The 131,775-nt window shown below is 46.5% G+C and overlaps 1 protein-coding gene across 1 annotated transcript; it reads right to left on the reverse strand.

The window, feature by feature from the left end:
* Nucleotides 1-29,130: 29,130 nt before the first annotated feature.
* sgcd (sarcoglycan, delta (dystrophin-associated glycoprotein)) lies at nucleotides 29,131-119,419 on the reverse strand. The gene is made up of 8 exons (XM_028420993.1): nucleotides 119,043-119,419; nucleotides 100,581-100,766; nucleotides 72,110-72,211; nucleotides 68,355-68,442; nucleotides 66,122-66,241; nucleotides 41,721-41,793; nucleotides 36,360-36,483; nucleotides 29,131-33,192 (listed from the first exon to the last, which is right to left on the reverse strand). Exons 1-8 carry the CDS (start codon nucleotides 119,043-119,045, stop codon nucleotides 33,007-33,009), a joined length of 882 nt encoding a protein of 293 aa, XP_028276794.1. The 5' UTR covers nucleotides 119,046-119,419; the 3' UTR covers nucleotides 29,131-33,006.
* Between the last annotated feature and the right edge of the window lie 12,356 nt (nucleotides 119,420-131,775).

Raw genomic sequence — 131,775 nt, forward strand, 5'->3', positions numbered from 1 at the left:
TGAAGAAGTATTCCAGAGCAGGAGAAGGTCTACACTCTCCTTGTAGTCCCGTCTGTCTTTTTACTGGACGGTCTCGTTGGCCTTCTGTAGTCTCTCTTTGAGTCAGACACTGGTCATCTCTGATAGTACGATATAAATCTTTTTCTTTTTCTCACGTTTCAGCTGATCTTCTAAGGAGGACCTTTCCTCTGACAGTTGGTTTATCATACTGTCTTTTTCCTGGAGGGTCTCGTTGGCCTTCTGTAGGTCACTCCTCAGAGTGCAGACCTCATTGGCCAGCTCCTCACACTTGGAAGAACACTGGGTATGTTCTTCGGCAGCCTTTCTGAGGTTTTCGTTTTCTTTTGTGAGCTGAGTCAGAGACTGGTGTAAACTTCTCAGTGTTTGCTCAAATTCCAGCTGTCCCTCCTCCACCTGTTCGACCTTGGCCTTGCTCTTGGCCAGTTGGTCGCAGACATAATCTTTTTCATCAAACAGGTCAGCAATGACCTTCTCCTTACAAACCAGCTCTGATTGAATTTCGCTGTTACGTTTCTTGAGCTCATCAAGGTGTTTCTCAACGCTTTCTCTTGATTCCTGCTCACGTTTCAGCTGACCTTCTAAGGAGGACCTGTCCTCCGACAGTTGGTTTATCATACTGTCTTTTTCCTGGAGGGTCTCGTTGGCCTTCTGTAGGTCACTCCTCAGAGTGCAGACCTCATTGGCCAGCTCCTCACACTTGGAAGAACACTGGGTATGTTCTTCGGCAGCCTTTCTGAGGTTTTCGTTTTCTTTTGTGAGCTGAGTCAGAGACTGGTGTAAACTTCTCAGTGTTTGCTCAAATTCCAGCTGTCCCTCCTCCACCTGTTCGACCTTGGCCTTGCTCTTGGCCAGTTGGTCGCAGACATAATCTTTTTCATCAAACAGGTCAGCAATGACCTTCTCCTTACAAACCAGCTCTGATTGAATTTCGCTGTTACGTTTCTTGAGCTCATCAAGGTGTTTCTCAACGCTTTCTCTTGATTCCTGCTCACGTTTCAGCTGACCTTCTAAGGAGGACCTGTCCTCCGACAGTTGGTTTATCATACTGTCTTTTTCCTGGAGGGTCCCGTTGGTCTTCTGTATGTCACTTCTCAGAGTGCAGACCTCGTTGGCCAGCTCCTCACACCTGGAAGAACACTGGGTAAGTTCTTCGGCAGCCTTTCTGAGATTTTCATTTTCTTTTGTGAGGACGGTCCGGTTGGCCTTTTCCACTCCAGTGATCAAGCCAACTGATTCCTGAAACTGCTTCACTGTTTGTCCTTTCTTCTCTCTTTCTTTGCGCTCTTCCTTCTCTTTCTTCTCTCTTTCTTTGCGCTCTTCCTTCTCTTTCTTCTCTTGTTCTTTGCGCTCTTCCTTCTCTTTCTTCTCTTGTTCTTTGCGCTCTTCCTTCTCTTTCTTCTCTTGTTCTTTGCGCTCTTTCTTCTCTTTCTTCTCTTGTTCTTTGCGCTCTTCCTTCTCTTTCTTCTCTTGTTCTTTGCGCTCTTCCTTCTCTTTCTTCTCTTGTTCTTTGCGCTCTTTCTTCTCTTTCTTCTCTTGTTCTTTGCGCTCTTTCTTCTCTTTCTTCTCTCGTTCTTTGCACTCTTTCATCTCGCGCTTCTCTTCTTGTTTTCTGTCTGAAGGCTTCAGTTTGGACAAAAACAGCAGTTGTTTAGGGGGTGTTTTCATCCATCCAGCCATCTTCTGTTAACCGGCTTGTCCTGCAGTGGAGGGTCACGGGGGCCTGGAGCCTTCGAGTTTGCTTTGGGTGAGAGGCGGGGTATACCCTGTGAAAACACGACACACCCTGGATGGGAAACATTGGAAATGCATTAGGAGGGGGACATGTTGATGAAGATTCTCAGTCATCCAGGTCATCATACGTAGAGAGGATTGCTTCAATCCTCTCTACATTAGGAGGGGGACAGAGAGAGCTGCAGTTAGCAGCTGAAGCATTGCTTCAGGAATCAACTTTGCATTTTCTTCAGGAAATGCCCTTTTCTAGTTCCAGCCTGTAACCCTTCCCCTTATGTCCATCGCAGATATGGCAAACAACAGATGGCCAGCCAAATAAAACCATCTACTGTAACTTTAAGTAGACAACAGCTTCCTCCCAGCGTTTTCTTTAAATTGAGTCTAACATCAATGTAACGTCACAGAGAGCTCCACCGTCTCTACAGTCCCTGGGTTTACACTTCTCTGGTCTCTCTATCACACAGAATGGAGTTCGCCCAAATATGCACAGACACAGACACACTTACACAACCACGGCATGTGCGTAAATGCACACGACTCTCTCTTTGAATAAACGTGATGAAGTTGCACTTATCACTCACTACTGTTGGTACGAATCTGACTGTATGAAGAAATCTGTTGCTGAGATGTTAGCCCCTTCTGCAGCTGTGTGTCTCCTTCTTCCTCTCTGATCCTTCTGTTCTCCACGTTTAGTCCAGTAATCACGCTTGAGATTATTTTCCTTTAGGACGCCTATTGCTTTGTACGTTAGGCAGGTTCGTTTCCACGGAACTCGCCAAAATATCCTGCTGTGTCTAACTTTGAAACTGTCCACCAAACCTTTACCTATATACCTTTGGTATACCTTTGATCCTGTGTTAACCTGTCACCGTGGTAACAGCCCTGCCTGCCCGCCTGCCTGTATCCATGGCAACCTGAATGTTTATCAACGGCCCCTAACTGCAGGTCTCTCTGTCCCCCTCCTAATGAGTTTACAATGTAAAAACACCCTCTAAACAACTTCTGTTTTTGTCCAAACCGAAGCCTTCAGAATCACAAGATGTTGCTCTACACACAGTATAATTTTTATGTCTATGATGTCAAACATACAGAAGTAAATGCTTATTTTGTGATTCTGGAATCAGATCTACTAATTCCAGCCTGTAACCCTTCCCCTTATGTCCATCGCAAATATGACAAACAACAGATCATCAGCCAAATAAAACCATCTACTGGAACTTTAAGTAGACAACAGCTTCCTCCCAGCGTTTTCTTTAAGTTGAGTCTAACATCAATGTAACGTCACAGAGAGCTCCACCGTCTCTACAGTCCCTGGGTTTACACTTCTCTGGTCTCTCTATCACACAGAATGGAGTTCGCCCAAATATGCACAGACACAGACACACTTACACAACCACGGCATGTGCGTAAATGCACACGACTCTCTCTTTGAATAAACGTGATGAAGTTGCACTTATCACTCACTACTGTTTGTACGAATCTGACTGTATGAGGAAATCTGTTGCTGAGATGTTAGCCCCTTCTGCAGCTGTGTGTCTCCTTCTTCCTCTCTGATCCTTCTGTTCTCCACGTTTAGTCCAGTAATCACGCTTGAGATTATTTTCCTTTAGGACGCCTATTGCTTTGTACGTTAGGCAGGTTCGTTTCCACGGAACTCGCCAAAATATCCTGCTGTGTCTAACTTTGAAACTGTCCACCAAACCTTTACCTATATACCTTTGGTATGCCTTTGATCCTGTGTTAACCTGTCACCGTGGTAACAGCCCTGCCTGCCCGCCTGCCTGTATCCATGGCAACCTGAATGTTTATCAACGGCCCCTAACTGCAGGTCTCTCTGTCCCCCTCCTAATGAGTTTACAATGTAAAAACACCCTCTAAACAACTTCTGTTTTTGTCCAAACCGAAGCCTTCAGAATCACAAGATGTTGCTCTACACACAGTATAATTTTTATGTCTATGATGTCAAACATACAGAAGTAAATGCTTATTTTGTGATTCTGGAATCAGATCTACTAATTCCAGCCTGTAACCCTTCCCCTTATGTCCATCACAAATATGACAAACAACAGATCATCAGCCAAATAAAACCATCTACTGGAACTTTAAGTAGACAACAGCTTCCTCCCAACGTTTTCTTTAAGTTGAGTCTAACATCAATGTAACGTCACAGAGAGCTCCACCGTCTCTACAGTCCCTGGGTTTACACTTCTCTGGTCTCTCTATCACACAGAATGGAGTTCGCCCAAATATGCACAGACACAGACACACTTACACAACCACGGCATGTGCGTAAATGCACACGACTCTCTCTTTGAATAAACGTGATGAAGTTGCACTTATCACTCACTACTGTTGGTACGAATCTGACTGTATGAGGAAATCTGTTGCTGAGATGTTAGCCCCTTCTGCAGCTGTGTGTCTCCTTCTTCCTCTCTGATCCTTCTGTTCTCCACGTTTAGTCCAGTAATCACGCTTGAGATTATTTTCCTTTAGGACGCCTATTGCTTTGTACGTTAGGCAGGTTCGTTTCCACGGAACTCGCCAAAATATCCTGCTGTGTCTAACTTTGAAACTGTCCACCAAACCTTTACCTATATACCTTTGGTATGCCTTTGATCCTGTGTTAACCTGTCACCGTGGTAACAGCCCTGCCTGCCCGCCTGCCTGTATCCATGGCAACCTGAATGTTTATCAACGGCCCCTAACTGCAGGTCTCTCTGTCCCCCTCCTAATGAGTTTACAATGTAAAAACACCCTCTAAACAACTTCTGTTTTTGTCCAAACCGAAGCCTTCAGAATCACAAGATGTTGCTCTACAGTATAATATTTATGTCTATGATGTCAAACATACAGAAGTAAATGCTTATTTTGTGATTCTGGAATCAGATCTACTAATTCCAGCCTGTAACCCTTCCCCTTATGTCCATCGCAAATATGACAAACAACAGATCATCAGCCAAATAAAACCATCTACTGGAACTTTAAGTAGAAAACAGCTTCCTCCCAGCGTTTTCTTTAAGTTGAGTCTAACATCAATGTAACGTCACAGAGAGCTCCACCGTCTCTACAGTCCCTGGGTTTACACTCTGGTGTCGCTATCACACAGAATAGAGTTCGCCCCAACACACGCAGACACAGACACACACGGCATGTGCGTAAATGCGCACAACTCTCTCTCCCTCTCTCTCTTTGAATAAACGCGATGAAGTTGCACTTATCACTCACTACTGTTGGTACTCACCACAACTCTGTATGAAGAAATCTGTTGCTGAGATGTTAGCCTCTTCTGCAGCTGTGTGTCTCCTTCTTCCTCTCTGATCCTTCTCTTCTCCACGTTTAGTCCAGTAATCACGCTTGAGCTATTGCTTTGTACGTTAGGCAGGTTCGTTTCCACGGAACTCGCCAAAATATCCTGCTATGTCTAACTTTGAAACTGTCCACCAAACCTTTACCTATATATACCTTTGGTATGCCTTTGATCCTGTGTTAACCTGTCACCGTGGTAACAGCCCTGCCCGCCTGCCTGTATCCATGGCAACCTGAATGTTTATCAACGGCCTCTAACTGCAGGTCTCTCTGTCCCCCTCCTAATGAGTTTCCAATGTAAAAACACCCTCTAAACAACTTCTGTTTTTGTCCAAACCGAAGCCTTCAGACAAAAAGTATGGACACAGTCAGAATCACAAGATGCTGCTCAACAACACAGTATGCGAAGTGGACATGTAGCAAACAGCTCCAAAGCGATGAATATGGCAGATATAATGCTTAAAGTCTGATAAAGAAGTAGCCGAATACTATACAGCTGAAGGATGATCAATATGACAGATATAATGCTTAAAGTCTGATAAAGACTACAAATATGGCTGTTTTGTATGCTTCTTGTGTGACAGCCTGTCACCATGGTAACAGCTCTGCCTGCCTAATAGGCTGAATTAATGTTGGAGAGAGAGGTGTGTCAGCCTTCCTTTACTCCTCTCAGGGCAGATCCCATGTATTTTAATGGGGGTTGCACCCTCTGAACAACTGCTTGGTGTGTCCAAACCGAAGCACTCAGACAAAAAATGTGAAAACCGTGAGCATCACAAGTGCTCTATAAATGTCTGCAATTTCATGTTGATCCTGTAAAAGATGTGGAAATGGCAGCGAGTTAGAAAATAGGTTTGCTCTGGTCCAGTCACTTCACCGTTTATATGGGTTGTGAATGAGAAAAAGACCGACACTCTCCCCGAACAGCTGGCTCTACAGGCAAAACGGTTTGGGTCTCAGTTTTAAGAGTGACACCGTCAGAAAGCTAAGAAGTTTTCCTTCGAACTGCTGTTCCCTGTTATCCCTGTTAGATAAAAGGTGCAGACGTGACCTCCCACTCTGCCTTTGAAGATTCCGCACAATACACACTAATGTTAAACTCAGAGGAGACCCTTAAAAACCACTTGGTATAAAACTGTCAACTATTTGAAATATTTGAACTATAAACAGCAGAACTCTGAAAAGTAAGAGCTGAAAAGACCAGAAGCTGAACATTTTGATATATGAACGGTTTCTGTAGCTGAAAGTATTCAAAAGTTGAAGACTCTGAGGGGCTCTCTCATAGACTTTAATGTTAAATTTAGATTTAAAAACGCTTAATATTTTAAAAAACTAAAAGTTGCCCCATCATGTCCTCAATAAGCTGAACATTTTTGACAAAGGTTTCAATAGCACAAAGTATGCCCAAGATAGGCTGAGCCAAAAAGTGTACGGAAGAAAAAATTATACAAAAATAAACAACAATAATTAAGAGCTCAAAGAACTAAACTTGCTCTGCAATCAAACTAATAACAGACGGTTTGTCGAAGTCAAGACAGTCAGCTTTTAGTGCACGTAGCTGCAGCTCTAAGCAAGACTTGACTGTTTTAATCCTTTTTTCCTTGTTCTGGAATCTAAACTGAAATGTGTCGAGGTCACAGCCATGTTGCTGACATGCATTGTGTAAGAATCTTCATGCCATTGCATCTAAACTGGCTGCAGTCCACCATGAGGACACTCTGGGATAGATTTTCTATAAATAGGAGTCAATAGAGCTCAAATATCTACACCTGCTTCAACAAAAATAAAGACAGACTATAGATTGTGTCATCAAAGAGAGGAATGCTCTGATCTCTATGTTGGTGAAACCAAACAACCACGACACAGAAACACACAGCACAGGAGAGCCACCTCCTCAGGACAAGACTCAGCTGTCCACCTCCACCTCAAAGAGAGTGGTCATTCCTGTGAGGATAATAATGTCCAAATCCTAGACAGGGAGGACAGATGGTATGACAGAGGAGTCAAAGAAGCATCTATGTGAAATTAAAAAAACCCTCTCTAAACAGAGGGGGAGGGCTGAGGCATCAGCTCTCACCTGTTCACAGCTCTGTCCTTTCATCCTAGCAGACTTCACTCCCATTCAAACTCTAACGATGGCCCAGACACAGTTTCTGGTCGTTAACTGACCATGATGAGTGGTCAGTTAACGACCAGAAACAGAACAGTAGCAGAACTGAAGAAGCCACGTCTTCCAAAAACAATCCTTGAGTCCAGTTGCCTCGGTTTAAACTCTTGGAAATGTCATTAAAGACTAGCAGCCCTAAATACTATGGGAGCTATATGATGCAATGTACTCTAAATGAGTAAACACAGCAGCATTCCAGGTAATGAGACAATGCTGATCTATAAGACACATGCAGGATCAAGCTGCAGGTGAAACAGACAAACAGCAAAGCGTCTAAAGCACCATGAACCCCCTGCTGTTGTTGAGCTGCTCTCCGCTGCTCAGCCCACAAACCCTTTGTCAGGAGGACTAAAGGCGTTCTTTAACCCGTCTGCTCACCTCTCCTCTGGTTTTCCGCCTGCAGGCACAGACTGTATTGTAGTTTCTGGCCTTCTTTTTCTGCTGTTGTTCCTGAGCAGGAGCTTGCCACTCATCTTGATGAGCTGTCTGGCCTCGGAGCAGCATCAGTAGACTCTATGCAGGAGCTGCAGAGGCCAGTGGAACTCTTCAGCACACGTCTTTTCAACTTTTCCTGTCAGTTACATGCTTAGTCTGGCTGAATTTCCACTTCCACTCCATTGCTGCTGCCCTGTGACCTCATCTACATGAGTACAAGCTGGCACAGTGCTGCCCCCTGCTGGCTGGAGGGTCACATGAAGGTCTGACAAACAGCTGCTTTGTTCTGTCAAGCATAAGTTTTTCTGTTTCTTCCTAAAAGGTGGAGCAACAAAGAGCATTCACAATGTAGTGTAGTAAGTGTTGACTTGAGGGGGAAACAGAGCAGGAAGGAGAATAATGATGACCTTAGACTCCTAAAGTGGTGAGACCGAGGCGCTCCCTCTGATGAGCCGGCATAATGCAAAACACCTTCAGCAATGCTTTTTTGTTTTTTTCGTTTTAAACCCAGCAGAGATCTGCGGCCATGATGTTTATGCAGCTCCAGCTGTGCAGGACCTCCAGCTGTTGGAGGTCTGATTGCTCCAGCTGGGGAAAGATTTGAGTCCAGGTGTGATTCAAAGCCTTTGCTTCAATCAGAAAGTCTCCTCAATCTCCCTCCTCACACCTCATTCCTCTCCCATAATTCATCAGGAGGTCCTCGCTTCCTGGATAGGTTAAAGTAGCAGTTCCTCTGAAACGTCATGACTTCTTCTACACAAGCAGTTGTGATGCTACATCTATTTTCTATGAGAAGCATCATAATTCTATATTAATGTGTGAGCAGCTCACAGCATTAGCCAAGACAGAAGCTGAAAGATTCATTCAAAGCAAGATAAGCTCTGCTTGTAACCCAAATTTAGTACACAACCACTAGGGCTGCAACTAATGACTAACAGTCGACTAGTCATCGACTACCTCAACGACTAATCGACTAACAGTCCACTACTTTGGACCGCTAATTTGTCGTTGATCCATCCGCCTCTGTGCTGCTGCTTCGATGTATAAAGCTGAAGATCTTGGGTGAAGCCCTCGGTTCATGTTTTTTTTTTTTTTAAACAAAAAAGTGTGTGTGTGCGTGTCTGTGCGTGTCTGTCTATGGAGTCTGGAACAACTTTCCTTCCACACCGACCGAACAGACGGCTCATCCTGGTTTCAAACCCAGGACCTCTTTCATCCAAAGCGCTGAGCATCCCGCTACACCCAGAGCCAGAGAGCCATTCCTCCCTGCAACTGCGTTACACCATGCGATGACGTCACTAACCTGTCGACTACTACGTTAGTTATTGATGAATCTTACTGTCGACTATTAGTCGACTAGTCGTTGCAGCCCTAGTCAAAACACCACAAACATAAGAAAACAAACAACGAAGAACTATGAAATAAACTGCTTATAGCTGCACCGATAAATAGATCAGGAATGGGATCACACAGCATCCTGCGAGGCTCGTCATGACATTTGTGAATGTATCACAGGATCCTTAACATGAAGGATGCAGCTGACATCACTCACATTCATGGAAGGTGATAGCTGTAAGACACATCTAAGACTGTGTGAAAACATGATGACCATTCCGTTTGTTAAACTACATTTTTCTGGCTCTATATAGTTTATAGTAGAACTTCTCTGATCCTCAGCTGCTCATGTTGATCAGTGCTTGTTTAATAAAACCCTTAATGAGAGCTAATAACGGCTCAAATGCTCCACAGAACTGATGAGAAGTCTCAGCGGGAAGTTTGGCTGTTTGTGATCCCTTGCACGCGACGTTATATCAGCTGTGATAGTCTGTACTGTGGTAGCCTCTCTATCCCTGTTTCCACTTTAATCAACGTGCTCGTCGAGTATAATGACTCTCTTTGGTGAATTAAATAGTTTTTTCTCCTGATAGTACATCAAAAGTCTCTTCTAGTGATATTATTATGATTAAAATGTCTGATTGTCGGTTACAGTTAGCAGAATGAGGAAGGAGTCCTGCCGTCGCTGAGACATAGCGCTGGCTGGGGGTCGATTATTCATTTCCCTCCCTGGAGATGATCTTTCACGTTCGCCTCAGCTCCAGCTGGGACTCCTCTGAATCTCAATGAAGGACACTTTGTGATTTTGTGAAAAATTTCAAAAAAGATATTCGCACACAAGAACTGGATGCACTCTGACACCATTAAACGTCGTAATCCTGCAGAAGCAAAGGAGCTGCTCAGTCAAATGGGTTTACATTAACAGATGGTAGCATTAAGTCCATTACGGTCAAACATCTGTCCTCGGGGGATGAATGCTAGCCCTCACATACACTCAGGGCACACATCTTCCTCTTTTCTACAAAATTCTCTTGTTCCACTCGTACACTTGTGACAGCTGCCAACACATATTAGTCACACAACAGTTGCCATATTGACCCCATTCCTCCCGTGGTCCCCATAACTGAGGCAAAATATCTGAAAGACTGACAGCCAAAATTAATGTTTCTCCAAAACCAAAACAAAAAACTCTGTCGAGGCAGCACAGCAGTGAGGTGAAGTGGATTTCAGAGCAAAGGGAAACCGTCAAACAAAACTCACCTCATGCCTCCTCAGTCCTGATGGACGGAGGGGACAAACAGGACGGGCTTTCAGGATCTGAACACGACCTCTCATCACACCCCAGATCAGGATCTAAGGACAGAGCACAGAGTGTTATTAGTCTGTACAATAAAACATTGATCATAAAATCACGAGTTAAACCCCCCAGAAGTCCATAATTCATGCTCAGGAGCAGCATGAAGGAGGTCGCAGGACCGGGCTCACTCTCTTGGCTGCTTGCTTTTGGCAGTTCTGTGCTGGGTACTGATGTGGACGAGGCTTGTATTTATATTTTTTAGATAAGACATCTAGGTCTGATCCTGGAGACACGTCTGAGTTGTCTCTGCCTGTAGCCAGACTGTGTTGTTTTCATAGAGGATCAGGACTTCATACTGCACTGAGCATGTGAGAGGAGGAGGAAACACACAGGAGCTGCTTGGGTTCCAGAGGGTTAAAATACAAACCCTCAAAATAAAATTTGTGTTCTGCGTTGTAAATAAAGCCCTTTTTGTTCCATTGTATGCAGAGTAAACACGCACAGCTCCTCCTTTGTTAATACTATGACTATTAAATATTTCAGAACAAAGCGACAGTTTGTCTGAATGACAGCAGCCTTTGTGTTTGCGCCTGTAAATACAGAAAATCAATTATTCAGTCAGGGTCTTCTGCCACTTCTGAAGCAAACAGAAGCAGCAGAATTTGTAGTTCTGATTGGAAAAAGGAGCCGCAAACAAACCAAATCCCTCCCTCAACCAAGAAAACCATCACAGGAGAGATTTAGATCTGATCCACCGCAGATGTTCCCTCAGACGACAGTTTAGTTCCATTTTTACTTCGCACCTCAATAAATTAAAGTTGTAACATTCGTGAAAATAAACCACATCGAGAGGAGTCAGCTGAGGTGGCTCGGGCATTTGTTTCAGATGCCTCCTGGACGCCTCCCTGGTGAGGTTTACCACAGACCCCTGGGAAGACCCAGGATGCAATGGAGAGACTCTGCCTCTCGGCTGGCCTGGGAACGCCTCGGGATTCCACCCATTTCCAAGAGTTTAAATCAAGGCAACTGGCCTGGAGTAATTTAAATAACTGACATTTAGTCACTACATGAACTCCTCACTGGGTGTCTGTCTATTTGTTAGGCAGTAGCCAATCAATGGACCAAATCAGCCTGGAGAGCGTTAAACTGAGTCATCACATGACATCAGAGAAGTTTGAATCGTATGTACGGTATGCTCATTGTGACGTGGCATGAAGGCAGCAGAGTTAAATGACCATCACTGACTGAGTGACTTCAGTCTGGCTGGGTAAGTGACTGCTGACAGTGTTCCACCTCCGGCTAAGTGGAGGTACTAATACTGTGAGGATCAATACTAAACACATCCTGCTCCCTGGAATCACATCAGGAAGACAAAAGGTGATGAAGAGGAAGGACACAGCTTTCTTTAGACTCACAAGCTGCTTATCAGAGGCGACACAAGTCTGATCAAAACAGACGTAAGACTTTATCCTTCAGCGCTATGGAAACGTGGAAGAACCAAACACGCCATTAAAGCTTAAACCATAGAATGTACAGAAAGTCTGACGTTAACAGCTGTAACATCATGTAAAGAAAACCACAGAGGGACAGAGAAGAAAGCGTCTGCTGTACAGTCAAGGCCCCCCATCAAAGCAGCGGTCCTGTGAGGGCAGTGTGTGGATTGTGTTAATCCCTCTTTAAATTACAGTAAAAATGGGACGGCGCCGAGGCATTGCTGAGGATGAGCTGTCGAGCAGGAGTTTCACTTCCTGTTTAAATGGTTGGATGAACACTGTCGATCTGTGTATCACAAGCTGACCTCAGCCAGTTAGTCTTTATCAAAACCAACAAATCTAAGCCTTGCTGTGGTCACACCTACGACATGCCCATGAACCCCAGTTCTTCCTCACAGGATGCTCGGCCTGACTTTTCTTCAGCAGCTCTCTTTTCTCTTCCACCATGTTGAGTTTTTCATTTTCTCGCTGTCTCTTTGATTTTCTCTCATTATCCTGTTTGACCCCTGCTTCTCCTTTCAGCTGTGGCGTTTATAGTCACACACACACACACACACACACACCTTTCAAGGACGATCTACAGGTAAAGACATGTTTGCTGCAGTAGTGATCCTGACAGCGCCGGGGTTTTATCTGGAGACTCAACTCAACTTTACTCTGAAATCCATCATGTCTCTTCCTGTGGGCTCAGCACAGGAACACGGGTTTTGGGGGGGGGGGGGGGGGGGGGGGGTATTGAAGGCTGTGTGGCGAGCACTGCTGGTGCATCGGTCCAGGGATGATGTCATCATGTCTACCTTAATACCTGCAGAAAGTGGGATCTGCATCGGACAGACTTCAACACAAATAAGCCCTCCAGCTCATCCCTCTAACTGCTGAGATTATGTCTGACAATGGAGAGGAGGGCGAGGAGGGCAGCAGGGCGTGTTTCCGTTTCAACACAACACACACACACACGTTCACTTTCACCACCATCACTTCGTCTTTAGCCCAGAAAAAGCTGAGCCGAGCAGCTCTGGGATCTGGGATCAGGACGGATGGATCACAGCCTGCAGACGTCTGATCAAAAACACTCATGGACAAAATCTTTTAGGAGCCACATGTCCAAACTTCTTCTTCTCCTTAGAGAATGAATGGTGCCATCAAAAAAAGAGTCATTTGTCCAGACACCATCACACTGCTCCCAGGACACTAACTCAGACTGATGTACGTACATAAATAAGAAATCACGTTTCTTACCTTATTTATGCTTGTTTGTGTAAAACGGTCTCTCTCTGCTGCCCCTGTGGGTGTGTGTGTGTGTTACAGGTGTGTCCATCCTACAACACAGCCCACAAATGTTCTGCAAAGAGGACAAACATGCAGAGGGCAGTCAGACCAACCCAGGCAAAAACAATTACATCTACAATAAACCAAACGAGCATGTAACCACTGTGAAGCCCCACCTTCAAAATATATGTGACAAAACTCATAACTGGCTGGACTTCAGGTGACAAACAAGTTACAAACGCAAACTGCTGAGCCCACGTCTGCTTGAATCTGCAGGTGTTTCCAGTTAATATCTGTGTCTGTGTCTTAAAGGCTGTTTTCATTGTTTGATTTTAATTCAATCAACAGGCGAATTAAAATGACCTATTCAGGTAAAACTGCAGGGTAGCAGCTATTAAAAAGCTAATACTTAAAAAGACTAAACTATGACAGCATTATTATGATAATACAGTATTTTAAACCTTATACTGCTAATAAAAGGGTCCACCTGTCCCCCCACCACAGCGCCCCTGTAGGCTCATAGTGAGAACTGATGGAGCTGATGGAGGAGCTTAGAAACGTCTTCAAGAGGACTCTACAAGTCCACACGCTCCAACCTTCTGAATAAAAATTAGCTGGATGACCGAGAACCCCTATTAACACATTACACTAGCTTCTAACATATAACTAAAGCTAACTTTACGTACAGTAAACGTTAGCTTTAGCTAGCTACAGTTAGCTTGCCGAACCGTAGCTTACGTTAGCTTTAAGCTAATATATATCAACAGATTAGCTAAGGTTACATACAGCAAACATTAGCTTTAGCCTTTCATTTAAACTGTAACTAACTGGCGTTTGCGTTCACCTGAAAACACTTGTGACAATCAAATTCAGAACACACTATATGAAAGTGTAGAAAACGTGCTAAATAGCGTATAGCCGCTGCTGTGTCAAGGTTAGAAGGAAATGGTACGGTCCACTTTAGGGGTGTCTGTATTCATAACAACGTTTTTCCCACACATAAAAATTAGAAGTGTTGAGTAATGTTTAACACGTTTAAATAACAGAGATATTCTAATATTTAGCTTAATACTACTAGTTGATTTTTTTAGTCTTTTGGGGGAACAGTGTCTGAATTTAGGACTTTTATCCCTCCATAATGCTGAATGAAGTCGCCCGCTGTTCACTGTATGAGCCTGGTTTTTACCCCTGGTTATTATCTGTCAGTTCAAATAATTGATGCTTCCTCCATTTAATATTTATATCTGACCTTTCCACGAGTGAAATAAAGCTGGACCACAACTGGAACATGTTGCATATCTGAATGTAGCTCATTCAAACACTCGTAGGACTTTTAAATATATTCTCATATATATTATATGTAAGTGTTTGCACAAAGTCTTTTTAAGTCTTTGAGAGAGAGGCTCCTTCAAGCGTGAGGATTAACAGAACACCCACTTGCTGGCTGGAAGCCTCCTGTGTGTCCCCCATGCAGTGAATGGGAGAGGTCCAGACCGTCTCTGATGTCTGAAACATCTTCGCTGTGCTCGTACGATCTGTTCAGCGTGTGTCGATCAAAGGCTTTAAACCGCAGGACTTCACAGAGAGAGAGAGAAAAGGCTTAAACACAACGGCTGGATCTGGAAGAAGGACACCGACCGGAGGCCCCGTCGCCTCTGGCTACACGGGATGGAGACGAGACAAGTCTGATCCTGGTGACTCCAGGTGATGGTGTGACCGAGGCCGTGTGAAGGGTGGATCCTTTGGAGACATGATAAAAGCTGGGAGAGTGAGGTGTAACTACATCTACAGCAGGTTACTGTGCAGCAGGGCTTGTTGTGATGTGAAGCCCAGCTGGGTGTTTTTTAACCCCTCACTGTGTGCAGCTTTCATGTGATGATGTTTTGGTGAAGGAGCTCGCCGCCAGCCATGATGGAGCTCCGCACAATGCTAATCAGAAATGGAAACTGTTGACAAATGTTGTACTAATAAGGGAGCTGCTGCTTTTATTAGTGTGTGTGTGTGTGTCATCAGACCTACCCCTCATTAGAACACGCCACTGATCCATTCCAGGGTCTTAAACTTCCTTGGCGTTGCCTCGCTCACTCTTTCGGACTCGCCTCCCTCCGCCAGCTGACGGAGAGGTTTCATTAAATCAAGGACATAAAGAGGCTTTCATTAAAGTACACCAGCAGCAGCTGCAGCTGCCAGTCAGCCATTAACTTACATCCATCAACATTTTTATTCCTCACCTAATGGGAATGTTCACATTTCACTCGACTGTCAATGGACTTCTGGAGGGTGGAGGAGGGTGGAGGAGGCCAAACCAGCGCTTCAGGGAGAGTTGTGAAGGCCTTAGGTGGAGCTGAGGTGGAGCTGAGGTGGGCGGACCTCTGTGGGGACTCATTTGTTTGTGACACAAGTTGCCACAAGAGGAACTGCAGGTTTTGTCACTCACTGGTCTCAGAGATCAGGACAGTTCTGAGCCCCTTCTAGTTGATCAGGGGACCATTTACACAGCAATCACTGAGGTGACCTCTGACCCTCTGGACCGTCACACACAGCCAGGCCAGCAGAGGCTGGAACACTACAGAGGGCAGGTCCTTATTGACTGAGGCCCACAGCATCACTGCAGTGTTTCCAGCCTGATCTCAGACAGGAGACAGAGACCGGCTCACAGTCTGCTGCAGCTGAGGGTCAGGACCCAGAGAGGCTCTCAGGACAGACACTGATGGCTCTTAGCATAACAAAAGTGGAGTTTCTGTAATGAGCTCTGATCCCAGGCACCCTGGCAGCCCGGCTGCCCTCTGAGGCTGGATTCAAATCTGAAAGTTTCAGGACCTAATTACCAGCTCCCAAACCGGGACTTAGAGGTGTCCAGAAGTCTGTAAGGGCTTTCCTCTGGTGCTTAGCTAAAGGAGGAGCAGCTTCAACTGTGAAGACACCGGAGAGTGGAAGGAGGAGTCATTGTTCTGAGTACAGAGGTCTACATCAGAGACATCAGACGATGGTAAATGTGCAACCAACACATCACATCAATGCACCACCACAGAGGCTGCCAATCACCATAGCAACCAAGAAAATGAAGGAGAAGCTCAGTGCAGATGCTGAATGTTCAAGCCTCTAGTGGTGAATTGTGGAAGTGCACTTTCCCGATTAAAAAGTTAATTCTCAGATTCCGTACTGAAAGTTAGTAATGACCTCCTTCTCCATTTTCTTGGTTGCCATGGTGATGAGTCACAGCTCAACAAGTAGATCTGTGGTGGTGCATTGATAGGTAAACACCGGCCATTTGAACCCCCTCAGCCCCTGCTGTCTGGCTGGTTCTTGTCACACACTTATCAATAACGTCTCAGAGCCTGCACACTACAGCACATTGTATAACTGGATCATCTCCTCTCCACACTGACCCATTTTATCTGCCTGTGACTCATGTCTGGGTACAGCATTCACCCCCCCCCCTGCTGTTGTGTAACATCCATCGCCCCGTGGAGAGGCCGACACACTGCAGGGTCCTGACAGGTAACTCCCTGGATGGCCATTTGCCTCCTCTGGCAAACATTAATCCCACGCTCTGCTCGCTTTAAAAAAAAAAATAAAGCTCTCTATGGAAGCCATTACACATAGATGGGTCTGGAAGAGAGAGGAGGAGGAGAGAACGGGAAAGAAGAGAGTAATAGGGACACTTCAGCTTCTGAAAGTCATCCTGTGCAGAAGTCCATGTTTGTCAGGTGTCAAAGTGCAAACTCAGCTCTGACCACAAGGTGGCAGAGCATCCAGAGAAGCACTTAGACATGCTACCTTGCTATGTTAGCGCTTAATTTCATTCATTTTGACCACTAGAAGCACCATGGAGTCATGGTTTCATGTATCAAGCATCAAACTGCAGTTCCTCCTCTGTCCACTGGAGGCTGGCCTCAGACGTGAGTCAATCTCCTTTAACTGTAAAATCAAAACCTCGGTGACATCACAGAAGGTTTGTCCATCTTTACTTACAGTCACGTTTTAGGCTTTGGAGCTAGCCTCTAGTGACCACTGGAGGAACTGCAGTTTCTGACACTTCCGTGTTCTTCACATACAAAGATCTGTCCACACACTTTTACTATTTAGTAAATAATTCAAATATCTGAGTGTTAATCTGCTACTCGTGCTAAAGTACCAGTTGGTGGCAGTATTGATCCAATCAAAAGAACCAATCACACATTATAAACAGCAAAAGTCGCAACATTTAAAGACAACTTCACCATGAAATGGACGAGTAACTTTTATGATGCTGTCTTCTGAATAGTGACACATTTAAACCATTATCTGCCAGCTTCTCTGCTGTTTTCTTAGAGCTCGTCGTTACGTGCACCTGTGCTCCTGTTGCCTCGAGGCATGCTGAGCATCTGAGCCACAAGGTCAGACAGACAGCGGCAGCGCTAAGACAGCTCACACTCACACACACACACACACAATGGGATGAGAGAGAGTGTCTTAAATTATTCAAGAGCAGACAAAACTCAGACCTGGGAACTTTTCAAAGTGTGAAAGTGGAGGCCTCTGTCAGCGAACCCCCTGAGGCCTGCTGACTGCAGCCTCTTCACAGCAGGACCATTCAGGCAGAGTTTCCTGTGGTCCACTGTGAGAAGACACACAGCAGGAAGGACGGACACACTGCACAGGCTGTTACTACAGTGTCAGGTGTTTCATGGAAGTCCGCCTGCAGAGTTCAACGGCTGTAGTGTCAGTCAGTCCATCAGAGAGGTAGACTCAGAGGTGTTGGTGTCTCCAGAAGCCTCCAGCAGCAGCCTGTATGAGGGTCTGCTGGATCAGCTCCGTGCTCTCTGTGGCTGCAGGGACCAGGCTTCTGGTCCTCCACGCTGCCTGATGTCTCTGTGTGAGGAAGAGGAGGCTCCGTGCTCGGTCGGCTGCTCCGTCCTGCACTCTGATGTCTCCTCCCAGAATAAATGTCTTCTATCCAGACTCGGCGGTGGGAGTTCAGAGACCGCTGCATCTTTGTCCTCACAGAGACGTGGCTCAGAGACAGAGTTCTGGACGCCTCCGTCCAGCTGGACCGGCTGCTTTGGTGCTGACAGACGTGCAGCTCTGTGCGGTGAGGCTCGCCGTGGCGGCTGCTGTGTTTACATCAGCTCAGCTTCTACTTCCTGCTGCTCCCTGGTGGAGCAGACTCATATGGAGGCTGAGTGTCCACATACCTTTGGCCATATAGTGTAGATAAAGAGATGAAAACTTCAGACTCCTTTAAATGTTCCACATTTGAAGCTCTGAGGAAGACTGAACGCCTTTCATTCTTTTGATCGTGCTCGTCTCGCTGTAGAAGGTCAAATATAGACCGCGTGTCCCTCGATGCTATAAATGCTGCTTCAGAGGTTTTTCCAGAGTTCTGGGTCAGTTGCTGAATTATGAAGCAGTCCTAGCAGGACGCTCTGCTGCATCTACAAACATGCATCATTATGAGCGGTTCACTGAGCCTCAGGTTGAGTCCAGACATCCAGTGTACTGGGATGATCAGTACAATGCTGATGCAGGTTGTCTCCTTAGACCGAAGCTACAAAAAAATCTGATTTCACCAAAAAAATCCGAATTGGGCATTAAGACCCAGTCTGCAGTCTGAATGGAGTGCAGCAGCTGTCAGCTCGTTGAGTTCTCAGACTCCTTGGCCCTGATAAGAAGCAGATTCCCTAGTGTCCCTAGTAGGACAGGTCCTTCCCAGTTGGACTTGGACCTACAGAAGCTGGGAAAAACCCCCACAACTTGTCCTCGTGGAACACAAAAGAATCTTGGACAGGTCCTGTCTTCACTGGTTTTCAGCATCTTTGGCTTAGTGAGGATGAAACACACCTGCTGTTTCTAAGGTGGATCCTGAAATCTCTCTGCAGCAGTGTGTAACCATGGGTGAGACCAAAGGTGTAACACTGTCCGGCCTGATGAGCAGGAACAGCTGTTTGTACGAGGTCCTCAGAAATGTCCTCTGATTATGTCATGATACACAAACACATGCAGTGAAGACCAGACTTTGACTGATCAGTCTTCTTCCAGGTCTTGGTCGAGGTTTTGGGTCATAGTTTAGCAGAAATATCGAACCTTTTAAAGACAAACTTTTAAGCAGCCCTCTGTGAGAAAATCCTTTTATTCTAATGAAGTCTCATTTATGTTGATGTGAAACACTTCTGACTGTGGCGCTGGAGCAGAACCAGAGGTTTTTACCTTAACATATTCTTCATTATATGGGAGCTGGGCTGAACGGCACAGAGGTGTAATTGTTGCCGTTCACGCCATGCGCAGCTTTCACCGGGACTTTTGATGCAGACAGATTGATGCCAGAGGTTGAGGTGAGCACCTGCAGCGCCGCGGGAACACTGCAGCTAATAAACATCACTCCGCCACTGTCTGCTTCCCCAGACCTGCAGCTTCTTCATTAGCTCCTGGCACCTCCGTGGCGGTCGGCGCCTCACATGCACCACCTCTTTTTCCCCCTATTTACATGCCAGTTCCAATGAATAGTAATGAGCATTGTTGTTGTTGCTGTTTGCTGATGACCTTCTCGCCGTCTCCTGGCTCAGATATTATTCTATCCGGCTGAAATGAATTGTAACACGTGAGCCATCAGCAGTTTTACTGCATGCTTAATTGGCTTCTCCTGCATCTGACATCCACCGCTGCTCTTCTGTCATCCCAGTTACAACATGGCTGTGATGGCTGTGTGTACATTCTACATATATAAGTAGATAAGTGTTGTTTGCTGAGCGCACACAGCGAACAAACGCTCAATGTGACCCTGTTCTTCTGCTCGTCAGCAGCATATGGCCCATATATACAGAGAGAGAGCACTTTAAAACAACCTTCAATCCAGCTGGGAGAAGTTTGTGGAGACAATTTAAAGTCCTGTCGACCAACCAGCACCAGGACCTATAGAACAAGCAGGGGAAAGCATCACTTTTACTAAAAAGCTACCAACCATCTGTCAGTCACTACCACAGGCTAACACGCTAACGAACTGCTGGGGTTTGAAAGCTAACGTAGCAGTTAACAGTATAAATGTTAGCAAACTGTTAGCAAAGTCTTCACAGTTGCTTCTTCAGTTGGATCTTTAAAGGGCGGTGATTGGTCTGAAGCACCTGGTTCAACTTGAGCTGACAGCTTGAAGCCTGGAAGAGGGAATTGTGGGAGTTTGTGAACTTACAAGAATCCAGCAGCCGCTCAAAGGGAACGTGGAGAACCACAGAGCAGGGTGAAGGTCTGGAAGCTGCGTCGTGTTGCATCAGGTGCAGATTTCAATTGGTTGTTCATGGTGCTGAAGATTCATTATCTACGGTGGCCCTGAAGGTCAAAACACAACGACATGTCAGATCATGGAAAAGGGTAGGGACAAGGCTTCTTGTTTCTGGTTGGACAGAATCCGATGGTGTAACATCATTTCCTGTTTGTACTCAGCTGTGTCGGTTCTGACCTTCTATGACTCTGTGGTGGCATCAGTCATCCTGCACGGTGTGGTCTGCTGGAACACTGAGAGGGACTGAGAGGGAGAGGAAGCAGCTGGACAGAGTCATCAGGAGGTCCAGCTCTGTCCTGGGCTGTTCTCTGGACTCAGTGCAGGAGGTGGGGGACAGGAGGGTCCTGACAAAACTGACTTCCATGCTGGACAATGAGGACCCCCTGTCAGCTCTGCAGAGCAGCTCCAGTGGGAGACTGCTCCACCCTCGGTGTGTGGAGGAGAGATTAAGAAGGTCTTTCCTTCCTGCTGCTGTCAGACTGTACGATGAACATAGAGGACGTACATGTGATGTCATTCTTGATACGCTTTGAGCCCACAAAGCATCATTTCTTGACAGCCAAACAACCAATCAGCTGATATTTTAGCACAAATTCTGTCCAATCAGAAACAAGCTGTGGTGTCCCTGCCCTTTCTGGAATCTTGTGTTTGACCTTCAGGGCCACCGTAGATATCAGAGATTCAACAGCTGAGCACTTACAGTCTTCATATATGAACCAAACAGCCAATTACCTCAAACCTGAAACACCTGAACATATTTTTAGCAACAAAGCTGAATCACATGAACACCTCTGTGGGCTGCGCGCTGATTACCGTCAGCCCGGGCAGCAGCGGCGTAACGAGCAGCAGAGGAAGTGTTGCTGGTTTTATTTCATTACTCCTCACAGTCAGCGATCACTTAATGTCATTACGGCTTTGTTAGAAACGTCACTCTGAACAAACAGCAGCTTTCGCCGGTTTGCTGCTGAAAAATGCCTGCACCCCACGATGCTGCGCTCAGCCGACGCTCGCTGCTGCTGCATGAACCACTTAACGAAATCACGCCTGTAATCACTCAGTACTCATCTCAGTGAGAGAGAGAGCCGCCCAGCATTATGAAGGCTGCAGATTAAAGTCAGTGAATTCAGGCATAAACAGAGTTTTAGGCATCGACTAGTTCTGGAAATGTTTGTGCAGGATAAACAAGAAAGAGAGTTAAACCCTGTTCACACTGCACGCAAAGACCCACTAAATTCAGGCTTCAATGTGAAAGGCGACTCTGCAGGGCTGCAGGGCAGAGTAATGAAGCTAACACTGGAGTGTCAGAAACAAGCTGCAGTTCCTCAAACGGCCTCTAGATGTTAATGAAGCTCCACAGATGTAAATCCACACAGCTGTGGCTGCAGACTGTAAATAAAGATGCACCTATAGTGGTCACTGTGTCATCCAGCCTCCAGGCCTGAGAGGAAGCTGACGCTGAAAAAAACAAATGCAGTTCCACAAGAGGCCACTTGAGGGTGGGTGGCTCCACAGACCTACAGTGAGGAAGAAGTACCTACAGAGTGTACACACATCATCATCTTCGGGTTTCCTGGAGAGCTCCAGCTGTCTCCATCTTGGTCCGAGTCCACCGAACTCCAAATATGGGCAAAGAGTGCAGCAGGATGCACTGTGAGACAGTTTCACATGAAGATCTGTAGACATCATTTCGCCCTCAAGTGGTGACCTGAGGAACTGCAGTTGTATTGACTATTGATAAACTTGTGGCAATGTGCTAACTGGAATTTGCACGGCGTCTTCACAGCCTTTATGTATTGAAGCACAGATGGCGCCCGCTCGCTCCTAGGAATAATGCAGAATAAAACTTGTGTGGCATTAGTGTGTCTGTGTGCAGAGTGTGTGAAGTGTGAGCTGTTCATGCAGACTGATGAACACAGGGACGCTTCGTGTGTGTCAGTGGTCTGATGGATCAGGTCTGACCGAACGGTTCAGAAGTGGAATAATGTGCTGATCTCCTGTGTTCTGGGTGCAGTCATTAGTGACAGGGTTGGTTTGTAACTTTTTCCACCTGTGGATTCTATCTGAACCGAGTCGGACGCCCGAGCACTGATTACAACCTGACAAAGGCCAGAACAAACAGCCAGAATTCAGCACGTGTCATCAGCGGCTCGTCACAGCTGCTGGGCGGCGCCCCCAGTTTAACCTCTAACTTGGAGGCTGTGGTCCCATGCCGGTGAAGAGCCCCTGTCAGGACCGGAGATGAGTTCCTGCCTCGAGTAGAGGAGTGCAGCTATCTCAGGGTCCACAAGGGAGGGTAAACATGGAGCAGGAGATGGCCAGGCGGATCAGGGCAGCGTCTGCAGTAATGTGGGCTCTGCTCAGGTCTGTTCTCAGGAGGGAGGCTGACCCACAATCCTCTGCAGCTCACTTCACCGTCACCTGTGAGCTCCATCAGGTCTGAGCTCCATCAGGTCTGAGCTCCATCAGGACCTGTGAGCTCCATCAGGTCTGAGCTCCATCAGGTCTTCACCTGTGAGCTCCATCAGGACCTGTGAGCTCCATCAGGTCTGAGCTCCATCAGGACCTGTGAGCTCCATCAGGTCTGAGCTCCATCAGGTCTTCACCTGTGAGCTCCATCAGGATATTAAATCTGAACAACAGAAAAAAGTGCGCTTATTATTTTAAAATGTTGTTATTGCTCCCAGCATCCGAGAGGCAGGACAAATAGTGTGTGTGTGTGTGCGCAGTGTGTGTGTGCGCAGTGTGTGTGTGTGACAGACATCTCTGCTATCTGAGTTTTAATTACAGCTGCTAATTGAGCTCTTAAGTCCACCTCTGTCCCTTTTATGCATCCTCTAACAGCTCTCTGGACAGCTGTGTGTGTGTGTGTGTTGTACAAGAGCAGACTAAAATAAAGAAATGGTTAAAATGATCTGGACAGATCCCTCCCGGCCTGCGGTCACGCCTCTTCTGTCTTCATATATTCTTTATAATCCTCCAGCAGCAGCAGTCGTCTTTGTCTTCGTCCTCCCTCCGACACAAACATGGCCGCCCTGATAAACACTCCAGCAGCTCGTCTCCCTTCGTCTGTCAGTCCGAGCGATCGACGTGGGCGAAAACAACTTCTCTGAATTCAGCATAATCTCTCTCACTAATATTCCGCCTCAATCTCGCAGGTGTCAGGAGGCGACGCGGGGAAACAAATTACGGCGTGACGGCTGTTTTTCTTTCTCTTGTTCTTCCCCAGAGCGACCGGCCGTGTGCCTGAACTCAATTAATGCCGGGTGGATAGTTCAGTTTGAGGCGGTGCTGACAACACACACACACACACAGGGATCAGGCAGCTCCAGGTGTGAAAGGCAATAAGAGACATTATATTAATAACAGAAAAGACTGCACGCTCACACTCACATGAATCCATGTACTTATTAACCTTCTTTCAGTCTGAGTGGAAGAGAACACGACAGCTCGCTGTCCGATCCGTCACACCTGCTGTGATGAGACAAAATGTCCGCCGCGTCTTCAGAGCGCCATGTGGAAGGACTCAACAGGGAGAATGGAGAATAAAGAGGCGCTGCTCCTCCAACCAGAGACCCTCTGCATGTTTGTCATGTGTCTGCTGCTCACATGTGACATGTGTCACGTGACATGTGTCATGTGACATGTGACATGTGTCAGGTGACATGTGTCATGTGACTCCTGGCTTCCTGGCGTTTGCAGCTGAGTGGCAGATGTTTTCTTCTGTGGCGTCATCAGCAACAACCTCATCATGATCTGCCCAGCATCATTTAAAAGTTAACAATAGTGAAGAAGCGGGCACCCCCTAGTGTTCTGGAGGTGTAATGACAATACGAAGGAAGCTACACACGTCACCTTCAGTCTGTTCTGATGAAATGAACAGAGGGAGACTCTGAAGTGAAGTTGTGACGTGTGTGACGGGAACTTTTCTGAGCTGTAAACACACTCTTTCCTCCAATGAGACGCAGACATGCTGCTAACAGCTGTGTCAGGGAGGAGCTGCCGCTCACAGCAGCTTCTTCAGGAGGAGGACGAAGACGATCTCCTCTTTTCAGACTAAACTGATTCATTAAAGTGACTTGATGTGTGCGGCTGGCTCGACTCATAAGAATCAGCTCAAAACATCAATGTCTGATCTCGATCAAAGTGTCTCTGAGGTGGATCTGACACAAACGCTCCATTAGAGTGGTTTTCTGAATAAAAGCAGGTGGTGGTGTGATGAAGTCTGCACCACGTTGCTGTGAAGGTTTGACCTTGTTTGCTGATGCTTCAGTGGCTGACGGGCTAATAGCCGAGTGAATGGCTGCTTTAAAAGCACATTAAATGACAGCCAGCGTCTCTCCTCAGCTAATGTGCCAACATCACGCTCCAGTTTTAACTTTTAAAGCTCCTCCAGCTGGTCGAAGAGGAGTCAGACACAAGTTTGGAGGACACGGAGGCGGACGGACCGACTCCTCATCCTCCGCTCAGATTAACAAGGATGAACCGTTAATCTACATGTTTAGTTCACTTTAAAACAGGCCACCTGAAACACACAGGCATCAGTCTCTGAGCTCTTATTGTGAAAATCCCTCACTTCTTCTCTTGACTAAAAATCGCATTAGCTGGTTAGCCTAGCTTAGCATAAAAATTGGAAACAGCTAGCTTGATGATAAAAGTATCAACAGATCTTAGCACGCTTTTTTAAAAGTTGTAAACCCGTCCCGTCAGAAACACAGAATATTGACAGATTATTGTAGTTTTGGAAACAAAACCGTCACAGGGCTAACAGCAGCTGCTAAGCTAGCTCAGGAAAATGTGAAATTTTAAGAAATTATCTGCAGACATTTTAAAAAAAAATACAATATCTGTTTCTGGCATAAAACTCAAACTCAGGACGTGATTACAACTTGCTGAGAAGATTCGGTCGCCTTTAGAATTAAGCTAGCTGCTTACCATGTTTGTGCTAAGCTAATAGCGGCTAATTACAGTGCTATCTGAAACCTGTTTCAATCTGTTAACGAGTCTGTCTGAGCGATGGCTTTTAATTCTCCTCTAATTAGTCCTCATTTAATTACCCATAATGCTACGAGCAGCTCTGATTCATCTCTCTCTCACACACACACACACACACACACACACAGTTTGCTTGTGTCAGGGCGGTTTGTTTGGAGGCCAGCGGGTGTGTCTTTATGAGGAATCTGATTCTGTTGACTGGAGACAGTTTTCCAGTGTGAATCCTATCGGAGCTGATCGCAGACATGTCAGTGTCTGATGTTATTAACGGGCTCTTTTGTCTCCCTGTTTACATCCCAACAAAGCAGGAAGCTTCACTGGATTCCATCGGGGTCCCGGCGGCCTCACATGCCCCCCCCCGTCCTTCTTCTTCTGGTCTTTTCTAAGCCAGCAGAGCTCTCTGAACATCAGCAATTAAAAAGTTTACAGTACGAACTTCTGAAGAGGAAGCATGGTCACGCTTCAATTCACAAGGATAATAAAATATTGATAATTTCTGCAGCATTTGATTCACGCTTGTCTTCATATGTCTCACTTTTTTATATGTTGGAGCTAAAAATTCTCCAAAATAATGAAGCTTCAGCACCAAGAAGATTCTGTAAAAAACTACAAATTCTGCAGTCCTCGACAACCAGGAAGCCATGGCTGCTCACATGTGACCCGCAGTCACATGACAGCAAACCAGGGACTCTGCAGGACCTGTTGAACTGAATCTGTTCTAACGAGCTGCATTGACCAATGAGAACACACCTAGTGATCATGTGACAGGAAGTGAATAACCAGGCTTACCGTGGCTTCAGGCCTGATCAGCTGAGCCGGCCGTCACTGTACAGACTCCAACCTTCAGTCACTGAACGCCTGCAGCTCATTAACCACACACACTTCCTGCTGCTCCATTAAAACACTTCATGGTGTCAGCAAACACTTCAGAGACGACCGATCAACCAAAACAAGGAGCTAAGAGAGGCTGAAAGGCGGCGACACTGAGCGGTCTGCCTGAGAGGCGGCTCATTAATGGATCAAACATCAGCTGAGCGCTCTTTACCTGGCGCCCGCCCTCTGTGTGACTGCCGCAGGATGTAGCATGTTAGCATGTCCTGGAGGATCCAAGGAGCAGGAAGTCACACTCATCAAGTCAGCATCCTTTTAAAATAGGTTTATTGATACAGTCCAGATTCATAAATACAAACTGTACAGAAAGGTTCAGAGCTCGCTGACAGGATTCACTGCCACTTCCATTTGTTTGCATAGAGTGTGAGAGGATCTGTTGTCATGATGTAAACAACATAAAACGGATCTGCAGAGTCTGACGGAGTCTGACGGAGATCCACGGTCCGTTCCTGCCAAACCGAACAGCCGGCTGCATTTACAGGAACCGTCAGATCCACTTTGTGACAGAAGGACGATCAGCAGAAGAGCTCGTCTGGGTGTTAGGGTTTCTGTGGCAGGTTGTGTGTGTGTAGATACAAACATCAACATAAAAACTACACAGATAAAGAAGAAAAGAAAGCATTTAAAGGCTCCACACAGTTAAAACCAAGCAGCAACATCTGGGCTGAGAGGTGAAGCTGCAGTTCCTCCAGTTGCCACTTGATGGCAGGCACCAGCATGAGTCAACCCCCACAGACCTTCATGTTACAAATGCCCTGCTCTAATGGCCGCTCTACACTGTGATTTTTTTGACCATTGCATGACACACTATGCGATGTGAATGTAATAAACTTTGGTACGACGTCAGGTTTGATGCGTGCAGATTGTACGATGACCATTCACTGAATCGCAGGCGATCGCAGGTTACGACGTACGTCAACATGCGAGGAGGAGGAGGAGTGACAGGTCGTAGCAGCTGTCACACTGTGAGACATCCTAAATTTCTGACATTTTATCTCAGCTTATCTTTGGTCGCAAGACGCCGACAACGGCCGTCGTGGAACCTGCCTCACAGTGCGACGTAAGACCACCGGTTTAGAGCCACGATTCTCCTACGATGGTTGTCTTTTGTCTGTGCCAGCCCAAAATCGCACAGTGTAAACCGGCCATTAGATGTTTCCACTTTGAGTGACAGATGGGTCATGACTCAGATCACGCCCACCTCAGCTCTTTGCCTGTATTTGGATTAACCAGGAGCCATTCAGGTGGACTCAGAGATGCTGCCAACACGGCGTCAGTCCACCAATGATCAGAGAACATGTTTACTTCAGTCTGTGGTTGTTTTTGCTGTTTTCCGTTTCAAACAAACAAACAAACAAACAAACACCACCTTAACAATGGCTTTTTACTGAGGCTAGCGTGTGGCTAAATGAGAACACAAGGGGGCGGCAGTGCTGCAAACAGTTCCTGTGCATCGTGCTCCGTGGAGCTGGCGACGTGGCCACTTCTCCATCCAGATTACACACAGAACTCATGCATTTGTGTTCTTTTCTGAAATCAGCCTGTACGAGCAGCCATTTCCCGCCAAAAATCAAGTTTCCTCCACATGAAAACCAGAATCCGAGCTGATTAACAGCGCTGTCAGAGATGGATCACGATCGTTGCGACTCTGAGATGAGCTGCGACAGAGAGGAGTCCATAACTCACTCACAGCTTTATGGGCTCCTTATTCCAATAATAATCTGAGAGAAAGACCTGTTGCCAAGAGACACGGCAGGAAACACGTCCGTCCCTGAAACGCCCTCAGCCTGAGCCGCCTGACCAGGAAACAGCCGGCGTGTCTAATGCGTGACGGATGGGAGAAGCTGCTAACTGCTAAGCTCCAGAGATGTTAGAGAGCGTTAGCACTCCCACTCCTAATCTGATGCAGATAATATCACATCTGCAGATCAGGCGCAGGGCAGAAGCGTCAATGACACGCTGCAGGTCCAGGTTAGCACAGATTGGCTAAGAAGCCGCAGTTTCCAGGCTTCCAGGCGCTCACACACACATCAGACGCTCTGCGGCCCGGCCTCGCCATCACAGCAGGAGGGCCGGGGCTCGATCTGGGTTGGCTCCGGTTTGGCTCCGGTTCACTCAGCTCAGAACAAGAGAGGAGCGACGACCCGAGCCGAATGCCGTCAGATTAAGACACGGCAGAGGAAATGTATGCAGAACGGCCAGTCTTTTATTTACAGGATCAAATGTTTGACTTCAGGCGACAGGAAGCTTTCAGGAGCAGCGGACGACAAAAACAAGAGTCACACTTCATGTCAGAAGGCCCCACAGACGACCTGAGCGCCTAAAAACACAGACAGCTGGATCAAAAAGCCTGGTTAACGCCGAGCAAAGAGCTGCAGGGGTTATTTTGTTTGCCGACAAAACTTTGGAAACTCGCACGTGTGATTGGTCAGAACCAAAACAGCACGAAGCATGAGATAAAACACAGAGGACGGCTGCAGCCTGGGGGGATCCCTGCACCGCGGGGCCTCGGTGTTTCAGTGAGCGTCATGTGATTATACATAAAATTAAAAATCACCACCAAATGGTGCTTTTAGTAAATGATACAGATACAGATATACAGATATAGAGAAACATGTCATGTCACGGTTCCTCTGAGGATGAAATAATTATAAACATGTCTGAATAATTCAAACCAGAATAAACGTGTTTTTATACAGAGCGATGCTAGCTAGCTTCTAGCCGTTAGCTTCTGTTGCGCAGCACATTATCTCATTGTGTGATAGTGTTTATTAATCTGATGTCACATGAGCACACAGGAGCACAGAGCCTTTAGGGAAATGTAGTTCATTATAAACCACAGATTATCTCTTGGCTAGCTGAGAAAGTGGGCGGGACTTCATGTCAGCTGGAGAATGCAAAGACTTCCTGTTGAGGGAGGCTCCAATGACGACTGCAGTGGATTTGAACAACGCCTTTTTATTTTGGCATCTTTGAAAACTACTCCATGAGCGGCAGTTTCAGACTGAAAGGTGGAGAAAAATGGAAATACCAAAGATGGACGCCAACCGCAGCAACGAGCCAGAAAAGGATGCAGAGCGGGGACAGCAGGGGGCGGGGGGAGCTGTGACCGGGCCGGTCGGCGGGTCAGGTTAAACCTACGCCAAACACGTCAGTGGAGTTTGCTTGTTGTGTGTTTAGTTTGTGTTAAGTCTAAGGTTCGCCTCCTCCGCCCTGGGCCTCGCCTCCTCCTCCCTGGGCCTCGCCTCCTCCGCCCTGGGCCTCGCCTCCTCCGCCCTGGGCCTCGCCTCCTCCGCCCTGGGCCTCGCCTCTGGGCCTCGCCTCTGGGCCTCGCCTCTGGGCCTTGCCTCCTCCGCCCTGGGCTTCGCCTCCTTTCCTGGCTTTTTGCTTTCGGTTTCTGTGTCTGAAAATCATTCAACACGTTCTGTGGAGCAGAACAAACGAAACAAACGCTCACAGATTTACACACAGCACACTTGGAGAGAATGCAAAGACCTCGGCCCGACGGAGCGACACAGCGAGCGAACAGAAGGGAGAGACGAGGCGTGAAAACAAAGCCGGCGTGTTCTCCACAGGCCGACGCCGTATACATCGCTGAACATGCTACCTCATGAACATCCTCTGTTTTTTTGCCCTTTTTGTATAAAAACACACACTGATGTACATCATATCAAAAGATTCTCCTCTTTGCAAAACAGCAGTCCCTCTTTTGTCGGCGTGTCGCCTCAGTGCCGACACCGGCGTGTTGACGTGTACATTATTTACATAAACAACCGTATAAAAGACGTCGCTCTCCTGTGTACATGTGTTCAAAAACAAATACATCAGATAGGTTCAGATCTGTGGTGGAATATCTGTGAAGAGTCCTTTAATATACAGAGACAGAGACAGCAGGAGGGTGTGTGACCTGACTCTGGAAAAACACACACACACAATAGAAGCAGTAAATGTCAGCCGTCTCTCTCAGGTGCAGGATCTTCATGTCTTTACATTCATCATTTAAGTTGTAGTACTGGTCTCTGGACTAGAGGGCGCTGTGTAGAACAGGGCCTCTGCTCCACCAGGGAGCAGCAGGAAGTAGAAGCTGAGCTGATGTAAACACAGCAGCCACCACGGCGAGCCTCACCGCACAGAGCTGCACGTCTGTCAGCACCAAACCAGCCGGCCCAGCTGGACGGAGGCGTCCAGACCTCTGTCTCTGAGCCACGTCTCTGTGAGGACAAAGACGCGGCGGTCTCTGAACTCCCACCGCCACATCAGAGCGCAGGACGGAGCTCTAAATGCTAGCTCTGATTCTTCTTCTTCTCTGGTTCTCGGGCAGACTGGATGCTACACTGACTCACTACACCCTCTAGTGGCTCAACAGGGTAGTGTTCAGCGGAATGGTCCACAGTTAGCTGGTTAGCATTCACTCACGCCTGTTGTTATTGGACGGTTTCTATAACTGATTTGAACTCTTCTTCTCTGCTTGGACTGAAGTCAGACCAGACACTAGCTCACCGCTGATCCATGCAGCAGGTCACCTTGAGCTAGTCTCAGCTAGCATCTGAAGTTGTAATGATGCGTGGATTATTTTGGAGATTTTGTCCATGATGTTTTGCTTTTTTATGCTTTTATATTTGCATTTTTATTGGACATCAACATAGATGTGGTTGTGAATTCTGCCCTATAATAATAACTAATATTTGAACCGGTTAACTCATCATGTAAAGACACAAAGACCTGCAGAGAGACTCTGGACACTTTTGGCCGAGTGGTTTGAGAAAAGCAGTGAAATCAGTGCCACCATCTGTCATTCAAACTCCACAGGGTCACATGTCGACCAGAACTACACGTTTACACAAAGAGTATCTGATCATATAAATAGAAAAATAACAAACATTTTTTGCAGAGTCAGGTGTCGACAGCAGGGGGCGCTACAGTCAGATGTGGCTGAAGGTCTTTGCATTCGCACAGAAGGAGAGAGCGGAGGGTCGGGATGGAACTGAACTGAAACCAGAGAGCATGTGACTCGCAGACGCCAAACAAAGTCTGTGTGATGTGCTTCTTCTTGCCACGAGTGCATCGACGTAAGGCACAGGCACAGTTCCCCTCTTTCAACAGAGCGGCTCGCAATAGTTAGTTTTCCATTTGTCCTTTAAAAAAAACAAAGTCCCAGTGCAAGAAACCAGTAGGGTGACCACGGCTGAGGTCTGAGGGACACTCGTGATGTTTCTGTGTTTAAAGGATGGTTCCAGGACGGTGATGCTGATTGGTCAGCTCATTATGCAGCAACAACAACAGAACACAACAATCAATACATTCATTAACTCAAAAATCAAACATCCACTAAATTTAAAAAGAGGCAGTGGTTGAGACTTTGGTGCCGCGTTCATGTCACATCACTTTCACTAAAGAGGAACAAAGCTTCAGCATGGCTGCCGCCATCTTGGCAGCACGAGACTCCAGCTAACCCGGTCAGAGAGCCCAATCAGCAGTAAGGTCGTCATGGATGCAGAAATTATGTAAAGAAACGAAAAGATTAATTCATTTTGGAGCCACCCTCGTGTGGCCACGTGAGGAACTGCAGTTTTTGGTACTTCTGCATTGGCTTCATTTTTCAGCACCAGAGGATTTACCTCACAAAGGCAGCGGTCGCATCAGCTACAGTGACGGAGAGACAACAGCTTCTGTGGTTTCACTAATAAGAGTGCCACATAAATGAGGGCTAAAGCCCACAAATGTGTTCTGACTGTTAGCATGTTAGCATGTTAGCACTTCCTGTCCCACACAGTAAATCCCACTGATGACTGTTTACTGTCTGAACAAAGGCTACATGCTAACAAGTGGCTAAATGGGACTACAAATGATGTCATTAAAGGTCATCCAGGTGTTTGTACTGTAGAAGAGGCCAGAGCATGAACCTGGTGGTGCTGATGGTGTAGTCATGTGACCGCCGAGAGCTGCACTAAGAAACTAAAGTGGAAAATGTGACATGACGTGAAGGTGACATCAAAGTCTGACACTTTTTTACTGCCTCATTTAAAAACACCACAGTTGTCACAAAACCAGGATGCAGTCACGGCACTGAAGCATCTGTAGGATCTGCTGTTCGCGATGTGCTGCCTGTAGTGAGCCTGCTCGGCTCTGCAGCGGTTAAATATCTGAGCTGTGGCAGGAAGGGAAAGAAAAGACGAGTGAGACAGAAGCAGAGGAGGGCCGGTTGCCATGGGTGATCACCCTAGTGATTCTGGTACTGAGATGCATCAGTGTCTCTGGAGATCGTTCTCTCTTCCAGGAGGCTTCTACGAGCAGATACTGTGTGTGAGTGTAAGCCTGTGTGTATGTGCGCTATAATAAATAGCAGTAGTGTCATGTATGACTGTTCGGGTCACACCGGTATATATTACAAATAACTGGCTCTGTGGCGTCCTCCCAGCGCGGTGGGGGTGGAGGTCCCTCTCTGACCTCAGCTGTGTTAAAAACCTGTTAAAACCTGCCGTGCAGCACTGTTTCATTCAGGTGGTTCCATCTGAAAGCCCAACATCCTGCATGTATAAAGACTTTAAGGACTTCCAGAGCCTCTAAAGGTTTTCCCACTCATAGAAAATGAAGGGAACATGAATTAGTGGCACCAGCTCCTGTTTTGGCCTAAATATCAGTCTGAGTGTCGGTGTGTCTGTCAGCTCTGGCAGTCTGTCTGTCTGTATGCTGTGAGTCAGTCCTAGAGGCAGGCGATGTGTGTGTGTGTGTGTGTGTGTGTGTGTGTGTGTGTGTGCGCGCATCGGTCTGTTTCGCCCGTCTTTCTTTCAGCTTATCTGTGTGTGTGTGCGTCCTAGAGGCAGACGTTGTTGCTGATCTGGCAGGTGGATCCGATGCCGGCCTGGGACAGGTAAAGCCTCCCGTTGGGGCAAACGCAGACCTCATAGACAGTCTGCCTGGTCCCAGAGGACGAGGAGCTGATGGAGGCCTTCCCCTCGGGCAGCCGCATCAGGCGGATCCTCTGAGCGTCCAGAGAGATCTGAGGTGAAGGCGGAGAACAGTGGTGAGAGGGGGGAGGGGTAACATGTGCAGAGCTTTCTGAGGACAGACACAGAAACAAAGGTGGTGCAAAGACCCAGACACTGTGTGAAGACAGAAACCTGAGGTAGGAGGCCCTGAACCACCCTGAAACCAAGAACGTCTACTGAAGCTAAACCAGCTCAGATCAAAAGTTCCATGATTCTTCCATCCATCTAATTTCTCCCCCTCATCCCGGGTGAGGTTATGGGGGCAGCAGCCTTAACAGGGAAGCCCAGCCCTCCCTCTCTGGCCCCCTCCTCCAGTTCATCTGGGAGGATCCTGAGGCCTTTCCAGGCCAGCTGAGTCCTGGGTCTGCCCCTAGGGCCGGCTCCTGGTTGGACATGCTTGGAACACTCAGACGGCATCCTGTCCAGATGCCCAGACCACCACGACTGGCTCCTCGAAGAAGACCAGCTACCTAAAGCACCTCCTGCATGACCGAGCTCCTCAACCTGCCTTTTAAGGGAGAATCTAGCCTCCATCTTATTTCACCAGCACTGGTCCAGATACTCTCAGTGTCAGAACACTGAGGCCAAAGAGTTCACCAGCTTCCACAGCTTCTCCTGGATGTTATCATCCACCATGTTGACATTGTGGAAACGACTGGTTTAACAGTGTCTGAAAGACATGTAGGACCAGCAGTACCAGACCTGCAGTCTCTTTCTGAAGTATCTGCCTGCAGAGACAGAGCAGTGTGAATCAGAAGCCCTGCATGAGTTTACTGTCTGCTGAGTCCCAGCCCCCCGGCCTCCCGGGGCTCGTACCCGCCTGCTGTTTCACTGGCCTGAGCAGACGAGCAGCTCTCCAGCCATAAAAAGGTAAAGGAGCCATTACAGGGCGCCTCTGGGAGGCATCGCCACCAAATGACCTGGAACACTTTTAAAGCAGAGTCTCAGCTGACTTCCCCAGACAGCTGCTGCTGAACAAATCTTCCACCACGAGGGGCAGGCGGCGTGAGACACACCGACTGAAGCTCAGGGATGCTGAGGGACGAGAGAGTGTGGAGAGTCAGCGGGTAGAGGGTCTACTTCAGACTTCTTGTGACTCTTTGTGGACATATTGTTCAACTACTTTGGACCAAGGACGTGTCCAAGGACCCAGATTCATTTTGGGACCAATTTGTAAAACCAGGAAGTCCAACGAGCGGTCACTTCCTATGTCTCTGTCACATGGTCTCCTCCTCTTAGCAGCCTAGCGGTGCGGAGAAAAGAACCATGCTTGGTTCGGACCAATCAGAGCCCTGTGAGGAAGAGCTGTCAGCTGTTTGTGTTTCAGCACAATTATTAGATACTTTAATAATCCCAGAGGGAAAATGTTTAAGGCTTGGTTCATTTCTGCTCCTATATTTCTCACAAAGACACAACAATCCTCTGCACTCATGCTAAGTGCTACACGCTAGCGTATCAAAGATTTAAGTTGGCTATTAGTTTATATTATTTTAAGAGAGCCTGTGCTGTATAAACCTCTTCCTTGGATGGCCTCCATGCTGGCACTGGGTCTAAGAGTGAAACTCTTCCAAGCTTTGAGTCATTTTCAATAAAAAGGGAAGAAAAGTTTTTTGTTCATCTTCACGATCAAAAGCTTTTATGCACCCAAACAGGTTTCTGCTCTATTTCTGTGTGAGTTGTGAGTTTCTGTCAGTTTTGGACAGATCTAATGTGTAAAGTTTCCTAAAACATGTAAAAGTTGTGGTGTAGTTGTCGTTGAGAGCACTGATAGTGTTGCTGAGCACAGACCTGTGGGCCTGTGAGCTCTGACTTCCCTTCCTTCCTTCTCTGCAGCGATGGTGAGTCAGAGGTTCGACAAATGGACATTTGCAGCACTAATGGAGTGTGAGAACGTGACTGTAATTCTACGCGCTGCCCACCAGCGGCCTCGTTTCTGACCACGTATCCATGAAAACGGCGAGCGGGGGGTGGTGGGGGCGCTGCACGGGCCTCACGCCGCCCCTCTGCTTATTTTTAATTGGACTGAACTGGATCCAAGGTCACCTTCCTCTCCGCCTGCGTCCGTCTCCTATCAGCAGCCCGTCTTAATGCATCAAACTGTTTTTGTGGGAAAACTTTTAAGCACTTTCTTCTTCCTAATCCTCCGCCGCTGATTTTAACAGATCTGACATGACGCGACTGCTGCAACCTAAGGAGGGAAATCCTTTTATCAGCGCAGCCGACCGTGATGAACGACGTGTGTAACGAATCAGGGAATGGTTGGAGGAATTTAGGAGCAGAGAGAAGGAGGGAGGGAGCGGGAGAGGATGGTAAACAAGCAAAGTTAAAGACAGAAGGAGGACAGGAGGAGGACAGGAGGAGGACAGGAGGAGGAGGGACGGCTCATGAAAGAAGAGAGAGAACTCCCCGTCTTCCTCACAGTGTCTGGTGGACAGCCAGTCTGTGGGAAACTGCCACCAGCCGTTATGGAGAAGCTGAGGGAGCTGACTGTTGTTTGGAAGGCTGTTTGCTAAAAACACTTCTGGACAGTTGGAGACGTGCTGAATGCTGAAGCGGAGCCCCGTCAGCCGGGATGGCTGCAGGACAGGAGGAGGTAACTTTTCAACACAAAGAGAGAAAAAAAAAAGAAACAGGTTTGAAGGACAGGATGAGGGAAATGTGTTATTCTTCACTCCGTCTTCAGTTACACAACTTAATGAAGAGTTTGATTGAAACACGCCGCCGGCTGGCTTCATGTTCCAGACTCAAACAGCTCATCCACAGACAAACAGCATTTCAGGCCATTCTGATCCGTACATGTAGCGTGACGTCTCTACCACCTCAGACCGTTTTCACACAAATAAAAGTCAACGCTAGCAACCAGAAACTACATTAGCATGTAGCATGCTAATAGTGTGCGAAAGGTGGGACCGCAGAGAAGAAAACCTTCCTGTAAAACCACCTCAGATAGCCTGGACGCTGCAGGCAGCGGCTCCAGCAGCGGCTCCGGCAGCCGTCCCTGCCTGGTACCTGGCAGCCCTGCACTCTCCTCCTCACTGGCTGGCAGTGCACAGTGCCTCCTCTTCCTCCTACTGACTCCTCTGTGCTCCACAGCCCTTTGTCATTGCACCAACAATGAAAACATTAAAATCACTTCTGTTATTAACACACTTAGCAGGACGTTATTATAAAATCGCACCTCGCCGTCTTTGGACTCCAGCCGCAGCTCGTTCCTGCAGATGGCCTGGATGTCTCCGGCCTCGGCCAGGATCTGGATGCCTTTGGGCGCCTCCATCAGGAGAGAGCGGGTGGGAGACTCCAGCCTGAGAACACACAGAGGCAGAGCTGCCATTATACAGTTTGATTCTGATAGACAACATGTTCTGAGCTGAAATGTGGTGGAAAGATGGCTCCAGACCTCTGAGGACGTTCACAGAGGACGTGGAATTTGAGTTTGGGTTGGACTGACTCAGTCAGAGGTTGGGTAGAGTAAACCCCCCCCCCCCCCCCCCCCCACTGCTTACACATACAGCCTCATGTTTCCAGCTGTTCACTGTGTGACTGTGGAAAACATGGCGGCAAACACACATGCACCCACAGCCAGTCGAAGCCTGCAAACCGTCCGTGCTCTGAGCACTCTGAGAATGACTGGAGTGAAAGGATCAGGCTGCAGCCCACCTCAGTGTGGAGGCTGCTCACACATTTCTGTAGATGAGGATTAAAATAAAATCCGTCAGCCCACTGCTCCTCACATTCTGAGGAAGAAAATCCACGAGCGGATCTTCACAGGAAGCAGCACACACGTCAGAGCGGGCTGTTCGTTGATATCAAACACACTGCGTTCAACAGGAGCACTGTGGGTACAGTGAAGGCGAAGCTGTCTCTCCTCTCACATGTGCTGATCACTCCAAATTCATGTTTTCATTTCCTTATTCTGCACCAGCAGCTTCAATAAACAGGACAAAACTAAGGAAGTGGAGTGACAGGTTCCATCAGTGGAAATATAACAGTAAGTAAGTCTGGTTACCCACGAGGCAAAAAAAAAAAGGACACTGAACAAACTGTGATCCATCATGGATCACCCCGACCACCCTCTCCTCCCTGTACTGGACAGACAGCGGAGCGCCTTTTCCAAAAGGCTCAGACAGCTTCACTGTCACACAGAATGCTACAGGAAGTCTGTCCTGCCTCATGCTGTGAGCCTGTACAACACCTCCTCTCTGTGCCAGAGACAACACAGACTCACTGCGGTAAGGGACACGTTCTGCACAAGGTTCTGCACAAGGTTCAGGTTTTTCTTACTGTCAAACTGCACACTGTTGTCCTTGTATATCATATCATTTCATATCTTCATACCAAATGGCACAATCCGTTTCAGATTACATTCATACCTTCATTACAAACTGCACATTTTTGCTTCTGCACCTGTGTTTATATTTATCTTGCTGTAAATAATGTTTGTACTGTTTAATTTTTACCGTCAGAGGTATATTTGTTATTTTTGTTATGCTTGAGTGACTGTATTTGGCTGCTGCAACAGTGAAACTTCCCAGCTTGGGATGAATAAAGTATTTTCTATTCTATTCTATATTCTATTAAGACTAATGATTAAATTAAATGAAAACTTGAATGGTCTTTGCTTTGCTCCTCTCTGCCCACAGAGGGTTAAGCCTGCGCACATACTAATTACAGGCTGTGAAATATGATGATTAATTAAATACACATGCTGTAATGGCTCATCACGGAGGCTGTGTGATGACAACATCCGAACATCAGAATCAGAGCTGACACCATCAGCTGTTGCTGAGTCCACATCATTTCAAAGTGTTGTATCTGGACATTCAGGGACTTTAATCTCACACTTTGTAAAACAAGAGAGTAAAGATTAACCAGGCGGAGGCTGCAGTGGGAAGACTGAACAGGTTCAGACGGAGACCTGGACCACGTGACGTCCAGGAGCAGGGCTAGGGTGTGACTCCTCATCTGTCCGTCCTAGTAACACAAACATCCAGCACAAAAACTGCAGTTCCTCTAAAGGCCACATGAGGGTTAACCAATGGCCTGACTTTACAACAACCTAGTTGGGTTAGTTGTGGTAAAAACCAAGTGGAAATCTGAAGCCAGAAACAGTGAGTGAATCCCAGGAGACCTCCAAGATGTTTACAGCCTGAGAGATGATGCTCGGTGTGACATTATAACAGGACAGGCTCCGCCCCCTGCTGCTTATGAATACCCCCCCCCATCTTGTATTAGCCGGGCTGTCTGTGGTGTCTAAAGACAGGTCTGGAAGAGGCCAAGCTTTGTGTAGCTGGAGTCCAAAGGGGCAGAAGAGAGTCAGAGTCCCACCTCCTCCACCATGAAGGAATCCTGCAGGTGAGAACAAACACAAAGACGTTTCTGCACATCCAAAGAATGCTCAGAGGTATTCTGGAGTAAGAACCTCAGTCTCTCCCTCACCCCTCTCCTCCCCCTTCAGGGAGCCAGTCGATGAAATATTCCTCTCAGGCTTGTATTCTTCGTCTCTGCCTCACATTTAAAACTAAAAGAATGAACTGTATTCACTATTATTATAATGGTTGCCCTGGAGACAGATCTACTGACCTCTATAAGCAATAATCATTATTATTGATACGAGGGACGTCCTGCTCCTGCTATTGGAAGGAGATCAGAAGAGCTGGTGTTTGCTGTGATGACATGTGCCTCAGCTCCGTTTCCATGTAGAGAGAGGATTACAACAGGAAAACGTCCGTACAGGAAGAGACGAGGGACAAACCCGAGCAGAGGGAGTCTCTGTGAGTCCATCAAAGTTCCCCTCAGTCGCTCCACATCTCATTTCACCTTCAGGAACTCTCGCAGCTCCGCTGGTTTCCGTCCTTTCTCGTCGCTGCAGATCCCTTTTATCTGCGCTCTGAAATGGTCTGGATAGAAATTAAGCTGCGCTATCAAACGCGCCCGCTTGACGCTCACAAAGGCGCTCGTCTGATGCAAGGACACACCCTGTTGACAAGGCATTACGGCGCAGATGGAAGTGATAAAGGAGTGTCAGCTCTGTGTGTGTGTCGCCCTGAAGTCGGATCTGAATCCTGGATCGTTTCCTGTCAAAGAAATCAGAGCGAGCTTGGATTGGAGCCACGCTCCCCGTCCTGACATGATTGGATAGTCCGGGTTGTGTTTCATCCTGGATGGGCCGGTTGTCACCACAGATGCATAAACAGGGAAAAACAAACCTGTCAGATTATATGTGCACGATGAGGCGCTCGGAAACAATCTTTTTGTATTTGAAACGATGCTTTTGAAAGGAAAGCAGCCATGATTGATGACTCATCGCCACGGAAACGCTGTTATTAGATATTTGTCATCAAAGTCCTCCTCTGCTCGACCTCTAATTCCTGACGCCGCCGCATCTTCTCCATCACATAAAGCTTTTTATTTCCTTATCTCTCGATCCCTGGCCTCATTTTTCTCCCTCTCTCTGATAAAAATGAGCCTTTTTGCTCATTTTTTTTGTTCTATTTTCTTTTATTTTGTGTCCTTTTCGTCCTCACTCCCTCTTGTTCTTTAATCTTCACGCTCTGTACTGTTGTCGTCTCATTTCTCCTCTCCTTTTTCTGGATTTTCTCATTTTCACTTCACAGTCTTGCCTTCTCTTTCAGCTCAGATCAAAGCACGTCTGTGTGCGGTTGGAGGAAGAGTTCTGCTTTCTGATTGGGAGCCTGCTGGGTGGAGCTGCAGTTGGGCGTTTTAAGGACAAAGTTTTGTTTCTGGTGTTTAATGCTGACACATCCTCACACACAGGCCCATGTTTTACCTCCGCCAGGTTTCCCAGATGGCAACACATGTAGACTGGAACTAAGGCCTCCCACAGAATCCTGAAGGACAGATCAGGCCCACAGACGCCAAATATCCGGGCCACATATTAACTCCTGAATTAGTTTGTTTTATTAATTCTATCCTTGTTTGACCCTCAAAAGAGGCTCCTCGCCTCCTGCAAACAACAACAGAACCCTGGATGTTTCGGCCCTTGGCTCGGGATGCTTGAGATCATTCGGCCCTTAGGTAAAATGAAACGGGAAGCCCTGGAGAATGGGTCAAAAGGCGGAGGTTTGTGCTCCTTGTGGGACTCGTGCTTGATTTATTTAAGTGCTTCAAGGCCCGCCTGGTACACCTTCCTTCTGTTTTCACTTGAGGCCATTGTAACTGTTTGGTTAGCTTGTGTCCAGCGTCCACTAGAGGCAGACTTCAAACGTGAGCCAATCCCCAAAGCTATAATGAGCTGCTGTTGACCACAGTGCAGCCTGTGCTGCTTCACATTTGAACATTTGAACCAGCTTATCCTGAAGCTACATTTATGAACAGAGACTAAAACAGCTTTTGACATTTTAACTGATGAAGATTGACTCACTTTTGCAGCCAGCCCTCAAGTGGAGACTGGAGGAACTACAGCCTCAGCCCCAGTAAGTGTTTAAACCGTGTTTATCTGGTCTCGTCTCCAGAAAATAAGACGAGAGGGAAGAAACCAGAAATAACTGCACAAGAAATTAGTTCAGAACGCACACACACAGACACACACTATGACAATGGTGATTCTGGCTGATTAGACCTCTGCTGCTGTGGGTGGGAGGAACAGAATCAGTGCAGCGAGCTGAAGAGGTGCAGAGCTGTCAATCAGTCTGCTGTCAGGCCGTCCGGAGACGAGGTCTGATCAGGCCAAACACCTCAACATTTAAATCTCTGCTCACAAACCCACTCTCTCAGGTCGGCCTCGCTCGCCCGCTCCTCTGTCACATTAGGTCTCTGTCTCTCCCACTTCTCCCTGCTTTGATTGACTGTCATCACATCTGACAGCAGAGGCGGGAGGAGGATGATAAACAACATGTTTACACTACGGACACACACACACACACAGACACACACACGCACACACAGAGACACACACACACACGCACACACAGCTGATTCTGACTGATGTCTGTAAAGGAACCTCTGACATCTGTCCGCCTTAAAGGGATATTCTGCCAAAAACCTCATCATCACTGAAAAGTTAAGATATTAAAAAACTTTAAGGAAACTTTCTGATTATTGGACATAAATATTACACAAGACCTTTAAAACCTTTCCTGTATTTACAGAGAAAATCAAGGCTGATGGAGAACTGAAAGCATTCAAATGAATCCACTGCTGTGGTCGTAGAGGCGACCGCCTCAAAGGACCTGACAGGAAAGAGTGTGGAGAAAAGGGCTGAGGGCTGACTTCACTTTTACTCTAAATAACATTAATGTGATTGTCAAATGTGACATTTGGAATGTAATGAACCTGCAGCTCAGCTCAGAGAAGTTTTGAACAGACATTCAGCTCATTCACACAACGGACTCACACTACGATTCCTTGCAGTGAACTGCTGACAGTGATGTTCTATTGATTAAGCACTTAGCTCAACACTGATCACATCAGACAGATTTGCATGTGTGTGTCTCTGTGGAGGCTCCACATTAATGCACTGCAGGAGCAGCATCACAGGAAACAGATGTTCATACACAGTGAAAAAGAAACACAGACTCACCGCAGCTCTTTGAACGGCTCGGCCCTGACGTGCGGCGTCTCCACCGATTTGCTGAACACGGCTCCTTCGGCCCCTGAAATCACAGAACACAGAATCAGACAGGAGACAAACTCCTGTACGATCGATGGACATAATCTCTGAGACTGGGCCGATCTATACGGCCTCAGCCGGCACGCACGGCGGCCCTCGCTGATAACGTGGAGATGGAAGAGCGCTCCTCCTCTAGATTATTACTGAGGTCTTTTACAACAACGTGCAGGGCAGTGGGACTGACACACTGTACAGTATGTGGTGTTTACAGTGTCTGCTGAAGTGGACCCAGTGTTTGAAGTGTTGTTTGTGCAGGTCAGACTCTGACAGCTGCGCCAGGAGCCAAACACTGTGCAAACAGGGAAAAGAGATTTTCTACTCCACAACTTTAATTGCTGAGATACAGAGAGAATGAAAGTCCTTTAATGCTCACACTTTCTGCCAAAACTCGGACAGACATGCTAACTGCTACAACAAAGACTCTTGTTGTCAGCTGCCAGGTATCAAAGTACCTCTTCACAAACAGATGCTGTGATCCAAAGAATGAGACCAAGCAACAAACAAACTCTGAGGCTGACAAACAAGTTCAAAGTACAAAAAACTGTAGTTCCTCCAGCAGCCTCTGGGGGCTGGCTCCAAAAGTGAGACAATGCCATAGACCGCCATGTTAGAAATGTCCCACTTAGAAGCAGAAAGGTGTTTTAGTCTCTGAGAGGAGATCTGTTACATATCACTCACACGTTTCCAGCTCCCACTTCATTGCCTGTATCTGGATTAACCAGGACTTAAGTGGACCCTGAAATCATAGTGATGAGCTTCCCACAGGGACTCAAAGCAGCTATTCAGGACCCTGTTAGATTTCATTCTGATGCACTTTTTGTTAAATTAGTGTAACTTCTCTTTACAATCCAATAGCAGTTCGGCAGTTTCTCATTAAAAGGAAGAATATGAATCATCTGTGGAAGCTATAAAACATAAAAACATCAGCCAATCCTCCGGGTGGACCCTGCAGGTAGCATTGGCTGGTTGTCACAGACCGCAGCTCGTCTTCAGGTAATGCGCGTCCATGTGATTGGGAGGCGTGGCTTCAGGGTGAGCTCCAAGAGAAAGGGGCATGTGTTTACTTTGAAATCTGGCTGACTCTCACTGAGTTTTCAAAATCTCCTCCCCTACCTTTAACAAAGTCCAATTCTGATTCTGAAAAATCACATCTACATGATGACATGTGAGGTTTTTCCCTCACTTAAACTTTCGTTTAATGGCCAACCTCTCACATCATCCAAAGGGAGAGAGAGAGTGAGAGCGAGCGAGCGCACTGTGGTGTTCATAATGTAACACAATCATTTGTCTGGTTTCTACAGTGAAAGAACAAAAAAAACTTTATTTGCAGTAACTCATGGTGACATTTAAACGCTGCAGGATGTAAAATGAAAATGAAACGTTCAAATCTCAGCTCTCATTTGGACTAAAAAGAACAAAAAGCTCTTTGCTGTCACTCGGCTTTAAATCACTACTTTAAAGGAAAAACTTCAGTTCATTTTATTCCCATTTTTGTGAGTGTGGAATTGTCTAATTTTTCTAATATTTGAAACATTTCTTTGTGAAGGTAAGTTCATCGCTGTCTCCTGTGGTGCCACAGTTTCATACAGAGCATGATGTGAGATGTGAGAGCATGATGCCTCTGTGAGTGAAAGTAGATTTATCTGATTTTGTGATCACAGGCTGGACGAGCAGACAGCGGCTGTACGTCTCACACTGGCAGCTTCATGAAGCGGCGGCGGCGGAGGGGGAGGGGGCGGGGTCGGTTTGGAAAATAGATGATGCCATTAAAGATGAATGTGTCTGTGAGTGAGTGCAGGTGTTTATGATGTGGTAGTCAGACCAGAGGCAGATATCATCCCGCCGTGGGCTGAAGTGTCTCACAAGTGATGAAATACAGACAAACGCAGGAGAATCTCCCTGCAGGAGTGATCTCCGTGATCGGCGGTGGTTCAGACGAAACAACTTTACAATAACTGAAACCGCTGCATTGTCTTTGAGCATTTATTCATTCAGCTAAAAAAACTTAAAACAGTATTTGTTTTCAAACACGCAATTTTCTTATTTTATTTTATTTTTTTGTACGTTTTTCAAATCCATAAAAATCTTGTTCTATAACTATCAGTGATGTCACGCATCACAAGCCACTTCCCAGCATCCTCCGCTCTGATTGGACACATCAGCCAGCAGCAGCAGAGCCCCTATAGAGACATATGTATGTGAGGACCCAGGCTGCCATGGAGGGAGGACCTCCTGTCCCCATGAGTCCTAATCTGAACTGACCAATCAGCAGCCGTTAGCAGGATGCTAGCCTGATATGGACTAAATCTCTCCTGTAAATAAGCTGAAAGGACACCAGTGTGTTGTTATTGCATTTCTAGAACATATGATCAATCCTGTATGAGCCAAACATGAAATGAACTGTGAGCAGAGGCAGGTGTAAATAACTCTTTCAGCTTCCTTTCATTCTGTAGCCAGTTTTGTTTCAGTGGCACAAACAGGAAGTGGAGGAACATTAGTGAGGAAACAGTGTCTAAACTTCCACCATCCATCCTCCTCTGTCCTGGAAGCAGACCGGAGAGCTCCTGGACGGGAAAACCAGGTAGCTGAGTTTTTTGTCCCTCACAGGACCCAGGACGGAGGATGAAGCAGACAGCTCCCCCTTCTTCCATCTCAGTACAGGCTGTAGTGGGTTAATGCTTCTAGAAAATTCCTTGTGTTTGTAGTTAGGCCAGATCTTCAACATAAATATATTAAAGGTAGGGTGGGAGAGAAACTCAGTGAGAGTCAGCCAGATTTCAAAGTAAACACACGCCCCTTTCTCTCGGAGCATCACCTGAAGACGAGCTGCGGTCTGTGACTTCGGCCATCATGCACGTACCTCTCTGGTGCACAGAGCAGGAAGAGAGTGACAACCAGCCAATACTCCTACAGGGTCCACCCGGAGGATTGATGATGTTTTTATGTTTTATAGCTTCAGATGATTCATATTCTTCGTTTTAATGGGAAACTCCCGAACTAATCGGTTGCTGTCGGATTGTAAAGAGAAGTTACACTGATTTAACAAAACGTGCATCAGAGTGAAATCTCATACCCGACCTTTAACAACTGTTCAGAGCGTTATAATAATCACATCTATGATGCATCGCCGTACAGTCGAGGCTGCTTTGACTTCCTGTTGACGCAGACACAGTGCCTCGAGCTCTGCCATGTCCTGACACATGTACGCACTCGGTTTGATCTACCATGAATGCTGATGTCGCTCTGTCCTTGCACACATGCCGGCTGGGTTATCACTCGCACACCTCACTGTAACCCACTAACTAATTTACTGTATGTACACTGTGGGAATGCACAGACATCATAATTACAGCACCCACAAACAGACAGAAGCCCTGCTGGATGTAATTAAGCACCAGCTACACAGGCGTTCCTGGACTCAATCCCACATAATCCACAGATGTAAATGATAGCTGATTAGCATGATCCCCGTCACACGGGAGCTGCAACCTTTGAAAGAGGGTCGAGCGTAGCTCCAAACACAGCCGGTGGAAGCTCTGCTCAGCATGATCAGGTTTCTAACTGTGAAATTAAAGAGAGGACATCCAAGCGCATGAAAGTCTGTCAGAGCAGGACGATTTGTGATGTTCAGGGTGTTCAGAAGGCGTTCCCACATCCCCTCAGTCTGCCAACACCGATTCTACATTAACTGACAGTTTCTAGAAGAGCTTTGCAGACACAGGCACAGAGAAGTCAAAGTTGTGGATGAACTTCTTAAAACTAGTATGGAGTTGATGTGATCACAGCAGCCACTGCACTGATACCAACACTCAGTGAGGGGAGCTGGGTTAGCTGAATGGATGCTTCCAGAACTCTGAGCCACATGGGAAATCACTGGGGAAATCAATCCGGCTAGAGCAGGACTCGGGCTGTATCTGGATATACATCTGGCTCAGGTCTGAATGCAAATGCGACTAGTGAATCCCGCTAGTGCAAAAAAATAATTGCCCACCCTGCTGTAAACAGACACTCATCAATAAGGACTTTCTGTGGATCACACTGTTTCTGTATCTGTGACTGGGAAAGTTTGCAGCCCTGATCCTGGTGACGATGGTTAAATATTAACTATGCACAGACTGCACATACTTTCCCCTGATCGTTAGGGCCCAGCAGACAGCACTGCTTCAACAGACACTGATTGGTCCAAAACAAACATGGTTCAACGCGAGCTCATAGCCTGAGGCCCAGAGCATAGATCTGTGGGAGGCGGAGTTCTCACCAGAATGCGGTCGCTTCACAGGGCGAGCCACACAATCAGCGTTAAACTGGATTTATCAACAGTGCAGGAACAAAGCTGTTCTTCAGAACAGAAGTGAAGACTCCTGGAGGCGAGTATTTAACTTCCTGTAGACAGAGAGACCTGCAGGACAGACAGGTTTAACATGCACTCATTTCATATGAGTCTGTCTGCCTCCTATTATCCCTCCCTCTCTCTCTCCCTCCATCATGTGAGGGCTTTCATTTTATATATCATATTCCCTCCTTTCAGTCAGCGTGCAGGAGCAGCCAGCAGCAGCTTCTAATAAACAGCCAGCACTCCCTGCAGAGACACTTTGCCCTGTCTCCTCTGAAAGATATAAGGAAATCAGCAGCTTCTGGGGGTGGGGGGGCACTTCTCTGCCTCAACAGTAAGTTTAGGCTGTCAAATAGTGTATGCAGCCGGCGGATTACAGGAAGTAGAGAGATCAAAGTAAGAGCTGGATGTGGAAGAAAGAGGAGGAATGTGGGAGAAAGGCAGAAAAACAGAGAGAGAAGCTAACCATGGCAGCCGAGTGACAGACGGATCGCTCTCGCTCAGGTTCAGCTCGTCACATACAGTATGCAGCCAGCGGATTACAGGCGGCAAGGAAAGACAAGCCGCCGACAATCTCCACCACACTGCAGGTGAATATAAATCATTTAGCCTGGGTCGTATCACTGCACAACTTCTGCTCCTCCTTTCTGCCTAAACATGCTGACAGAGCGCCGAGACGCCGGAGTGACAGCCCGGCTCCACAGTCACAACTCAAAAAGAAAAAGCGACACACACTGTAACAATGCCGGCGTGGCAGCGACGCCGTCATCCACGGTGTGAGCGGCGACGAGTGACGGGCTGTCACCCTGACACGGTGTTTGTACAGTCTGTGGAGGCGCTGCTGCAGATTACAGAGCAGGAGTTACGTTCTGAAGAAGTGAGCGTGCAGATGAAAGAGATTACAGACGGCTCACTGTGGGACACAGCCGGGTCCGGTCATCATTAGCCACAAACTAACAGCACGCTGCACTGAGCAGTGTCTGACTCACATCAGCCCACACAGTTCAGTTATGTCAGAGATGTCAACTCAGCACCCATCTCTAATGCTAACAGGCTGCAATTCTAGCACTGACACACACTAGAGTCCCAAAACTGTACATTTGTTTGTATTGTAACTCATGTTTTTACACAGACACACATGATAACATCATTTTAATCGTGTTCTTTTTAGCAAATTTAAAAAAAAAACTGAAACCAAAACAGAGCTCTCTCTGCTAATTGTTATTCGAGGTAGTGTTTTAAAGGACCCACATGCAGGCAGAGGCCAACAAAGGGAGAGCTTTATTCAAAACTCAAAGGGGCCTACAAGTATAGCTTAAGGAAAAAGGGAAAAAGAAATGAAAACCAACCAACCAAAGAGAGGAAATCCAGGGGAGGTCAGAAGGACGGGAGGACAGAGGAGGACAGAGGAGGACAGGGGAGTATGGAGGAACAACACGGTGGAAACAACAGGTAAGACAACCGACGAACCAACAAGAACAAAGGGGAGAACAAGCTTAAATAGACAAGGGTGACGAGACACAATCAGGGCGGAGCAGGTTCTCATGGAGGATGGAAGTACAAGGATGTAAAACACAAGGGAGCACACAGGCAGGACAGGACTTCAAAATAAAACAGGAAGCACAAGACAACACTACGAACACATGAGGGAGGGCAGGAGACAGCAACACAACACAGAACTCACACCGGAGGACCCAGGGCGAGGAGGAAATCTAACAAAGAAGAACCACAACGCCACAATAACAGAGAACCGAACCATGACACTAACAACGGTCAGGACAAGGACAGAACTCAAGGTGAAAACGTTCTGACCACGAAAGGAATGACACATAATCCACAGGTGTGCTAATCACATTCCAAAAGAGTGCCTCAGCTAACTAATGCTAACTGGAGAGGAACCTGCCACCAACATAACACAGCAGATGAGTCACTGAAGGCTCCAGGAGGAGATCACCTGATCACCCTTTGACCAGTCCAACGCTCAGAGAGAAGAGAGACACGTCAAACACTTCACGTGTTTTCAGATAATGTATTTTAAGGCTGCCGGTGCAGCACAGTGGAGGAAGTATTAAAGAACATGTTTCTGGGGCAGACAGAACTCTCAGATTTTAGCGCCGGCGATGAAAGTGATAACAAACAAACAGTCAGCTGGCTGCGGGACAGACGGACGCGGCTGATGGCTCAGTGGGGAGACGTCATTCGATCATGGCCTGAGATTGTACGGAGATAGTTAAGAGCCTGAGCCTGGCTGTCTGTGTGTCTGTAAGTGTTTGAAGGCTGCAGCCTGCGGGGCGGCAGTAATGAAGTCCTGAGCCTCTAATTGGAAAGAATGATAGTGTGCAGGACGTTTGATATTCCTCTGCAAATAGGCCTGCTGGGGACGCCGGCCGGAGGAGTGCTGGGCCGGGCTGATTAACAGGACAGTGTGTGTGTGTGTGTGTGTGTGTGTGTGTTTTTAACTCAAATATTCGCCCTCTATTCGCCTTAAAAATACCACATCCATAAAAATAGCTTCTAATCTGTCCTGGTTCTGTGCAGCAGAGTGATGTAGTAGCATACGTTTCACATCACAACATTTCTTAGAAAAACCATGTGGTCAAAAAAAACTGGAAGAAGAAGAAAAGTCAGCACGAGAGGACGGAAAAAAAAAACCAGTCTCACTGAGGCCACATGTTAGAAACCCACTGATGAAATCATTTCCAAGGAGGAGGCGTTATATTTTGGCTGAAGGAAGTGGAAATAAAACCCCGGGATGGGTTTTATCGATCCTGCGTGCGGTCTGTTTGTACATGTTTACGAGGCAAATAGAGAGAGAGAGGGGGAGGAGGAGGAGGAGGATGAGAGGAAGGCTGGAGAACACAACCAGCGTGGAGGTGGCGGCTGGTGTGTAAATGCAGGAGGGTCGTATTGATCGGAGTCTGCAGCATCGACCGGGCCACAGATGAGGACTGATTACAGCGCAGTTAAAGAAGCACATAAAAGGAGAGGCAGACCCCCCCCCCCTCCCCGACCATTAAAATAACTTCATCAATACGCTCGCCTGTGACCTACGAGACCAGTGCCCAATCAAAGGGAGGAGCAGGATCTTGGTGATGTAGTAACATTTTCAAGTTCAGTGTGACTAGGAGACAACAGCAGCCAAACCGAGGTGACCGAGATCTGAGCTTCTGCTTCTGACAACACACAACAGAAGCTCTCCTTCAGAAACATGGCGTGTTGGACTCGTCCGTCAGCGCCGTAGGCTCCGCCCCCCCCCTCTCGTTAAATGTGTCCACTCCACCCAGACTCTCCTCCAGCTCTCTCTGACCTGCTGTAATGAGATGGAGGACAGCTAAATATATTTCACCGTAATGCACTGTCCTGTTGTGAGACCGGAGCCCCCCCCCCCCGGCCCTCAGGCCCGGTCCAGACCCTCATCAGCTCCACATTAAACCCAACATTCACCTTCATCCTCCCTGTGTCTCTCTGCCTCCTCTTCGGGTTTAACCACCAGAGTCATTAAGAACAAATTAAAAAGAAAGAACTGAGGAGGAGGCCGAGAGAGAGACAACCAGATGGACGGATGATAATAACCAGAGCACACGTTCACCCACATGTCATTTGGCCGGAGAAGGGAAGGAGACGAGCTGCGGGCAGACGAATGGCACCAATTTCCCTGCACTGGACCACGGTGAGCGATTGGGAAGCAGCTTGCGGCAGGGTTCCTTTATTTCAGAGGACGAGGTGACTTTCAGCTCTTAAATCTGGCCCGTGGCTAACAGCAGGCGCAGCCTTTAGGCCAGAGCTTCAAGCAGGCCGGATGAAACACGTTCACACGCAGATGAAGGAAAACACACCATCAATTACAAGAACTCTGCTGAGTCACCTCTTTGACTTCTTGCATACATATATATATAATATATATGCATAATGTGCGAGCTCTTCAATGTTGCCATGGAAACATAGTATTTACACCCCCCTCTTTAAGCTATGATGGGACCAGCGGCAGCTTTGCGCCTGATACGACGTGGTGTGGGTCTCCTCTCTGCTCTGAGGGCCTTGGGCGGGGACAGTAACAGTAACAGCAGAACGATCCTTGCTTCCACATCAGCCTCCAAAAGTCACCACAGAAAGTGGCTAGATGTGTCGCTAGTCACTTTTTACAAAAAAAGATTTGGAACGTCACTAAATGTAGCGAGACAGTCGCCAAGTTGGAAACACTGGTCTCTGTGCCGCCCTGCATTACTTGATGCACGTGATGCACACAAATGCTCATCTGTGCAGCATGTAGCTGCTTTACATGTGTTGTAATGCAGAGCAGTCGGTAGATAAAGGAGCGTGCTGTGCTGGGATGGTCTGTGGGCAGATATCAGTGTGTGTGTGTGTGTGTGTGTGTGTGTCAGCTCTGGTAAAGAGGCTGTTAAGGTGCTGGGTAGTCGTGGTCTTAATGCTGCGCTCTCCCAGAGGACAGCTTTGGGAACAGATGCTCGCTTGGCTCATAGAGCTGATGGCGGCGGTTTAAAGAGCTAACGTCTCCTCTTCCAGCAGCTCGGCTGCCCCCTGACTGACAGACAGGCTCTACATGAAGCAGTCTGTGGAGCCCTGCAGGAGGTCAGAGGTACTGCACGGTCTGATGTTCCATGAGCAGTGTGTTTACATCATGTCAGGCCTGAGCTGCTCTGTTTGCAGAACTCTGCTGGATCTGCAGCTGATGATGTTTGCAGTCAGAACTGATCGTCCTGGTTCCAGGCTGACAGTTCAAACCTCCATCCATTGATCATTGTTGCAGCTTTGGAGCAGATCATGAGGATTTAGATGATAACTGTGTTTGTCTGCATAAAAAGAAATGATTCACGATGTCCACCAGGACTGCAGCTGGACTGCAGCTGGACTCCTTGTTGTATATTTAAATAGTGTTGTTTTCTACCTACTCAAAGGCACTCAAGCAACTTAAGGTTAAGTGTTGAGCCCAGGAACACATCGACATCAGCAGCCAGGGTGGGATCAACCCCACTGGTGTCTCAGTGCTGCTCTCCATCGCTGTACGTCATAAAGAGATTAAAACCTGTGCTGTGACAGATCGACAGATACAACACATCCCCTCTTGTGTTGGGGTCAATTAGGAAAAGAGTAAGAGTATCTGAGGCCCTGCAGTGGTGGATCTTTATCCAGCTACACCCACACCAACAACAGCAGTGGAAGCACCCAGTGGAGCTGCGTCCTCCACCCACCACAGCCCTTGAATTCCTATCAGACCAGCAGCAGCAGCAGGACCACAGGCAGCAGGAAATCATGTGTTGGCTCTCAGACACTCTGTGGTTTGTATTTTTCACATTTTTCAAAAGTTTTGTGTCGCTGTGATTTGATTTTGGCAGCAAAAACAGTTCAAACTGAGGTGACGCATTTTGGAACATGACATGTTTTCTTTCTGCTCTAATGAAACACGTTTGTTAAAACTCAATCATTTTCAGTGTGTAAAATATGTACTGACAGAACTGGTTAAACCTGTCCTCGGAAAAACTGTACGAACTGTTATTTCGGGCACTCAGAGTCATTTCTTCCATTTACTGAATGAATAAAGATGCATGAACCTGAAACGAGGCGTTTTCTTCCTGTGGAAGGAGACAACCAGCAGGACGTCCTCCATCATTAAAGTCCAGTGTCCAGTGTCCTTCAGGGACGGTTTCAGTGACACTAATGTCGTCAGAAGGTGAATATAAACAGTTATATAACTGTGTGTCGACACCATCTTCACTGTGGAACCTGCCTGTCCTGACCTGCTCACCCTCACATCGTCACTCAACAAACGCTTCATGGGTTGAACCAGAAACATGGAGGTCATGGCGGCCTTGATAATCCTGCCTCCATATTTTATGTGGAGACCACCCTGTGCTGCAGGCTGCACAGTCTTCACTCAGGTTTGTCAGGGACAAAACTTTCCGTCGGCCTGTCGGGGTCATCAGTCCCATCAGTCAGTGTAAAATAAACCGGTGATATGCAAACGTTATCTTCCCTCACTTTTAATTTTACAGGCATTTTATGAACTTCCACAGTGATTCCTGCTCCGAGACCTTGCAGGTAATAAATTACTCCACCAGTGGAGCAGCAGCAGCAGCAGCAGCAGCAGCCCCGCCTCTGTAATATCTCAGCAAGTCTTCACAATACTTTATTTTACCCATAACTCCCTGCCACCGATGGTTTTGGTGTGGATAAACAAAATAAGTTTTCCATGGCAGATGGCCTGAAATTCTGCTCTTTAAATAAAGACGGTTCATCTTCTCCTATTTTCCTTTGTTTTATTTACTCTCCTCACTCGCGGCGTTTTTCTTGCTCCTCCTCCTCTTCCTCCTTCCAGTTATCGCTCTGTCACTCGCCGATGCTGCTCCTCCTTATCAGTAACACTCACCCGCTGACATGAAATACCATTAAGTGAATCTTCACAAGGCCTCCAAACGCAGCTGATTTATCTCGCTGCATGCTTCATGAGTCCATGATTGATTCAATCCACGGACGAGGAAGACCGAGAGGGGAAAGGAAGAAGGAGAAGATGAGGAGGAAAAATGAGGAGAGAGAAGGGAGGAAAGAAAAAAGAAAGATGCAGGCAGGTGGAGAGGAAAGCATGAGGGAGGCGGAGAGCGTGGAGGAGGTGATGAGGAGGGAAATGAGAGATGAAAATGTGGGAGGTAAAAAGAGTGGAGTGATGAGCAGGAAATGAAGGGAGGAGGAATAAATGAGGGTCGTAAAGAGAGAAAACACAGGAGTGTCTGACTCGGGACAAATCAGCACCACGTCATCTGCAATCCTGGTTTTCCTGATCCTGAACCTAAGCTTCAAATCTTCACCGAAAAAAGGAACCAAAAATCTGCACTCAGCACAACTAGGACGCCATGATCGAGCCACATGTGACCAGCAGTCACTAAAACCGAGAGACTGAATCATTGGTTTGCAGAGGCTGTAAAAAGCGAACAGGCAAACATCTGTCTTGGGTTTAGAGCTGCAGGACTTTACGTCGCAGTGAACAATGAACCCACACTGACTGAAAATGTAACAACATCCCAAAAACGTCTGGGGATCTCGAGGGTTAAACACAATCATCAGAACCCTGGCCTGTATCCAGTCTGTATGTTCCCTGGCTCCCTGATACTGGAGCCTCCCTGTGAATCTCCTCCATTCAATCAGAGCCTGTTAGAATGGTAATGAGAGAGCCATATGGCAGACACAGACACAAACGAGGGCAAATGACAAGGAGCAGAATATTTACACAACAGCAACAACAAAAAGATCCATCCTGACAATTAGAACATGATGTGTAGGTGGGACACACACACACACACACACACACACACACCACTCTGTGTGTGTGTGTGTGTGTGAGGTGTTTGCTTTCCTGTCTGTGCATTAATCAGCATCTGCAGCTGTTCAAGTCAAACCCGTGAGACGAGAGGGAAGGTGAGCAGTCCTCAATTAGAGTTTTTCAACCTCAGGGTCGTGGCCGGATCTGTAGTCACTTCATCTTAAAGACACAAACGTGACGAGCATCTAATCAAATCATGAGACGCTGTTAGAAATGTGCGAACACAGCCGGATCGACAAAAAGATACATTTAGAGTAGAATATACTTTATGAATCCCTGTGGGAAGGTCAGCAATACAACACCGAGAGTCAGAGCGAGACTGGCACCAAGAGATGCTAGTATGAAATAGAATATAAGATAATAAAAGATAAGAGGGATTATGTACAAGCATTGCACACCAGCATAGATGGTGCAGATGAATTATTGCACATATAAATTATAAATTATAAATTACTAAAGTGGTAAAATGGGAGAAACATTTTCTGACATTAAGTTTTTGTCATTTTTCAAATCTGTTTTGTCTCTGGCGACAGAAATGGACATGCGCTGTTCAAACTACCGTAGCTCTGGTTGTGTTCGCACTATTGAAAAAATCTCAACGGATTCTGAAAGCTGAGAAACTCTTTCATTACGGTAATGACCACATTGCGTGTGTGCCAGGGGCGGAGCTTTAGTGGAGCGTAGGAGAGTTGATGTGAAATAGTTTGAGTTTAATGTTTGTGATCTCTTGTTGTCTTGTTGCTGCACATTTATAGATGTTTATAAAGAGAAATTTGATGAAAATTCAAATCAGTTTTTTTACTTTTCTTGTTATTACACACTGTTCTGAGCATTTATAACATAATAACAAATATGTGCCAGCTTTTGAAAGTTATATTTCATCTGTCAAGAAAAACAGGAAAAATAATTAATACAAAGAACATTTTCTGACAGAATCATTAAAAAATGAAGGTGAACTGTTAAGATTGTTGTAGTGAAAGGGTTAAAAGGGACAAAACACAAATGTAAAACTAACTTATTATTATTTACAGTTTATTATTAGATTATTTATTTATTTACATTTAAAATGGGAAAAAATATGTTTATACAAAAAAAGTGAAAATGTGAAGTGAAAGGAAAGAACTGGCATCATTTGACATAAATATGACAAATGACAAATTCATGATAAAATGGATGGATGGATGGATAGATGATGGATGGAGGAGACACATAGTTCTAGTCCAACTTTTAAACAAACCGTCCCACACACTTTAAAAACTTGTAAAAGAGGATCAGGCCTCAGCGTCTCTTTCCTCTTCAACACTTGACAGCTGAGTGTGAAAGTCACCTCAGAGCAGATTCAGCCATCAGTGGTAGAAGAACGGCATCATGGCTGCCGGTTATGCTTCCATGCTAGATGTTATGAGTACATTAGCACTAACTGCTCTCGCCTCTCCTCTCACACAGATGGCCCATTACGTGTTGGAGGATAAAGACGAAGAGCACATTACGTTCTTCTGCTGCCTATAGGACGCACTCTGCCTGTCACCGACATATAACTGCCTTTGGAAAACAAACAAAGCCGACCGCCGAGGCTGCGAACGTGGCGAGTGTGTCGGGGTTCGGTGCCAGCTGCCGACCCCGCAGGAGAGAGAGCGGCGTCCCTCCGCCACGCTCACACACACACTTTAATCTGGCTTTGTGACCGCTGGCGCTCAGATTTATGTCAGCCATGAAACAAGGCTGTGGGAGATGTCCTCGAACCCTGCAGCCAGCCAGGTGTGAGGAGCACAAACATCTTTCACTCAGGTGCCTCCCCAGCAGTGAACTCAGTGAAGCGAGACGCCTCGCCGGACTGGGACCACATCATACCAACCTCCTGAACCACAGTGAGTTTCTGCGTTTCATTTGAATTACTCCGACATCATCTGCAGTCCCATTAACATTTACTCATTTAGCACACACTATTGTCTAAAGCGATAGATAGAGAGCTTCATATTAAAGCTTCATTTCAGGCCTGAGGTGACAGGAAACAGTTACCACTTTACAAATCACAGGACTGCAGGTGGAGGAGAATGCAGATGTTTAAGCAGAAGAAGAACCGGTGTGTACGGTTCCTGGAGAAACTGCAGGGTGACCGCTGCTCTGTGTGTCTGAATGCCTGCAGCCGCAAGAACGCGGATTAAACCACTGACCGCACATATTTGAACTGTGTTTGCTCCACTAAGCCTGAGCCCTAATTTAGCCACGTGTTAGCAACCACTTAAAGACATGTAGAAGGTCGCCAGTGCTGTATTTACCAGGGTTGTAGAATAAAACTCTGGTGTGCTTGTGAGACCAAAACACATTAAAAAAACAAATGGAGGCAACAGGCAGTGCTAACATGCTAGCATGCTAACACAGTCCTAAGGTTTAGGACTCGTTCCTGCAGCATTAGAAAGGAAAGACCTCACAAATAAAGAAACTTAAGAGTCAGATAAAAATAATAGCTGTAAACAAAAACAATCATACATACAGTATAGTACAGCTAGGGATGTCCCGACCAGGTTTTTTTCCCCTCGAGTCCGAATCATTTGATTTTGAGTTCCGATCGAGTCTGAAACCACATAATCGGGGCCCGATTTCCAATCACGTGATGAGATCGGGACATCCCTAGTATGAGCCCTTCAACACTGGGCTGTGTGGACTCTCCATCTTCTCCTAAACATGGTCAGCTGACAGCATCACTCTCCGCCATTCACTCCTGATCCAACCATAAAGTGTTGACAGCCTCCTTTGAATAAATTCTGCACTGTGACGTCGCCTCATGCAGTAACTCTGGAGTGTCTTTTATGGTCTTATTACGGCTTAACGGCGTCCACTCTGAGGGAAGGAGACATAAAAGTCTGCCGCTGTCAGGCAGGATATACGGCTCAGACCAGGAGAGCTTCGATGGAACATAAAGATGAGGATCATGTGGGATGTTTTCTGCAAAGATCGATATTTCCTGTGTTATTGGAGCTTCACCGTGGGACAATGTGCTTCACTGAAACAAACCCACAGACAGGACTAAGAATAGGACTTTAATGTGAGTATGATACAAACTTTGATTAGTTTTGACATTTTATTGCATAAAGCTCTAAAAATATGTCACCGCAGTGACTGAAGTTTGAAACTCGCAGCCTCAGAGGTGCCACTCAAAACTTCTTATGGATCCCCCAGTGATAAGAAACCCATCTCAGCATTGAAAATCAAACATTAGCAGCACATCTGTGTTTTATTGTACTTCCTAGACCTGTTTTTACACTTCATAGTGAAAGGGGGATGAACCAATAATTAAACATGAGTGGCCCTTCCCATTCTAAGCACACATTACCACCTGCTGCAGCTACTGCAGGCAAGAGGCCACCCAACAGGACTACGAGGGGGAACCACAAGGTCGTATCTTAATGTATGAGAGGGATATTATTGTTACTGTCATTTGGAACAATGTCAATGCTAAAATCAGCTAGCAGCTAAGCACAGTGCCAAACTAAGCGCTAACATGATCCTATTATAGAGAGAGATGTTATTAGTGTAAGAAGATGGTTAAAACTGCAGTTCCCTCTCCTGCCTCTAGGGGTTTGTTCCAAACTGAGTGAATCCTCATAGACCTCCGTGGTAAAATGTCCAGTTTCACAGCAGACATAAACAGCCTGGTGCAAAAACGGATTTGGTCTGTTGATAAGTTCGTCCATACGTCCAAACAGTCTACAGTCAGGAGGGAGCGAAGACCTGAACCTGAAAGCCAGAGTTCAGGGTAAAGTGGGACCTCCCTCTGACTGGTTTGTTCTATGACTTTCTGGGTTCCATGTGGTCTTTTTTGCATCCAATGCCTGCTACATAAAAGACAAAAAGAATCAGAATTCTTCACAGGCAGACCTGAGACAAGCCTCTTTTCCCAGAGGGGCAAATGTTTCATCCTCCGGGGCGACCCCCGGAGCAGAGAGGCTGATGCAAGGTTAGCTTCAGGCTGCAGAGGGTCCGCAGGGTGCAGACAGAAGCAGAATAATAGCAGCTCTCTGTGAGCAGCAAGAAGAACACATCAAAACACAAACAGGTCTCGCTCATTACAGAGCGGGTCAGACCTCCCCCACAGCCAGCAGCCCATCTCTGAGCCCGGTTCAGCCCCGACCCTGCAACGGTGGAAGCTGTGGACCAGCAGCTGAAGGTCAGAGTGATGACAGAGAATAAATCAGAGCCTGGAGGAGAGAGAGCTGAGGTCAAAGGTGCTGTTAAAATAATTCCTGCCGAGTGCAGTGAGATGGATTTTTGTTTATTAGGAACTTCTCTTTGAAAAGTCTCCCATTATCTGTTTGTACGAGGATCTGTTCCTTTAGATTCTGCAGGATTGGACCTAAATGACTGCACAAATGTAGGTCTGGGTTTCAAAAGTGAGTCATGTTTTGTCTTCAAAAGTACAAAGTTCAGCCAAAAATAGAGGCTCCAAAAGACATCCTCTGCCCTTGGAAAACGTTCATAAAATAACCACTTAAAAATGTATTCTTACCCTTTTAGGTTAACACACACATGCCTCAGTCACTCTCCAGAGGCCCTGAGTTAATATTTCATGTTTTCTGTTGCACCCTCTCAGTGTTACTTCATACAAAGACATTGTTTTCATCCATCTGCCGACTGAAGCTTCCAGTGTGATCCCACCCACTGATGAAATTACATGAAAGCGCTCTGTGTTTGTGTCTGCGGAGACAATCCTACACAACATCACGGGACACACACAGTGCGTGGCACAGAGATCATCGCTCAGTGTTTACCCTCCTGACAGAGCTGGTGTTGTTTACTGTCACACAACACGGTTCGGATGTCTAAGAAGTGAAGTTCAAAAATGCACCTGCAGTTACTGCTAATCACCACATGTGTCGCCAGAGATCCACAACACATGCACAACAAATCAAAGCCTCCTTTCAGAGCAAAAAGATGCAATGGAGTTCAATAAGGAGGGGCTTGCAGGCTCCCCCTATGCCAAACAGCAGCTAAACAGGACTTCTTAGTGCAACAGCACAGAAGCTAAGCTAACAGTTTATCACTTACTAATCCAACAAAAACAACAAGGACACATCAGCATCAGTCTGCGTCCTTTCCCTCTTTCAGCTTTAGCCAGCAAGTGTAAGCAGGTCTGATGTTCACTCCTGCATTGACACTTCCCCGTGCTTTTTGTTTCTTCAAATAAGTTCCTCTTTGGTTCACCTCATAAAATTCTGTTCTGGCCGTGGTAGGACAGCGCGCACGCATGGATCATGCGTTTTTTTTTTGGTGTAGTTCTTTAGTTTTTTTCGGTTCTAAAAGCAGTTTTTTCCTTTGTAGCCCTGTGGAAAATAAACTCAGGGCAAAGCTGTCGTAGTTCGATGGTTGTTTACATACGGCTTTTTTTTGTACACAACTTGGACTCTGTCCCCGTGAAGTATCACGGTGCTAGCAGGATTCGCTAGCTGCATTTGCGTTCAAACCTGAGCCAGATGTAAGCCAATCCGGCTAGATCCACCTCCGAGAGGTGGTTTGAAATCAATCCAGATATATCCAGATACGGCCAGAATCCTGCTCTAGCTGGATTGATTTCCCCAATGTGAACGTGGTCTTTTAGGCCCCGTTCACACTGGAGAAAGTCATTCCAGCTGGAGTAGGATTGAGCCCAGACAGCCTTTAAGCTGGATGCGTTCAGACCTATTTTCAAATCTGGCTAGGACACACTTGTGTCCGCACTCAATGCAGCTTCATCCAGCGTGTTTGCTGTCCTCCAAACCACTAGGTGGCGCCTCGTTATATACAGAGTCCGTTCAGGCCATGGTAGGACCGTGTGTGCGCATGCGTCGTGCGGTTTTTTGTCCCGTGTCGCACCCCGTGTGCCGGAAGTAGCACATCGCTAACCGGAAGTAGCATGTCGCTAACTGGAAATAGCATGTCGCTAGCCGGATTCGCTAGTCACATTTGCGTTCACACCTGAGCCACATTTGAGCCAATCAAACTTGAAATCAAACTGGATACAGCCGGATTCGAGGTGTTCACACTCAGAAAAAAACACATCTGGATAGGCCCGAATCCCACTTTAGCCAGATTGATTTCCCCAATGTGAACGGGGTAATAGTTAACAATGAGCCTCCTCATGTGAGGAGGGAAAACAAAGTTCTGACAGTCAAAAAATAAAGTTCAAGTGTAAAGTTTGAAGTTTTTTATCCTGCTTCTAAATGAAAGGATCTGTTCACAGACACACTTGAATATTTAGCATTCATTTCTTGTCATGTGCCTTTTAGTCTTCCTATGTTGTCGAACAAGCTTTAGAGTCAATAAACACTTTGGAGTGGGCTGAGATCAAAACTCTTCATCAGAAACAACAACTGCACTCAGACGTCTGAAATCTTCTCCCGGCATGACGCTTTGATGTTCCCTCTAAATGAGCTGCTCAGGAATTATTTTGATCTTTCTATTTGTAGCTTCCTGTGGCCTGATGTGAACACAGGATATCAGTGATCGCTAACAAAGAGCCGTCTGACTCTGATAAAAGGTTTCATATTTCAACGAGACAATGTCGCGATGCTTTTCTGTGATCAGCTGTGAAAGAGGCCGAGCGCCATAATGTGGAGAGGTAATTACTGAGCGAGTGCATCAAAGGAGGCCGACTGCTGATAAGGAGGAAACAGCGGGTGTCTCTGCTCTCACCTGTGATTTAGTGGCCCCACATTGTCAGGGCGTTTCACTTGTTCAGTGGGATACAGAGGGTGACGACAGGAGTAAAACAAGATGATAATCTGCTTTCACACAGGAGGCTGGGAGTGTGTGCTTTCTGTGAGATACTTCCTGATCCTTCACGTTGCTTCTTTGTTTACAGTGAGCCCACACCGACTGTCACACTGATCATGATCACACTGAGCTGGATTGGCTCAAATGTGGCTCATTTCTAAATGCGAATCCGGCTAGCGACGGGATACGTCTGGTTCATGGGGACAGCGAACAAAAGAACGCATGACACAGGACAAAAAAAAACGTATGGCGCATGCACACACACGGTCCTACGGCCTGAACGGACTCTGTATATTACGAGGTGACAACAAAGCTGGATTGAGCGTGGACACACGTGTGTGATAGCCATATTTGAAAATAGGTCTGAATGTATCCAGCTTAAAGGCGATCTGGATTCAATCCTACTCTAGCTGGACTGACTTTCTGCAGTGTGAACGGGGTCTCAATCTTAGTTGCGGCTCAGACCACGTATAACCACAACAGTGTCGCCGTGTTTGTTTCTTTTGATTCCTCCTCCTGCTGCTGGGGTTGTCCAGAGCAGAGATGTTAACTATGATCCAAGGTGACTCCTACGCTCCTCCCTCTGGGCCCTGCGCCTGTAAAAGTTTAAATACCTCTGGCCTTGTCCGCTCGCTGCTATGAGCTGTGTGCAGTGTTTATCAGGGCAGTTTCCTCTCTCCGGGCTCTGAGGGGGGAAAACAGCAGGCATGCACCGCATGAGTGAGCACTGCTTATTTCGAGTTTGATTCCAGGCGGGTCTGGGCGAGTGCAACTCCAAAACATGGAGAGGGAATATCAGCTGACCCACTGACTTATATAAAGCTCTGCTACAGCAGCACGCCGCCGCCCTTCACATCTTTACTCAGCTCTCAGTGATGGCACTCAGCAGCCGTTCACAGTACAGCAAGAACTTGAAACTTCTTTCTAAATACCTTTAAGACCTTTGAGTACGTAACAGTTTCGTGACCCTTTCTGTGACCTTTGAGCATCTGCAGCTGAATCTGAACACCTCAAACTATGCTACCCATCAGCCTGTGTCCTCGTCCAGTCTGTCTGCTGGGAGCCGCTCGGCGTCACTGACTGGATTGCAAATAGCACAATCATGGATTTCCAATGACCTCAGTTGGGCCAATTAAAGTTATATGCAGGAGATAATTATGTATTTCATTGGCAGGGAGGGAGCGATGGCCTCGGTAATGACAGGCGGCAGCTTTATACGCCTCCTCAGTCCCTTCAAAGAGGGCAGGAGGACAGACAGCAGCTGCTGTTTCACTCCTGTTCTTAACTTCTGCACGAGGTGACAAACCTGCAGCTCACTGTGTTACCAAGCAGCTACAGCAGGCAGGAAGCGTGATGCCATCCCAGCTGTCAGAAACGCTCCTCTCTGCAGTGCCATAACAAGATGTTTCTACTGAGAGACAACGGTCATTATTCACACAGCCGCGAGGCATGTGTGCTCGTCTGGGAAGCATAAACATCGGCCATTTTCAGGCGCATGGAAACACACAACAGAATCCACCTCAGTGTGTTTTCAGTCTGGAGTTGAAATACAACAACAGTGTGTAGTTTGCAGTTCTCCCAGGGCCTGCGTGGGTTCTCTCTGGGTGCTCCGGCTTCCTCCCACATTCTAAAGACGTGCTCTAAACTGCCCATAGGTGTGAGTGTGTGTGTGAATGATTGTCTGTCTGCATGTTGCCCTGCGATGGACTGGTGACCTGTCCAGGGTGCACCCTGCCTCTCACCCATAGTTAGCTGGGATAGGCTCCAGCCCCTGTGACCCTGCAGGACAGAGCGGGTTCAGATGATGGATGGATGGATGGAAAATTCAAAGAGTTCATCCTCTGGGAACTTGTGGGCCTGACATGGTGTAAATGGATATTTACTGTGAAATCTGTCCAAAAGATGTCAACAAAACCAGTAAAGAGTCTTGATCAGGAACACCTGCAGCCAACAGCAGTGCAGGACAGATCTATACAGACCTGCAGTTCTTACAGGGACTGTTGTAATTCACACTTACAGGTGATCCCTGTGATGCTCTGATGTCTGTTATGATGACTCCATTGAAGAATCACTGTGTGCAGGCACACGGAGGGATCAGGCGCCCACGATTCTCCAATTACTGCGTTTATCTCCACAGCCGTTTGTTGAGGCCGCTCGGAGTGACGAGGCCAATCAGACGCCTCGGCAGCCGCTGCCTCAGCAGACAGACCCACGGTCTGCCCCGAGAGTTTCAGCGCCGAGCACCTGAGTGCGCTCCCTTATTATTTCATGATGATGTTGCTTCATCTGGTTTTTGTCTTTGAACTCGGCTTGTCGTCTGATCTCTAATAGCTGCTACGGCCCTTTGTTTGAAGATTTTCAGCGGAGTTGCCAGTCAGATGAACTCCACTTCTGACAGAATACATTGTTCTTTTTCCATTTAACAAAGGAGGCCAAACGAACAGCAGACACCTGAGACGGGATTCAGCCGCAGACAGCAACAGTCAACAGCTCCCATTCAGCCTGCCGCCACCAGCACGCCTGCACAGGCTGCTGTTTACATCACAGTTATACTTCCCCTGTGGTTGTCTCAATAACAGCATCTAAAATCACTTTGAGCAAGATCAAAACTCAAGTTTATCCTAAACATCTTTGTGTTTATTTCTTCATTTAGTCCTAAGTGGCAGCCCTTTGTGTTGGAAGTCTTTATCACAGCGAGGTGTTGTTTGTTGTTACTTGTGTGACAAATAAATGCATAAAAATGTGTCGTACTTAATTAGAATAGCAGCTTTGCGTCCATCTCTCCTCATCACCCCAAGCTTTCTAGTGAGGCCCGCTGGCTGTGTGCACCAAATCATGATACGACACCCGAATCTCCGCATCAGCTCCATCAGAGGTGACTTTACAGCACATATGGAGAAGGGATTCACTGTAATTCTGAGGAGCACGTTTCAATCATAGAACGTCCCAACATCATTCTGATATTCCCAGATTCCAGACAAGCTGTCTTTACAAAATGATGAAAAGAAACGTCTACTGCCAGCTTCTTATGGAGAGGTGCATGCAGAAACTGTTTTATAAGACACCTTTAGTTTCATCCTTGATGTAGAGCTTACATAAAACATATATTATATTAGGTATTATTATCATATGAATTGATCTGGATGGATATACAGACAGTTGTGCATGTATAGCAGCACTTCTGATGACCAAGATAAGAGGCTGACAGTACAGGTAGAGAGACCAGCCTGGAAACAGCCTGCAGGCTTCCATTAAACACCGCCACTTCTCCCCGTCGCCCTCCGTCAGCGGCCTCCATCTGTGGAGAGGAGCACTTCGCCGAGGTGGCTGACAGTAATGAACTCTGACTCAGTGAGGCTGGGAAGGATGTAAATGAATGTAGATGAGGATGAAGAGTAATTGCTCACACAGAGGGCTGTGAAAGGTGTGTGTCAGAGAGAAAGAGGCTCTTCACATATCTGTTTATCTATTAATGAAACTGAAAGGACGGACTGACGGAGCGGGCGGGTGGAGGAGTGGCAGTGAATGATGGCAGATGGAAGCACAATAGTGAACAGGGAGGAAACAAGATGAGATATTTGAAATAAGAGGAGAAAGGGCAATGAAAGAAATGAAGAATCTAAAAAAAAGACGAATCAAAGAAAATCTGAGTCTTAATTAAGCTCAGTACAAGGTCTCTGCTGAGAGGGTGAGTGAGGAACATAAGAAACCAGCCATGAAGAACTCAGCTGAGTTCTGCACGCCTCGCTCACGTGCACAGTTTTGCTGTATTTTACAGTATTTGTCAGTATTTAAGTTCTCTCTGCTTGCGGTGGAAGCTGTTTCCATGGCATCATCATTACTGTACACCGTATCATAACGTCTGTTCACTCCACAGGCTCAGGTCCAGTTAATAAACTGTTCCAGAGCCTCACTGACTGACCTTTGGACTAGAAAATCAACACAAACCCTAATGTCCAGGGGTTATTGCAACATTTTATCATTATAAAAAACTGTCTTTGTAACAGCAGCACATTTCGTGGTGTTTCTAAATGGACAACATCAGCCTCCGTTCAGTCTCTCAATATCCTGCTGAGGACATCAGCATGGTGAGGACTGCTGAGAAGATGAGCCCTGTCGGCACACAGGAGACCCCGGGCAAGATCCATGACATGATCCAATAACGCAGCACTAAGCAGCAGCTGGGTATCTCCCAGGAACATGCACAAACTCCAAATGACCGAGCCACCAGCTCACTGAGCTCTCAAACTGCTCAGGGCTGAAGTCCGCCTGTACTGAGGATCCTGAGACATTTCTCCATGGGTGAGACGTGGGTCCAGCAGGAAGAATCCACACAGTGTGAGCAGCCACAGTGAGGTCTGCATGAAGGGGACGGCCTCTGGAGACTACACTGATCTCCACTGAGACCGCTATGGGAGGAAATCAACATGATTTAGACCAACACCCTCAGACCCCCGCAAGGAGGAGGTGGAGCTCAGCTCAGGTGACAATTTAAAAACACTGTTTCTGCACTATGAACTATGAACTAAGGTTTCATCATAATAACCCTCCTTTCCACAGCAGTGACATGTCTTCAGCTCAGTAATCACCCCAGGCTGGACTCCATGTCTAATTTTCATTGAAGCGACTGCAGCGGTCCTGTGACCCAGGCCTGTGAAGCCTTCTTGGGGCAGATTACATTTCCATCCAGACCTCAGGAGGCTGCTGCTGTGTGCAGACGCTCTGTTTATGTTTCTCCTTCTGCCTTCTCGTCCCTGCGTTGCACCCCTTCACTTTCACAGGAATCATCTGTCAGGACGCCTCCGTCACTTATATCCCGTCATAAGCACAAACTTCATTTGTCTAAAGGACTACATGTCATCTGAGTCCTGCTGCCACACTGTCCTCATGGAGCTGAATATTCTCTCTCTCTGCTGAGAAAATCCTCCTCATCCTCTCCTGCTGGTTGTCGTCTTACAGCTCTCATACATGAGTGCTACCAGCGCAGATCTGAGCAGTCCTCCCTGCACCACTCACTGCTTATGATGCTAATATAAGCATTACATTATTCGACTTTGCATTTATTGTGTTTGAGTTTGACACATTTCTTCCCCTCCGTTACAGTGTAGTGTGTGTGTGTGTGTGTGTGTGTGTGTGTGTAGTGTGTGTGTGTGTGTGTGTGTGTGTGTGTGTGTGCGTGCTTCTTTGAGCTAAGGTGGAAAACTTGTTGAATACCTCCAACAACGACTATAGTAAAAGGGCACCTTATAAATCATCAGAAGATGAGTTCATTATCTAAACACAGCCAGAATCTGTCAATCTGACTAATTATCAGACTTTGAACTAAGAGCATCCACAGATTTCCTGATAGTCCATGAATGCATCATTTGTTTAGGAAAAAACGTTCTATTCTGTGCTTGAGGCCGTATCCTGTAACTGGTCCCAGGGTGGATACGTTTGAAAACTCCATTTCCATGTCCATGTGTGGACGCCCAAAACACTGCTTTTCTGAAACGATGATGACACAGCTCCACCTCCCCTTCAACCCCAAGTGTTGCACACATTTACTGAACGACGCCGTTTTTACGGAGAACGTTTGGGAAACGGAAACGACTTCGTCGACCTGCAGTCACTGGACGAAACTTCTACGATTTATCTGTAATCTGTAGCTTTAAAGAAGCAGATCTAAGTTTCAAAGTAAATGAATCAATTCAAAATGTAACAAATTTAAATAAAGCTTTTGCACAAACACGATGCTCAAACATTGCAAAAAAGACTCCTCACCACCACTAGAAAGCCATAACTGCACCCACACGGACTGAACATGTGACATTAATGGACCCAATCATCCACCATCGATTTCACCGCCTGGCTCCTCAACATCAGAGCCTCTGCCTGTGTCAGCTGGTCACTCACCCATCACTCGAAGCCGCTCTGCGCCCACCACTACCTCCTGCTCGTCAGCAGAGAAGAGGACCTTCCCAGAGTGGGTTTTGACTTCAAACATCTTGCCTCGTGCATTAATTCCACTGGATCCTAAACAGAGAGAGAGGAGAGAGGGGAGAGAGGGGGGAGACATCAAAGAGGAGCTGATTTCTTACTGAATTACCTCCGAATTTGAAAAGTTAAAATGCATCCAAGTGGAAGAAGCTTAACATGTCCTGCAGGAGCAGTTGAATATTTTCACCTGGAAGCCAAATGCATCAAACTGGAATATTCTTTAATTCACAAGACCAAAATTTATAAATAATAATAATAATAATAATGGTGACCAAGGCTCAACAGCGCCACCTAAAAAAGAATCACCCCCTGGCTGCTTTTCACATTGTGTAACACCACATTGTCTGTAGGAGCCATGCTCTAAACCCAACAGGAAGTCGGCCATTTTTAATTAACTGTTTGATGTACAAAATTTGGTACAAATATGTAATTGGCTCACAACATCAACAACATCAACATCGTCTGCCATTTTCTTCCTGGTCCTGTAATGATGGTGACACTGTCTGTTTCCTGGGATGCTGCAGCAGCATATCATAGAGACACATTTCACAGAGAGTCTGCTGGAAAGACGCTGAAGCTGCGCCCGGTGTCACAACAAACAAGAAAACACACAGACAGCTCCTCCAGCTCAAATTGCTTTGTCTCACGCGGCGGCAGAAAACGCTCGACACAGAAGGTGACTGATTGACACGCGTGCAATTGATTCTGTCACTCTCCGTCTGGGATGTGAGGTTCCTCCCTGCACATGAACAGCGCTCACTCATCCACCAGAGGCGCGTGGAGCAGACGGCGTCTGCCTCCTCCTCAGACCCGGAGGGCAGACGTCTGAAACGTGAGAGACGCTTCCTGTGCATGTTTACACAAAGTGATTTCCATCCAAAAAACACTGTGAACTCTATTAGAGTGTGACAGGTGGAGATTGGGGGATTGTAAGAAGAGAAAGTGTGATCACAGATTTACATGGTGCGGTGACGGAGGTCTCTGCTGGCACAGCTAAACAGAACAGAGGAAGCCGTCACCATGTGTTCATGTCTGCGTATGGAACTATGACAATGACTTCTGGCAGTCAGAGCAGCGGTTTGTAACCTGCAACCTAGAACAAGGTCCCAGGATAAACGTGTCGGTGTCAAATAAAAGAACAACGCATCATTGGAAGCCGAGACATTCAGAGGGCAAAGAACTGTGTCGCAGGGACATCAACCAGCTAGCCACAGATCGTAGACATGTCTAAGAGAAAGAGCCGGTGTCAAATCCAAAGGGTTCATCCTCTGAGGAACATGAATGTGCTTGATAGAGAGAACACCATTAGTAATGTCTATGTCTTTAGAATCAGAAACACCTTATTAATCCCAGTTGGAAGAGCTTGTACTACAGAGATATCTGCTGATCCATGGCTAACCAGTTAGCCACGGATGTTCATTCATGTGAAACCACTCTGAACCATTAAATGCTGTAGTGAGCCAGTGAGGTTTTACTCTGCCAGTCCAACCAGAGAGGGATATTCAGTTAGCACCATTGGTGTCTTGTATAGGAATCCTCCATCAACCACTGTGTAAGGCTTAGGTTAGCATGCTAACCACAAAACTACAAGTGTAACACCACTATAAACTACTAGATGATCTAGTGAGCCTGTGAAATGTCCAGTATGTCCTCAGACTGAGTTAGTGTTGTCTTGGTCACCAGCTGTAGACCAATCCACTGTGTGCTACAACTTTGGACCACCAGGTTGTGGAGTGAGCCATCAGCCTTTAGTCCAATCACAGAGGTAGTCAGAGTCAGTACAGAAATCCTCCAACCAACATGATGATCTGCTGGATGAGCTGCATGATCTCTGCTCCCTGCAGGGACCAGGTTTAGTGGTGCCTAAAGCTGGAGGCCAGGGCTACCAGGACCTCTAAATGAAATGCCGCTCTGTGCTTAGTGCTACTTTCTAGTTCCCCGGTTCCACTCCACAGCTTATCTTTCTGCTTCCATGCTGATTTAATGACCCTTTGAGGCCTTCATCTGTCAGACACATACATCCTAACTACAAATTACACCTTTAAAATGGCAGCAGGCTGCTGCTTTGTACTGTGTGCAGGCTGAATGGATGAGAGAGAGATCAATCAGCAACATGAAAGCAGCTCGTGTTGGTCCTGCTGAGTCTTACCTGTTACGAGCTGCGTGAGCAGCTGGTTGTTGCTGTTGACGATATTGACGGACACGTTTCTGGATGACTGCAGGTACAGCGGTTTGTCCTGTGGAGAGATTGATCGGGTTATTTATTCAGTCTGAGGTGCAGTGGTTATTGAAATATTTATGGCCCTTTAAGACAGAGCACCGACAGCTCTTACTCAGAACAGACAGATTTCATGATACACAGTGACTATCCAAAGAACTAAACCTTTTGCAAAAATACCAGTCTGACCCCAACCATACAATACTGTTAGAGATTACTGTCTTTACCACAAGACATGCTACCTCTGTCTTTAGACCTCAGTGGCACAAGTTCTCACTTTCAAAGAAAAGTGTTGTGATGTTCTGACCACTGTGTGCATCCTATCGGCTGGAAGGCTCCAGGTTCTAGACACTATCTATCCTTTACGTTCAAGGATCCGCAGAGGATGGATTCTGATGGCCTGCAGATTTGTGAGTGTTCCCCAACAGTACTTCTGACAAACCCTAAAAAAATAATGGGGCATGACACGGTATTGATTGATCGGTTACTTTAACTTGTATTTAACCTCCTCGGAGGTGCAACAGATTTGTTCCAAAAACCATTTGGCGGTAGTAGAGGATAGCTTGCAGCTGATTGGATGAACTGTCAGTAAATCAGATCAAACAGGAACCTTGGGAGGAATCTTTAAGAGCTAGCAGCAGTCTGTAGAGGATTGTTGTCGTCTTTGTGAGGAAAAGACGAGTCACTTCAGTCAATTAAAAAGAAAAGTCTCGATGAACCAACAGTAAAAACGTATAATATGCACCTAGCTCTGACATCACTTCCTCACAGGATGCTGGTTGCAATGGAAGGTGGATCCCCCACTCACAGTGGACACACTGGCTGATTGGCGGGTTGTAAACAACCTCCTGACCTTTCCTCCTGTGATGTCAGCAGGTTGTCATGTAAAACTATGGGATGGACTTTCATAAAATGTGGCTCAACCAACTGTTTTTCCTTTTGGAGAAACTCATTCAGGATCCTGTTTCTACACTTTGACCATTACAAGCTTAATTAATGATGTTCTTATGAGGCTCAGCTGCACTCTGTGCTCTGTCATCATCAGGTTATTAGCATTTAGGTTGAAGCGCTATTGATTGGTTGTGGTCCAATGTGTGCAGCCTTGGCTCTGATATTATAAAGTGCACCCACAGACAGACACACAAAGGTGCGACTTCAGAGTCAATGACACACGGACTGTCAGCCGTGCTTCAGCCTCCTGCTCTGTTTGATAACTTCCATTTCCCATCTGTAAGGCTGATCACGTTGGACAGCCCGCTCTTCCTGTGCCCGGCTAATCTTCATGCCTCAGTCAACTTCTTAATTAGAGATAACGGCCTGACCATTGTGCTGCGCTCGCAGCCGAGGAGGGGATAGGCCTTGTGTGTGTATTACTGATAACATTATGGCTCTTGCAGAACTTATTGAAGTTCCCACAGTAAATACAGTGCATGTATGATACACTACAAGCAGGAAGTTATTACAACGACAATGAGATGTGTGCTGGATGTGACGTTGGAGCTGATAACTACACCATCATTTCAGAGTGTCAGCTTGACTTTTAAGATTCCAGAAAAGGGACGTTTATCTGTGTCTATCATGCACACACTCCTCAGACTGGGACATGCTACAAGTTATCTGGCTGGGATCCAGCCTCCTGAATCCACTGCAGAGTTCTGATCCACTGTGGCGGCAAAAGCAAGTCCACACAAGACAGATGGAACCAGAAGAAGCCCAAAAAAGTGGGTGAATCACCCGTGTCAAGGAGGTCATGCCATCGGGTGCAGCCAAAGGACTGTTCAACAGGATGGAATCAGGATTAACAAGAGGTGCACTTTCCTTCAGAGCGGTGAGCTGTCACACGGTCTGCTCAGCTGCTGTTTGACGGATATACTTTATTTGTAACATTACATTTTTTCATGCTTACATAACGGAGCCTTTAAGATGAATATTATGTTTCCACACTTTGAAAAAAAAAGTTGTGCACACTCATCACCTACAATCCAGTGCACAAAGGTGAGTGAACTGGAAGAAATGAGGCCTTTTCAGTGGCGTACTCATGTTAAGCTCGTTACATACTCCACAAACAGATAACTTTTTCTTGTCTTCTCGAGATGGCAAGAACAAAAGCAAATGTTGGACTGCACATGGAGATGGGCCCCAGATGTGACACACAGAGTCCAAAGCAGGCTAGCTAGGTGGGTACACAGGTAGGCAGTCCGTAAAACAACCAAAACAGTATGGGCTTGACCAATACAGAGACGCGGCCCAATTCACGGCACGTGGCGGGAATTGCAGTCGTCTGGCAGAGATCCAAAAACAAAGTTTGTTTTGGCCTTCTCTGGACTTTTCATACTTCACAGAAGCGTATGAGCAGAACTCCTCCTCTTTAGTTTTTTATACTAACTGTGGTCCCAGTTGTTAGCAGAACTCTTTGTATGCCTCTGTTCTATTCCAAACCCTGCAGTTCCTCCAGTGGCCACTGGAGGGCTGGTATCTTGTCACTGGTTGTATTTTAATCTCCCTCCTTGGGACACTACAGTAGGAGACATCCTCTGCACTATGATAGCAGCAACAAATATTTATATTTTATGTGGAGCAGGACTGTAAGTGTCCCCGTCCCTCCTCGTGGTGCTATGCTAGCTGTAGCTGTGCTGATACATGTTCATACAGCAACACATCCTGTCTGAGTCGATCCATCTTTATCCTGGAACACTTCCTTTAAATATGAATATTTTACTGAGCCATGATATCACACTGTGAGCGCGGTGTGCTCGTTTGAATCTCTGTTGAACTTGGTGGCCTCCCGCTGTCAAAACATGCCCCCCCACCCCCACCCTGTTATAATTCAGTCCTCCTCCATCTGTCTCCCTGCTTCTATTCCTCCTCCTCCGTCTTCCATCTCCACCCCTCATCCTCCCTCTCAGCCCTGTCCTGGAAAGCAGAGGCTTCCGTCCAATAACTGTAAGGCTGATTATTACAGCAGGAGACTAAGAGACAGAGGCAGAGAATTCCTTTATCATCCTCATGTCCTCCTGCAGGTGCTGTAGAGACAGAGGGAAGCCCCTCAGACTGTTAATGTGAACACACAGACCTCCTGCAGTGTGTGCATGATGGTAAGTACCACAGATTTCCTGCCTGAAGTTGTAGCGGCCATGTTTATGTTGATGTTATTATAGAGGGAAATTACACGAAGTGACAGGTGCTCTGATGATATGTTGACATGACGACAACACAACCACCTGTCTTGTTGTTCTGACATGAAAAACGCCATTATCACACCTCTGCACATTTTCAGGTTGTGTAGAAGAACTTACATGACAACATGCTGTCAGCAGCAGCACATCAAAACAAACATCTGCTTAATCAGAAGAAAAACAGCTGTTCTTTTCTATATATTTCAATTAAAAATTCTCTAAAAAATTAACCCTTTACACAAAAAATTCTCCCCTCCTTCGCTCAGCTAGTAAGCCACGATTGACTCACATGTGATCAACAGTCACATGGCAAAAATTCAGAACTATTGATTACAACCGAATACTTGAATTGTTCATCAAACCAAGATTAACAAAACAAAATTTTTTTTTTATTACACTGGCTGACTTGAGATCTGCAGACACAATGCACAAATGTTGTACTGTCATCCTGCAGAGCAGACTGGGCACAGTGTGAATGTGTATTGACGTTTCTTGTAGCATGTGACTTACTGGTTTGGACTGGATTTCTTTGGCGTAGAGGGGTTGGAGGAACTCAGAGTCCCCCTCCAGTCTCAGGCCCTTCTCTGTTATTTTGAGGTTGCCCATGCCATCCTGTGAAGGAGAAGAAGAGACAGAGCCGTCAGTTCCTCTTTTTATCCACACACCATCCATATTCAGCACTGATTATTATTAAAAAGACACGCTTTTGATGCGACCATTGAAACTGAAAGCTTTTATCTTGGAGACACAGAATGATGTGCGTGACTTTTTAAATTTTTAAACAGTCCAGCTGGGATTAACAAGAAGTTCAGAACCAACAGGACAACACCTGTCGCTCCTGTCAGCTGCAGCTGATAACACACACCTGTCTACACAGAGACATGTGTGTGTGTGAGAAAAACATTAAAGCTAAATATCGCATCCACAAAAACACACACGTCTGTTGGTGTAAGGAAAGATGTGGTGCACACAGATTAGCAGATACAAACTGCACACATTAAACTGTCAGTGTGACTGAGCAACTGCTCTAATCCCTCATAATCTGTTTTAATCCAGTGATATTGGTTTATACTTAACTTCAGCATCAGCATAGCAAAGTGAGACATGGTGCACACGCATATACAGTATCAAAACGTATCATCTGTGTCGGCGTGTCACAGCAACATGAACTGTAACAAATACGATATCAAATGATGTGTTTTCATATTAAAATGCAGCTAGTGTTCCTGATCAGGCTTTAACCAATCAATCAAACAATCAATCAATCAATCAAAGATCTCAAAATAAAACAGGATGCTGTGAAATTCTGCACACTTTAGAAGCCATGGTGGACTCATACGTGACCAGTAATCACACGACAAAAAGGACAACAACACAACATGCAACTCGTACCGCCAGTGTGGACAGTTTGGGACGTCTGTACCCTGTTAAACTTTTATTAACGTCCTAAAAACCACAAAAAAATCACGGTCAACAGCCAATGTAGCAGCCAAGCTAGTGTCTTAAAAAAGAAAGTGTTTGGGCGGAACTGAGACGATGCAGCTCCACCTCAACTACCACGCAGACTTTAGTTTTAACAAGCCTGTAAGTAGGGATGTCCCGATCCGATCACCTGATTACATGGTTTCAGACTTGATCGGAATCGGATGTTGCCTCCCGATCAGGACTCGGATATATATGTATTAGGGCTGTCAATGTTAACGCGTTTCCGCTTTTGAAACGAAGTACTTAGAATCTGCGGCAATGCGTTTCAGGCAGTTTGTGGAAGTATCACCCGTGCAAAGAAGCCGTTGATGCGCGAAACGCTTTCGACACACACAGGGAGAGTTTTGCACAATTCATTTTGAAGGTGCAGGACGTCACAGCAAGTGTTTTGAGGAAGTTATTATAAATGAGTTCATCTCTATAACCACGTCCTTCATCTCCTTCAGATGGTTCTTACTGCTGAATAAAACAGTGCAGTCAGGTCAGAGTGGAGTCAGTGCAGTGTGTTGTCTCAAGCTGTGTACAGCCACACAACAGTCCAGAGGATATTAAGCAGCAGTGATAAGAGGAGATGTGCTGAGAGGCCGCTTTGATTCGAACACCGCTCACAGGCCTGACCTTTCACTTTCCATCCAGTCATTATATATATTATATGAGCTCCCCCGCTGGATCGTCTCAGAGATAAGCGATGTCTGGAGGAAGACAAAAACGCCAGCTATCTGCCCATGTGATCTTTCCCTACAAAGACTTTTTATTTTCCCGCTGCCGTTTGATCCCTCAGGTTCTGATGAGCAAATGGAGATCAGGACCTTTTAAATCCCAACGTAGCTGAGGACGCTTTGCCTCCATGTAACCCCCCCCTACACTGTGGAAAACATATTAACATGCAGGGGGGGGGGCAGCATCCTGGACGTGCTGCGCCTGTGAATGACCCCCAGGTGGAAAATCAGCAGGCTTTTCACACAAAGACCAATTTCTCAAAGACTAATTTCTCCCAACTTTGATGACGAAATCCAACTGTAAGAGAGCAGACCTTTATTCTCTGAACAGAGCTTCTCTGCAGGACGCTGTTTTAAGGCAGCACAGTCACAGCTCCGCGAAAACAACAGGAAGTCTACATGCTATAGATATTTAACATGTTACAATCTACAACCAGCAGGCAGAGAGAGAGAGAGCGAGACAAAGAGGCTGATGTGACTGTCTCAGCAGCACTGAGAGAAACATTAAAAGACCCACTGAGGCTAAAATCAATTCTTATTTTCTAAATAGTGCACTGCATTTACGGCGTGCCATTTTATCTCAGTGTTCGATGTCTGAGTGTGGAATTTATGCACTTGGTAGTGTCCTCAGAAACAGACTACATGCTTTTCCACTATTACACTCTGTCCATTTCACATTAGTATGGATTGATCTAATGCTTTTAAAACCAGAGAGACAATGTTAGGCGGATTAAAAGCCCGTCCTCATCGAACAGCAACCTCTGAGGCTGAAAGACTGGGTGGAGGAGGTCATAGTCTGTTCATTCTTATTTGTTTACATCTATGAAGAGATGAAGTGGTGTTTCCGCCTCATGTGGTCGTGTTGAATATGTAAAATCCACCAATCAGGACAGGGCTTGGAGAAAAGCTTGGTGAGAAGTCCAATCAGACCAACAAACAAAAAGTTAGTTAAAAAGAGCAAATCTCTGAAATGTAACTAGCAGCACTTGTCTGTATAGGAGAGATAATAATAAATCTTAATAAAAATATGAGCATAAATAAACTTTTACTGAAACAAACTATTATCAAACCAGAGGAAGTCTTTATGAACCAACAGTTGCTGCTACACAGATTCCATGGCCACAAAAACACATACGAAGCCTGAAGCCTGCAACAATGACCTGCCTCACATGGGGCACATCCCTATGAGGACTGGCTCTCTATTGGTGCTGCCCTCAAGTGGACACTGAAGGAATTGCAGTTCTTGCACAGCAGACCAGCGGATATCAACCAGCAGTGGTCAGACATTTCTGAAGCTCAGCAGCCAACAGTATCTGCTGTCTGTAACATTTTCATATGACATAATTCACATCGGAGGAGCGGCTCTGGAGTGGAAATATGGTGTAATAATATTTCCCCAGAATGAATATTTCTCCTTTTATATTCTCTGCAGTGCACCGAGCACAGTGAGGCAACCCACGATGAATAATTCAGGACGGCTCCGGCCACGACAGAGGTCTCTGAACATTCAGGTGTGCTTCCTCCTCCTCCTCCTCCTCCTCCCCTCTCTGGATGATCCTGTTTGTCAGTTTTCGCCTGGTCACATGAACGGTTGTTATCGTCCCCTTTCCCTTCATCACGTCATTTGTTCTCTGTCAGTTCACCTCATCTGGAATGTGTCTCAAGCCGAGCGGCATAAAATCTAAAATAACCTGGCTGTCAGAGTCAAATGACAAACAGCAGCTAATGACACGATTCAGATGGCAGCCGTCAATCTGACCATAAAGACGCTTCGATAATAACGCTCAGACAAACACGCCATGAATATTTTTCATCCTAACTGATGGCTGCCCTTCACTTTTTTATCTGATCCCCTGACATCTTCACCAACACACCCAGCACGTTGCCAGTTCTAGTCTGTGCTGGCAGCACTGCAGAGTCCAGAGCGTGACAGGGAGCTGAGGTGGGCAGCAGGTATTAATGATTAATTATTATAATAATTTAAAGTTCATACATACAACATGACACACATCACACATCCTTAACCCATGCAGCACATCATCATACAGGTTGGTTGGTTGTTGGGTGATTCAATACTAGACACTGATATAATTGCTCCAATGTTCACATTGAGTATGTACTACAACACACCAGGGTACAGTCTGCTTTTAGGCAGGAAGCATGCTGAGCTGAGCAGGTATCTCTGCAGCACAATGCATGTTTTAAGTGTATGTGACAGCACTGTTGTCACTGCTTATTCAAGAATACAAGAAATAGACGTGCAGTATAAAAAGAAGCCTTGTATGTGTGCAGCACACAAAGCTTATTTCTCTTTCTACCAATCCATCCTGCTGCCGGCACAGACGGGTGGATTGGTTAAAATAGAAGTATTTCTGTACACTCACACTCGGAAAAATGGATGACGGAGGAGCGGAAACATTTTCTGTGCACAGTCCCCTTACCAAACTCCGAATGCTGCATTAGCTGGTCATTCAAATAAATTCTCATCTGGAAATGCTGCAAACAGGAGCCTCCACTTGAGGCATGAATACTCATGAACAGCAATTTGTCCGGGCAGTAAAGCTTCACTCCACACACGCTGCTACGTTAAGCCACAGAGATGCAGGACTGGAGGGGGGGGGCAGGCAGATGGGGGGCCTTCACTGTACCAGCATGTGGAATGTGTGTTCACAGTCTGCACGTATAACACATGCACACATCCAACAATAACAAAACATACATACTCAGGCTCTCAGCAGCTTCAGTGATGGTTATATTAGCTCAGGAGATTGTTGTTCCATTGCTAAGGAAACCCATACAGCTAGCAATAAATCCAAGATCTGCTCATACTGAGGTTAGCATGCTGACAAGCTACAAGCCGCAGTCTCTTGCACAACACTGTTTTGCACCATCAGAAAGTGTAATGAGCCACTGTATCACCGTGTCTGCCATCAGTCCACGCAGGGAGAACTGCAGTTAGCTGTGTCCACGTCTAGTATCGAAATCATCCATCCAGCATCCAGATCAAAGTTAGCATGCTAACCAGATAGTTGCAAGCTGTAATACCACAGTCTGCCCTCAGTCCTACCAGTGAGGAAACAGCTAGCAGCACTGTTTACTGCTGTAGAAATCATCCAACAACCTACATGTGTGAAGCTAGCATGTTAACCAGCTAACTGTGGAACAAACCCCCTGCACACTACCACGTTGAACCACTAGATGGTGTGGTGAGTCAGTGTAGGGTCTGACCTCAGTCCATCCAGTGAGGAAGAATCATCTAGTATAGAAACCCTCCACCAGCAGCCGGTATGATGAGATGTGATCTCTGTGTTTCCTAGAGACTGATGTGGCTCAGAGACAGTGTCCTGTGGTAGTTTACCAGTGTCTGGTTCCTTCTCCTCACTGGTGGCGTGGTGAATCGACTCCACAGGTCATCCTTCTGTCTTGGATGATGATATAAAGTTAGCCTCGATGAGTCAGTGTGTGACAGAGTGACAGTGCAGCAGAGCTCATCACTAAGAAAGTAACTTCGCTGTTTCCACAGAAACTTCACTGAATCAGTTCTCAGGACCTAAGCCAGCTGAGCAGCAGGAATATCGTGTCCTCCACTGTCAGGGACCACTGCAGCCTCTTGGAGGAGTTATCTGGGTCTTTCTCCCCCCGCTTGTCTGAAGCTGTGAGAGGTTCGGACATAATTCATCACACAAGTTCCCGCTCATCCAACACTCTCCCCACCTTAATCCTTTCTCTCTCTCTCTGCTACGTTTGCTGCAATGAGGACTAAACTGATCTATACTCCAGCCAGCGTTGCTTCCACTGTCACCACCCTATCAGCTGGATAGCTATTGAGAATATATTGTGTGTGTGTTTCCTCACATCCCTGTGAGTGTGCGCCTGCTTGTGCATGCAGCTCATGCGAGAGTGGTGTGTGTGTGTGTGTGTGTGTGTGTGTGTGTGTGTGTGTGTGTGTGTGTGTGTGTGTGTGTTTACCTGCTCTATGAGAAAAATCTTGTAAATAACATTTGTGCCTTGAGTTCCCTCCGTTATTCTCCAGATTTGTTTGTGCTCCAGCAGAGAGGCAGGAGGAGGAGGAGGAGGAAATATAAAGACTGATGTAACATGAACTTCACTCGGCTCATATCTGTGCTCTTATCGGTATCCAGCCCATCTCTGCCTGCCCGCCGCGCTCCTCCACGCTCTCCTCTGAAGCTGGCATCCTCAGACAGCCAAGAGTCGCAGCTGTCAATAATGTAGAGCTGCCGGCCTGTTATTGAGCGTCTGCATCGATATGCATCAAGCCACCACCTACAGCGAGAGCAAACACAGACGTCTCCAGGGGAAGATATTACGAGGAGTCTGGAGACTGTTTGCATAACCACACCTGTGTGTGGTTAAAGGTACAATCTGTGTCTGGTCACTCCCACACAGGACGACTTATTCTGGGATCAAAGACACAACACAGGGGGTCTACAACCTAAAGGCTTTCAGATGCAGCTCGATGTTTACATGTCGAAATAAATATTGAGCCTAAGTTATGATTCTGTGTGAGGACAGAAGATACACTCACCACACACAGCCACAGATATTCAGCTTCAGTCTACATGTTACCCCTCACATCTCTGAAGTGACAGCTGTTGGGTAAGGTTGTGTTTTTACAGTCCCTCAGATTACCATTTAAGGGCTGACTCCAAAAGTCAGTCAATCCTCTTAGACCCCGTTCAAACTGGAGAGAGACTCAGTCCAGCTAGAGTAGGCTTGAATCCAGATCGCCTTTAAGCTGGATACGTCACACACAAGTGTCTGCGCTCAATCCAGGTTAACCCGGCTTGTTTGTTGTCCTCCAAACCTCTAGGTGGCGCCTCGTAATATACAGAGTCCATTCAGGCCGCGGTAGGACTGCGTGTGCATTTTTTTGTCTCGTGTCGCTCGTTCTTTTGTTTTTTTCCAGTTCAAAAAGCAGTTTATTTAGAGAGTTTCAAATCAATCCAGATTTATCCAGATACGGCCCGAATCCCGCTCTAGCCGGATTGATTTCCCCAGTCTTGTCTTAGACGTCACAGATGTTAAAATGTCAAACTTCACAGCAGAAGTGAACATGCTTACAGCTTGTGTTGTATTTTCTCCATCTAAACACATTCCCAGACCCAGAGATGACTGAGCCGAGTCTGAAAGACGCCGTGTTTACGTGGATTCCTGCAGCTAATGGCTTCCAGACTGGACCGTGGCTTCAGCGGCCGAGCTGAAATCTTTCAGAGTCATTCGGTCTGTCTCGGCTGCATGTGAAGGAGCCTTTGAACAGGGACTTCAGACAGTCTCTCTCCTGAACAGGGGATGCAGCAACAGACAAAACAAAGCCTTTCATGCATTTGTTTCCCTACGTCCACAAAACCTTAACTTTCAGGCACAGCATGATGAAACCCGCCCGTGCTGCTTCCTGCCGTCAGTCACTTCCAGTCAGCTCCATGATGACATAACAATCAGAAAAGAAGAAATAATGCGGGACTGCGGATTAGTGGATTTAAATTACTGTCCGTGTAAATCTTGGCCTTCAGGCAGCTTAAACATCCTTCCAGCATGTCAGCGAGTGATGACGAATGGCTCAGAGGCATCACATGGAGGCGTGTGTCTGAGCACCTATCAGAGCTGACGGAGCAACATTACACACTCATCACCAGCAGGCCGCGGAGCTAACGGGACATTCCTACCGGGCCCCGATAAATCAGGCTTTATCAGGGATTCCCTCAGCACGATATAGTTAGTGTGGTCGCCTTGACAACGAAGGCCCCCCACTGTGACTACGCCTGCCTAACTAACGCTCACCCCTCCCATGTATCCACACAGTCACTGCAACATCTGTTTCATTAAGGTCACTAACACAGGCTATATGTGACTTGTTAAGGTTTTCCCCCTCCACACCTGACTAACGGACTTTTGGCAGGAAACCTGCTTCATTCTGACTTTTACTCTCAGAAGTCTGACTTACAAACAAAATCATTTAATAAGAAATAAAACTGCACAACTATTTATTTCCTTATTACTCAGGTGTACACACTGTGTGTGTGTGTGTGTGTGCCACAGGTAAACAACAGAGAAGCTGTTCTCTCCTTTATTCTCTCATTTACCAGCAGAAGCTGCGTCTACATTTCAAATGCAAATGAGTACATGAAAGCGCGCTCTGGCCACCTGTGAGCCTTTTGCCAACACGCACATGCGGAGTAAAATGAAGCGCTGTTGTACAGGCACAATGCAATCCATTCCCCGGCCGATGCTGCATCACTGAGTGCTCCTTCAATCAGCCACCGCTGGCCCCGCGCGCCTGCCGGGAAGCCAAGATGGCCGAACTCCAAACTAATACCTTTTTCAATTGATCTTTTTGATAACAACAACAACAACAAAAGTTCCCCCGTCTGTCCTGCAGCCTGAGCGAAGCACCACCTGGAGGCTGCTCCCATTCTCCCGTTCCACAGGTGATAGCTGCGGCGTCATGTAGCAACACCCTGTGATGGCTATCAGCGGAATTGGCTTTGAGATTACTCCCCCCCTCGTTCCTCTGATTGAGGCCCTCGACGCGGCACCACATCATCCATCAATGGGATGGGAAAGCAGGAGGGGGGGGGGGGGGGGGGAGAACCCCAGAATGAAAGATGAAAGAAAAGGATAGCAGGAGGGGGGGGGGTGCTGATGAAGTCAGAGTGAGATAAGACTAAAATAGATAGATAAACACGGAGAGCAAGATAAGGGTGGAGAGAAAATGAGAAGGAGAGGCGAAGTGTTGAAGCGCAAATGAGGCGAAACATGGCCGACTGCGAGAGAGGGAGAGAGGGAGAGAGGGAGAGAGAGAGAGAGAGAGAGAGAGAGGGAGAGAGGGAGAGGAGAGGAGAGAGAGAGGAGAGAGAGAGGGGGAGAGAGGGAGAGAGGAGAGAGAGAGGGAGAGGGGAGATGAGGGAGGAGAGAGAGAGGAGAGAGGGGAGAGAGGGAGAGAGAGAGAGAGAGAGACAGAGAGGGAGAGAGAGAGAGAGAGGGAGAGAGAGGGAGACAGAGACAGAGAGAGAGAGAGGGGAGAGAGAGAGAGAGGGAGAGAGAGACAGAGAGGGAGAGAGAGACAGAGAGAGAGAGAGAGGGAGAGAGAGGGAGAGGGAGGGAGAGAGAGAGAGAGGGAGAGGGAGAGAGGGAGAGAGAGACAGAGAGGGAGAGAGGGAGAGAGAGGGAGAGGAGGAGAGAGAGAGAGAGAGAGGGAGAGGGAGAGAGGGAGAAAGGGGGGGGGAGAGAGAGAGTGAGAGAGGGAGAGAGAGAGAGAGACAGAGAGGGAGAGAGAGAGAGAGGGAGAGAGAGACAGAGAGAGAGAGGGAGAGGGAGAGAGAGAGACAGAGAGGGAGAGAGGGAGAGAGAGGGAGAGGGAGGGAGAGAGAGAGGGAGAGGGAGAGAGGGAGAAAGAGGGGGGGGAGAGAGAGAGAGAGAGACAGAGAGGGAGAGAGAGAGGGAGCGAGAGGGAGAGGGAGGGAGAGAGAGAGACAGAGAGGGAGAGAGAGAGAAAGGGGGGGGAGAGAGAGAGTGAGAGAGGGAGAGAGAGAGGGAGAGACAGAGAGGGAGAGAGGTTAGAGAGAGAGAGAGAGGGAAGAGGGACACAGAGGGAGAGGGAGAGAGAGAGAGAGAGGGAGGGGGAGGGAGGGAGAGAGACAGAGGGAGAGAGGGAGAGAGAGAGAGAGACAGATAGAGGGAGAGAGTGAGAGAGAGAGAGAGAGAGAGAGAGAGAGAGAGAGAGGGAGGGGGAGGCCGGCAAAAGAATCAGATGAAAACAATCGAGCACAGACAGACAGCAGCAGAGTTCATGTCCACACTAATGCAGAGGAATCTGAATCACTGTGTTTCATTCCCTCAGTTTGGATTTGGTTACGTTTTAAAGAGTAAACCTCTCCACGTAACACTGTCAGAGTGGAAGCTGAGCTCATCACATGCACTTTACTGCCATCATCTGTATGTATGTGTTTCACTTGAAATATTGACAGCGCTGCAATATGTGAACACAAAAACAAGCCTGTGAGCAACATAACAGATAAAAAAGCTGATTTCAACCAATCACATCAACAAGCTGCAGAGGACCTGTCAGTCTGCAGGACTGTGAGGAAAATATGAGCTGAAATGAGACTTTTACTAAGACAAAGCATTATCACACCAGAAGAAACAATCACCGCTAAACCACAAGCACATCGGACAGAATGAACATCACAGGAATACAGCTGCCCCCCCACCAGCTGGTTTATCTAACATTTGAAAATAACAACGTGTGAAATGACATGAGAACAGTGTGATGAGCTGGAGCAGAGACCACATGTCGGACTCCAAATGAGGATCAAGTGGCTCCAAACCTGCCGTCAAATACGTCAGCGCTGTTACACCAGCAGAGTCTTCATGAACAGTCGCTGCTAAAACACAAACAGAACTGACAGCACTTCTTCAGAGGACGCTGATTGGTCCGTAACACCCACACGTAGCTTGGAAGCTAGCACACCAGCATCATCTGCACCTTTATTAACTAAAGCAGCCAACGTCACATTTCTGAGCTACAACTACTGCTACTACAAGCAAAGTTTAAGATACTTTGCTTTCCTAAAATATCACCAGGAAAACACTATGTGAGGGGACGTCATCGTTAGCTAGCTAACTGGAACGCCATCGTCACACCCAAAAAAAACAAAACCTCTAGCTCACAGGTTGAAGTTTTCCTCCGCAGCGTGATCGTGGGACACTTTGCTATTAGCTGGTAGCTAGCTGGAGAGTTGCTGGAGAGAATTTTCTTCTTCTCCGTTTTTGTTGGTTAAATGTGAAATCCAGCGTTAACAGCGCCCCCTATCAAGATGGCAAACTATGGCAAAACCACCCTTCGAAGTTCCAATTAAAGAAGATGACAAAACAGATAATGTTTAAGACTAATGTAAGACAGGACAGGACTCAAAGTTACTTTAGTGTTTAGGATTGTCAGCATGCTAAAACAAAAAGTTTTAAAAATGCACCGAGGGAACTTTAATTATGAACGTTGCCTCAGTGTTTAGCCGCCTCCTGACAAACATCGTAGAAAGCTCCTCTCAACAAAACAGAAGGAGGTCACACAGTGTGTGTCAGAGACTCCGGCTCTGCTCCCGCTGCCTGCGGCTGCCACACATCAGTGTCACAGGCCGATAGATTTCCTATTAACTTCATCTTCATCTGGGATGGATGGTGGGGCCTCTGAGGCCCATGGCAGCGCACCATCAGGGCCTCCACGCTGGCAGTGATTGACGTGTGAATACACAGGCCTGCAGGCTGGATGTGGGGGGGTTATTGTACACGAGCTGGATTCACAAACACACAATCAGAGCACACAGTGAGGGTTAATATCACCTGATCTGTGTCTGATGGTAGGAAGGCCTTTCATTGCCTTGTATTTTGTCCTTTGTGTTCTTATTTTTTAATATTTTCTGTACTGTGAGTTTGTGTTTGTGCAGCACAGTCAGCCGCTGTGTATGAAATGCACTGTATAAATAAACCTGCTTTGCTAATCATGCAAATAAATTGATTTTTTATTAAACTGAATTCTGCCTGCTCTCATGTGTTGACTCAATTTGATTAGATTTGTTGCCCAAAAACAAACAAATAAATCAATCAATCTATAAAAGACTACAGGGTTTCTGAGCAGGAGCGTGAGCCTCTGTGCAGACGTCTGTGTTCACACAAACTCTTTACATAGACGTACAGACTTTCTGGATCCCGCAGCCATACGTAAGTGTGACGGTCCTCGGTTTAATCATAATAATCATCAAGCTCTCCAAAAACCACCAAAAGACGAGGAATATTATCAAAACTGCAGATCAATATCAACATGATAAACATAATCACTACTAATCAGTACTAAAGATGGCTGCAGGGCTTTGTTCCAACAACATGACTTTATATGAAGACAAACACGATGTGGAGAGCGCCCCCTATGGGACAGACTGTGTGTCTGTCTGAGTCTCACATCCTGTTCTATGACTTTATCGTCAGTGTGGTCTGAACCAGTGTGTGTCCTTCAGGATCTTCCTGTTTTCTTCAGTCTTTAAATACACCAACATGGACTGAAGTGTGTGGACAGCCTGCCAGCATAGAGTATGTGTCTGCTGGCCTCCAGGCTTCCATTTCCATTAAGCATTAACAACGGAATCATCCTGTCCGAGCTCTTCCTCAGCAAACACAAAGCTGCTCTCATCACCAAGAGATGATCAGCAGGATGGAGTCACTTTTAAACTTAACCTGCACTGCAGAGACACTGAGGCCCCGTTCACACTGGAGAAAGTCATTCCTGCTAGAGTAGGATTGAGCCCAGACAGCCTTTAAGCTGGATGCGTTCAGACCTATTTTCAAATCTGGCTAGCACACACTTGTGTCCGCACTCAATCCGGCTTCATCTAGCCTGTTTGCTGTCCTTCAAACCACTAGGTGGCGCCTCGTAATATACAGAGTCCGTTCAGGCCGCGGTAGGACCGTGTGTGCGCGTGCGTCGTGCGGTTTTTTGTCCCGTGTCGCGCCCTGTGAACTGGAAGTAGCACATGGCTAACCGGAAGTAGCACATCACTAACCGGAAGTAGCACATCGCTAACCGGAAGTAGCATGTCGCTAGCCGGATTCGCTCGCCACATTTGCGTTCACACCTGAGCCACATTTGAGCCACGAGAGGTGGATCTAGCCGGATTGAAATCAAACTGGATACTGCCGGATTCGAGGTGTTCACACTCAGAAAAAAACACATCTGGATAGGCCCGACAGCCACACACAGCCACACACACACACACACACACTGTGTTATGAATAAACTGTGACAGTAGTCAAAATGGAGCTACTATCTTCTAAATAATGAAGTAATAACTGAGGTCTAATTGGAAGCGTTTGTTGTTTTTATGGCTCTTGGAGGAGCTTGGTGTCAACGTTTCATCGAAGGAGGTTCAGGCACTGTCACAGTTTAGTGTGTTAAAGACCCTGGAATCCTTTGTTCCTCTGTCTCTACCTCCTCTACCCGCCCGGCCATCAACAGGAGGACTTTTTTTATTTTTGACAGAATATTGTTGATGTACTTTTGGAGAATTTATCTGTAAGACGTGTAGAATAAAGAGCTTTGGATATGAATATGGAAATGTGAGCTTATAGACGCATTCAGGGACTATTGGAGAGTCCAAACTCCAAAGGTTGTGTCTCTAAAGTTTAGAACCTGCCTTCTGTTAATAAAAAGTATTCTACAAACATAAAGACTGCAGTGTTTTGAGGTGTTTAATGCCTGTGGAGAAGCTGTTAGCCACTTTGGATAAATCTGTTAAAGAAATCTAACCTCCCTGTCGCCTCCCTGGAAGTCTGCTCAGTCAGTGCCACAGCAGCTCTGCCTTTGATCTGCGTCTCCTCCCTGCTCCTTTCTTCGGAAGAGACAGTTTAAATGAGGTCTTTGTGCGGCGCCCGAAGCTCCCCGACGCCGTGGAAGAGGTCCTCGATAAGAACCCTGCCCTCCTCTGCAGCGTGTAGTGAAATTTACGATGCACAAACTTCCATTGAATCTCAGGGCCGCTCTCAGATTGAATGGCCCCGTCTGGAAGGCATGAGTGCCATCAAAGAGACGCCCAGCAGCTCTCAGACAGGCGGAGGGAGCGACGGGGACAGACACAGGAGCTAACTGCCATTTTAGTTTCAGATTGATACTGAGTTAGAGGGAGAAAAGTTTGCAACATGCAGAGGCAGAGTTTTCTGCCTGTGCATCAAAGAATGACTCATTTAAGAGCTGCTGTCACGGCTCCATTAATGTCAGCGTGTATAAATATTAAAGCGCTCTTATGGAAACGTGTGCACACACTTTATTGCTGATGCTCATTCTCTGTGCAGCTTATACTGCCTGCATTAGCATGACAGCTGCATGCATCATGGACACACGTGTGCTCTTTATTACCACTTAAAGGTCCCCCTGGACTCTGTTCATGTGTATGTGGGTCACAGAGTGAGACAGACTTTGGATTTTCTCTCAGTTTTAAAGAGGAAATCAAACCCCGACAGTTAGCAGTTAGCATCATTGAAAAGATGGATTATCCATCTGAAAATAACAACAGGTGTAACAGTGTCAGGGAGGTGATATTAAAACTATTTCATTTACACACATAACATGTAGAGACATGAGAGACAGTGACATCACTGGGTTGGTTGGTTTGGAGGTCTGACAGTAGCTAGCATTAGCTAACCAGCAGTGACAGCTTTGACACTGACAACCAAGCTTTCAATGATAGGGAGCTAACATCTGCACTGCCACTGGATGTAGTGATGACTCGTCAACAACCAGAAAAGGCTGTCCACGTTCATGATTTGTTTGTCAAGGGGTTAATGTTTTATTAACACTAGACAACCCTCCTGTTAGCCGTAACGCTAGCAGCCACTGTGTAAACAGGCATAACGTGTAGGAGCTTGAAAACATACGTGTCACAAATACAACATTAGTAGCAAATAATTACACACAGGATGTTGGAATAATCTATAATATAATCTGCAACTTCACTGATGGGTCACTGATGAAGTGTCAGTGACCCAGAGGTTGGGATCCACCCGTCACCATGTTGGCAGAATCCACCTAAACACCCAGTCAATCCAGATGCGGGCAAAGAGGAGGAGCACAAACCTGTAATATATTATTTATATAATCATTTCAACATGGGAGGTTTACTGTAGTTTAAGACTGAGCCCTATTCTCACATGCGCCTTTCTGGTCCTGCCTCTTCTGTCTTTCATTCATCCAATCACAGTAGCTACATAACCCGCCACCTTGTCACATCACCTCGCATTTAGAAATCTCTGCTCGTCCTCATTATCTCTCGTCTCACAGGCATCCACCCCAACCCCAACGCCCCTTTGACCAGGGGGCCCTAGACTCCTCAGCGGGACGGGCGTCATCGTCAATTACTTGTAAATAAATACGCATTCCATTCAACGGTGACGACTCTTCTGGGTGAATTCATGGCAATCCCTCTTGGAAATGACGAAGACCTGGATGAATGAGAGCATCCACAGATACACTGAAGGCACTGAAGGCCTCAGCAGGTCCGTCTCCTTTAGAGCTCCCTGCTGTGGTGTTGTTTCATTGAGGATGTTCTAATCTGCTGCTGTTTAATCTGTGACCTCTGTCAGCTGCTGTATGTGATCTATGGACTGTGACTGCCGTTCGTTTTAGATTACAGATTAATTAGCAGTGATTAAGGAAACTCTGAGTGAACTCCACTCACCGAAAGTTTGGGACGGCTCATAAAAAGTCTGGAATAATATCGCTGCAGATTAAAATCTGTGATGAAACAAGCTGAAAAAGTCTTTTTAAAGAAGACGATGTAGAAATTCCTCTTCTAATAGTTTGCACACACTTTCAGCCCTCCTCCTCCTTTCTATCAGACCTTTTTAAGAACTGATGCACATCAACAGGAAACTTTCAGAACCAACATTCGGACCCCCAAATCCAGAGAAATATGTCATTAACGTTATTAGACCCATAAACTTTCATCGCTGCTGCTGTGTATATTTTTTCCTCTGAACAATAAGAGGACAGACGCTTCATTTGGCCTCCAGCTGTTAGGATTAGTTTGTGGGTTTTTTGTGTGTGTTTCTCTCACCTTTCTGACTTTTCCTGTGTGTGTGTGTGTGTGTGAGGGCATCGCTCTGTGTCTGCTGTGTTTATGCATGACTTCACTTCATTCAGTAAAGCCCCATAAGGCAGAGATCAAAAAGGCAGGGGTGGCAGATAAAGCTGACAACTTCCAGTCATACTCGCCCGGCGCTTCTTCAGGATTTGTAGGGAGATAACATTCAGAGAGCACACACGCAATTCACCGCACAAACTCTTGGACTAAACAGGCAGGAGAGCCGCAGCCAGGAATATTTTCATGCATAGCCAACACACATAAAAATGTAATAAATGAAAAGGCAGGAAAATGGACTTATATGTATAAATATATATATAAGAAATATTGGCTATTTTTCATTTGAAAATAAAATTGCCACATGGCAATGCAATCCAAGGCAGGACAGATATAAATATATGAATACGTAAAGAGCAGCACAGATTGGATATTTCTGCACTTTCTTCTTCCTCAATAGTGAATAATAGGTGGAGAAAATCATCCATCCTTTTGTCCGAATCCCTGCAGGCTGATGATGATAGGCGGGATATTTCCAAATCTCTCACAGCTACTTTTTCCTATTAACCTCCGCCCATGCGGGGAGCAGGGTGGAGGCCGGCCAGCTGCACTCTTCAGCCTCGTTTGTTTTTCTTTATGTCCTTCATGAAATTTTAAAAAGAACAACAAGGTCAGAAAGTTTGCTTTCTCTCTGCTGTTGCTGCACACGGTGAAGCTCACGCTTCCCGAGCAGCTCTTTGGTCTTTGGATCCAGATTGAAATGAAGCTAAATGAAATGAAACCATAAATCCACCTGAAGCTCCACCCTGCCGGCCAAAACCAGCCGTTTTTGGAAGGACACGGCGGCTGCACGGCTTCGCTGCTGATGAGTCAGACTTTTTTTCCCTGGAATACAGCAAGTTCAACTTTTATTTGTCCCACAGTGAGTAATTATTTCCGCAAAGACGTGACTGAAAAGAGCAGGAACGCTACAAGAAGGAGGCGGCATCATCACAGGACAACCTGCTGCTGTCTCTAGAAGTGGTTTCATGACTGTTCAACAGCTTCATGAAATGTTCAGTAAACAAACCCGAGACTGTATCTGAGGACTTTTGATTCAAGATTTATTTTTTCACTCCAACAATCAATTGCTGTTTATCTTTTTTTTCAGAAGACAACATAAAATAAACTCATTTTTAGCCTCCTATCAGCTCACAAAACAAGCAGGTGTCGTGAGGAGACACTAACATCCAGGGCTGAAAAACTGAAGCCAACATGGACTCAACAAAAACGTGCAGTTCTTCCATGGGCCACTTGAGGGTGGCTACAAAAGCGAGCCGGTTCCCATACACCTCTGTGTTGTATCGATACAACATAACCAAGAAAGAGCCCATATTGCCCACATAAAACTGGAGAATCCACTTATCTGGAGACCAGGAAGTTGTATTCTGTGGCTACCTTTCAGGACCGATAACTACGCGTCACTCTTTTTTACATTTAGGAAACTAAAACAGGTTCATCTTTCTAGTCTCCAGTTACTGAGCAGTAACAGCGTGCTCATATCATCTGCTATGACGCCACGTTTCCTTTTTGATAACGATGTGTGAGCATGAGTGGGATGGAGGCTTGAGTCTGAGGACAGCTGCCTGTCTCCCTGTCAGACATTCTGTCTCTCAGCATGACGGGCACAAACTGATGGAACATTCTGTCATCGACGGTTCCCTCTGTCGGGACCGCCCGCCGAGCGCAGCACAAAGACCCACGGCCCTTCCTGCCAAGGTGGACATAATAGCGGCCGGATCGGTCGATGTCAATATTGATCCTCACAGCGGCTCAAAGACAGACGGCGTTTATCTGCGTGGAATCACACAGGATCCTTTCTGACTGTACACCAGAGCACTTCCTGAAACGTCCATAGAAAGTCCTCATCAGGAGGCCTTTGTGTCACTTCTATCACTTTGAGTCACAACTTCAAGTCAAAAGCAACAAAACTACTTGGAGCTCTGTGCTTTTATTTTGAAAGTAGTTTTTTTCCTTGTCTAGAGATCTGTGTCTTTTTAAACATATGGTCCTTTTTAATGTCGTAGAAGACCATGTGTGATGATGTGTTGAACTACAGGAGATAATTTTCATTCCATTACTGTACACTACAGAAAACCACATGCATTCATCAAACATAGCAGGAAACTACAACACATCAGTAGCCTTTGATAAGAAACTAACCGAAGAAACCGGGCAGTGTGTGTGTGTGTGTGTGTGTGTGTGTGTGCGTACGCACACCTGGGAGGGCGTGAGCGAGAAAGAGGTCATGTGCTCGTTGTTTGTTAGCGGCAGGAATTAAATGTACGGTACGGAGTTAAACAACAAAGCTGCAGCTCAGCAAGGAAGACCGAGAGCTCTGGGTCTGCACGGAACCTCTGCTGTTGTGTGACAGGGTTAACCACGAGCATCATCGCTCGTCCCTGGAGCTGCACACGGCTCTTTGCTCTCCAGTTTCCAGATAATTAGCGTCTACTCGATAAAAAAGTTGTTGCCGTAGCAACAGGTGATAGATGGAGCAGTAACATATTTAACCAACACTTATTTTACTGTATGCATGCGTGGATGCACTCCCCCAGTCAAGGTGGACCGCCCTGACTATAAAGCGCTGCTGAAAACCCTGAAACACACAGAGGCCGATGGTCCTCTGGGAGTCCGGCGTTACTTCAAACAGACTCTGACCTTGTGCTTGTTGTATAACCTCCCGCTTTCCTTCCAGGTTCCTTCTCTCTGAACCCTCTCCCCTCTCTGCTCTGTGTCCCATTTCCCCCTCCACCTCATGCCATCATGTTTTTCTTCCTCCTCATAAATGAAACAGGACTTTAGTTAAATGGAGGATAATCAGTGATGTAGCCTGAGGTCAGACGGGTCGTACAGAATGTGCCAGACAGATAAAATGTCTTCATCAAATGCTGCTGACGGCTTCAAAGAGCGGTGCTGATGCAATCCAGATCATTAACAGACCTGAGAGAGACGGAGAGCCTGAGGTGAGCTTTGTCTGGTACATACAGAAAAAGTTCTTCCAGTTTTATAAGGTGATGACTCTATCGGTGTTTTCACGCTTCTGTGGTCATGTGATGCAGGTATGAATGGGTTAATGCTAACTTCCTGGTTGGACTACACTAAAAATCAGCATTCCTGCTGTGCATGTGAAATCTGCACATCAGGGTGGGACTCATCGTCATGGTAGCTAAGAAGATGATAGACAAACGACAACTGCAATTCTTAAGATGGCCACTTGAGGGTGTGGGGTCGACTGTACAGCAGGATCACAGTCTGAAGCTCTACTTCTTTGCCTGAATGTAGATTAATCAGGCATAAGGTTGAGATAGCGATGGATGGAGCTTAAAGAACTTAAAGGTAGGGTAGGAGATTTTGAAAACTCAGTGAGAGTCAGCCAGATTTTGAAAGTAAACACACGCCCCTTTCTCTCGGAGCTCACCCCGAAGCCACGCCTCCCAACCAGTCTGTGACTTCGGCCATCATGCACGTACCTCTCTGGTGAGTGCAGAGCAGGAAGAGAGTGACAACCAGCCAATACTCCGCGCAGGGTCCACCCGGAGGATTGGCTGATGTTTTTAGTGTTTTATAGCTTCCACAGATGATTCATATTCTTCGTTTTAAAGCGAAACTGCCGAACTAATCGGTTGCTATCGGATTGTAAAGAGAAGTTACACTAATTTAACAAAAAGTGCATCAGACTGAAATCTCCTCCCCGACCTTTAACCAAACAGAAAAACGAGTCAGGTCAGAAATGAACCAAAACATCCGCTAAAAACTGGCAAAACTTGTAATTCTACTAATCCTATATTCATTTTTCCAACATGTTGTGTTATTGAGTTTATTGTCTTGGCGTCATAGTGAGATTTCAAACGCTGTTTAATTGTCAGTAAACTAAGTCAGAAAAACAAGTGGAGGCAAACTGCTTCTCATTCTGCTGGAAGACGTCCTGACCCGCCGCGCTCCAGGTTAACTGGCTGTGTGAAGGACCTTGCTCAAGGGTATGTCAGCAGTTTTAATTAATGTGGCGCAGAGCTGCTGTCCGAGCCTCAGACTAATAACCTTCTTGTCACAATCATTTCATCTCTCACAATAGACACTTGATGCCTCATTAGCCGAGTATTTCAGCCTTTTTATGTGTGTGTGCGTTTTGTAAGTGATCAAACACCAAGACGGTAATTATCTGCCAGAACTCACTTTTTCTTGTGATGATGGGAGTTTATTTGTGGCACCACAACATTGACTGAATATCAGCGAACTCGGATTCCTCTGTAAAACTTTTAAAAAGGGTCAGATGGTTCTGGAGTTTGACCAGGAAGCAGACTCAGAGCTGTGGCTCATTGAGTGGGCGACTTAATTCTAAAAGTAAACGTTTTAATATTTTTAAATTGGAGCAGTAGTTGAATAATGACAACATGGTGATGCTAATGTTAGCATTAACTGTGCTCTATAGGTTCTCTCTACTGTAATAATCTCCTTAGTTTTAGTGGTTCTCTGTCACTCACGTTAACCCTATAACAGACTGGTAGAGTTTTAACCAGTCAGTGGGTTGCTTGTGTGTCTGTGTGTAACTGTGATGAAGAAAACAGTGTAAAGACTGTAATACTGTAAGAGAGGGGTGATGGCAGGTAAAACTATTACAAAGAAAATAACCTCAAAAATCATCGACTGTGTAAGAGTCCAGGTAAACTGAGATAATAGTGAAACTGGAAACAGCTACTTGGTTTGGTTCATTAGCCTGCTGTCGTTTAACCAAGCTAATGCTAGATGCTACATTTTGTATTAGCTAATTATCTCAGTTTGAGCCATCCATCCATCCATCATGCATTAACCCGCTTTGTCCTGCAGTGCAGGGTCACGGGGGGGTGGAGCCTATCCCATCTAACTATGGGTGAGAGGCGGGGTGCACCCTGGACGGGTCACCGGTCCATCGCAGGGCAACAGAGACAGACAACCATTCACACTCACACTCACACCTACGGGTACTTTACAGTCACCAATTGACCCGGAGAGAACCCACGCAGGCCCAGGGAGAACTGCAAACACCCCACAGAGAGGCCCCAGTCAGAATCGAACCAGTTTGAACCATAGAATCAAATTAACACATTCAGCCCGATCGATGAGTCAATTACTAATCCAGTGAGCAAACACATAGGACAGTATCTCCTGTTAGCTTTGCTAATTCACAACTAGCTAATCAACCAAGCTAAGGCTGAATTCCACACGTCAGTGCTAGTCACAGGAGAAGCATTTTTTTTTCCCTTGTTGACCTGCTGATCGATCAGAACACAGTTAATCAATGGCGCCGCCCACCACAGTCTTTACAGGCTGTGCGGGCTTTTTATGGAGGCCTACAGTAGTTAATTAAGGAAAATTCACATTTATATGCACACGGTCCTCCCACAAGGCTCATTACTCCCCCTTCATCCTGGTAAATCTGCAGGCAGCTGTGAATTATGGGCCGCCCATGTGCACCCTCACTGCCAGGTCCGTCCCATCTGATCCGGCTGATCAGAAATTCGGATAAAAACCCTCAGATCTCTGCACAGCCGGGTCGTACTGTGCGGACAGTCTGCTGCGAGGATGACATCACATCAGTGCATTTCTTCCAGTTTATTTCTGGAAGTATGAAAGGTGTGAGAGCAAACAGAGCTGCCAGTGTTTGGATAGCAGCTAAAGCAGGACGCCTTCCACACATGAATACTGATGCAGAGGGGGTCCAGGCTGTGTGGGCACCTGAAATATGTCAGCGTATGTTTGGACCAGCAGGAAGCAGGACGCTCAGATCCAGGTCCTCCTCCTGTATATTCACTCTCATCACTTCTTTCACTGGATGTTTTCACAGATTTTTCCCTCGCCGCTGAGCTGCGGCTCGTCCTGTCGTCTCAGTATGTTTCTGTGTTTTAATCCCTTCATGTTGTGTAATTATGCAGTTTGTTGGATGCCTTGCTCAAAGCTAATTTTCCCATTAGGGGCTATAAAATCTTGAAGTTTGGTTTTATTAGTCATCCCCCGAGTGCCGAATGAACCTGCCTCAAATATAATTAGCATCTTCAGCTTCACGGATCCAAACAGCACCGCGGTCACCCCCCCCCCCCCCACTCGCCCCTCCATTTCCCTCCACACAATGGAGGACACGTGGAAGCAAGCGGCTGAAGGTGTGGAGTCGACCTTTCCTCACTCTCCGGGCTCTTTCTTCCGTCCCTCTGTCTGTTGACCTTTCAGTAAAGGCTGCTGGAGATACTGAGGTTTAATTGTCCCCAATAAGAGCCAGTAAGTCTGATCTCATCAACAGGACGGGCTTTAACGCCGCCGGCAGCCGATTCTGCATTCAGTGGCAAAAGCGAGCTGTTCAGATGCAGCCTGGGACTAATTCAGGGGGGACGAGGCTGGACGTGAATGAAGAAGAACCGAAGGAGCTGAGAGCCCAGAGGCTCTTCTAATCCTTTACACCTGTTCTCCCACTTTTCTGTCACCTGAATTTCAGAAAGACTCATACTTATACTGTCATACACTTCCAGCCGTTAGAATGAGACATCACATGTTCAAATGTATCTATCTATACGTGAAAAACTGTTTCACTTTTTACAGTGCTGCATGAGAGCGCTGGCAGACATTTCACATTTTAAATGATTCATTTTTGGTAAAAACATGCTTTACTCCCACAATTACCAGTGTTGAAATGATGAAATCAGAGGCAGGCAAATTTGAAAATATCATAAAAAGTATTCAGTGGTTAGAAAGTGTGTGTAACTTTATGATGTTTTCTTCAGGATCAATGGGATCAATGGGGAGGCAGCTGTGTAAACACCCAGCAGCAGGCAGTGACAGCATCATCACACACCTGTATTATCATGGTGATATAACAGACTAACAGCCAGCGGAAAAATAAGAATATTATCATTTTCACTTTAAAGTATCAGTCATCCTCCTCCTCCTCCTCATCATCTCTTTGTTCCTCTCCACCCCGCCCCCTTTCTTCGCTGAGAGTAAAGCTTATCAATGCTGCTCGGAGGACGGCGGGCTGCAATCAGAGGGAAAATTACTGCTCTTTCTCCTGTCAGCGTCACCAACAATCCTCAGCACACCCAGGGATCTTTATCTAGTCAGTGTCCCAGTGCTGCACAAGTGAGCCGCTGTCTGCTCAGAGAAAATGGGCTGCTACTGTAGCGTCTCTCTGTCTGCAAAATACTTGTAATTGCACAGGTTTGTGGGAGGAAAGCAGTCGGACGTGAAGAATTCAAAGACATTTTGGGAAAACGGTGCCTCCTGGAAGTCGATAAAGATTGACTGCTGATGATTTTATCTTCAGAAAGAGATTTGATGCTCATAAGATGTGAAGGGAAGCCAGCGATCCATCCATAAAGCTCCTGACGGTGTTTCTATATCTTATCTTTCAGGCTTTGCATTAACACTGTCACAATGTCAGAGCTTCACTACATGATGACTGCAAAATTACTGTAAATTTATTATCTACAGGTTTTTTTGAAGAATTTTTTGAAGTTCAAATCGATGTTTCATTAGGGCCCGAGCACGAAACGTGCAGGAGCCCTGTTGTAACTGAAGGAATTATTATTATTAGTATGATTATCCGCCGACTCGCAGCGGCCCCCTGGACGACCTCAAAAAGTCACCAAGCTGTCCCCAAAATTGTCCCCCGTGGCAAAAATTTGCCGTGGGCATGGCCGTATGGCTCTGCAGCGCCCCCAAGAATGAAATCTGGGTCCCGGTTTGACCTGCTCGTGCCGGTAATGGGGGACAGAGGACGTTAGACCATAGGGGAGGCGGCGGCTGCGACTCCCACTGGAAACGTGGAGAGTGCGAGATAGATAGAAATAGATAGAAATAGATTCTATTCTATTTGTTGCAAATGCTTTGATAATTTTAACAGTTAGCCACACATGTGCTAGCTAGCGCTATCATGTGAGAATGCCAACAGGAATCTAAAGCATTGGAAAATATGTAAGAGGCTGTTTTGATTTACCCTAACCATTTTAATGGCTAAACACAGACTGTAGTGAGGCCAAAACATCTGGATCGCCCCCCTGGTGGCTGGCTACAGTATAGATATATTTCATTAAGATTAAGATTAAGATTAACTTTATTAATCTCTGTGGGGAAATTAAGTAAATTAGACTGGTTCAAACATGGCGTCTCTTTCCTCCTGTAAGTCAGATGTTATGTCCTCACGCTGCATTGTCCTTCTGTATATATAAGTAATGGCAGGAAATGAAGTACAGTGGAACGTCCATGGCAGGCGCACAGCAACGACGACATGTGTGTGTAATCCAAACTTGTGTGAGACACAAAGCGATGATTACATTCAGGAGTGTGAGGAGTCAATTTCCCGCTCTCTCCAGTAAAGCGCTGTTTATTAGGGAGGAGTGCATTGAATAAGTGAATGAGGCGGAGACGTCAGCCAGTGCAGAGAAATATAATAATCTGCTTCCAGGACACCTTAAACAGCCTCACCTGGAGGTTAATGGAAAACAACAGTGTGTGTGAGGCTGACTGAAGACTCTCCAGCTGCCACTGCGCCGCATCACTGTGTCCCATAAAGCAGCACAACAACAAGCAGCACAGCTCTTTATGTGACAGGCCGGATTTAACTCACAGGCTGTGTGTGTGTGTGTGTGTGAGCCATAAAGAGGCTCCTCTCTCAGATTAAACATCTCGGCAGCTCTGAGGTTATCTTGCTGCTTGTACAGCTGGTTATATCACAGTGTGGGTCATCGTAAGGCTGCCAGAAACCTTCATATAAGCTCTGACCTGCTGAACGAGGACTTGGTCTGGAACCCACGGACTCACCTCTGATTCCTCTCATTGATCTGGTTTTGGTTTCCAGCATCACTGTGTTTTTGTTTTGTGCAGCCTCCTGCCTGAAGAAGCACGCAGAGCATCAGCTGCTGAGACATCTCATCCATCCAGGGATGGAGCCACGCTCTCCACTTGTGCTTTCAGCTATTATGAGAATGTGTGTCAACTCGAGAGCTCCACGCTCGACAAACGCCTCCTCAAAAAACACATTAGTGCGGGTCAACAGCTGGGAGCACTGCTCTGAAGCACACACACACGCACACAGACAGACACACACTGAGGACAGTCAGGTAATTAACAGGGTCAGGGAAAGCTGCTGTTTGTCTTATGTTCTCTGTCGGTAAAGGAGATAATCCAGGATGTTCACTAGATTTCACTAGACTAGCTTTTCAAAATAAAGACTGTGAGATTAGAAAGTTTCAGATGATGTGTCTTCAAATAAAGATGGCCGCCACCGGCCCTTCCAAACAACGCAACCTTCAGTGTAGGGCTGGGCGATATTGCCTCTTTTAGGATTGAGACAGGAAGTTGCTGCTCAGTGTAAAAAAAAAGTTCCTGTATGGTCTTAAGCTGTGACCTTCTGACACCAAAGATGTAATTAGATTGACATTAAAAAAATTAAAGACAGAACAGGTTAAGACCTTAATCTGAAATATCGTAGTATGAGATTATATAAAAAGACCGCTCTTCTGTGAATTGATTAATTACAGTCTGTGGTAAACCTTTATTGATTTTCCTCGCAGACGTACTTTTCTCAGGGTCAGAGTCTGTGAGCGCTCGAGGTCGTTGAAGTTATTAAAAGTTAATAGAATCACCATCAATTTAAAATAAGGAGTTAAAATGCTCCCAATTAAGACGGCACCTAATTATGAGCTACCACCTTCATCTAAGGCTTTCATTAAGTTGTCAAACACAACGCTGTCCCCCCCACCCCCCCGGGCGCCACCGTCCGTCCTGCACAAACACCACACACAAGAAACCGACCAATGAGGAGGAGGCGGCTCTGTGGGGCTGGATGACATGAGCTCTGCAGCTCCTACAGATGAGGATTAGAGCCACCGTAATAAAAAAAAACATTGAGATTATGATTTAGAATTTAGCGGGTGGATGATGTATGAGCTGCCCGACTGTCCGACTCCTTCAGAACCAGTGATCCAGGCCGCCTGCAGGGAGAAGGAGGAGGAGGAGAGACCACAGCGCTGTTAACAGTTCAGTTCAGCTCTTGATTGTCTGAACCCTGCCTGACCTGGATTCCCACCTGGACCAGGAACACAATAAGTCACAGTGAGTCCTCCCTCAGGAGCCGTCTGCTCCCCACCTCGTCCAAAACATCTTTCTCTGGTCTGTTCTGTTCAGATTGTTCCATCCACAGCTCAGAATACTGATGTGATTGACTTAAATCACCAGAATATAATGTTCCGCCTTGGTGGCAGTGTCCTAATCTACTGGTTAATCCAAGTGTCATTTAAGGGCATGTAACATTACTCATGTTGTCACACCTTTACTCATGCAGAAGTCTGAATAAAAGGGACATGAATAGTCACCATGGGGATGGACTCAGTTTTAGAGCCAGCCCTCAAGTGGAGATTGAAGGAAGTGCAGGTCAAGAACTTTTCTGCTTGTTAAAAGATGGATCATGTGTTAGAAATCCAGCAATCTGGAGACATTTTATCAGGTACACAATGCTTTTGGTCCCACAATTATTAAAAAATACAGTGTGGTTTAAAATGTGACTGTTAGCAGGAAGGTTCTCCTCATGAGCCGGGTCCTGCAAGGTTTATTCCAGTTAAAGGGAGTTGTTCCCGACTCTGTCTGCTTGCTTCAGGCTGTCGGTCTCTGTGAAGCGCTTACAGAGACAATTTTGAGTGTAAAAGGTGCTGTATGAATAAAGCTGAGTTTGAATTGTCTCAAAATGTGTTCAGACAGAAGATGTGGTGCGTATATTTATAGATGTTGATATTTCGTTGGGTTTACATGTTGTGTTTATGCAAACAGATGTTATGGTAGAGGACACAAAGCTGGCATCACTGCTGCCATGCAGACATTAATGAACATGAGGGACCAGCCGCCTCCTGCCAGAGTCCCAGGGGGGAGCAGACTGAGGCCAGTGCTGCAGGACCCACAGAGGAGGGTGGGGGGTCTGACCTTCCCCTCTCCAGTCAAACCACCAGCACTCAGCAGCTCCTCAGAAGCTCCCTGTTTATTCATGTTCGGTGGTTTGTTGACTACAGATTTCAACAGGAAATTTGGCAAGGTCGCAGCCATGAATGTGAAGCGGGAGCTGCTCTCAGAATGAAGTAAAGTTTATTATGTGCGCTCACAACACACTCAGCATTCAAGCCGGCGTTTCCTTCAGACGGGCTCATGACATGGAGGCGGTTCTGGTTTCATTTGTCCAGGCGATGCTCACATTTCTGCCTCCATCCTCAAACCAAAGGCAGAAATATATGCACTCACTATGGTTTGTCTCACAGAGGACTCAAATTAAAAGACGTGAAACAGTTTATTAATTATTAAAACAGTTACTGAGATGTGTCATATCTAATAATTAGCAGAACAACACGAGCTGCTTCAAACTGAGCCCCTCCTAAATGCCACTTCAGAAGGTTTACTCTAATTTTATTTCATATCTTTTCCTTTCTCTATAATCAGCGGGCAGATGCATTAAAACATCAGAACAAGCTGCCTCAGATTTATGGAGAGCTCATATTGAAGTCCTGCCGAGAAACAAACCTCATGTTTTATTCACCGCAGCCACCGTGTGTGTTTGTATGTGCTGTATCCTGCGTCTGAAACTGACTCATCACAGCAGAGAGACTAAAAGAAACACAGGAGGGGCAGGAAGGAATGCTAACAACTGGAGACAAAGGATTCATAGAATCAACTCTTCCTAAAGCGTCAGTGAGCAGAAAACAGCGTCTCATTCATCGATACTTGGCTAGCTTGATGTTATAACATTACAAAGTACCAATCCATGCAACGTAGCGAAGTCACAGCTAGCTGTCTGAATCTTAGCATGCTAACGTCACCCCCCGCAGATTCCAACCTAACTTCTCAGTTGCCATTGACAACGTTGGGACAAAGTGGGATAAACCTGAACCTCTGCTTGTTTCTTAGTAACGTTATCATCAGCAAAATACTGACTGTATCAATCATGATACAAACTGAAGCGTTATGTCCAACAGTCTGAGTTTTAGCCAGTAGTAACTGATGTATCACAACAATGCTAACGTGTATATGAGACTGTGTTACAAATGTAAACATTGCCTAATAGTACACATGAACACATAGCCCATGTGTTCAGGCTATTTGGACGTTTTGTTTTTTGACTTTTTGTCCAACAGGCATGAACATTCTCGCACTTTTCTCTCTTGTTTAAACATTTAGAGTTCAAACCTTCGTAGAAACATATCACAGTATTATAGTATTATAGTTCAGCACACTGCTAGCGATCGAAGATTTATGTAAACCTGGCAAGCTGAACGCATTCTGTACCGAACAGGAGACACGGCACAGAGGAGACTGATTGACAATGGTCTACAGACAATCAGGACACAGAAGACGGTGCAACATGCACAATTGCACTAAAAAAAACAGCGAAACCGAGAGGCCGCAAAAGGTGAACCGCGCTGTAGCGAGGGACCACTGTATTTATCACAATTAAGCATTTTGAGGTCCCTCAAAGTTTAAATGTGTTATCATGTGTTATCAATCTGCAGATCATGAACCTACAATGATGCAAACACTACAACATCATCTGCATACGCTGAAATAATTCAAACACTGCTGACCAAATTAGATGCGTGGGACGAGCAGCATGAAAACAACCTCTGAGCAGCATTTTCTGTGTAGTTTGATGCAGCAGGTCGTTGCTCAGAGAGAAGCAGGAGGGTGACAGCTTTAGAGTGTATTCTTTAGGTCTTAAATGCGCTCCGTGTGGAGAGAACAAATTGTTTTGTGATTGTTTTTTTTTCCAGGACAAAGATGAGTGGCGGAGGAATGCAGCTGTAAATCACAGAGTTATTTTCTGCAGCGGATCATGAGGGGAAATTTCAACGTGGAGCTTCCTTATAAACACAAGCACAACGGTCGTCACGCTTCCTGCAGACACGCTCACACTTCATCTACAGCCAACACACCACAAGTGTACTACTACACAAGTGTACCAGGGACATGGTGTGAGCGTAGATGTGACCTCTGAGCGAATTTTGGATTAATAATCCAGGAAAATCAGACTCAAATATTAATCAGAGACGGGTTCACAGAAACACATTAGCAGCAAGTGAAAAAAGTGCGACTTACTATGGTGAAGTTCATGACCTTCAGGATCCAGATCGTGAGTGCCAGGTTGATGAGGATCAGGATCATCAGCAGCAGGACGAAGAAGTAAAGGCAGCGTTTCCTCCAGCCATATATTCCCACTTTGTACACTTGTGGTTTCTCTGAACTCTGGACATTGTTCCTATGAGTGCACTGTTCCTGGGTCATCTGAGAACAGAGGAGAGAGAGAGGAGGCGGTGAGGAGGCGGCGAGGAGCGGGCAGCACCGACGGCAACAAGTCACGACACTCATTCATCCTGACATCATCTACACCGGCTGTTTTACAGTTCTCTGTGGTTATCTGATGAAATAAAACTTCATTTTCACAAGAAGTCAAGCCTCAAAATGTCAAATTAACAGCAAACGTGAGGAAATGTGTGCAGGCATTCTACAAATAAACAGCTCTGACATTCCATCACAGACATAAATGAAGGCGTCAGAAGAAGCTGAGCTTTGTTTTCCTCAGGTGATAAGAGCAGAGCAGTCAGGAGGAGTGAGGCGAAAGTTTGCACTGTTATTCCAACAGAATAAACCACGAAGCAGCCAGGACTGTTCAGAAAACAAGCTCTCTGTAAAATCTAACAGCAGACGTCATGTTGTTATCCCGAAATAACAATCTAAATTAAATTCATTATCATTAGAAAATGTACCTTGAGATAATTAGATAAATGTGGTCATTAGCACCAGAAATGTCCCCATCGTATCTTCAGATGAGCAGATAAATAATTCAGATAAGAAGATAACGAGTTGTTTTTATGAGAAAATGACCTTTGACAGCCTGAGATGAGACAAAAATAATAAAAGATGCTTCATCCTCCAAAATAACTCACATATAACTTTAGAAATCAATATGTGAGCACGTAGTTGCCTTTATGGATGCAGACTTTGCAAAGTTTAGGCAGATTTTCGAACATGTTTTTCACATTTTATTAAAAGCCTCGTGCGCACACAGCCTGTTGTTTTACAATCGGTGGCTGTGAGCAGCCCTGACATGACGCCAGCAGCATCAAGGTCCGGTCTGAGTCCTGTCTGAGCTCCTGCTTGGTCTTCACCATCTCCTGAGAAAAATATCAGGCTGTTTAGCTGCTAAACGTTCCAGCAGCTCCGCTCAAGGAAAAGCAATAACAGCAATCATTTATTCTAATCTGGCCTTTATGTGTTCAGGCTCTCCGCCTGTGATGGCGCTCTGCGGAGCCGGCGTGGAAAATGACCTCAAGAGGAGCGATGGGACGGACGTTAGCACAATAACATGCCATAAACATTCCTCTCACACACACTGTGTGTGAAGCCGCTGACCGGCCGCTCAGCCCTGGCACCGTTCAGTTAGCGATCGCATTGATTGATTACCCCATAAGTGGTCTATAACTCCATTATCCCCCCTCTGCCCCTCTGATGTGCTGATAGTGGCGATTAATGATGATTCTAATTGTCTGCCTGTGAAGACGGGGAGGCGTTGTTCACTTCAAGCGCCATAATAATGGCCTAATAACTCTGTGGAAAAATACAATTTACTGTCCGCTGCGTTTTGGAGTGCGCGCCTCACGCCGGCAGAGCCAATCGCTTTTGACAACCGCACACATTACCAGCTAACTGAAACAAATGGCACAAGACAGGGGCCCCGGTGAGACGGCGCTGAAAGCTACAGAGGAGGCTCCACCGTGCCAGTCAGCAAAAAAAGAGGAGGAGGAAAATCTCATCGTGTACGGTCGGATTTTCATTTTTGTTTGAAGGCAGATTCAGAGAAATGAGGAGGGATCTGTGTGATGCCTGAGCTGAGAGGGGGAAGAGAAAAATCTCACCACTGACCCCGTTTGTCCATCTCCGGGATAAACAGGTGCACACATGAGCTCATCGGGGCCCCCTACAGGCTGCTTCAACTCCACTCTGTTGTTTGTTTCATCATCTGTACGTAAATCGTGACGAGAAAAAGGCCACAGGTGCAGAAAATCGACAACTTCAGATTCCACAGTTTGGACTGTTTCAATAGAAAATGCTTTAGCTTAGCATACAGAGACACAGCAGCCTAAAACAGAGCTGAAATGTCAGGATCAGAGTTTATGTTCTCAGTGGCACCTCTGTTGTGGGTTATGATAGATCATATTGACACAAATCAGCCTTCCTGCAGGATTCTAGTTGTTTTAGGTGCAGGGCGTGCAGGATTACAAATGTTAGACATCCATTTAGTTTTTCTTCTCACATCTCTGAGATTCAACACGCTGTGTGTCGGGACGTTTTCGATTTCCTGCTCCACGTTTTACTGAGAAGAGGGGGAGGAGGGGGGGACTCATCTGCAGAGAGGAAATGGAAAAACTGTCTGTCGGTCTGTCTGTGCGGTTTCTCATAATCAGAAGCCTCGGTGTAAACAAACGTCAGCCGAGCTGGACCCGGTTCAGGTGACGGCTGATTGGACGGGACAGCGGTTTGTTCTGCAGCAGGTGCTTGCAGAGAACAAAGTGTGATGCAGGACCAGGCTGTGATATTAATCCCAGCTCAGAGGCGGCGGCGTTCTGTGAGGACAATGCCAAAGAGCTGATCAAACAGCCGGGGATACTTTTGGCTGATTGTCATCGTTTCTGAGATAAACACTCCAGCTCAGGGGACTCCTGCTAAACTGTGAGATCACCCGCCGATCCTCCAGGGTGAACATGTGGCTGTAAGACAACAAACTGAACATTCGTGTTGACACCCAGCTGTCCAGAGAAGGACCCTCATGAACACTCCAAATATGATTCAGACAAACTCAACACAAGTCGCACAAGCAGCAACATCAACATCTGAAAGACTATAAATAATGATGAACAAGAGTGAGACCGAAACATCTGGTTCGCCCCCTGGTGGCTGGACATAAACTCTGTAATACTACGATGGCGTTACCAGCAGCAGCTATAAAAATGGATGTTCCAGGTTGTGGAAGACTTCCTGTTTATCATGGTAGGTGTGCTACTCCTGTTGCCTAGCAACCGGCAGTTGGTACTTACATGTAGAACGTTACTCGTCTGACATTAATGTTCACTAAAGTTCGGGGAGCCTGCTGCTAAAAGTACCCTGTAGCTGTTGCCAGCACGCTATGAATCCTGGGAGATACTGGGCCACAAAAGGAGGATCCACCTGATGCACGACATCACAGAGGGTTCGTCCTCCTCTACACACAGTCTGTGGTCGAGTTTGACGGCTGTGAACACCTTTCAAGAACCACTAATAGTTTTCAAAGTTTTGCAGACTGCACTCACATACATATACAGTATATGAGTGTGGATCTTACTCAGCTCTCAAAGTGTTCCACAAATCAAATAAATGTAGTGCAGTAATGAAATATAAGTGCGCTCTACACACACTCTCTCCATCCATGCACACAGAGTACTGATAGCTTTCCAATAAACTCTACAGGCTGACTGAGAAAGCAGAATGGGGCTCGGTTAGAAGCTAAATAATGGCCACTCTCATAAGAGTGGAGGTGTGTGTGTGTGTGTGTGTGTGTGTGTGTTAAGAAAGTGAAGCTGAAGAGGCAGGGAGGAAGAAAATAAGTGGCAAATTGGAGGCAAATCAAATCATTGGCCTTTGAGTCTCGTTCCGACGGTGCCGCTCGTTCAGCCAGCTATTCATTCAGAGAGCCCGAAGAAAACCCGGCGGTCCAAAAACAAAGTCTGTCCCTGATTAGAGGCAGAAATGAGGTTTTACAAAATGTTATTGGTCACTCCTGCTGCCAAATATCCAGGCAGCTCAGCCATTAGGACTTTTATAGACAACATGTGGATCGGTACCAGGGCCCGGCGCCGGTGGCTGCCAATGGAATCGCCATTATTGGAGCTCACACGCCTCCAAAATACACAAAATGGCCGACAGCCAGGGGCAGTTTGTTGGCCACGGCAGCGTGTGGGTAAAGGAAACGGAACGTCACCATGAAGACTACCTGCAGCAGCCAGAGACGCTACAACATGCTAATGGCTCACAATTAATGTTGTTTCGACAATATGATTTTTTACAGTGTTTCTTTGTTTTTATTGTGCCATTACAAGGCGCTCTCAGGCTCCACAGCCACTGAGTGTCCTGTTCCTTCATCCAGGGAGCTCCTCGAGAAATCCTTCTTATTTATTGAAGCTCTAGATCCTCAACAACACAACACAACAACAACAGAGCAGCGCTGAGGCTGAGGCTGCCTCCGAAAACAGCCCCGCTCAGAAGACGACCCGAGACCCACTGGCCTCATAAAACATGCAAAACATATCCAGCTAATGTCTTAATCTTTCAGTAGTGTAATACTACTGCAGATTCAAATGACTTATTAGGATGATAGAACATAATGTTCTGCACAGAACAGACTGGACATATGAGAACTGTGTCACTGGTCCAATGGAGTACCAGCTTATAATCATGACTTCCTGTCAGGTGACCTTCTGGAGCTGTGAGTCAGGCCGACTGAAACGACTGAAGGCAGACTTTCAGGTGGAACTGACGGGACATTCATCTGCACACCTCAGTCTGGGAACCTCTGCTCTAATGGCCTCTCTACACTGTGCGATTTTTATCCACCTTATTAGACCATTGCATGACACACTATGCGGCGTGGATCTGATACGACGTCGACTTTGATGCGTGCAGATTTTTTCATTTACTGAATCACAGGCAATCACAGGTTATGACGTACGTCAACATGCGAGGAGGATCTAGACCAAGAAGAAAAATCCATGACTGAGAATAGGAACAAAACAACCTGCACGTTGAGCTCCAACAGACAGACTATCCTCACAGCAGCACCGTGAAATAAAACTTTACAGCAGAAATAAACATGTTTACAGCCGGTACAAAGGTTTCACTGTGCAGGCTCAGGTGCTGCCAAGATGGCAACAAGATGGCCATTTGTGGCTTTCTGTTTTTTATGGTAAAGGAGAAATAACGTTTCTTACAGGAAAAATGCCTTCCATTTAGTGTTCCAGTACAGCCATTGCTTTAAACAGCTGTGTAATGATTGTGTGGTGTTTGACCCCTAACCTTTGGTCCCTCATTAACACAGAGATCACTTCCTCAGCACGGTCGTGTGTGGTGGCGGCGGCTGAGGCGCGTTCAGCCGATGCTCCTGGACGGCCAAAAGGTCGCAGAATAACCGTAAACAGATTTTAATGAGAGGTCCAACCAGAATCTGACAAACTGCTTCCCCGTGATTAAACATTAAGAAGAGAGAAGAACAGGCGCCGTGTTACTGGATGACACGGCGTGAAGCCGGGCCTGACTGCAGGGCATCATGAATACTTCACCCGCTGAGTAACTTTGGGCTCGCTTTTCTTTTTTGATGTGATACAAATGTAGAAAACGGTTTCCCTCCTCCTCTCTGTTTTAAAGATTTAGCATTCATGGCATTGTTGAGCATATGATTGGGGTAATTTGTCAGTGTCAGATATGCTGAACCAGAAGAGAAGAGTTCCCACCGAGAGGACTCTTAAGGCTCCTGTCGCCGCCATCTTGGCAGCACACGAGTCTGCTTAACTCCCCGTTAATCCCAGTGCAGGTTAGAACCTTTGCAGCAGGCTGTAAACGTGTTTATTAGAACAGGGAGGTGTGTGTGTGTGTGTGTGTGTGTGTGTGCACGCTCTCTGTCTGCTGATGTTTGAAGTTTATGTTTAAAATATCGTCCTCATTCATCTCACAGAACTGTTCAGGTTACAAACAGTCTCTGTTCCATCTGAGTGGCCTTTGTTGTGCTTAATTTCCCCAAACACAGTAATTAAAAGACAAAGCGGTGAAAGAATCAAAGTGTTAATGAAACACAGTTAAACAAAGAAGCCGAATGTCCCCACACGGGAAGCCTTCCTTCAGAGAGCCTGCGCTAATCATGTAAACAAGCACGAGACCCGAAAGACACATTTTTACTGTATAATAAAAAAAAATCAATTAATTAAACCAAAAATATTCTAAATACATCTGACACAAAGAGTGCACGCTGCCAAGCTAGCCTTAGCTTTAGCCTGTGTCTCTCAGCCTGGACGGACGTCCACATCTGTCCTCAGCAGCAGAAGAAGAGGTGAAACATCCATGTGTGCTTCTCCGGCTCCGTGTTTATGGGCCGGGCTCTGGAGCTCAGAGTGGAAACCACAGAAAGGAACAGTTCTATGAAATCATGTGTTTTCCTCACAGAAGAGGAAACACAGCGAGCAGCTGAGGATCTTTGAAAGCTAGCGAGAAGCAGCTAGCATGTCTGTAGAGGACCTTTGCTGTCGCCTCCTAGAACATGCCCATAACGGTCAGTGCCTTCATACAGGATAATGACTGGCTCATGGGCTTATATCATGGGAGATGGATCTGTGTGACCTCTGAGAGTCTTTGATCAGGTCCAGTCTGGTTTTCAGTTTTGGAGCTGGCTTGGAACACCATAAAAAATAAGGAATACACCGAACTTTGCTTCTCTTCGTTCTCACGTCCCTAACTACTCTTGGATGTCACAAATATCCAGCAGTCATGAGGATTTATCTGACAGTCAGTCTGAGCATCCTCCTGTTCAGGCACTACTGTACGAGCATGCAACAGATTTCCACCTAACCAGAATGATATCAGTGTCTGCTAAATTTAGCTGAAAACAAGACCTCAGACACTCCAACCAATCACAACGGATCCCCGTCACACATCTACCTTCTTCTTCGGCTGCTGCTGAGCCTCGGGCGGAACTTCTCCAGCATAATTACAGTAACTTAATCTTTAATGTCACTAAGCTAACATGCTGTCTGTTTGCAGGACTTTATTAAACGCTTTAATCATGAACGGTTTTTAATCTGAGGACGTCAGCACGGTAAAAGCAGAACAAAATAGACCTGAAGAGCGGGGAGGGGAGGAGGTGCTGGCAGGGCTCAGAGGCTGGACCGGCACCCTGCGGTGATGAGGACGTGTCAGGACGCGAGCAGCAGAAAGGGAATCAGGCAGGCGGCGATGAGTAAGAGGAAGAGTTTAGAGAACAGGAAGGAAACAGGAAGTGCTCAGAAATGTGGAGAAGCCCTAATCTCCAACCATTCCTCCTTCTGTTTGTCAGCAGAGGACTCATATAACTCCTCTTTTGACGGGAGGCCGAACATAAACGTAGCCAGGTAGGTTCCTCTTTCTACCCTGAGAACCACAGACCAGAGTTCCTGCAGCTGAAAAGCACCGACTGTTTGGAAAAAACACTCGGAACCAAGGATGACGATCAGACTTTCACCTGATTATCACGGTCTGTCAAACAGCTTCTGGCCAAATCCACTGATTAGTAAACTGATCGCTCGACTTTGTATGAAATCCTGCTTCGATGCAGAGATGATTGTGCATGTTAGAGCATTAAAAACCAACATGTCAGCGAAGCAGGATGAAGGAAACACCCGGCTAACATGAGCGCGTCGTCCTGACTTGTGAATGCTGAGAAAAGCCAGATGTTAGTGGGATTTTTTCTAAATCTAATGCTAAAGTGAAAGTAGGGACGTAAACACCAAACCTTAGGCTTCTATAACTAACTCCTGCTGTACACGATTATTTTGCCACACATCCGTCCAGTGCTGCAGGATAAATGTTAACGTTACATATAATGAATCCGTCCAGAGAAACCCAGCTGCTGAGAGTGAGGCTGAGGTGTGTGTGAAGGTGTTTGTGTTGGAGTGAGAGAAGAAGAAGAAGAAGAAGAAGAGCCCTCTGAGATCAGAGCGAGCCCAGTGACAGGTCAGCGCCGTGCTGCTCGCCCCTTCATCCCAGCAGAGACACTGATGCTAAATTGCCTGTCTCTGTTCCCTGCTCTCTCTCCCTCCTGACACCCCCCCCCCCCTCACTGTGAGAGGCTAACATCTTAATCATAATTGTGTCATGAACCATAAACAGTCACACGCCTGCTGTGGAAGCGGCCTGGAGGGGAGCATGGGTGCAGAATAATAACAACAATAAGTTTATTTGCAGCGCTTCGGCTGAACTTTTCACGGCTTGTTTACATGCTGTCACCGAGGAGCCCGGGCCGGAACCTCCAGAGGGCGCCGCTTTGTTCCTAAACTTTCTCATTAGTCTCACAGGTGCCTTTTCAATCACGGCCCCCGAAAAACACATTTCACAGCACAGTGTCTGGATATTTCTTTCACTGTTCACTGCAACACGCTGTTCACTATGGAAACAGCACAATCATGAGAGAGTCAGACACGTGTGTGTGCAGAATAATGTGAGTCCATCATGGCTTTCTGCTCGCTTCCTTTCTCTGATAAATGTGTCATTTTGGTACCTGATGAGACTATTTGGGTGTTGGTGCAACTCTTTTTTTCTCCAACAAGTCTGAGAGGTGTTTCAAGGTTCTACCTGTGAGTTTCAGCATGCACGTCAAAGAGACTTTTCTACTTGAAGCGATTCTATTCAGTGCAGAAGATCTCAGGAGAGGCTGAGAGTGAGTCAGAGACAGAAGACGTGATTGCTGAACTAATGTTGGCCTGTTAATCCATCCCCAGGAGTGACGGCGGAGCAAAATAAAAGCCTCATCTGAAGCGGTTTCACTCTCACTCCAGCCTGTGGAAATAAGACAACACAGAGACGGAGAGCGCCGGCTATGATTTATCGCCTGGATGTATGAGCTCTTTGGTGGAACACCTGAAGAACAACGCCTAATGAGACGAGCTGCATAAAATGGAAGCGTCTCAGAGGGCTTCACGGCCTGTTCAAAATACAACAACCAAACGCATTAGGCTCTTCATTTGTAACTCCATTGAAATACAGCTCCTCCAGGATGGACAGACAAACCAGAGCACAGGAGCAGAGGTTAAACTACAGTGCTGAAAATAAAGAGCCAAAGACACAAGTATAAACAAACCTACAAGACCCAGAGACAGCTGTGGACAGCCGAGGACAGCCGTGGACGTGTAGGTCATCAGACGTTACCTTCTGCAGCCATTTTCAGCTGCTAACATGTCACGTCCGCAGCACAGATACACCCACGGTGGTCGTTTCCAAGGCTTCAGAACATCGACCTCCTGTGACGTTTTCCTGGACAGATCACAGAGCAGTCACACCTCCACACAGCCTCTCTCCTTTCAACCGCCGGTCTGGTTTCCGGCAGGCACAGCTGGGGCCCCGGCTCGCGCCACATGGGGTCTTATAGTCCTCTTCACATCAGTGCAGTGCTTGAATGTGGCTGAAAGTGCTTTCTGACGTCGCTGCAGGGCCACTGCAAGTCAGATTAAAGTCCTGTGGATGGTCTCCAGCAGAGAAGTGGCCGGTTTAGAGCCTCAGTCTCAGTGTTTTCTTGGTATTACACAGGAATTGACTGTGATCCAGAAAATATCAGACACCTTCTACTGGCTTAGCTGCCCATCCGTTCGCAGGCTCTCTCTCTGCCTGTTGGAGGAATCCGTGGGGGATTTTTCAGAAGGAGCTTGTGGGTTTTTTTGTGGCTCAACCAGATGGCACACGACTCCTCTCTCCAAACCCTCAGTAAATAAATATTAATCTCACAGCCAAGAGCAGCTTCCTGGAAACAGATCTCTGGAAGCATGACTGTGCTGTTTGCTGTAGGATTGCACATGTCTTTTGAGCTCAGCAGGGGTCTCTACCAGCCGACAACAGCTCCTCTGGCTGAGAATCAGGGTTCAGCGTCAATAATCCAGCAGGGAGGCAAATATTTGCTAATGAAGGCCTTTTGTCGTCACTGTAACAAGAGCATGGAGACAGCTACTCTCTGCACTCACAGCTGATTCTGCAGTGTGTTCCCGTCATCAACACTTAAAAAAAAAAACATTTCTATTTAAAACTGCAAAAAAATCAGTTCTTCTTTCTTAGCAAGAAGCAGGAAGCCATGATGTGAGCAGCAGTCACATGACCAACCTTCAGAGAGTATCTGTCTGATCTGATTTCTGAGTTATTCTGCACATGATGGCGTGTCTGTTTGTGTAGAGGACCAATGAGAACACACTGACTGATCATGTGACAGACACAAAGAGGAGCAGTACTGTGGGTGTAGCTTCTCCTCTAGCTGCCTACAATCAGTAACCATGGCAACAAAGAAAGCTTTAAATAATTACAGGCTGACAGTTCCCGATTCAGAAAACATGCTGCAGAGGTGAATGTTGGTCAAAGTATTGACCCGGCCACGTGGACGGATCGCTGTCCGAGCACGCTGCATTTATTTTTCAAGAGGTTTCGGAGTGACGGCAGAGCCGAGACAACCTGCTGAAGAAGGACCAGACGCACAGTGAAGTGATGAAATATGGAATGAAGTCAGATACAGCCGGCTCTCCACATGGTCACCATTTTCGGCTACCGTCGTGGCGAGTCTGCGCCCCCGTGAATGCACATGGACACAGCCGGAGAAATATGCACACATGTTGACTTGTGAAGAACCTTTTTCCTGGTGAGGACGGGCTGGTAGCTGGTGAATCGGATCTTTCTGTTCTTTTCATCCGGCGTTATCGAGTCTAACGTTAACGAGTCGACGCATTTATCTGATGGAATCCTTCCTGTCGGGACGTTTCTTTTCACAGTAAACCTCTCCTCTGCATTCTCGTCCTGCGGCCCGTCAAAGTTTCGAGCTGACTGATGGCCGTTTTGACTTCTCTGCACTTCAAAGATGGCTTCCGGTAAACATCTGTGCGGTATTTACTGCACGCCGCGCTCCTCCACGCCTTCATCATTATTATAGGTGCTCAGCGGCAGTTGTCCGTCTTCGCTGATGCGCGCTGAGCGCTCATTTGTATGCACAATGCCGCTTTGTTTGGGAGTCTGGGACTATTTAGAACAACAATTTTTATGGTAAGTGCCAATCGGTCATGCTGTACTCTCTCTCAGGGACGTGACGGAGGTAAGAAAGAGACGGCAGACACGGGGGGAGAGAGAGAAGAATGGGAGACAAAAGTGGAGAAGACAGAGGGATAAACACAGAGAGAGGCTGAGACGACTCACAGGAACTTTCAAACAAAAGGATGGAGAGAGAGAGAGCGGGGGAGATCAGGGAGAGAAAGAGGCTGAGTGACCTTATCTCTTAAGAATCAACAGAAAATATGACGAGGAAACATTTTGAGCCTCCATAATTCACTGCCACAGTAACCTCTGGTGACATTTAAAGCAGACCTGACATCCGATCAGAAGTTTCAGCATCTTTACACTGCATCCGTCACGGTGTGAAGGACGCGGACTTTGTCCACGGCTGGAACATCAAGGATCCACGAGGCTCCACGTGAACTGTGACACCACGTAGTGAATGTGAGTGTCTGCACAGCTGAGCGCTGAGCTGCAGTGTGTGTCTGCAAAGTTTGTGTTCAGAGGGAGAATGAAATATGCAAATGTTCAAAGAAGAGTAAACAGCACTGAGGGAGGAGGAACGTGTGTGACAGCATGAATTATACAACTACAAACTGTACAAACACGCAAAGTACGAGTTCATCTTCAGACCATCTCATGCACGGCAGCTTTCCTTCGCCCCACTTCAGCTGCTCCGTAGTTCATGTATCTATTCAAACAGATTACAGGACAAAGAGTTTGAATCACAGTTTGCCTCTGAAGCTGCTTTAATAAGCACACCGCACTCCTGACATGTTACAGACGTCACCCTGAACACAACAAGCAAGCAAGAGCGCACCGTGTTACCACCGCCTGAGCCGGTCTGCAGCAGCACTAATGTTACTAACTGTAATCCTATGACCTGTTCTACGTCAGCCATACGTCGCTGTAGCTGACAGGTGGAGTCAGCCTGCAGCTAGCTCTAAGGTGGAGGTCTGTAGCCCGTTATTCTCTGAGTGGATGTTACAGAGAAACCAACGAGGATCCTGTCTGAGGAACCAAAGAAATCAAAGGACGAGGACAAGTGAGTGAGTAACACAGATAAGAATGTGTGTGTGTGCAGTCAGTGACGGGGCTGCTCCGTCACAGCTTCTTTAATGTTTGTCTGTTAGTGGAGCTCCTCAGTTTATGTTGATAAGTTTTCCGGGGTGTGTTTCCACGCCACGCCACGCCGCTTCCATCAGTGTGTAAATAAACACACACGTGTTCACAGAGGGAGGTTCCTACTGCAAGTACTCTTTCCATCTGTTGCCTTAAACCCGACCTGAAACAGAATATCTCTCACCCAACATGTTTCAGTGTTGCCTCCTGCTGCGTGGCACGTGTTAACACACAACCTCAGACACACACTGATGTGTGTGCAGCTGATTCTTCTAAAAACATGAACAAGCTGCAGAAGCTCCTGGTCACACAGTCCACACGTCCTCGTCCACACCGCCTCCACCACACTGCAGCATGTGAGCATCAGGTTTTTCTTCTGCTGTTTCCCCAGATCGTGTTTCCCCGTTGAGCTGCTCCGCACAGCGTTTACAGTGTTATGTTCACTTAACACAATCCCATCAGTTTAAAACCTGCAGGAAGCCACGGATCAGATGCTCCATACGCAGAAAGCAGAGACGACAGACAGCTCCTCAAACCGCACGCACTCCTCTGCTTTTAATTGGCAGAAAAACATAACAAACACTTTGCCAATTAACACAGAACTGGAGATCCCTCATCGTGTTAACCGGCTGTAATCGGCCTCAAAGCCGTGTAAGCAGGAAATCAAAGTCAGGAAGCTAGTTAAAGATTTCCCAACAAAAACACGACAACCTGCTGACGCTTCACATCGCTCAGAGCTCTGCTGCTCTTTTGTTTTCATCTCAACCAATAAACAACAAAACTTCACTTTTTTAAGTGGTGAAGGATCAAGTTTCCCGTGTCCAAACACTGCAGATCATCAATTATTTAAAAGATCATCAACAGCGAGAGCAGGAGGGAGAGCGCCTGTCTGTGTTCTACACCAGTCTTTCATGCTCGTTCAAATAAAAATGGACTCTCAGAAGCAGGAAGCTTGTGATCTGAGTGGTCAGCACCTGCAAGGGTGAACGCAGCATCACGCCATGGCGTGTTAATAACGTGACTTTTAATGACAAGCAGCATGAGGCAACTACACGTTTTAAACCGTTTCACCTGCATTAACTCCGACATGAGGCTACCTCCATGTTAATGATGTGTGGGCCGACATCACCGGACACGTCACTCGAGCCACATCCTCCATCTTTATATGGAGTCGATGCTTTGCCCTAAAGAGATGCTACACGTTTGATCACTTTTCAGCCTTCAGCTGGGAGTCTTTGTTTTTCTGTGTTAAAACTGAATTTAGATTTTCAGAAATCCATGATTGCAATCAGAGAACTCATCAGCCAGGTAATAAAAAAGCTATCTGAAGAAAATGAAGCGGATGAAGTCGCTTGTACGAATCAGGAAACGCACTCAGATCAGAGTCTGAGTTTTAATGCTGTCTGCGTTGTTTGAAATGACCAACAGAGTTTAATTATATTTGTCTCTTTCAGTCCGAGGAAAGGTGTAATGATGTGAAAAAGATGACATGCTCTGTCGGATCACCAAAGTAAGTAAATAGGAAGTTTCCCGGGTAACTGACCCGGCGGACGCCGCGCTGCGCTTTGATCCAGGGCAGTAATGGATGAAGCCTGCAGGTGGCTGCACAGACGCAGCTCATTAGACAGAAACAACACGCATCAATGAGACTTTACATTTCACTTTCTGCTGTGGAAGGTTTGGGTGCTACATATTTACCCGGCGACGAAGAGGCCACAGACAGCAGAGGGTGGGGTGGGGGGGGGGGGGGGGTCATCATTTCCATGGAAATGACTTTGCGCTGCGGTGCCAAGTGGATGTGGGAAGAGGTTTGGCTCGACACCGCTCGATTCCTGCTCCCAAGTCTAATCCTCAAATTATCACTCACTCAGCAAATCCCCACTGCTTCTGTCTCCTCTTCAACCCCACGTCTCCTCATCCTCATTTGCCTCTCATTTTCCTCTCCAGCCCCCCCCCATGGCTCTATCTATCCATCAGTCCGCAGGAGGGAGGAGACAGTAACAGAAACATCTGAGGAATTATTCCTCAGGAGGGCTGACAAACCCGTCTGATGAGGGAAAGATAAACACAGAAGTCAGGAAAGGGTTACGCTCCGGACACGACGGCAGCGCTGCTTCTGCTCTGACAGGCAATCAAAACACAACATGTGAGAAACGGAGGGTCTGAAACTACATCTAAAAACAAAACACAGCATTTTAGGAAATGTGTTCACGTGCTGTCATGCAGACAGTTACACAGAAATCACTCGCACACAGCAGTTTGTGTTCTGAAGCTCACAAATGAGTCATTTTCCAGACTTTGGGCGGTTTTACGGTTGCAGAAATCTGAACTGAATGTGTGCCGACCACAGAGCAGCTGGTAATGACGAGGTTAGTGGCGTGCCGTGCAAATCCTGCAGAAAACATGTTTGAAAGTGCTGCTACAGAAGCAGAGAAAACATGAGAATATGTGCTGTGACCATCACCCAGAATGCACTGGGCTGGCTGCCGCTACAGACGGACAATAAGATGTATGAAGTCAATTAAGCCCAAAAGCACTAATTCCAGCTGCAGGTCTGAACAAACACCATTTAAGGTCTAACTAACCTGTTCACAGGAAAAAGCTTAAATTAGCACGTAGCACAAACATGCTAATGTGGTGGAAACATCAGCCTGAGACTCCACAGCGGTCAGGTTTAAGCTGCTCGCTCTGCTCATGTGTGTGGCCCACATCTCTGGACGCTGCAGACAGAGACTGCACCAGCCGTCCCTGCCCGGTACCAGGCTGCTCAGCACCTCTGTCCACACAGCGACTCCTCTTCCTCCTCTTTATGCAGCCTCCTCTCCTACATTAAGCTGTGAAGTCCACGACTAGCATGTAGAGAATGAGGAAGCAGCATCAGAAGTCCACGGTGGTGCATTTTACGTCTTCCAGCGTTCTTTTTCTGGTACGTGAACAGGGAGCTGTGAGAGTCTTTGGTTATAATTACTGTTTTTCTATAATCAGCTTCTGCACTGCTGGAATTGAATTTTTTTTTTTTTTTTAAAGCTGATCCTCTCAGCATGCAGCCACAATAACAAGTGAAGCACTCCAAGTGTGAATCTTCTGCAGAGTTTTTCTAAAAGCTGCTCTCTCTGTCTCCAGAGAGCAGCCATGGCCGGAGGAAAATCTCAGCTCCTATCAAGCTTCAACTGCACCAAGTATTTCAGCCGCACACTCTCTCATAGCTCACAGACTGAACCTCACAGCCGTTCACACAGCAGGTAAATATGTTTTATTCTGAAAAAAATAATCTCCTGTTAGCACATCTGTGCTGGTATTAAAGTAAATGAGGGGTTTCTGCTGCAAACAGTGCTGATGATGAGTCAACAACAACGTGCACGTTCTGAGAGAAACGGCAATTTCATGACAGGAACATCAGAGTGTCAGTCTGGTGGTGTATGCAGATGTTTCTCGTGTCTGCCGGCTCGGTGCTCCCACCTGATCACTGCAGCAGCCGGAGCTGCTCCTCGCTGCTGGGTTTTAAGCCAGAAGCTGATCTTTTATTGAAGTCGGAGGTTCTAAAGTGTTGAGCTGCTGCTGAGATCTGTTACGAAGGATAAAAACCTCCCGATACCGTCAGCAAACAGCAGACGACTCTGTTGACTTTTGCAGCTGCGTGGGTGGAAAGCGCTGCCAGTGTTACACAGTCATTATGAGTCAATGTGCTGATATTAACCAGTGTTTAAAAGCAACGTGAAAATAGCAACATACAGAGGACCTGGAGCTGCTCCCTGCATGTGCTTTTATATATAAAAACCGAGGACTTTGTGAGGCAGCTGCATCCTCCTGAGATCACAAACACACAAATACATCCAACGAGCATCCAAAAAACCCGCTGAGGTTCAGACCAGTCCGAGTCCTGAGAGGAAGCGCCGTCACCCTGAACCTGCTGGTTCATAAAGAACTTTCTGTTTGTGCTTTCATGCTCATATTTTCCTCACAGAGATGACCAAAAACCCGACATGCTAACTGCTACTTGCTGATTTTCAAAGACGCTCTGCAGCCTGTTATGTTTTCTCTTTGATCTGATTGGTTGCTAGCATCTGATAGACAGATGGGTTTTCCAATCAGCTGCCAGGTATTGTGCTGAAAGAGCTTGTGCTTTACAAACTGTCTGGTCTGCTAATGTCACTTTTATTCTCTGATTTTAGTCTTTTGAAGTTGAAAATGTCATATTTTTATGTATTGATTTAAATAATAAGTAACAATATGTTCTGACAGCAGAATGACCTCTTTCTAACTGACGACCAGCCGGCAGCTCTTTCTGCCTCTTCTTTGTCCGTGCTTTTGTTTATACATTGATTATATCTGTCTGAAGTGGCCTCCGCCAGCAGGAAGCTCCTGACTCCCACTGCGGCTCTGACATGTAAAGCTGCACACTGCTGCAGGACTCCACAGCAGCTGTCGGTCCGTGCTCGGTTATATTAGGATGAGAGGGAGTCAGAGCTCCAAAATAACCGGCGACCTCCCGACTGGCTGTCTTTGTCTGCCTGGATTCCAGTTGTCTGCTGTTACCTCACACAGATGCAGTCCGGCCTGTGCAGGCAGTGAGTTTGTCAGCCTGTGGGGGTGAAAACCCTGCAGGAGCCAGACCCTGAACACAACTTTACAGCCACCACTGGATTAGTCCTGTTTCAAAGCGGCTGGAGGTCAGGGAGGTGTTTTAAAAGCACACTGAGGATCTGATCGGATCAATCCTCTGTCACTCAAAATCTATTGGGAACTAAGATAAACAAAACAGGTTGAGTCGTGAAAGAGGATCTGCTGAGAATCTCTGGAGGTTAGCTAGTATCTGTTAGCATGTCTGAAGAGGATCTTTGGATCTCTGAGAGTGGAAAAACACCTAAAACATGGCCGTCACCGAAAGGTGCCGACCAGTCTGAACCACCAGCGATGAACCACAAACACACACCAAGCAAAAGCCCGTCATCTGAAACCAGAAACATGTGGTCTGGTTCTGGTCTCTGACGATGAAGACGCTCGTTTTAACGTTTTCCTTCATCCGTAATCCTTCATGTACGTGACCGTCCTCTGCAAAAAGGGCTAAATCTGCTGCATCTCAACGGGGCTGATGAAGCGCCGCCAGACGTCTGTCTCATCACGCTCGCCGAGGTCGGCAGAACCAAAAGAAGAAGAAAAAAAACGGGCTAATGAGACCTTTATAAATCCTGAGGCAGCAACTTTTAAGTTTGAAGTGTCATTGGTTTTCTGTCGGGATACAAACAAGTTCTCGTGAGGGTAATTTTAAGAAGTAATTGAACTCATGTTTCTTTAACAGCAGGGGGCTCAAAGTGCACGAATCAAAGCATGGAGGATCGACCAGCATGTTTCAGCATAAATAAAGATCATGAGCTAAGTTCCAATGATCCTAATCAGCTCAAATCTATTTCAAAGCCTCCTCTCTAAAGGAGCCTAATGCAGATCAGCTGTTGATCAATCGCTTGTAAAATTGCTCATAAACAGAGCCGAATGTGAGGCTGACGTCTCCATGTACAACTCACCCGCACCAACAAAGCTGCACCCAGTTTAAATATAGCAGCACTGTGTGAGCTTCAAGTGTCGGGCTTCACCCGTCTGTCCACAACGCGTCACCACACCAAAAAAGAAGTCAGGTCGATTTATTTTCATTCAAGTCCTTGAAGCAGGAACGAGTGCAGAGGGACCAACTTTGTGGTCTCAAGTTTGTGAGGTCACAATGACCTTTGACCTACAAGTCAGCAGGATTCTTACTGCTAGTACTGTGAACTCTGACCATCAAAAAGTCCTCAATCCACCTCCACCTTTGACCTCTGACCACCAAATGCTCAGTTCAACAGTGACAATGACCTTTGACCTACAGCCACCATGTGTTATTCACTTCATGCTCATGTTGTGGATCTTTGTGCCAAAAGTTGAAGAAATTCCATCAAAGTGTTGTGAACATATCGTTCTTAGAACAACAGGACGAACAACACAACATGGCGGCCGATCGCTGTTTATCACAAAAACCAGCCCACACATCCACGTGGGGTTAAACACCAGGCCAAGGTCTGAGATTCAGAAAGTAACTGTCAAAATCTGGATGAATAATAGAACCAAAAACTTCACAACAAGTCGGCCATGACACACACACACGCACACCGTCACCACAACTGCTCCTTCCACACCATCAGTGTTGAGGCTTTTCCTCCTCCTCCTCCTCGCTCTGTCCACACTCGGCTCCTTGTTACTTATTTATAGCAGCTGGTTCCCCAGAGGGGCACGGTAATAGAAACCAACTGTGGTGCCGGGGAATGATAGGGGGAAGTGGGCCGGACTCCCTCCGCCTGTACACAAAGCTGATGGAAAAGAGCAAGCGGCCGGGGAAATCACTTTTCCTGCACTTTCATTTCCAGCTCCAGACAAATAAATTCATTTACGCACTTCAGTCTGAATTTTTAAAAGTGGAGAAAAAAGCTTTTTTTTTTCTTCTGAGAGAAGCAAGCAAACTCTAAAGTGGTCCACTTTCTGAAGTCCGCACTAATCAAAGCTCGGCCCTCCTCCCCGCCCACCTCCGACACAGTTAATGAGCAGTCCAGCCAAACTTACCATGATTTCTTTTCTTTTCTTGCCTGCTCGTGTCTTTCCTCCCTCTCTCTCTCTTTCCTTCCCTCCCCTCTGGGCTCCCGGTGAGTTCTGCTAAAAGTCGAGGTGTGCCAGGCAGATAAAAATGGAACTGAGTGGCTGCTAAGAAGCTGCATGAGGCCTTCACTGACCACCCCCCTCTCTCTCTCTCTCTCTCTCTCTCCTCCCGCTGCCTTCCTTGTCAGCTTTTCCAATAACAAACTGCTCCCCGCCTCTCTTGGCCGAGCCCCTGAGCAGTGAGCAGCTTCCTGGACGCGTGGTGGACTCCTCTGACCTCTTTCCTTTCTCTTTCCTAGCTGCTCCGCTGAGGAGAGTCTTGCTGCTCCAACCCCTTCAACCCTGAGCTGCCTGCCAGATTTAGAAGCACAGAAACATGTGGGCTTCAAGTTTAAAGAGGCGGGCCTTGTCTTGTGAGTGTTGTGTTGTCATGACGACACCTCCCTCCACCAGAGCCCAGCCTCTGCTGTGTTTTTTATCTGAGGACTGGAAAAACTTCTTTGTTCTTTCTGCTGGCAGAGATTTTATTAGTTCTATTTTATTTTCTATCTTTGTTCTCAGTGCATCTGAGGTAGATTCAAACTCATATATCTGGAAAACAGCTGTAATACAACAGCAGAGATTTTTGCAGTCTAGCCAGGAAGTTCATCCAATCAGATTCCTTCATTGTCTTTTGGATTATCACGTTAAAAAAATAAAGTTATTGATCCTCTCAGGTGGAGTTCAGCAGGATCACCTTCACTGATCAACTCCACTTTATGATGTTTGAAGCCTGAATATGATCACCAGGAGCTAAAAGCTAATGCTAAGCTATAAACCAGCTACAGCCCGGTCACATGACTACACCATCAGCAACACCAGGTTCACCGCTCTGGCCTCTTCTACAGTACAAACACCTGGATGACCTTTAATGGCATCGTCCGTAGTCCCATGTAGCCACTTGTTAGCATGTAGCCTTTGTTCAGACAGTAAACAGTCATCAGTGGGATTTAGAAAGCAGTAACATTCCAAACACTCGCTGAGGGGACAGGAAGTGCTAACATGCTAACATTCCAAACACTCGCTGAGGGGACAGGAACTGCTAACATGCTAATATGCTACAGTGTTCCCCTAGGTTTACAGAGGTGGGGGGTCAATGGAATCCAACTAGCATGTCCTGAGCTAAAGACAGTCATATAACACTAAACAGTAAACAAAGTAACACACTTATTTGAACATTAAACACAAATTTTACTTAAAATAAATCAAATAGCATCTTCCAGGGACTGAAAAATGCGGTTCATGCGTGCCCAAAAACTGCAGTTCCTCCCATGTCCACCTGAGGCTGTCTTCAACAGTGATTCAATCACATAAACAGGACTTAACTATGGACGAAGCTTCTGCGACGTCAGCCGCAGGTTTCTGAGGAGCTGCTTTGAGTCTCTGTGGGAGCCTCAGGATGTCGGCAGTGTAAACATGTTGTGAAGATGGACATTTTAACATGGAGGTCTGTGGGGATTGACTCGCTTGGAGCCCCTGCAGGCTGCAGGGTGAACTGCATCTATCAACACTAACATGGGCTCCAGGTCTCAGCCCTGCAGGTGGCTGCATCTCCACCTCTTTGCTTGTGGGTGACGTCACACCACACAGCGCCGCCACTGAGAGCGGCGAATAACGCAGCGTTCAGAGACGCCTCAAAGTTAAGCTGAACGGAGGCGCGACCACGTGTGAGTGCACGTGCCTGCGAGCTGAGTTGCAGATTCCTCTCCTCCGCTTCGTGGCCTGACAGCGAGGGAGGAAAAGCCTCACAAAGCTTCACTTTCTTCGCTCCCCCCTTCCTCCCCTTCCTCCCCCGGCCTCCTCTTCCACAGCCACACTGATCCCATTCTCTCTGCCTGCTTGTTTGTGCTCAGACTGACTCCGTAGGTTGGGGGAATACTTCATGCTTTGATGTTACATCCAGCCGCTTCGCAGCACTGCGCCTTTGATAAGAAAAGACGAGGTGCTTTATTATTAAAGGAGGTTAAAATCCTTTTCTGTGCCAGTGGAACAGGTTAAGCTGTGAATACATCCACACCCTAAATTCATGTCTGGTAATTTCTACATTTCTCATGTTTTGTTTCCTGCCTTTGCATCTCACCATCAGCCCCTCTCTCGCTCTCTCTCTCTCTCTCTCAGCAGCGCCGTCCAGAAGACAAAGAATAACAGCAATCATTGTCTCACAGGCGAGGCCGAGTCCTGAATCTAAAGTGGGCAGCTGGGATGAAGGCTGCAGAGACCCGGGGAGCCTCCGTGCTGTGGAGCTCCACTTGATGATGTACTAATCAATAAATAAAAAAAAGGAAATCCCTAATATGCGTCTGGTAAAGAGAGGAGTGCAGTAATAATGAGGAGGTGGAGGGAGGCGAGGCCAAAGACTCACACAGACTGTTAAACATGAGGAGTGACAGGTGCAGCCGAGCGGAGCGTTCAAACGTTAGCTCGTCTCAGGTAGACTTCACAAAGGTGCGCAGCTCTTTGAGAAGATTTCACCTGACTTCAAAGTGTTGCAGAGTGCAGAAAACTTGAGGAAGACTTGAACTCCAGCAGCAGTCAAATGTTTGTTTTGAGTTTCTGCTCCTCAGAGAGGATCTGGTCTGAATGTGTTCAGTGAGATCAGCTGACGAGCAGGTCAGCACGATTCATGCTGCCACCTCAACTCCAGACATCCAGTTCAGCTGCAAACCCCATTTAAAAGATCATTACCACAGCGCCCCCTATGGAACAGGAGGTTCAGACCTTTTTACCTTCATGATCAAACCACACAAAAACATACAGTCGTCCACAGCACAGGATCTTTTTCCTCACTATTTACTTTGTTTCCATGGCAACACATCCAACCACTCAGTAGTGAGGATACACTAGAAACAAGTAGTCCATCACAGGGTCTGCCCCTCTCTCTCCCTGATGGATGCAAGTTGGTCCCAACCATGCAGCAACCTCCAGGGCAGAGACATGAAGCCCACAGCACAGGGAAGTCTTAAACACTGCAGTTCCCTCCGCAGCCTCTAGAGGCGGACTACAACAAACTGTGACGCTGTCAACAGGGTGACGGGTGGAGTCTCCCCTCTCCAGGTGGAGGAGGAGGGTTCAGTGCCTCCTACAGATATTGGACGTGAATGTTTTTTCCATCTGTAGCTCCTGGACCTCCTGGACCTCCTGGACCTCCTGGACCTCCTGGACCTCGCTGTGTGGCCACTTCTTAAATGTTGTTCAATCTGAGGCCACTTAGCTTCAAACATCACGCTTCTTCGAGCAGTTTTCGGTCTAAAAAGATGACGTCTGACATCCCTCTCTGGTTCTGTGCATGGTTCCCACAGACACACACTGACTGCTGCTGCTTTCACACCTGAAGGCACAAAAATCCTCTCAGCTGGAGTGCCTGGACCAGACCCAGCCCTGCTCCTCTTCTCTGCACCAAAACAGCCAATTACAGGCCCCGGCTGGCCCAGACCGGCGACGGGCTTTCAGAGGCGCCCTGAGCACAGACGGCCTCGGTTGAATATGGATGATGTCACAGATGTCATCATGAATAAATAGGACTGTTTATTCCGAACAGAGTCAGACTGTTTACGCTGGTCCAGCTGTGAGTCCAGTTCTGGTTTGAACATCAGGATCACACACACACACACACACACACAGCTGTGATATAACAATGATTCATTAAGTGACACGGAGGCTGGAGAGCTCCGATCAGATGCAAACGATGTGGATATTGATCATAACCTGCTCTGCTTTAGTTTTACGGCTCAGTCTTACTTGAGCACGAGGTTGTTTATTCAGCTGAAAATCCATATTTCCATACAGGATAGAAATCATTCGCTCGTATTCCTCGCTCCATGTAGTTCACGATTCCAAACAAATTATTTTTATAAACAAAGACTCAGTAAAACACTTCTCCATCCTACAAAGAAGAGGAGGAGGACAGGACTCCTCTCAGCACCTGTTGCACTTGACGGCATTACAAAGACAACAAGTAAGGGCCAACATTCATGGAGCTAAGAAAAAATCCTGGTGTTGGCTTAAATGGAGGTTCCCCTGTCACCATCAGTCCTAACCTGAACCGACCAATCAGCAGCTATCAGCAGAATGCTAAGTTTCAATGCAATTCTGATTCTCTGTATGTCCAGCATGTATAGCAGGTTTGACAATAAAGCTGACTTTGACATGCTATGGGCTAAATTAGCATAGCTTTAAGCAGCTATGGTATCTTTATCTATTTTTTAATGCTCTAAAAATCAAGTCCTGCGGCACATCTGAAAACATACACACCCTTTAAGAGTTGTTTTAACATTGTATGCGGCTTTTGATGAAACTCCCGTTGACCAGCAGGTGGCAGCAGTCTGTTCAAATCTGGCAACAGAACCGCGATGCAGACAGAGACGCTCAGAGACAAAGATCCAGCTGTGAAGGCAGCAGTGAAACGACTTAACGGGAGACTGTCCTGTATTTAAGTTAAGTGCACTTTGATTCCCCCAAACTGCTTTTAAACCGCTGCACTTTCAGGAACTGTGCATATTTTAACAGCGGAGATGACTCCGCTGGCTTCCTGTCAGCGCGGGACGCTCGCGACATTAACCTGATTATCCAGCAGTCAGGCTGCTGTACCTCATGGAGAAGAAACAGATTTGTCAAGGACAAAATCATGAAATGAAATGGAAGAATCCACAAAACTCTGCATACACAAACATTTAAATGGTGGATGGCCACATCCAGCCTGTTTGCTGCTCACATGTGACTCCATCATGGCTTCCTGCTGGTTGTTGAGGAGCACAGGACTTTTAGTTTTTACAGAATGTGTGGATCTGAGCTTGTGGGTGGGACTAACTCCACCACCTGTCACGTATCGAGTTCCTGTCACTTTCCCTTTGTCCTTTTATAACATCTCTGTGGTGAACTCCGTGTTTCAGACTCACACTCTGAGTCTTTGTCACCATAAGGTCACCCTGGAGAGATCCGCCGCCTGAGTGCTGTCAGGCAGGCCTCACTGAGACGCTGCTGTCCTTGTTAGCATCACTGTCACCTGTAGCTCATATCTTAATTATCTGGAAGCGAGTGCAGTGCTGCACCGCACACCCACTCTCACATTTAATCAGCATCCTCTCCCACATTCTACTTCTTGGCCACCCTGCCACCAAATTACCTCCTGCCTCCTCTGTAGCTTCATCTTTGTTGAACAGGAACAGCTTCTATTACAAGCTAAGCAGATGGCTGGAGCCCAGCGGTGGCTCCGCGATCATTAACCCGCTGGGCTTGTCTCGATGTGCACCTCGTCTTTTTTAATTTGAATCTCTCTTTTTGACTCCCGAATGTCAAAACTTCCCCAGACTCTCAAACTTTCAGGCTCCAGAGCGCACGAGGAGCCATGTTTACAGGTGCATTCTATTTCAGACACCTGTACATTTAGCTTGATTAAAAAGGGACTCAGCTATGGAGCCACAAGAAGACACAAGGTCCAAAATCTGAGGTCTGAATATAGAGTGAAAGGAGGGGTGGGTCAGTTCATCTGGTGGCTGCTGAAGATTCAGCCTCCTCCTCCTCCTCCTCTTCGCTTCTCTGGCCAACCAGCCCTCATTGTTTGAACAGACACAGAGCAGAAACATATTGCTCCTATTATGCGCCGCCGCTTGGTTTTCCACAGAAAGCAGCAATTGTGTTTCTGCTGGAGCGCGGCGATGTAGATGATGGCTTTGGCAGGCGGCAGACAGGCCCGCTCTGATGAGCTAACACTCAGCTGGAGCAGAGTAGGACGGGAAGTGGCATGAAAAACGGCTCTGTGTTTAGCGTCGCTTGGCATCGCCGCCGCAGGTTCATTGAGTCAGAAAGGAAGAGGCCGTCTTTGTGGGGTGTGACTGTCACCAGTGGATGACAGATCGCTGTGGAAGGACCAGATAATGGTTATGAAATAAAAGTCCCCCCGAAAGGTGCAAACAGACCGCACCCAGTGACATAAACTGACAGTTTTAGGTAAAATATTCAGCAGCATGTAATGTCGTCCCGGAGCAGAACAGTCCTGGATGTACTGTGTGTGATCTGGAAGCCATTTTGGCACACAGCATCACCACTTGGCACTTCAGAAAACAAGCGGACAACCCGCCTCCACCAAGTCAACAAACTGGTTCCACAGAGGTCCAAACAGAAGCCAGGGCCTGTCGATCTTTTGCTAATATTTTTTCCACTAATGTTTTTTCCTTTTTCCATTGAAGTTCAGATGGGCGGAACTTTATGCTGTGATTGCATCTCCCGGCCGGCCTTAGAGCAGCTGGGGATTCCCCCCAGGAGGAGCTGGAGGAAGGGGAGTGGGAGCATTCTCCGCTAAATGTTCCATTTTCCACCCAGTGACAGTCAGCGAGTTAGTGTGGCTAATGTGAGACAGGTTACATGTGCTGGGTTTATCTGATGCGTCTATTCCTGGAAACAGCTGCCTGCAGCTGGAGAGCACAGTAATGTTTTATGAGAACACCGAGATTAAACGCAGAATAAATGGGCTGTAAAGTCAAAAATAATGAGCTGGAAGAGGCTGTAAAGACACGCAGGGCTGCAGAGGCGTTAATAACTGTGTGATTCCAATTACATATTACATATGACTCATTATTAATATAAAGATAATAAAGTGGGGATTTAAAGGAAGAAAATGAGTGCATGTCCTGCTTTCTTCTGACAGAAGACGAGCTGGTTAAGCAGTAGAAAATGGGGACTACTGCTCTACAGTGCAACATGTTGAGTCAGTGCTTCCTCTCCTGAGCATGACACAGTTCCTCCTGTCATGCCCCTCTGAGCCAATCTAAACACACACACTGCCTCCGCTGCTCGTCCTGACTGGATAAACTCAAAGGTTAGCGTTAGCAGGAGCCTTTCGGAGACCTGCAGCACAGTGCATATCAAGCGTGTTCCAGCAGAGCTCCTTGAAAGCTTCCCCGCCTAAAAGCTGCTGTCAGAAGGATCAGGGAGAAGGTGACGGAGGAACCCACAGGTGTCTCCACCTCTCATATTATCATTAGCAGCGAGCTAAGAGAGCGAACACATCATCCAGAGAAAAGCATCGACAGCGAGAACACACAGCATGACAAATCTGCCACCAGCTCCTCGCCCTCGGCGACATTTTCCACCTCTTTCCTCATAACAACAGCACAGAGTCAGACGAGTGCCAGCCGTCGCCGCTTGTTACAATGGCACGAGGAGCATTTGTTGTTCTGATTTCTGTCGTATTCTTTTTTTTCCTCTACACAAACAGCACAGTCACAGGTACAGAGAGAGAGGAGTCAGACGTGGAGCAGAAGACAGAAATCAGCTGCAGATCAGACAGACATGTGACCAACACATAATCAATCATGGCTTCCTGGTTGTGGTCTTTTTTGTGGCTCAGTTTGGTAAAATTATGAATTACGTCTAAATGGTGCAGATCATTGGATGCAAGTGGACAAAAATCTTTATCTGCAGTCTTACTTTCTGTGCACCTGTGCACACACACAGTGAGAAAATAGATACCGACACACAAAAGTTGCTAACACACACACGCACAGTACTTTGAATTCCATTTGCCCGTAAAGCTCCCAGAAGTCCTCTCCTTAATTCTTCCTTTCAAAAGCAAAGCCAGGGGAGTAATCCACAATCTGAGGATCTTCTCTTTTCTGCTTCAAAATGCAAATGGAAATCCTTGTTCTACAAACGGCTTATTGAACCAGCTCAGACACAGGAAGCTGTTGCTTCTGCAGAAAAGAAAGCCGAGCGAGAAGTCCATCTATCTCAGTCAAAGCCCCAGACGACGCTGCGACGCGACCTTATTTCTCACCTTATAGGAAAGCAATAATGACGCACAGAGAGGAATCAACACGAGAACGGGCTGCTCCACCTCCGATCAGGCAGAAGCTGGCTGCCTCGTTATTTAAAACCAGACATCTTCTTCAAGTTTCCACACTCATTTACAACAAACAGTCCAGTGGGTGATGTAAAACTCTGCCCCCCTCAAGTCACACTCGAACAGTTTCAGCATCCTCGCTCTGGTCTTCACAGCTTCAGGTTGGATTTTCAGGCCTTCTACAATCAGCAGAGTGTCGAGGACTCAACATAAGTCCCTGTCCACTGCCAGGAAGACCTGTGCAGAGCTGCTGGTAGAGTTCAGAGTTCAGTCCTCTGATTAGCTGTGTTTAGCAGCAACCAGCCCAGTGCATTCTGGGTGATGGAGTCTGGACTAACAACACCAGGTTCTAACATGTTCAGCTCTACAGACAGCGTTAAGATGTCACTTTTAGTTTCAAAGGAAAGACTTTGGTGCTTTGATGTCTCAGCAGTTTGAAGCACAGAGTTCTTATTTCTGAAGAGGTCGGCTGTGAAATGTTCACAAAACATCCAGACTGAGAAAAAGTCTTATTGTTGTTGTGCAGCAAATATTCAGCCACACACACCGACACCAACAGCTCATTACACACAGACACAGACATCCTTATTGTGTGTGTGTGTGTGTGTGTGTGTGTGTGTAACTCTCTTACATGCTGGGTGGCTGCCAGCATCGACTCATAGCTCGGTGTGCGTCTGCCAACACGTGGAAGTGTCTGACATTCAGAAGCAACAATGCTGATCAAACAGCAGATACAACACACACACACAGACACACACACACAGACAGTGTGGGGCTTATCGGTTGCTGGCAGCACAGGTCCGTACTCTAAGTTCATTTCAATACATGGTGCCTTCATGGGTCTTTAGTTCACTCCTGTTCCATTCAGTTAAATGCATTGCAAAGTGTGTTTTGGTGATTGTGTCTGATGTGCCACGGTGTGTGTGTGTGTGTGAACAGAGGAGGCGTTTCTGTCCCTTTAAATCCCATCTGATATGTTAATGACGTGGAAAAGTGGTCCGATATGTAAGGGCAGCAATCCCTGAAATCATTTTCACATTTGCATATAAATGAAGGTCCTTTCTGTCTCCACGTGTGGAGACGGTGATTCAACAGAACAGCACTTAATAAAGACTTCAGATCATTTGCGGCATTCTGACTTTGTTGAGCTGTTACTGCTGCTGCCTGAGAGGAGGCCGTCTGCTGCCGTGACAGGACTCTGCCCCATCAGGACAGAAGCAGTGTGAGCTAAACACTGCTAATGATTGATACTGTCCTTGAACGCATCGTGCATTTAACTGAACCAAGTCTGAGCTAACATTTCAAAATTTCTCAAAACTCTGTAGATATAAAGCGACTGCATTAAAACAGCTGACGTTTGTCTTTCTAACTGCACAAGGAAACGTGAAAAAACACCAGATATGGTCGACAGTTAATCTCCCAGATAGAACACATGGTTATACTTATGCTAAATTGATCATATTGTCTGACATCATCTGATCATGGAGCCGATACAGCTACAGCAGTAGTAGTAAAAATTCTGTATTCAGTCGGGTTAAGGGTTGTTGGAGTTAACTCATTATAAACAGGCTAACAGGGTTCCTTCAAATCTCTCTATTTTCAGCTTCCATTACGATTGGCCCCTCCCCCATAAACACACAGAGATGCAGCTTGAGAAACCTGATGTCCCCCTGAGGATCAATAAGGTGTCTATCTATCAGAACACACACATTACATGTCTTACAGGTGAGGACGAGCCGACTGCTCGTAGCCATGATTGTGTTTCCACAGAGGATGAATCAATGAACCCACACTGACGGATCATGTGACAGGAAGTGAAACAAAACATTTGGTTTGTGCTTTGATAGATTTCCTCCATAATCGTGTGAACAAACTGTCCACGCATGTTTGGCCGTTGAGATATTAATAACTAGTGTTCAGCTCCTACTTGGATTATTCTCAGACATAATATAATAGAGCGGTGAGCAGAAAGTGTGTGTGTTTCTGACGTGTGTGTTTGGAGTTATCGCCTTCCAATCATGCTGATAAAAGGAACTGGCCGTGCGTCACATGTCTCCCAGCAACACAGCCTGCAGCCATTATACAGGCTCTGTTAAGAATCTGCACTAATTAAGAAATGTACACGATGACAGCCCCACACTGCTCAAGTACAGCTGCCAATCACACGATAATATTATTAGTGGGGAAGCAGCAGAGGCGTGGACGGTCGGCTTTGTAAGAAAAGCTTGATGACATTTAAGATGAAAACAGCACAAATATCCATCAAATGCTGCAGAGAGAACAAACTTCAAAACATCCAGGATCGTCATTTCCCTCACATCATCTGAGTGTTTATTAGAGGAGGCAGAAGTTTATGTGCTGACATATCTGTGCAGCTCATCAGTGACACTCGGAGACAGGTTCGTGCAGAGATTGATGGACCGGGACCATAAAAGAGTCCAACTGGAAGTCTGGACAAGGACTTCACTGCAGGAGTGATGTGATGAGTAAAACTCAGCTTTAAGCTGCAAATGTGAACTGTTCTCTGGCGGCCATTTTATTTCTGAAACTTTTCTGCTATTGAAATTGAATGTAAATATATTTTCTCCACTTTCTGCTATTCTCTGGTCGGCTCTGTTCACATATTGAATTGACATCTCTGCACTCTGGCAGGTTCTGTTTCTTTGTCTAAGAGAGTAACACCACAGGGGGGCGCAAAACTGCACCCTACTGTTAGTTGTGTATTAAACATTGACAGTAAAAACTATGGACAGAGCTTCCGTGACGTCATCCGTTTGATTCTGAAGAGCCACTTGGGATACGGCAACCGTCTGTCACTCAAAGCTTTAAGTTTTCAAAGTACGAGGCTACAGACCAACAGATGTCCTGTGAGTTCTGGTGTGTTGTACAGGGTGAAGCCGCTTGTTTTAACACAGCAAACTTTTACAGAATGAGCTACATACAACAAGACTGGTTCGTTCTACTATAACTATTAGGCCAGATCATTGCAATAAAATCAAAGGCTTGTTTTATTTCTGGAGAGGGGTTGAGACTTCACAGCAGCACGATTCATGAAATGAACAGTGTGTGTCAGCAGCTCCAGTCTGATTTATGGGATGCCTCAGGGCTCGAAACTGGCTCCTCTGCTCTTTGTTTTATTTAACACCAGCAGGAACAAACTAAACTCCTCTCTATAAAAACACCAGGAGTTTCCAAAGTTTACATACTTTGGATGAGAAATTCTAACAAAACAAACAATTTGTACTAATTCCAGTTTGAATCATAACAAATTTTCTGTCATTTTAACATCTGTGTGTCCACAGAAAAACCACCTCCACCTCCTCCCCGAGCCTCTCTGCTCCAACAGGAGGGAGTCTGATCCTGCAGGTGATCACTCGGCTACAGTTAAAGTCCTTACATACTCGAGAGGTTTCACTCTGCAAAGACTTCAGCTCAGGTATTTCATATTTAAACCGCAATTTAAATCAGAGATTAAACTGAGGGGGGAAGAGGACCGAGGTTAGAGAGGGAGGAGGGGACCTGATAAGTGGGAGGATGAGGAGTGATGAGGAAAATGATCGATGATGAAGCTCACCGTGGAGAAATGAAACGGGTCACAGCCACCCACTGGAGTGTGTCCCTGTAAATATGTATTTCCTCGAACTTGGTGGCTGATTCTCACAGAGAGAGGCTGAAGCTCTGCAGCTGCTCTGTCGCTGTGTTTGGGTTGGTGATCCGCGGCGAGAGAGGGAGCTTTAATAGATCACAGAGAGGAGTGGAGGACAGATATACGAGCTTAAGACGAGGCAGGTAATAAGTATTTGAACTGCGCTTCTCTGAAACCAGCAGAAACGAGCCTGTATTTACAGACATCTGCTGCTGAAGGTGTGTGTGGCTCTTGATGAAATGGGATGTAAAGACACGTCTGATTTTCTTTTGTTCTCTCAGCTGTAAGTTTTAATCCCTTCAGATGTCTCTGAGTTTCATAAGCCTGATGCTCCAAACTAGCATCAGAGAGCAGCTTCCAGGTAGCTGCCGCTGAGTTAACTTACAGACTGAACTCAAACAATGATCAAAAAATCGTTATGTTTGGAACGGAGTGGATCTCATCTTTTTCAACTTTGATGAAAGCAGGTCGGTCCAAACTCTTAGAGGTATGTAAGAGCTGCAAGAGACCAGATAAAACATCTCAGCATCCAGAGTTGGAGCTGCTGAAGTTTAGGAGGAGACGGCAGATGAAGAGAGGAGGAAGAGGAGCGGATGAACGAACAATAAATGTTCTGCATATTTTTTTGGCCCTTTTGAGGTTATTCTTGAGAATATTATGGACGCTATTCATCAATTATTTCTGAGTAAACTATAGACGGTCATGCTAACATGGATTTAAAAGACAAAATTAATAATAATAGAGATGATATTGCTTATTTCAGCTTCAAATGTTTTACAAACATATTTGTTTGAAGGACATCTCACCATGTGTGCATGATGTGAAGTCTGCTGTGGAACAGACAGGCGTAGGCCGACAGGATCGTTCTTGTGTCAACAAAAGGCTACAAGAGGCGTGTGCAGAAAGCTCCACACAGCCTTAACAGAAATCCGAGCAGGTGCCTTGAAGAAAGATCGTTCTTTCAACCAGCAGCCGGGCTCATGTGAGTATAGAATATCTCCTCACATCCAGAGGAGGATGTTGGAGCTCTGCACCTCCTGAGCTGCTCATACATGCATCATATATCGACGGACAAATCCTTAGACGGGCAGACACACTTTAGAAGAACTCCACTTGAGCTTGTAGAGACAAATGATGCAGCATAGTGAGGTCATCATCGGTGCTGTATAGAGATCCAA

This window comes from Parambassis ranga, chromosome 14 (assembly GCF_900634625.1).
Source record: "Parambassis ranga chromosome 14, fParRan2.1, whole genome shotgun sequence".
Lineage (NCBI taxonomy): Eukaryota > Metazoa > Chordata > Actinopteri > Ambassidae > Parambassis > Parambassis ranga.

What these genes read in the sequence shown, in the direction of transcription:
- sgcd (XM_028420993.1), bottom strand. An exon ending in AGAGCGGCTTCGAGTGATGG is followed by an intron (nt 41,794 to 66,121) that starts GTGAGTGACCAG and finishes CTGTGATTTCAG; the next exon opens with GGGCCGAAGGAGCCGTGTTC. An exon ending in GAGCCGTTCAAAGAGCTGCG is followed by an intron (nt 36,484 to 41,720) that starts GTGAGTCTGTGT and finishes GTGTGTTCTCAG; the next exon opens with GCTGGAGTCTCCCACCCGCT.